This window comes from Balaenoptera acutorostrata, chromosome 12 (genome assembly GCF_949987535.1).
Source record: "Balaenoptera acutorostrata chromosome 12, mBalAcu1.1, whole genome shotgun sequence".
Classification (NCBI taxonomy): Eukaryota; Metazoa; Chordata; class Mammalia; order Artiodactyla; family Balaenopteridae; genus Balaenoptera; species Balaenoptera acutorostrata.
The window spans coordinates 91,320,846-91,465,024 of NC_080075.1; positions in this window are offsets into that span (position 1 = coordinate 91,320,846).

The window sequence follows — 144,179 nt, forward strand, 5'->3', positions numbered from 1 at the left end:
GAGTCGCAGACCTCAGGACTCAAGCCACAGCTCTGTCTTTTACCGGTGAGGTGACTGGCGATTTATCCCTCCCACACCATTTACCTCAATCTGACAACTGACAGTCCTGGATGTAGTTTTGAGAAGATGCAGTCTGACTTTAATATATGTGTTTATTTTCATTTTCTCCTCCCTTGTCCCATCTCAGTATCAAAGATTCGTTCTTTTAAGACCAGATTTTCTGAAAATAAATCAATAAAAATATTCTTTTACTCTCTAAATAAGTACTAAGCATCTACTCTGAGCCAAGAGCTGAGTTGGATGCAGGGAGTTCTATGATGACTATTCAGTTATGGTCCCCGAGCTCATGGTCCTGCCACCGTTCAAATGGAATAGAGTAAAGATGACCAGGTTCCTTGCTTTGAGAATGGTTTATTTTTAGTGGAATAAAATGGAAATGACTGATTTCTTCTTTGGGTATCACTTGGGGACAGTGTGTCTTCAATCTTGCAGCTCTGAACTCTGTGTCAATCTCAACTCAATCACTCCTTCGCAAAGTCTTCTCTGACCCCGAGAAATACAGGCGTATCCTGTTGTGCTAACTGGTTTCTAATGCCATGTGTTTGCTCACCTTCCAGCTGGCATGATTCTGGAGCTCAAGTCCTAACTTGCTGTCCACTATTTCTCTCCATGTATTTTACTCCCCAAATAAGCTATATTCTTGACAAAATTGAAAAAAAAAAACCTCGATTTACAAATGAATGAATGAATGAATGAAATACTGAAGTAAAAAAAGTAAAGAAGGGGGAAAGAAGAGGCAGAGGGTTGGATTTTGGCCAATGCCTTATCCACTTCTTCAAAATATGTGCTATGTTAGCAAAAGTCCAGAAGAGAACTCAACCTGTTCACTACACTTAGAAGGATTTTCTGTTTGTTTTGTGTTTTGGTTAAAAATGTAAGACTTTAATAATTGCAAAAGTGTACATTCTCTTGGGGAAAGTAATTTCCTTTCTTATTATCTTCCTTTGCACATTTTTCTTGTTTATTTTCTCTATATATGTTTCCATATTTTTTTGTCTATAGTTGCATTTATTTAACAGTACAGAGGTGAAGAGAGTTGGGATTTGGTATCAGATGAGAAAATAACGTAAATAAGTTACAAGTCATATAACTAGTATAACCTCATACTAGTTATATGACTTTTAGTAAGCTATTTACCTTTCTCAGCTACATTCTCCAATTTATATAATTGGCCTACATTTTAATTTAGAGTTTTGGTAAAGGTTAAATATTATAATTTGTGAGGGATTTATAAGAAGTTGCATGTGCAGTAAAATATATATTATTGTTCAGAAAGATTCTATGTGTTATTATTGTCACTATTAATATCAATAAGATAATGACCCTGCCTTCCAACAATACACGGGGCAGACATAGGAAAGTGAATCGTCTGTAACTATACTCACATAATGGCAAAGGGGTTATTGGTTGCCCAGCTTCTTCCATACTTGACAACTGAAAGTTGCACCATAGACTCAGACTGATTTGGGTGGTGTCCTAAGTGATGATACAGATCCCCCTCCTAATTCACAGATGAGGGGTGTGCAGTGGCCTCTCCCAAGACTCCAGGCTTGTAGATCCCACATTTTCCGGCAGCCCAGGCAGCTTTCTATCTCCTCCCACTGTCTGCCTCATCCTCTCTTATGGTGATGGACTCAAGTTCACAGACTTGATCTTTTGCAGGTGCTCAAAATGTCCTTCTTTCATTATTGTAATATGCTGTTTCAGTCGCTTCAGTGCTTGTGTATATCAGTCTAATTGAGTGCTAACTGATGCAATACAGCTATAGTTGCTAGAGCTTAATTTGTATACTAAGTACTTCCCCTGAGTGTTGGATATCTTGTTGCTGCTTTAGCACCAGAATGGATGGAATAGTTACACTTATCCCCCCATATCTGATTGTGTTGTTGTCCTATATGAATTTTATGATTTCTTTATGCCCCCTGACTGTATTTGTGTTTCTAATTTTTGGTCTAAGTATCACTATTTTAGTACTTAAATTTAGGACAATTTCATGTGAGATTAATTGATGCACTACTTTGTAAATCAGGCAACTTAGAAGAAATCTATAAAATCTTTTTACAGTTAATCAAAATATATTATTCTATGTCTTCTAGATCCTAAATTTTTCTTTCCTCAAATATTTCTGAATGTTTGTGTCAGAAAACCAAAAAAAATCTCTTAAGATTAGAAACTCAGTAATTAGCCAGTAAGAAAGGAGACTTGGGCACATCTGTTGTTTATTGGATGTAGTTGTGTTATTATCTTTTTTTCAGAAATATTGAGACAAACTTTTTTTGTCACAATATTCCATTATATGTAGTATTTGTCAGTCAAGACATTGTTACTGAAATGAATGACCTGACCACTTTGGCAAATTAATTACATTCGTAACTTAATTTGCCAAACAAAATTTTAGTTTCATTTCACAAGATTTCTTTGAGGATTCAAAAGAACCTGACCTTTATTCATTCAACATAAAATTTATTGAAATTCTACTGTTTAGTGAGTAATTAGCCACAATATTTAAATGCATGGAGAAAATTACAGTCAATTCATGCACATTATATAAATTGAATTTCTAAATTCTTGTCCCCAATTTTCTTCTTTATTGAGTAGTTATAATTTTTCAGCACAGTTTCCAATCCCAGGTTCTGATTTCTTAGATTGTTTCTACTCAGCCATCCAATCCTTTATTCAGTATGTATGTACTGACTGCCTTCTGTCTACGGGACCCTATTTTGGGAGCCCTCTTTTCTCTGGGAAATGAAGAGCTTGGATGAAGACCTGGGAAAATTGTGAGGTTTCTGTCCTCTATTGACATAAGAAAAAAAGATGCAAGGGGGCCTGGAAGGGATGGAGAGTGGTTTTGAGGACCTCACTCAAATAGTTTGTTTCTCCCTAACTCACAAACATAAATTTCACTAATTAGGAATCTGACACTCAAAGCAAATAAATAGGAGAATGATCTGTCTTCTTTATAAAACCATCTTCAAGGATTTAAAAAGTAGCATTTACATGAAATGACAGGAGCTTGCCTGATGTTGAGTTAATCACAGATTACTCTCACTTCATGCAAAGTCAGCACAAAGTCTGCTACTCCAAAAGCTCTCAGGGAGAATAGCATACTTGTTCAAAAAAGTCCGCTGTTTGGGCTTTTCTCTGATTTCAACTGATTCTCACCCAACTAACCACAACAAGCTGCTGTGCAGAGGAGGCCGTATATAAACCGACAAGATTAAAAATCTGGAGCCCAGGTTTACTTTGAGAACATTATTTTTTCAGCTGGATTTTTAAAGCTTCCTAGTGAGGTCAATCTCAATTGCACTTTCCTAAAGTTTCTGCATGAGTTTTAAACTCAGATGGCTGTCAGGGGATGGTTACCGCAAGATCCCAATTCATTCTCCTTGTCGGTGGAACATTCCACTCTAAGATCAAGTGGACTCTTTAGTCCCACCCTTTCTACCCGCAATCCCTTGGGGTGAAATCAGTTCTCCTCTGCACCCTTCTTAGAATTAACCTGGCACGTGGCAAGGTTAGCTCTTGGGGCTGCTGCTGCCACAATCATCCCTAAAGGGAGAGGGCTGGCCACTCACAGGCTCTTCCAGGGAAGTGATAGCCTTTGCAACTCAAGACTGCAGACTGAAGAGCTTGCCAGGTTATAGCCCTCTCCTCTGAAACCCGGCAGCATGCCCACTGCCCCCCGGGGACTCTCGTGGCAGCAAATGCCCCCTGGGAGGTGGGGAAGAGCCAGGCGGCTACGTCACTTGGCAGCATCCAAACTCAGGGTGTCTCTGAATTGGCACATCTGCCCCCTTCCAGGACGGGAGACCCAAGGTTGGTTTGTTTTTCACTTGTACGTATTGTGCTCTATCTCCCTCTCAAGGCCGCCCCAGTGCCCTGCGAGGGAAACCGACAGAGGGAGCGGCACAGGGTGAGGGCTGGGCACCTGGGCGCTCTGTCCCTCTGGTCCCAGTGTGGGCTGAGGGCCAGGATTTCCTGGAGAGCAGACTTGCCGGAGACCAATTGCACTTGGCAGGTCCTGGGCCACGGCTACCAGCCCTCCAGGGACCGGGCCCTGCTGGCTCCGGCTTCCACTGTGGGCAGCTCCCCAGGCCCAGCTGCTCTCAGGAGGACCCTGTGTCCCCAGCTGGCTCGGCAGGAGGAGGAAAGGAAAGACAAGACGCCCAATTCCCAGGGCACAGGAGATTTTCCATGAAAGCAGTTTGATGGCATCAAATTGATTGCTATTCCCTTTTTTTTCCCCCTGAAAATCAGCCCCAGAACAGAAAGTGAGTCGTGCTCAGGGTGTGACCACGGCCAGGAGGAGTGTGACGTGATGTCATGGTGAACGAGAGCAGGGCTGCAACGATTCACCCCGTGCTATGGGCCCAGCACTGCCACCTTCCAGCAGCATTTCTCCACCTGGACACCACTGACATTTGGGGTTGGACAATTCTGCGTGGCAGTGGCTGTCTTGACCGTTGCTGGTTGTTTAACAGCATCCTTGGCCTCTACCCACTAGATGCCAGTAGCACCCACCAATTGTGACAATGACAAAAAGGCTATAGACTTTGCCAAATTTCCCCCAGGGGCCCAGAGGGCAAAATCACCCTGTTAAGAACTACCACATTTGATATCAGATCTCCTCCTTACAATAACCCGGTGGCTTAGACATCCTTTCCCCCATTCTTGCATTGTGGATGAATAAGGGTGATGGTGGTAGTAATAGTAGCTAACATCAGTTAAGTGCAGGAAGCATTCTAAAAGTGTTCCTTGCAAGACCATGTCCGCAATGTCCCTCTACCCTCACAGAAGTCCTGGGGGGTGTTGGTGCCCCAAGTTAAGGAACTGAGTGTAAAAAAGCATCAACAAAGCCAAGGAGTGAAAGCTGTTTGATTCTAAACCCTTTCCACCAAGTGATGTTGCTTCTTTGGAGAAAAAAAAAAAAAATCATATGCATCTGTCTTTATAAGCCTGAGCCACACAGAGTAGGGTGTCCTTGCAAGGTTTCCACAAGAATCTGCTGTATTGAATCAATGTAAAGTAGCCTTTTATTTCCCCTACTTTAGTGTTTTCCTATCACTCTTGTTTCACAGAAACAGGTATCTTCACAGAATGAACAGTTGAAGCATTTCCAATATGCTATCGTCAGAAGGTTCCAGAAGTCTACTTTGCTGCATGTCAGATCAATGCACAGCTCAGATTCCAACTCTCCTATGACGTTGTCTCCGATTACTGACTGGAAACGCTCTATACCTCTTCCGAACTTGCACAGGGTGTGATCTGAGACATCCTCTCCTTGATGCCTCTCATGGTCTATGCAGTACCTGGATAGTTATAAATATTCCCAGTAACCCTGTACAAAAGTACGTCCTCTGAGGACATGACACAGACTCTTGTGGCACTCTGCTTTCTCTCTATGTATTCTCCCCACGTCCTCCACGCTTATGGAGTGTGGTCGATTGCCTGACTAAATATATGTGTGCTTGAACCCATGTGCAAAACCCAAGGGTTCTGTCTGGTTTCCAAAGCATGCTTACAAGACAGTGCATTAGTGTGGAAGGTATTTAATGCTCCTGCCCATGCTTTACAGCCTAGAGATGGGCAAGACCTTTTCTTTCCTTCCTTCTACCTCCCCCCCTTTTGATTAACAGGTGTCATTTCTGCAAGAAAAGATAATAAACAAATACATAAGTCATTACTGTTCTCTTAGAGATCTGTGCTGGGTTTCAAAGAAAGACAGAATATAATTCATACAATGGATTCATTTTTCCTATGAGGTCGCTAGTCCTTCAGAAACCAGGCAAAAAAAATTTTTTTTTTTTTTTGGTGTGTATGTGGACACCATTGTGGGCCAGGCCAAGTTCACATAGACCGTGCTGTCACTCACTCATTGAGGTGACAGATGCCACCGTGTCACTCCACCCACTCAGGAGCAAATGGGCTGGGTGGTGCAATGGTTTTATGGGGAAGAGACTGACAATGGGGTTAGCGCTCTAAGACAGACAAAGGCACTACCCCAGACCAGGACCACTAGGCAGATCATTCTAGGAGATGGGATTGGAGTAGCACCCTGAGACATAATGAGGCATTAAACAGGAAACAAAGTAGGAGAAGGGCATCACTAGAACAAGAGCACACGCCAAAGTCTAGAGGTGTGCAAGTCCATAATGTGTTTGGGACACACAAGCAGTGTATGCATCTGCAGTGCATCTGCAGTTCAGGGAGACTTGACAAAAGCAGGGCAGGTCCAGACCACTGAGGGTCACCTGCTTCATTTGCTGAACACGTACTAGTTTCCAGGCAGGGTTAGACATTGAGGAGAAGAGACTCACCTGGGAAAGTCTAGTGACAGACTGAAGGCTGGAAGGCGAGAGGAGAGTCAAGGATGGCTCTGACGTTCTCAGTGTGCTCTTCATCGGAGAATGCCTCATCTGATTTAGGGCTGTGTTTTGTAATTAGACAACCTGATGGCTTAAGCCGAGGTGCTGGTAGAGGATTACAATGCTCCATCCTGAAGGTACCATGTCCACTTTTACAGGGGCCTTCAAGGTGCCGAACAAAAGAAATTACTTTATACATCATGGTAAGGCCAATGGGAGAGGCAGTTGGGGCAAAAAGGCTCCTGGGTTCTCAGATTTCATTTCAGAAAACATTCATTGTGCATCTCTGTGTAAAGGCTTGTGCTAGGTGATATGGCAGCACCGATGGCATGAGGCTGCCTCTGTTCTCGAGGAATTTACTAGGTCAGAGGAGACAGAGATGTAGAGAACTGAATGCATCTCTTGTCCAGAGCTGTGTAACCTTGAGATGTACAGAGATAGACATGAATATACATATAAAGATCAGCTTCTCAGTCTTGGTGCTATTGATGTTTGGGGCTGCAGAGTTACATTTTCAGGGTCTGTCCTGTGCATGTTGGCTGTTTTTCAGTGTGTCCGGCCTCTACCACTAGATGTCAGTACCCTTCTCACCCCCCAAGTGTGACAACCAAAAATGTCTCCAGACGCAGGCAATATCCCCCGAGGGACAAAGACACCATGGGTTGACAACCAGAGACACATGATCCAGATCTAGGTAGATGTATAGATAGATCAATATAACATTTATCTACCCAGTGGTTGTATCCAGCCAGCCTTCCCTCAAAACCCAGGTGGAAAATGTTGGGGGGAAATAGACCCCGAGAAATGCATGTTTCCCGTGCACAGGGGAGAGTGGGATGATTGCTCATTTTAAAGTAATCAAAGCAGAGCAAATTGCAGTAAGCAAAAAGCCCTTTTCTCTCATTGGATTCAGTTTTAATTGTCATTGAGAAAATCAAGAGAACAGCATAGGAAGAGGTAAGACACATGGGAAAAGCAGACTGAGAGCAAATGGGCACTGATTCTTTCATAATTGGTAGTGAATGTGAAGAATATCATGCACATTGTTTACCAAGTAAATCACAGGTGCCAGAAGCATCCTTAAATATTGTCTATGCTCAAACTCCAAAGCCATTGTACACCGAGAATTAGAAGTATACGTTTGGAATAGATTCATTTTTATAATTGTGAAATAATCTTTTTTTGCCTATGAAGAAAATGCCAGTTTTTAACATATGAATAAAATGCCATTTTTTATACATTTGAGGAAGTTTTACCTTACCTAACACTAAAATGCCTTTAACTGCTTTTAAGTACATAAATATCAGTAATATCTATGTTGTATCGCTTTCTAAAATAATTATTTCAAAAGGCTTGGCTGTGTCTTCCAGATGGGAAGTTGATATTTCATGAATGCTTAAAAACATAAAATATACCAGGACACTAAACTTCCCTTAATACTAATAAGCTGTCCACATGATACAATTGGTATGAAACAGAAGGCTTAATCACAAATGTCCTGCCCACCTGCCCTTCCCCAGCAGGGGAGGCATTTCTTTGGGTTAAGTCATTGTCTGCAGATGGTCCTGTAGAAATGCAAATATGATACTCAGAACAAGATAATGCATTAATCAACACATTATCACCAAGTTATTAATGAGGTAAGCCAATTAGGGCGCTCACTCGCTCAACATTTATTGCAGGATTACCATATGCCAACCACTGGCTAAGTGCTGGGAACGCAGAGGGAAAGCAGACATGAGCTCTAAGGGAGGCTATAGTTTATTGAGAAACACAGACTTATGGGTCTATAAGCTGCAATTGCAATAGTTTATGCTTTCACTTAAAATGTCGATTTTCCTCTAGTTCTGTTGTCCTTCTCCACGCTCAGTACACCCATCAGTGGTTCCCGGCGTGGGCTGCATATGAGAATCTCCTAGGGCGCTCTTCCAACCTACAGAGGTCCAGTCTCCCCTAGCCCCCAGCCCAGACAAATTAAACCTGAATCTATGGGATGACTGCTAAGCAGCAGAATTTGTAATTTTCCCGAGGTGATTCTGCTCACGGTAAGTTTAGGGAAACACCATTCTACTTGCTCTCCCTTGGATAATTAAACCCCAAGTCAAGGATTCAAATTCCGCACTTCCTAATCTTGTCTATTTGCTGAAATATAATTTCTCAAGGGTCTCCCTAGAAGGACTAAATCAGTCCATTTGGGTTGAAATCAAGTATGTACTTCAAAGAAGAGAGTCTATGTGTGATTGTTATGATAAGAAAAGGTTGAAAATAACTGAGAAATATACTTAAAACTTCAAAATGGACTTCCCCTGTTCAGTTTGCTTAACATTCTCTTGCAGCCCCACCTGAGAACTCACTTCAGAATGTTCACCACGGAGTGCACAATAATTCTTTACCTTACCCCGCACCTCCCCTTCCTACTCTCCCCTCCAGACATCGGGGGAAGATTCCTTGTTCCTCTGTCTGCATTTCTCACCTCATACCTCCCAGAGTGACGAGGAAGCCAGCAACCCCCAGTGTGGCGGGAGCCAACTCCTACCGGCTCGCAATGTATTCACTTCTTCCCAACTCCAAATTCAGTCAAATTGGTGGCTTGAATTCAGCAACAGAGGGAGTATTTGCACCACAGAAGTTGGCAAAGACCACAGAAGTGATTTTTTTAATGGATAGCTGGTAAACGTTTACCAGTAAACCACTACTATCTATCTGTTTCCCCAAGGGACAGGAGAGAGGTACCTTGCTGAGGTGCTGTGGAGAAGAATCCAGACGTAAGGTAGAGTGAGTCAGAAAAGTCCAGGAAATGGGTGTGATGGAAACTGTCAGACTTCTGACACTAACAGGCAAGGCGCCAGCAGAGAGAGGGGATCCAGAAAGATGCTTCATTGGCTTAAAGTAGGTACTTCCCAGTTTTTTCTAGGATTGCTACTGAACAGCATCAATCCATTTTAATCAGCTTCGTAACAAAATGCTTCCAGATTAAACTTTATAGTTAGTTTGGGTCACATCTAGAAAGAATTTAGTTTTTGGGAAAGGTGGTGAATTTTCCTGCTCTCAGGGACTTAATGTAAACATTCTCTTGGCAAAATAATGTACATTAACTATGTTTAGATATAAATTATCTGTATCTTCACAATTCTTTTCTTTTTAATCAATATTCAGCAATGAGAGATACTTTGTGATTGGACGGATCCATTTGTTAGTTTAAGTCCTAAAAATGCTGTTTTACTCATAAAAAAAATGTGGAGACTAGTGGGGTCCACCGCTGGCATTCACAAAGCCTGGGACAACTGATGTGTGTGTAAGACAAGGCAGGGGGGCGTGGTCTTGCTTTTCGCATCCAGCGTGCTCTCTGGTCCTGTGCCTGTGCCATTTAATGATTTCTGTTTTTCACGACAATAAATGAATACTATCAGTCTCTATAAAATATATAGTGAATACTATTGCTAGAGGATTTCAAAACAAAAAAAAATAAAATGAAGAATAGCTAAAATGGAACATGGTGAAATTATTATAGACAAAAGAACTGCCTAAGTAATTATATGTTATTAGTAACATTAAATACTGTGAAAAAAAAACACTTCAGAAAAATCATACGTTTGAAATAACACAAAATAAATTGCACTAGTTTAAAAGACAATACAACAACACAATTTTCTTGGTAGACACAAAATCAGTAAAGTGTTCTTGAAAAACTAAACTTGGGAAAATGATTTCTATTATATATCTATATCTGGTAAATTTGTTATGGATTAAAATATAAATATAGGAAACCTTCACTTTAAAATATGTATGTTATCTCTTTAATAGTAAACTTTACTTGCACTTCAGTAAAAGCACAATGGAAAGAAAATAGCGAAGACAGTCTGGGAAACGAACTGAGTTTAAGAATGTTCATTTCAGCAAATATTTAAGGCAAAATTAATCAGTGTCAGTATGAATTTCATTTAACCTTTTGTATTTATCAACATGTAGTGTCAACATTTTCCTTGGCATCTAGTTTATAGAGTCAAAATAACCATTCTTATCTTTTTTAAGGTCAAGGAGTCAAAAATATTTGTGCAATGATGATCTCCAAACAATAGAAAAAGTTTTTAAAATGTTAATCCTCCAATATACCCAGTGCCACTTTGGCCCATTGACAACTGCAAAGTCTGCAGCTGTTAATATAGACCCATCTGGTCTGCATTTCAGCCTTTTGGTGGAAGGTAGTGACCGCATGGCACTGGTGAAACACAGGCCGGGTGCCCTTGCATCCACAGGGCAAATGGGGAAGAAAACTCTCAGAGAAGAATTCCTGAGCAAAATGGGACCCCCTGGCACTCTAGCAGTTCCCAGTGGGGATATGTTACTGATGTTATGTTATAGCAGACAAAATATGTTACAGCAGGTACAAGCAGAGGCCCATTCTAGTGAAGTTATTATTAAAGTTATTATGAATTATTATTAAAGTGGCCCACAAGTACCTAGAGCTTAGAAAACCTTGATGACATGTGCCCCCAACTGCATCCACCTCCCCAAACATGTTAACAAATATCCCAAATACAGGATACTCTGGATGAATGTACATATGTGTGCATATATGCAAGCAAGTATGTATGCATGTATGCACGTGTTATGTATGTGTCACTGTGTAAACCTAAAAACGGGCCAGGCTTCTCACTTGGCTTCTGTTTCTCAGTAAGGAAACACAGGAGCTTGCAGAAATGTTAAGTCAGCATTTTATCAACAGTCCGCTGAGGTGAGGTTAAACCTAGTTTAACCAGGTTTCCAATGGGTAGGGGGTCCTCCATCAACATTTGTGCTTTACCTACATTGCACTGGCCTCCTGGGATTAAGGCCGAATGGTCCATGGAGAAGAAACTTGAGTCTCCCAATTTACAAGAGCTTATCTTTGATGGAGTCCTTTATTCAACAACAGCAAACATTTATTAAGTACCTCCAGTGTGTAAGGCTCTGTGCTACACACTGTACACATGGAAAACAGAATAACTCTCTGCCTTCGGGGAGTTAAATTCTGATGGACTTTCATATCGACTGGGAAGTTAATTCTGTCCTCTCTGTGGAAGGAGACAATTGGACCAGCGTTTTTAGACCTGGGACAGTAAGCCAAGTTCCACAATAAAAGTCTTCATGAGGCCAAAAAAGGACTTCTATCACCAGAGCTCCCTAATCCTGGGCCTCATTTTTGTTCCCATCTCTCACCTTCATCCATCACCCTTCCTTCCCCTCCAGAGCTCCACTGTACTTGGGGGCCTGTATCCACTACCACATGTGAACAGATCCAATGCAACTGTCATTTCAATTATCTATCTCCCTGCCGGATTCTCATTTCCTTAAGAGCAGAGATTGATCATGTCTCTGAGGAATTACCGTTCTATGCTAGCCCAGAACAACAAAAAAGAGACTCTATATAATCCTTTCAGGACAGAATTCATCCCAGCATCTCGTGGTTTTGCACATCTTTTTCCTTTTGGCTTTCTCTTTCTTTCCTTAATTTCAGTACCTGGTTAGGTGCCATGGTTGCCCCTCACCTGCTGTCTGGGCCCTTCCTTCTTCTATGCTAAGGGCATCCCCTTGACTTGGTTTTCTGTGTAATCCATAAAGACCCCATTATTTTATAAAAATCATGTATTTGAACTCAAGGAGGGCTGTGGTCTATAGGTGTGCTCTAATCACCCTGAATTTGATATCGAAACTGTTAGTAAACAGTCATATAACTCTTTTGTTTCCCTAAAGATAAGTAAGAAAAAGGCATGCATTTTATGGAGCTGTAATTTATTGGATCTGTTAAGCTACACGTTTTTCTCTGTATTTTAAAAGACTGCTGTATTTATTAATATTCATGATTAAATAACTTATTGGCATTCACAAAACAAATAGCACATGGAAATCATTACATTCAAAAGTCACCTTTCATGTGATTCATCTTCACCTTAAAATAAAACAAAGGAATATATTGTTTGGTGACTTACTGGATATTCTTCAGTAGCTATTTCTCAATTTACCACATTATAGAAATTAAATCATCTGATTCTATTTTTTTTAAATTATTCATTTCTTAATTTAATAGCAATACCATGTTGATATTAGATGAACTGAAGTGTCCTTTCCCTTTTCAGATTTATATCGTCTTTGTCCCTGGGTTCTGAGCAAGAAAATGATCTATGGAATAAATTGTGGTTATTTGTGTATGTTTGCATTTGCAGAATAATTCCCTTCACTCTTTCTTCTCATAAAAATGAGCATAAGAAATAGCTATTCAGATCAGGCATAATTATTAAATCTTCTTCTCTAAGTATTGCACAAGTTTGAAATGTTACCTGCTTAGAAAATAAAAGGGTTGAGAGTGCTTTTATATTCATGACCCAGCTCCCTCCTCAACCATTTCTTGGTTGTTGGCCATTCAATGAAGATTCAAGACATGATGGCATAAGGTACCATGTGACAAATATCATACGTGTTATAGGAATCTAACTGATCTATTCTGAGAAAATGTAAGTAAGTTACCTTATTTCTTAAAAGACCACAGGAGTAAGAAGCCTGAGCCTATGATTTTTTCCCCTTGAATTTCTTCCCATTATGGTACTCATTTTAGTGTGTGTACACACACATCCCACATACATATTCCTTTGTTTGATTTGTTTCCTGATTTCTCTTTCCTTAAAACAGCTACAGTGGCGTGAGGACCCACGTTCTGCAGGCGTGGTCATCATCCGGTATTCACCCGGTAATCACAGAGCTTTCACAGAACTGATTCACTAATAAATAACTCTACATGTGAATGAAAGGCTAAATAAATTCTAAGAAAATAAACTTAAGGAAACAGAGATTCTTTCTGAAAACATATTTTGTGCTAGATGGATATTTATGCCGAATTAAAAAGAAACTGTTAGTGCTTATAAGCCAAAAAAATTATTAGAAAACCATTAATTAGGATCATTTTTGACTCCACTGTAAAAAACGATCACTCTTTAGCTTGCGGTTCTAAACATTGAAATTTGCCACTGAGTAAAAATATTGGGATAAGCATGTCCTCTTCTGGGACATTTCACAGGTAATTGTGCAATCCACGAGGTTTAAGTCTTACTGACAAGACATAATGATTGTAATAAACAAAGGAGCAGAGTCTTAGAATCCAGTTTAAATAAATAAAAAATTTGTATGATAAAGCAAGTGTGAACATGCTAATCAAGGTACTTCCTAGGAGTTTTCCCCTTTTTAATCAAAAAATACTTATTAAGAGTCTACTAAATGCTAAGGTACTTTTCCTGCCAGAAAGAAGCTTATAATAGCCTCAGTTCTGCTATTTGCTATTATGTGTCTTCGGGCAAGGTACTTATGATTTTTTCTGTATGTAAAATAGATACAATAATAGTAAGTATCTCATAGGGTTGCATCATTTGTACAAGTGTGTAGTGTCAGATCCACACGTTGGAAAGTCTCAATAAAGCCTAGTTATTATTTTAAAATAATAATAGGACAGTATCAATAATAATAATAGGAGACAATACATGCCATATTTTCCGGAATAAATTTTTAGGGCTCTAGATATTTCAAGAAGTGATTATTATAGTGCGCTGAAATAGGGAACTTTTACGTGTTCGTATTTGACTAACTTCAATCCCACAGTCAAGCAGTATGAAGAACCCATTGAGATCCTGAGCAGGGTCAGTTCAAAGTCGGAAACCTACAGGGACACAAGCACGCTCTTGATAAGGGTTGGATATATGTACCTGAAGCCTGGAGGAAAAAAGGGAGAGAAGTTATTCAAAACGAGTCCAGCAGTGACGACTGATAGTTGGAAGTAGAGTGGCATCAGAATATTGCTATAGCGTCACAGAGGTACTCTAATGTGATAATCATTAAAACAGATATTCTGGAGGCAAAGATTAGTGTAGTTGAAATGTGAAAGTCATGTGGAAGACCCTGAACAGAGCCACAGAGCTGGGAAAGCAGGTGACAGAGAAGGACCACAGGGGTTGGAGAGGAGGGGTCTATTTCTTGAAGCAGACAGGGTCTGGCCAGGCTAGGGCTCTCCCTCAACACCCTCGTGCCTGTTTGCACACACAAAGAGCATTCCACCAGAAACCCTAAATTGGGGGCTTCCCTGGTGGCGCAGTGGTTAAGAATCTGCCTGCCAGCACAGGGGACACGGTTCGAGCCCTGGTCCAGGAGGATCCCACATGCTGCGGAGCAACTAAGTCCATACGCCACAACTACTGAGCCTGCGCTCTAGAGCCCGCGAGCCACAACTACTGAGTCCACATGCCACAACTACTGAAGCCCGCGTGCCTAGAGGCCGTGCTCTGCAACAAGAGAAGCCACCGCAATGAGAAGCCTGCGCACTGCCATGAAGAGTAGCCCCTGCTCGCCGCAACTAGAGAAAGCCTGCGCACAGCAACGAAGACCCAATGCAACCAAAAATAAATAAATTAATTAAAAAAAAATTCTAAACTGAAGAACTTTAAGACCTTTGAAAGCAGACTTGCCAAATTTAGCAAATAAAAATTCAGAGTGCCCAGTTACATTTTAATTTGAGAAAAACAAGGGATTTTTTATTATATGTATGTCCCGAAGAGCGAGATATTTGAACAGGTGGAAAAGAAAAGGGAAGCAGTCCAAGTAAAAACAACATTATTACAAGGGAAGCTTAGAGGCCAAGTTAAAAAGGCACATATTTAGGGAGTAATGAAGACCTTACTTTGTCTAGAGTGCTAGGCATAAGATCTTAGAAAAGGATACTAAATCAGTATGTGCTTTTCCTATATATTGGAGACTATGTTAGATGTATTATATTCTTACTAGATTGACTCTTTCCATAAGTTTTGCCAGGTCAATATTATAACTACCGTTTTATTAATGGGGAAATTGAGCTTCAGAGGTGTAAAGTGCCATGCTCAAATTATACAACAAAAAAGTGACAGCCGGATATACCCAGGGCTATCCAACTAGAGGGACTGCCTCATATGTAGGTAAATGATAATTATTTGTTCAATTTATGTCAAAAAATGGATATTAAACCTGTGCTCAGATTCTGGAGGCATTAAAAGTAGAAGACAATTCATTATTCAATGTGTAAATTTTTTTCCAGAAACAGAAACATATAACCATGTGCCTCCAACTCACATCACTCACATTGGCTTCCCTACAGACCTCTTAGCAAATGCTTTAAGTTCCACCCAATAACACAGCTACTCAGTGTAGGTGGTCCATTCTGCATTCAATTCTCACTTTCTTACAGGTGCTAACTTCTAAACCCCTGATCAAAAACAGTTGTTAATTAAGAATATACAATATAATTCTCACCTCCCACACATGTTAACTCAAAATTCCCTGATAAAATTGAAAACTGGTATGATCCCCCCAATAACTATTTATTCACTAAGATCACACTTTCTCACAGTGAGGTGCACAAGTACTCACATTCTCCATTTGGGGGTAATTGTATTAGTTGTTGTGAAATTCACCATAACAGTCTCCATGGAGATCAGTTTTATGGAAAATATAACAATCACAAAACCATGAAGAATAGATTTGAGCAAAGTGTACTCAAGATGAGATTCTGTGTTCCCTCAATCGCTCCTCTAATATTCCTGATGGCATGCCTAAAATGATAAGCAGAGTAATGTAGCAATATTGGATTTGATTCAACTGTGGAAAAATAAGTATATAATTATGAGATTGTCATAGATTCTTTTTTTGTTGTTATTGCTATTTTTAAAGTTCAAAGAAATAGGCAAGAAACCATGATACAAAATGCTTTGGAGAAACAGAAATGATTCTAAAAAAACTGCAAGTGGGGGAAAACTTTTGGCATTAGTTATGTTGGTCTATTTCAACTCTTTGACTTAAGTTTAGAGAGTTACATGCTATGGGAGTGACCTAGAGAAAAAAAAAATCACAGGAATTTTTTGATAGACATTTAGAAGATACGGTAGAAAGAACATAGGATTTAGAGTTAGACAGACCTCAGTGTGAATGCCAGTTCCTTTTTATTTCTAGATGGATGGAACTTGCTAAGCTTCGTTCTCACTGTTGTTTTGGTTTTCTCCTCTGTAACGTGGGTAATAACAAAAGCACATAGTGCAATATTAGTAGGCAATTTATGAGTGTTCATATCCTGTAGTAACCTCCAATGTCCAATTCAAGAGGGATTTTCTTTAACTTGGACATGTATGTGTTAGTCCAGTGCTTCAACGAGTGTTATAAAGAACTTTGAAACGTAGCTTTTAACATGCAGAATGAACTGGTAGCGTGCGAGCTCAGTGTGCAGCCTGAGATGTCTGGACACGTTTCCACAACAGGTACATGGCAATGCCTCCTCTGGCTGAGAACCAGGGTCAGATCGATGGTCATTCCTGCACACTCTCTTGCTGTAATGTGTTCCCAGTCTTTTAGCTGGACCCTAGAAAGCATAGCAGCTTCTTGACCCAGGGAACATATCTCAGCAACAGGACACCTTTAGTTCTTGTCTCATATTTGCCTCTTTGGTTCCATTAATCTTCATGACCTTCTGAACTGTGTGCTTCTTGCCTCTCATTGGCTGAGTAGTTCCTGGTGGTTCCTATCTTTTCAGTCTCACGTTCTTTATTTGTTAAATGAGATAAGACCATTAAAATTAAATAAAATAGCATTTGTTGAGCCCTTGGTTCAATCCCGACACTGCATAGGTTTCAACCCAGGGTATGGAGTTCTGCCCTTGTATTGATCTCCTTCTCTTCCGATTTATCACCACCTCCTGATGGAAACTTAGCCCATCTTTGTTGGACTCGTGTTTGCAGTCTGTCCACATTGCTTCTTGGTTTCTGGCTCATTGGCTGACCCCTGACTTTTTGACTTGTGCTAGTATTCCTTCCTGTTTACACATTCACAGCTCACAAAGACCCTGTCAGTCTATCTCTTTCGTATCTTTTCTAATGCAACCCTCCAAAGTCGAAGCCCTGGCAAGATCATAAGCCACTTCCCTAGGCAGGGAGAGAAAATATGGAAGGAATAAACTTTCACAAACCTCTTTAGCCTGTGTTTATTTTTTTTTCAGTTTTATACTGCAAAATATTGTTTCAGAAGAGTCACCAGACCTCATTGAGGTACTATAAAATAAGTAAGTGTTGCTTCAGAACAGAGGTGGCCAGAATATCAAGATCACCCTTTTCCTTAACACCAAACCTCATAATACTGCTGATACTAATAGGGTCCAATTAAGACTGAGAAGCTCCTACTTGTCACTGAGACAGACGACTCAGCATTTCTATCCTCAGAGACTGATTCAGCAAGCTAGCTTATAAACTGATACGTCATTTAATTTTTTTCTGGATTTTTATTTATCACCTTTTGGACTTAGTTTAGTAATGATGTTTGGTATATGGGTTTGGACTTATAAGCTTATATTTTCACTTCTTTGTCCCAAAGTTATAGCTTTGCTACTCATAAGAGATGAGGCTTCATCCAATCACTAAAACATCAGTGCTTCTTATTAATTTTTAGTATTAAGAGTTCTTTGTGTATTTTGGATACAAGTCCTTTACCACATACCTGTTTTGCGGATATTTTCTCCCAGCCTTTGTCTGGTCTTTTGAGTCCCTTCACAGTATCTTTCATAGGCCAGATATTTAAATTACTTATAATGTTTTCTTTCATGTTTCATACTGTGGTTGTCATCACCAACTCAAGGTAACAGATTTTTCTCCTCTGTTTTCTTCTAGACACTTTATAGTTGTGTGTTTTTCATTTAGGTCTGTGGTCAATTTTGAAACAATTTTTGTGAAAGGTATAAGGTCTATATCCAGGTGATGAGGACATGGATGATGATTTTTGATATAGACATCCAATTGTTCCAGCATCATTTGTTAAAAAGATTATCCTTTCTTTTTTATTTTTTAAATGTTTTATTGGAGTCTAGTTGATTTACAATGTTGTGATAGCTTCAGGTGTACAGCAAAGTGAAACAGTTATACATATGCATATATCCATTATTTTTTTTAGATTATTTTCCCATATAGGCCATTACAGAGTATTGAGTAGAATTCCTTTAACTAACGTTCTTATTAGTTATCTATTTTATATATAGTAGCGTGTATATTTCAGTCCCAATCTACCAATTTATCTCTCCCCCGCCCCCTTATCCCCTGCTAACCATAAGTTTGTTTTCTACATCTTATGTTTACCCATCTTTACCATCTTTCTACTGATGGTAGATAGGCCATCATTGTGAGGTTTTGCTAATTTTGCTTGGAGCTGGACCGTGTTTTAATGTGTGCTGTACCTGTAGGTGTCAAGGCTTCTCATTTTTCTAGTGCCCCTGTTGAATTTGAGTTTCCCCAAGACTGCTCCTTAGAGAGTCTGTGTCTTGTAACATTTTCAGCTGAAATTCACTGTTATTATGCTAGAGCCCAGCTGGTGTGGTTTTAAGGCCCCAGAGAGGGGACATGTTCTATGATCCTATGCTTGAAAACCTTGTAATGAAATCTCAGGCTTAGTGTGACTGAGTCACAAGGGTTTCTTGGGTTCCTCCTCCCCCAACTTAGTGAGACAGGAAGACTACAAGGGACTGGAATGGGATACAGAGGTGCCCCTTCCCAAGTGGGAGAGGCTCTGGTAAAGTTTTTAATCCCAGAGAGTAGGTCTTTGTTACGGAGAATCCTCTGGTCACACTTTACAATGGTAACTCTCCCTCTCCAGCTCTAGAGCTAGGACTAGATCATTCTCTGATCCTCCCTGTGAGAAACTGGTGAGGTTCCTGTAGGTAAAATCCATGAAATGTAGGGACCCCCCCATGACAGCAACTCCAAGCCCTCCAGCAATGCTTGTCCCTCTCATGCTCGTCTCCCTCAGCCTCCAACAATTCATCAAAATTACCATTACGTCTTCCTACCGTTTACGGCTCCAACAACTTCTGCTCCAGATGAGCTGATCTTGGCTGATTGTCTGCGTTCACCTTTCTCTCCAGATTTCAGAGTGGCAGCTTACACCGAAACCTGAATTCTTTGAAGGGACCAAGAAAAGTTAATGATATTTAGTTTGTTCAGGTTTTTTCTTACTGTGAGGATGGGAGTGATAACTTCCAATCTCTTTACATGTCAAAGTTGAAACAGGAAGTGTCTCACTCTGTTTTAAATGTTTTATCATATCTCAGAGTTTGCCAACAAGAAGGTTTTTTAAAATTAATTTAAAAGATAATTGTGACAATAAAAAAGAGTTAAATAACAACTTGAAAACAATTTTTCCAGTGTCAAGGGGCATTAAATTAATGTGTATTTGCAAATTGTTATAAATGGTGCTATGCTATATCCCATTTAAGGAAGCACATTTAGATCACTGTCCAAAAATGTATTAGTGATAACACAGGAAAAGAAAACCAATTCCAGAGCAAGTTATGCCCATCTCTCTGCTAGATTCATGCCTTAGGTCCTTAAATACTGACAATCCACTATGTCCCAGGAAGGGACTGTGTGTTTTATTAAACTTACCCTCATTTGATCCTTTAGGAGTGCGATACTAAGTTATTGTGATCGTTTTCTTTTTACAGATATAAACTTTTAAGCAAAGATAAGTAAACTAATTTGACCAAGACCATGCAGATTATAGGAGATGGAATCACTATTTAAATACCTATACATTATTTTATCCTTCCAGCCACTCTGTGAAAGCAGTACTCAGTTAATCTATTTTATTTCATTTTGATTCAATTCAGTTAAACACTACTATTCAACTAGCAACGACTAGGTGTTTGGTGTGACAGGTGATGCTGGAAATAAAGAGATGAGTAAAAATTCCCTTTGACCGCAGGAAGCCCCCAAGTGGAAAGGAAGACAAGCCTATTGATGATACCTTTTAACCTCTCTCTCTGGATGCAAAACCAAAGGTAATGAACAATTACAACTGAGAGAGCAGGTGAACTAAGTCTTGAAGGGTGAATGGCAGTTCTTCAATATACTCAGGATAGAGGTTGGCAGTATGTCATAGTACAGTTGAGAAAGAACTTCAACAAAGAATCATAAGTTGCATGACAATGTTCTGTGAACTCAGGTTTTTTTCTAAGACAAAAAATAAGAGTGGGTTAAGAAGCAGGGCAGAAGTTGATAAGAACTAGAAAGGGATATACCATTTATGTTTCCAAATGTCAGGCACTTGAGTTTAGAAGGGTTTGACAAAACCGTGTTTAATTGTATCAAATGTGAGTTTTAGAAAGTCTACAGTCTTCTAAATACAGACGCAAAACTGAAGCTAAAAAAGATAAAGTGAAATTCAAGTTTTCACTGTAAATTTTTAGAAGGTGTTTGTGTGTAAGTCCGGGACTATACAACTAAATATCAATAGGTTGATTTAGTGATCAATGCTTACTGATATTTCTTCCACTTTGTATACAATTGTGAATGCAAGTTGCCTTTTAATGAAATCTTTCCTATTTGAAAGACATCAAGATCACAACATTGTAATAAATCATGTGCATGGAGAATTTTAAAACTATTTATTTGTTAAAATCCCCAAAGTGAATCAAAAGGTCTATTAACCTCAGTAGAATTAAGATATTTGAGTGATTATTGTTCAGATATGTGTTTATGAAGTGTTGAGATTTTGAAGAGGAACTTGGATATCTATCACTATTGTTTTTGCTCTAAATTAGATTTCTACTCATGTAATTATCATAAGCACAAGTTCTGGCAGCTGCACTTATAAAATCTTTGAGGAAAACATATTAATGGCCTCATATTTTCTTCAGCTAATAGAACTATTACCATTCAGTCAAAACATTATTGATATATTAATAAAAAAGAGATATAGTAAAACAGATGAGCAGGAACACTTTGAGATGAATTTCTAAGACTCCAGAATTTCATAACTCTGCTCTTTCATTTACATTATACCCTCTGGCATGAGAATGTTAGTAAAATCTTCGGAAACAGAGAAAACTGGTCTCTAGTCCCAGTGTTATATATTAACCCTTAATGTTGTTGTCTAAACATTCACTGAAACAGGTAGCCATCCTTTAACTATAGATATAGTTAATATCTATATCTTGAGCCACAATATTCTTATTTTAAAATGGATTCTTAGTCAAAAGACTGATGTTACATTTGAAATGAACTGAAATTTGAAGATTGGAATTCTGCAGTGCAATTTGTTACTTTACAAATAAAAATACTTTGGGGACTAAGGTAAGCTAAGAACACAACCAGGGCCTAGAAGCATGTTGTCTGAGACCAGAATTTGCTCTGTCTCTTTCGGGATTTGTAATCTTTATTGAACTTCACTGCATTTCAGTTTTCTTGTCTGTAAAACAGGGACAATAATAAAAACTAAATTCTGGAGCTGTTGTGAATACTACATTGAGAAAATTATTTAAAAGTCTTAGTACAAAAAAAAAAGTCTTAGTACAGTAAGTACTTAGTATTGAACTTGGACTTTTCTTCCAAGTTCAATATGTGTTATTATTGCTATTGTTGTTGTTATTTTATTATTATTTTGTTATTCAGTTAATGATATTGAGACGAACAGATTATTGGCAGTTTTACTGGGGTGGTTCTCAGCTGGGGTTGTTCTTATACCTCAGGGGACCCTGGAGACATATTTGGTTGTCACAGTGGGGTGATGAGGTGGTACTGGCAGCTAGAGGACAGAGGCCAGGGATGCCGCTAGATATCCTACAGTTCACAAGACACTCCCCCACTAAAGAGAATTTTCTAGCCCACAATGTCAATAGTGATGAAGCTGAGAAAGGCTGCTTCATTGTAAGCTTCAGCTCTAGGCATTATACCTTAAGAGTAAAGGTCATCTCTTCATAATCTTTAAATCCCCATTGCTGATCACAAGGGATGTGTTCCATAAACGAATGTGTTTCATTCCTTTCCTTAATCATTAATTTCCTCGTTTAAAACAGACACTATTAAACCAGACATCATTCCATCTGCCGGAGCGTCAAAGATCTATTCGACAAACTCCTCCCTTAATAAGTGCATAGAATGTGAGGTCATACAGGGAAACAAATGACAACCACGCATTGAGACATGTAACTAGTGATCGAAGGGCTGTTGGTCTTGGTGATAAGGACACTTAAAGGTGGGGCTGAGAGATGGGACAGAGCATGTGAAAGTCTGTGCAGGGAGTAATCATGAAAAGATGCGTGTATTAGAAAGCTTTTCTAGTGGGAGTACATATGAAAGATTAAAAAGGAAAAGAGGAGAAATAGAAACCAAACATGATGCAATGAAAAAGTGAAGGCTAGCGATGGTGAAATTCTAAACTTGGCCCATGACAGGGTAGTGCGAAGAAGGGGAGGGTAGTTGGGGTTTTGCACTGATACTTGGTGATCAAAGCAGACTCGGAGAAGAAGGAGGAACCATAAGAATTCTGGGCTGCCGTGTGGGAGACTGAGTCCATAGAAACAAGAAGCCCCTGCGGGAAGGAAAGAGGCTGAGGAGAAAGGGCCGTGAGTTCAGTTTGGACTGGCATAGGTATGCGGCCTGACGGTTGCAGAATTTAAGAGAGGAACCACTCCAACGAAGCAGAAAGAGTAGAAAATTACCAACAGCCAATTTAGTTACTGGGGCAGGGCAGCAACAAATGCAATAAAACCTTCAGTCTCATTAGGTTATGGTCTGGTCGCCTTGGGTTTGATCTTGTTAGAAATACAGTGTCCTTTAGGGTTTGATAGATGGGTCTGGAAAGCACATGTGAGAGAAGTCTGGGTTGGATACACATGGACACACAGGAGAGAGGCAGCCAAGGAAATGGATGGCAAGATGCTTTCTGTCTGTTTTTTAATTATCTGAGGCCCATTCCGAAGGTCACAGGTAAATAAAAATAGATAACTCACAAGTTGAGAGGAACAAATGAGTTTGTCAAACATGTTGTTAATAGCATGAATATCTTTATTATACTATTATGTTCTAAGTTCACAATTCACAGAAAGACGTTTTTATTTCTTTCACTTAAGGTGCTGCCTACAATTATTGTTCCTTATCTATCTATTGAATAAATAACTAAATGAATGATTTGACGTAGGAGAATTACCTTCCTCAAGATTGACTTGTTCAGGCTTAAATTACATATATATGTGTATGTAATATGTATATTTATACACACGTGTATACATGCATACCTATACATATATACACGTATACATATACTTGTGTGTATCTATAGATATAGAAATATAGATATAGATATAGATATATACACACACACGCACACACACAGACCTTCTTTCTTGAGATAATGTTCAATCCAAAAGAATGTGCAATTGGTCAACTCCTGTCAAGTGAAATTATGTGTATCTTTAAAGTCGAAGATATAATGAAAGAGTTGTGCAGATTATATGTCCTTAGTTATGTACGTTTATACAAAATAGGGGACAAAAAGAAGAATAGTCAGACTTTACCCTCCATCAGTGCATTGAGGAATAGTTAATTTCAGAAAACAAATTTTAACTCCTGAGGAAGGGCTGAGGCTGGCCTCATACCCCATGGGAGAAGTCAGCCCACCTCCTGAACCCCGGGAGATGTGCTCACCCCTCAGAGGAAGGCCTGTTGGCTAGGCCTCCAGGCAGGAGCCTGCTCTGCAGGAAGCCTGTGCCCTGTAAGGATTTCAGAGAGTTCTCAGCAGAAGAAGAGCATCCCAAGGTGTCTGAGCCCTGAGAAGAACAATGGTGCACATCACGTTTACGTGTACAGAACATTCTACAGTACACGTTGGCATGAGATAAAAGAATAGCTCATGGCTATTTAGCATTTGACCAAGAGCTTTTAAAGGCAAACATATCTTTGGTGTTGATTCTTGCAGTAACTTTACACCTTCTGAGTTGAAGGATTTCAGGATCACAGAGCTGGTATCGTCAGCGTCCCCTTTTCGAAGCCAGGGCTTCACTGATGGAAGGTGCTCGGTCACCCGGCTCTGGAGCTGAGATTGTGTCAGCTTCACCACCTGTGTTTCTCCAGTTCTGAGGTTCACTTTAATGCAAGGGTCTCTTATTCTTTTTCATAAAGGAGCTGAGTCAGTGGGGTGAGGCTGTTCTGCGTGGCTGACACTGGTCCTGGAGAGGGTCTCCTGGCCTGTTTCTCCCCGCTCTGCTCTCTTAACAACCCCCTATAATTAGGTAGCTCATTTGCTTACTTACCAAATAATCATGACGCATTCAGGGTGCGAGGCCTGCGTAATGCCCTTGCTTCTCTGCCCGGGACTTCTCTGGACAGCTGCTTGTATTCCAACAATCCGAATCCCACCTGAGGGGATAGGCGGGTATCCCTGAGCCAGCAAAACACTCATGATGCCCTGCCCACTGCCCTTGACCAGAAAAACCCATAAGGTGAGCAGAGAGAAAAAGTAAACGAAAAAGGAAATATCTGATTATTTCCCAATGACCATTTAGAAAATGTCTTGGTTTAGGATTCCATGTTCCGGGCCTGACTCCACCTTTCAGTATCTGTGACACATGGGGCAAGCCTCCATGAGTCTCTGAGCCCCAGTTTCTCATCTATGAAAGGGGAGACTAATTCTTGCCCTGGCTCCTTAAAGGAGGTCCTTATAAGGTCCATCAGCTGGGGTCGTGCTGCACAGAGCTCAGGCCCTGTCCTTGCTGTCACAAAAGAAGGGGGCTCTGGAGCCAGCCCCCCAGCTCTGCCCTCCCGTTGAGGCTAGTTGTGGCGTCTCTCTGTGCCCCAGGTGGCTTTTGAAGAGCAGGGTGACTGCTGCAAGCCTTGTCTATGTTACATCTTTTTTTTTATTTTATTGAAGTCTAGTTGATTTACAATGTTGTGTTAATTTCTTCTGTGAAGCAAAGTGACTTAGTTAAACATCTGTATATTCTTTCCCATTATGGTTTGTCACAGGCTATCGACATAGTTCCAATATAGCTACCTGTGCTCTACAGTAGGACCTTGTTTTTTATCCATCCTAAGCTATGTTACCCTTTGATGCTGAGTGCAGGGTAAGCATTCAGTAAGTACAGGACTATGGTTGGTGCACGGGCTACAACTGAAGATGCAGACGGTTTTGCTGTCCTCGTAGACAATCTGGATTTTACGTAGAGAAATCACGACGATAGTTCAGCAACTTGGGTGTTTGACTGTGTCTCCTCCCCAGGGCCTCGGCCTGCCTCTTGCCAGGCTCCCGCTCTCTGGTGCAGCATTTGGGGCAGAAAACACTTCACAGAGACCCTGGGTCTCAGGGGAGGACCTGGGAGGAGGGAGGGGTTCACTCCACAGAAACTCACAGTCTCTGGTTGAAACTGGAGAAGGATGCTTAGGACCCCTCAGGAACGTCTCCGCGTTACGGAGGTGAAGTGACAGAAGTTACAAAGAAAGCGGACACCACTGCTTTTGGGACCCTCCAGACAAAGTGGTCTCGTTAGTAGATTTTTCTCCTGCTGAGGCAATATGGCCAGGCTGTACCTTTCCAACTTACCTGTGTTTATTATTGTTATTAAAGACAAACCAAAAACTCAGATTTGGGAATTTAAGGGAAAATAAGTGTCTAAGATTCCATTTACAAAATAAAAGATCGTGTCGATTTGAGGCCCTAGATTTTTCACTCTCACACTTGATGCCCGATCACGTGCTCTAACCTAAGGTACGCGCCCTGCTCTTTGTATTTTTGGCAGAGTCAGCAGTTAACAAGTTAACAGAAAGGGCTCCTAGGGTCACAGTAGGGCACCTCCCCACTCAGGCCCTGGGACCCTGAGACCTGGAACTCCAGCCATGGAACTCTGCATGTGATTTCACTTTGATTTGCTTGTATGACTTTGTCTGCAGTCTTTAGGGTATGTGTGTGTGTGTGTGTGTGTGTGTGTGTGTGTGTGTGTGTGTATGTGTAATGCTTTACGTCTGTGCACATGTGTGTGTGCCCGCATCCTCATAGGAGGAAAATGAATGGACTACATTGCCTGTTATCATTAAGATCTGCTCAAAGAAGTTAAAATTAATTTAGCAATGTAAACATTTTGATTTTATCATCCTCATTGACTAGAATCTAATATTTTACATAATTTTGGAAATATCATGTGAAGTATTTGATGGGAAAACCTTACAAATTTACATTGTAAGATACAGGATAAATACTTATTATACAGCAGCTGTACATCTGTGTATAAGTGTGTGGTATACACAGACACACATATACATACACACATACACATATATATATATACATGCTCTAATTATAACTATTTTTATCTTTTCTAATAGTTTTACAATAATTTCTGTGTTGAGAAAAGTCATGTCTATTTGAAAAAATTGTAAACGCTTAATGCTGATTAAATTAATATAAACACACCTGAATGGGATGCCATGGTTACGTAGATACACATATGCATACCCCACAATTACGTTGCACATGCAGAGCAAGTTCTATAAGAACACAGTTATGTACATTCACACATCATTTGTTCAAAATCTCTGGAGAACGTTGTTAATCACAGAAGTGAATTTTTCAGTTGGCTGAACCTTAATATTTCAAGTACAAGCATTTAGTTTTAAATATCTGCATGGAATCTTCTGTAGTTCACTTCCTTGAGTTCTTAGGAAAATAATACGGAGCACAGTAATGCCACGAAAATAAGAGTGTTCCTTATTGACTACCTACCACATGACAGTCCTTTCACCATCTTTTTATGGGAGGCTATCTTTGAGACTCAATAAACTGAGTGCTCTCATTCATATTTCACTGCTGAGCAAAGTAAGACTGGGAGAATTTAAGCAACAAGGTTAAGGTGGTAAAACTTGGAGAGATAGACTTAGTATTCAAAGCGATGTCTTTCTCACGGAAAATTCGAATGTCTTTCCGAAGCATAGTCTTCTGTTGAGTGAATTATCACTCTGTTACCAGTGGTTCTCTAAGGGTTGTTACACAGAGCAGAGGGGCCCCCGTGGCCTCCTCGGATGCAGAGCTCTCCACTGATAAGCCTCCTGCGATGCATGAGTTTCTTCTCATCCTTCCCAGCTCTCTTCAGTGTTCTTTCTTTATGTGCTCTGTGTTGTTTAATCAAAAAAGTGAGTGTGATAAAAAAAAATTGTAAGGCAAAGCTTATTTGGTAATCAGAGTTATGTGTAGTTTTCCTTTTTAAAAATATATTTTATGTCAGTTTTTGTTTTCGAAGCAGTAAAGCTGCTGGGAAGCCTGACTTCAAAGCAAGCAGGGTTTCCTATATTTGTATACTCACTCATTAGCCATATTGTACTGAAAAGAGGTACTTAGAAGGAAATGCAAATCAAGAATGACACTGCAACCTCAATAGACCGTACTTTTAGAAACACTAAATACTGTAGGTCAGTTTGAGTTCTTCCAAAATATGTTGCCTTAACAGCTACTTTCCAAATTGTTTTAGAGCTTTAAGAAGGGAAACATGTTAATGAAAACAACAGGCTTTCCCTCTCAATGTCCTTTTTTATGAGATTTGTGCAAACTGCTACAGATAATATAAAGGTTTTATGTATGTGTTTCTATAACTGGTTTGGCTTTTTTTTTTTTTTTTTTGTAAGAGAAAAGAGAAGAAAACCAAAGCTCTAGTTTCTTTGTAATATATAATTGTAACAAGATAGTCAGAGAGGGGAGGGGAAAGGGTAAGCTGGGATGAAGTGAGAGAGTGGCATGGACATATATACACTACCAAATGTAAAATAGATAGCTAGTGGGAAGCAGCTGCATAGCACAGGGAGAACAGCTTGGCGCTTTTTGACCAGCTAGAGGGGTGGGATAGGGAGGGTGGGAGGGAGACGCAAGAGGGAGGGGATATGGGGATATACGTATACTTATAGCTGATTCACTTTGTTATACAGCAGAAACTAACACAACATTGTAAAGCAATTATACTCCAATAAAGATGTTTTTAAAAAAAAGATAGAGAAAAGAGGAGGCTTTGAGAAAGGAAAGTCATTCCTTAAAGTTTGAGGATTTAGTAGATTATGGGAGAAAACTAGCTCAGGTTCAAAGGGTTATTAGAAAACTCTAAGAGTCCCTGACAGCAAGGTTTCTGTGTTGTTTTCATACACAGACTTCAATGGGCAGCATGGAATATGAAATCATAGGATTTAGGAGCTCACTGATAAGAAGGACACAGATCATTGCAAAACTCCCTTTAATTAAAAGTGGAATTTGGGTGGAAGGTGAAGGGGTTGGGCAGTGAAGGGATTTATAGGTTCATCTTGGTGATGAGGAAACTTCATCTTTTCTCCCTAGAAGAATTCCATTTTTGGAAAAGAAACATTTTTAGTTCTTAGATTATATATTAAAATAATTTTAAAAATAGACACATATTTCTTCCTTTATATCTCTCTATTAATTCTAAATTTTTATTATTATCAAAATTTATTCTGACTAAAGAAGTCGAATTTTATAAATCAGTGAAAAAAACCCGCAGAAAACAAAAGTTTTACCCAGTTGCCTGTGTCTGAATCCACACCCACACATATTTATTTTCATTGCCACCCTTGAAAGGAACCCTCACACTATTTTTCAGATCATGTCAAGATCAATCAAGACCAGGACAATGAAGTAGAAAAGCAGTTCTGTCGTTCGTGTTGTTTGCCTGAATCCTGTTCTTCAGAGGCACTGAGATCTTCAATTCCTCCAGCACCAGCTCTAGGTGTCCCCTGGGAGGTCAGGTGGTGGTTTTCCTAGAACCTTTGCACCGTCTCCATAGTTCTGGCTTTTCCAGAATGTCATATAGTTTGCATCATACAGTATGTACCTTTTTCAGATTGGCTTCTTTCACTTAGTGATATGCATTTAAGTTTCCTTTCTGTGTTTTCATGGCTCAATAGCTCATCGCTTTTAAGAATTCAATAATATTCCACTGTAGATATAAGACTCATTGATTTTGATACCCACGTAAGAGGCTGTGCTCAGCTGGTTTCCTCCTTTGCTTGGTCCCGCCTAGGTTTTTTCCTCACCAGTTAATAAGTTGCTGAAAGTGTGATTCTTTCACATCAATGACTCAGGGGATAAAATATTTATGTTCATGAAATAAGGAACTTACTTTAAACTGGTCTCTGTCCCTTCTGGCTGTTGAGTTGCCCAGGAAGTAGAATCCCAGGGGTGAATAGTTACCATCTTATTGATAAGACTTAAACTTGGTGCCACTTATTTGCCTCTGGAAACATCTGTTTGTAGAAACTGAGCACCTGTGATCTTTCAGCAGTATTTTGCCTCAAGAATGGTGGCTCGAGAGCATCTCTGAGTTCAGTTTGACTCTACGGAGGGAGTTTTGCTGGAGCTTTTGCTTGATTTTATTCATGCAAACCAGTTGTCTGTTCTAATTAAAGAACTTTGAAGACAAAGCTCAGAAAACAAATTCAGTGAGAAATCGATATTGAAAAAATATTATATCTCCAAAATCTTTGAAAATTCCATATGAATTTCTTAATATATATTTTGTAAGTTTCAACCTCAAAAGTACTGGTAACTCAATTATGGGTATCTAAATTCACAAACATCAAAAAAAAATAAATAAATAAAAAATAAAAAAATAAATTCACAAACATCGTGCTATTTGAATATATTAAACTATAAGATATATAACATAGTTTTGATTATATGTAGATTCCATGAGCCTATTTTGTGTGTGTACTTGCACAAAATTCTGTATCATTCTAAAGGCTTGTTTACTATTAAGACACTGTTATAGTGTCTTATTTTGTATAACTACAAATAAAATATTCTAATATGATCTTTAAATACCTAGATGTTGGAATCAGGGAAACCTAGGTTCAAGCCCTCATTATTCCCTCATTATTCTATTTCTATTGGGAGACCATGGACAGTTTATTTAACTTGTTGCTTCAGTTTTCCCATCCTAAAATGGGTTTAAGTTATTATAAAATGACATGATAAAAACACCTAACTTACAGGATTGTTGTGGAGATAAATGAGATGACTCTTTTGCTACACTTTGCACAGTATCTGGCAAATAATTATGCCTTTAAAAAAAGGCCTCATCGTGATCTTCTTCTTTTTCTAACATTCTTTAACTTTGTGGTTTAGGTAACTTAATTTTACTATTTACTGTAACTACTGTCTAAATTAAGTTTGTAAAAGTTTGACTCAATTTTTATTATAGTGAAATACTTTTATTGAAGAAAGTACCAGAGGTGGAGTCAAAATAGGGCCAATGATGATTTGGATATTTTTTCTATGTGCTTTAAACTTGGATTGAGCTGGGGTGTAACTATGGTTCTCTTTTGGATAATCTTTCTGTCCATTTGATCTGTGGATATTTACATAAATGTACACTGTCTATAAAGCATGGTTGACAGAAGCAGGAAGGAACAAGAGGTTCTTTGAACAGCTTCTATTTTGATTGAATTCCTTTTGTATTAGAAAGTAGGTTTATCCTTAATAACTGATGATTCAAAATATCATTCTCATTTTGCTATGAATTCTTTCAGGTTCTATCCATTACACGCTGTTCAGCAATGAGTTAGATTATTGAGTAATATTTCTGTTTATTCTTAGTAATGAAAGAGCTGTTCTAATAATTTAAATATTATGGTTCTTAGAGAGCTCAAGGTTTCAGCTCTGGAATGGCTAGTGGCAAAGCTGTCTGAACAAGCTTGAAAAAGGCAGAATTTATCACTTAAATGTTGTTGGACTGAAAAAATAAGCTAGTTACAAAATAAACAAATTAGTACTAGTCCATGCAAACTAATTTATCTACTTTCTAACTAGCCGTACACACACACAGGTACCTTTGCTCACCTGTCCCATGTCAGTCCCACCTGGCTCCTCCTTAGGAGCAATGAGGTGCATGAAATGCTCCACACCCACACTTTATGAAGACACGTGTCTCCACAACTACTTTCTCAATATTGCATCCATCCTCTTAGTCCCGCCGGATGCCTGGGTTCCTGGATGTACAGATTTATAAGAATGAAGTGAAACTTGTCTCCTTTGTTCCTCTGTGAGATGGTACAGCTTTGTAACCATTGTGAAGGTCAGTAGAAATATACACTCATTCACAATTATTTAATAAATTGAATTCGCTATTGTCTGCAACTAAATGTTACCTTAAACTCACAGCAATGTATGGAAAACTTTGCAGACACTCACTTTCATCCTTTGAAGTGAAGCAGTCTGCTCTTCTGTCCGATCATCTGATTCGGTCAATCAAGACACTAGATGGTCCAACCTCCAGTGCTTTCCCAGAGGCTTCTGGATGTACTTCAGCTTTCAAATACTGTTAAAGTTCAATGTTTCTCTTTATTAAACCCGTATTCACCCCCTTGAAACTATTTTATAAATGCCAATTCTGTTGGGCAGTTCTTGAGAAAGGTACATGAAGAGTGTGGCCATAAATGAACACATTTGGCTCAAGAAACACTCAGATGTGTGATGTGTATCCAAACAATCTGACTCCTTTAAAGTGATCATATGGGGAAAAGTATATGTCTTTAGTCAGCATTTCTCAAAATATCTTTAACTATTTCTTCGGAGTATGGTCTCAGGAAATTGAGAGTCATGTTAGAATTCTAGCTCTACCTCTTTGTAAATACAGGAAAGTAACATATACTTTCTTAGTCACAGTGGCTCATCCATCAAACAGGATTTTACTCTAGGGACGGTGACAGGCAGGTACACAGGTATGTAGGTGACAGGCAGGTACACAGGTACGTAGGGACGGTGGCAGGCTTAGAGACACGTGTGTGACACCCCGTGCTGGCCCTCCAGGGGCACCATGATCAGGAGCACAGGTGCCCCAGCCCTTCTACGTTCGCCTCTACTGCTGTGTGAGTGGAATCTTCAAACGAGACCCGAATTTTGTGGGACTAGAAAAGATCTCTCCCCTGTATATGGCAACCCTTTGTTGTGAAATGTTCTCTTCCTATTCTGAACTCTTACCTCCACGTCTAACCTCCATCCCTGTCTGTCGCCTTCCTTAGTTTTACTGTTATTTTCAACTCTTCGTTCTGGGTTCGGCTTCTTGGCTTCCCTGCCCCTTGGCTTACTTGTCCCCGCCCTTTCTTGCTTTGAGATGCCCTGTGAACTCAGACAAGTTCATCGACTTCAGACCTGCCCGACCTCTGTTCCCTCGCCCGGACCTCGTCTGGTTCTGCCAGTCTACCTACTCCAAGGATAGGAGAGACTATTTTTAAAAGTGTGCTTTGAAAGATGATGTTTCTTTAAAAAATCTGTTTGCTTTAATTTATAATAAGATATTATTTAGATAAATATATATAGAGAGAAATATATATCTACATATATGTGTATAAATATATGCACACAAAGTATTTTTAATAGCTTAATGACCTTCTTTTAATTTTAAGTTTCATGGAAAAATAATTTTAGAGTCTGACAAGTTTGGTACATTTCAGCAGAACACAAAAAAAGAAGAAATCCTTATTCTTCCTTCAAACACTAATCTGTCCTTGATATACAAGTATTGGGTTATCAAAAAAAAAAGGAAGGAAGGAAGGAGGGAAGGAAGAAAGAAAGAAAGAAGAAAGAGAGAGAAAGAAAGAGAAAGAAAGAAAAAAGGAAAGAAAGAAACCCAGCTGAGTGCCTTAGACATAAGGGCAGTCAAATGGTGTTGGTTTGCACATAATGCCTTATTTTAAAACTGCTATTTATTTGCTAAAATATGTGGGCTCTGAACACCTGTCCATTTTCAATGCCTTTTTCTTTGTTTCGTTCTTACTGACATAAGATTCTGGTGAATTGCTGGGTTTCCTTATTACTGGGGTCAGAGCCTTACCTGTTGGACGGGCTTGTCTGGTGAGCACCATTTCACATGAAACACCATGCACAGCAGCAAAGACCTCTTCAGTAACCATAGGATAGGCACCAAGTACAGAATGAAAACCAGAGCTTGTTGACTTACAGGGAAGAAAGGAGGGCTGTTAAAATTTCATAGGAATTTGGTGACTCAGGTGCATCATTGGTTTTGGGAGCTTGAATAGGCACACACAGATGACCTTCTAGCAATCACAGGAGGTCATTCACACCAATTCATTGGACTATTATTGTTCCCAACAGAAATGTCAGCTAAAGCAGTCTATGTGGACAGCCTGATCTCTTTTCAGTCTTTTCCCAGCAAAAAAAAAAAAAAAAAAAGAAGACAAAAGGAGTTTAAAAAGGGGATTCTTTCAGCAATCATGAAGGTTCTTCTCTGAATCACCACCTGTGAAACTGCCTAAATTCAGCACTGCCCATTTTCACACTCTGCCTTCCCCGTGTCAGGCTACGGCTGGATGAAGGACAGGCTGAAAACGGCCTGGGGTGGACCCGTGTCACTACTGATCTTCCTCTCCTGGCCACAGCCAGACGGAGGGGACACGGGACAGAGAAAGGGAGGAGCCCCGCCCCCGACCTCACTCCCCATTCACTGAGTCAAAAAAGGCCTCTTGGATCCTGACATTTGTAAATACTATGGAAGTAATTCTGTGAGCAAACGTAAGCCTGACTTTATATTTTAACTAAACGTTTTGTCAAGTCTTACATCTAATTTGCAATTATACAAAGTTTTAGTTTACTGATTTCCAGGACTTTTCTTAAAAGAAAAGCTAGTTTGTTCGTACAGCAGGTTACTCCAGGTATTATCCGAAGGTCACTGATATTCTTGGCTAAAAATATGATACTCTCACCCTTTCTTTAATTTCCTCCAACTGAAAACATTCCCCTGGGGTTAAATTTTTCTTTAGAAAGCCATTATGAATCACCCATTAGTAACACTTAGTATACCATACTTGACGAGCTTACTGAGTACCTACTCTGTTCCTTGTAAGTTACACACCTTTCTCATTTCCCTGCAGGAAACAGGCTAAGCCTCATTTTGTGTGGGAGAAATTGACCGATCAGGTTGCTAGGGACTGACAGGGTCAGGGTTTGAACTCACTTGTCTGTCTCCAAAACCATAGCACTTCATGCAGTCTCACTGTCAGTCTCGTGAAGCAGAAATCCGACGCGGCCCTTGGAATCTCCTGTGCAGGGCAGAGTCTCCAGTGAGGAAGAGAAAGGGAGACAGAAGAAATGCAGGACCTCTGGGGAGGGGGCAGAGGAGAAGGTGACCCAGCCAAGGGTGGGAGGGCAGCAGGTGTGAGAGGAGAAGGTGACAACACAGGTCCCGGGACGGGTGGGCTGACGGCAGGTTTCAAAGGCATCCCGAATCCTAAGGCTATCAGCTTAGTTCACCTTCCTCAGAAAAGCCGTCTCTGAAGACCCTGACGGGGGGTGGTCACCTTCACAGGGCACATGGCTCCTTCCCGCCTCACAGCAGGTACTACAGAGGCCCGTCCGCTTGGCCGCATGTCACTCTACTGTCTGTTCCATGAAGGCGGCCGCTACTTATATGGCTAGTTGTGTTCCGTTCACCCGCCACAGCACTTGGCTTGCACATACCACACACATGCATTCGACATACACATACCCATCGCTAACACCAACACACATATGCCACTACCACACACATGCTCTGTGAATGAATAAATGATGCAGAAATTGGAAAGGAACTAATCTTAATCACCTCACAGTTTACCATGCTTCAAATATCATATTCTCTGGACTATTGACAATTGTTCACATCACATTTAATTAAGAAACATTCCCCATGAGTCCATATTTATTACTGAATAAATGGATAAATGAGGTGGGAGTGAAAATCTCCTGCAGAGAAGGGAGTGAAGTTTAACTCCCCGTCCCTTGACTTGGGCAGGACTTAGTGATTTACTCTCAAAGAGTAGAATGTGGGAAGCAGGAAACATGGCAACTCTACACTGGGGATTCCGGCCATTGCTACCTTGGCCAGGTGGCCGAGGTGAGCACCGTCAGTGAGAGGGCACTTTGATGGGTTGATAGCATGCAAGGCCATCAGGGCATGAGGGCAGGAACGCACCTGTGACCTCCCTCCCAAAAGCCAATAACTCAAGCTAACCATAAGAACAACATTAAACAAGGCCAAATTGAGGGTGTTCTGCAAAATGCCTGACTCATCAAAATTGCCAGGGTCATCAGAAACAAGAAAATTGTGAGAAACTGTCAGAGACCAGAGAAGTCTAAGAAGACATAACAGTTAAATGTAACATGCTATCCACAGTCTGTTCCTGGAACCGAAAAAAGGACACTAGGAAAAAACTACACTTAATAGTGAAAAGCCACGCAAAAAATAAACATTGGCTAGTCGCTCCACAGGTGTTCGTTGTGAGTGACCACTAGGTGTTAAGTCCTGGGCCAGAACAGCGTATGAACCTGGTATGGTCCTGGGCTTCTCTCTGCTTTGAGGCTGTGAGCCACAGGCATCTGTAATCAGGATACTTCCTGGAGGAGGTGACTTCCATGTTGAGCTAAAACTTGAACCTGAGGTGAAATGAGCTAAGCAGTAAAAATGGAAGTGGGGGAAACATGAGCAGTGGAAGAGAACACAGACATTGCATGGCACATTCTGGAAATAAGTGGTCGCACAACAGGCGAGCATGAGGGTCGGGCATAGACATTTGTGGTCTGTGATTACTGCATTTAAATGCTCTTTCCAAACTAAGATAAAAGCTGCAGAAACTCTTGAATTGTGTCAGGCTTGCATCCCCAGTTCCTAACACAGTTTATAACTACACAGTTGCTGCTTCAAAGAGGTGTGAAATAAAGACAGGATGAACAGAAGGAAAGAGGGAGAGAGGACAGAAGAGGAAGAAAAGAATGAAAAATCAGTTCTCCGAGGCAAGTGTTTCAGGGCCCCTGTGCCCTTCTTGCTATGAAGGACGCACTTTATCTTCTGAACCAGGAGAATAAGGCATTCTTTAAGGTAGAGCAAGTTATCCCCCCTCTAAAATCAAATGATGCATGTTACCTTATTTTATGGACTGCTTTAGCTGGTAAAGATTGGCTCCTATAAATCCCTCTTAAAATGTTGTCATTTGCTACCACTGGTCTGTTCATGAGAGTCAGCAGATTATAAAACAAATGAACAAATGAAGTTGCCAATGAATATTAATGGAAAAGCATGAAAATATTATTTTAAGATTTTTTCACTCCAATTTTTAACTATATTCTGCTTGTTATTTTATAGTTTCTGCTAGCAAGATTTCTTGTTTGAGTTGTGGAATGAATAGTGTCCAAGTATCACAGAATTTTGGAAAGAAAGTCTTTACTTCCCCTCAAACAAGTGAGTTTAACCACTCCTTTAGGAGTTCAGAAGCCCAGGGAAAGGTCCCTGTGAAGGGTCAGGCAGCTTTGACGGTGTTCCAGGTATGTGCAGTGTCGGTAGAAATGGAGGAATAAGTGTTGTTTGGGGGAAAATAAAAGTACTAGACTCAAGAATATTGGAGAAAAGTATAGACGTGGAAAGGAAGAGCAAATTTAATCAAAGATTTTGCCAAGAGCTAGAGGTTAGGAATTAAATATGTCCCATTTTAGTTTAAAGAGAGAAGAAATTCTTTCCTGTTCCAGCACTATGGTAGGGTAAATGTCCAGAGACACCTTTATTCATTTATTCAACAAATATATTTTAAAATGTTCCAGGTAGGTCTAGAAATGAGGGATGCATCACTGAAGAAAACAAATGAAAATTTTCTACCATCCTGAAACCTACTTTTTAATGGAAGAGACAAATACAATATTAACAAAACAGGTAAGTAAGTTACGTGATGCACGGGAAGTTGTTAAATGCTCTGTGGAAGAAGCAAGTTAGAGGAAGGGGAACAGAGAGCGCTGTCTTTGGAATGGCGGGTTTGCAATTTAAATGGATGGCGGGGTAGGCTCCTCGGAGAAGGTAACAATTACAAAGAATCCGAGGGAGGAAACAGGGAGTCATGCAGATATTTGCAGGAAAAGCCCTGAAACAAGAGCCTGGTTGGCGTCCTGGAGGAATGGAGAAGAGGCTGTGTGTGCCCTGGAAAACAAGGCAAGACGAACAGGGGAAGACATCGCAGAGGCCAGATCATGAGGGTCTTTGCTGGTCACACTAAGAGCTGTAGCTTCTATTCTGAAAGAAATAGGAAATCAGAGGAGGCTTCTGAGCACAGGCATGAGCTGATCGGACACAGACTTTACCATGGTTACTCTGAATGGTGTGTGGAGAGGGATTTTTAGGGGAGCAAGCGTAGAGTAAAGAGACCAGTCAGGAAGCGAGTGGAATTCTCCAGGTGAGGATGACGGTGGCTTGAATAGGGTGGTCGTAGTGAAGGTGATAATTTATGGCAACACACTGATGTCAAGGTCAACAGGATTTCCAGATGGATTGGATGAGGGTTGTGTGAAAAAGTAATCTGTATTAAATCTGAAAAGAAATCTGAGTCAGAAATAGTCCAAAAAGTAGGAGAATAATGAAGAGAGAGAGAGAGAAAAAAAAAAAAAGAAGCCAAAGAGAGAAATGCCTCCAGATGGAAAGAACAAGTTGATTGTGTCAAAGGCTGCTGGTGGGTCAAGTGAGATGAAAGCCGAGAATTCACTGTTAGACTTGGTGGCACCAGTGTAACCAGTGACCTGAACACAACACTTCGTGGATTAGAGAAGAACACTTAAGACAAAATGGGAAGAGAAAACGAAAACAACAAAAGTGGACAACATCTTTGAGGACTTAGTTTCACTGCAAAATGGAGCAGTAATGACAGGGGAAGTGACGTGAAACATTTTAAAATATATGAAAGAATATAACTTATGTCTACACACTGGTGGGAATAACCATTCTAGGGAGAATGACACACGATGCAGGAAAGGGAGGTTACAGTTGGACTGGAAGAGGCCCTTGAGTAGAGGCTAGAAGGGATCCAGTGCAAAGTAGAGGATCCACTTTAGGTAGGATGACAGAGAGGAAAGAAGTCTAAGAACGAGGCAGCGCTGAAGAGGGTCAGATGCTGCAGGGGTCTTACAAGGTCAATTCTGATAAACAGTCCACTGAAGATTTGGTTCTTAGAATGGCATGTGGAGCCTTAGTGGATGTAGTTACAGCGGAATCACTGGGGGAAAAGGCAAGTTGAAAGAAATTTCAGAAAAATATAAAACAAGTATAGATGACTCAAGAGACATGGCTACAAGGGGAGCAGGAAGTTCAAGGAAGAAAGTGATTGATTGGTGGAAGGTTTGGGAGAGATTCTTTGTTTGACTGAGGTGAAATATACATGACATACAATTTACTCTTTTAACCATTTTTCAGTATACAGTTCAACGACATTAAACACATTCACAGTTGTGCAACCATCACCACCATCCATCTCCAGAACTTGCTTCATCTTTCTAAACAGAGAGAATTCATTTACAAGAAATCTTTGGTATAAATGTAAATCGAAGGGGAAACATCTGGTTAAGAGGAAGAGTTTGCAAATGAGAGAGAGAGTTTGAGACAGAGGAAAAGAGATGGATGGATGGGTAGACAGACAGACAGATGGGTGGATGAGTGGATGGATGGGTGAATGGATGGATGGATTAATAGATGTACAGATGGACATGTGAATGGATAGATGACTGGATGGGAGGGAGAGACAGAGGAAAAACGAGTGAATGGACGGTTGGATGGATGGATGGATGGATGGGTGGATAGACAAATGGATTATGGTGCTAAAAGTAGGATGTAACTATAAAGACAAAGTTTAGGCAAGAAAATAGAAAGAAAAAATGAATATTTTCTAACACTAGAAATATTAAATAATACATTCCCAAGTCAGACAACATCTGTTATCAAATATAATCTTCATGACAACCATGTGTGGTAGTTATTATTGTACTCTTTTTATAAATAAGAAATCTAAGGTTGAGAGCATTTAAGATTTTACCTGAGTCACAAAGCTAGTAAGTGTTGTAGCTTAGATTTGAGCCCACATATATTTAATTCCAAAGCCTGGTCAGAAGGTGTTGTCCAAAGTACCATTTATTTCTTTGTCCATCCAGCAAACATAATAAACATCTGTAACATGCAAGGGTCATAGTAAGTGGCTGGATATTCAAAGATGATTAAGATTATTTTTTTCCACTTTGGACTTGTTCATATTGGCCATATAAATTGGCACCTAAATCCATCCCTCCAATTCACCCATTTAATCCAGTTGTTTAATTAATCAACAACTTGCTTATTCCACCAATATTCATTAATTCCAGTAGATATTTTCACTGCTGTCTTTCTGCCAGACATGTGGTGAGCAGGACAAATAAGTAGGTGACTGTTAGTAGCATGTTTCTTACTGGGATGACATTAAAAGGCTCTCGTGCTGAGTTCATACAAGAAGGAAGGTAGGAAGTAGAAAGAGACCATGACAGGGAAATAGACCCTCATCCTCAGGTAGGAAGTCTACCCATGCAGATACTGAGTTTAAAGGGATCTGGCAAACTTATGTCCTCTCTGGCCAGGGGGAAGGGATCTCCTAGGGAATGGGTGAGAGACTCCAGCTGTTCTATATCCAGCTGACCTCTAGTGCCCGTGAGGAGGAAATGTAGCAGGACCTAAAATCCAGAGTATGATGCCTTGTAAGTGCCTGGTCACAAAGAAAAATCTGAAACCAGCTAAGCTGAAGGGCAGAGTCCTCCAGAGTGCAGGGCATTCAATCTCTCCCCAGTCCTGGAACCCACAGTGAAATGCCTGCAGTGAATGGAGAGGAGAGCTGATGCTCTTTCAGACCCCATTCCTTTGAGCCCGGATCCTGTGCAGGGGAACCTGGGAGCAGCTGCCATCATTTGGGAAAGCTCAGGTCTGGAGTGGATGAGGGTAGGAAAGGCCTGGCCCACACCACAGGCTGTGAAGCACAGTAGGAAGCAACAGTGTGTCCAGGGAATAAGGGCATTTCTCCAGGAGTCCTTGGAACTGCCTCTGCAAGGATCCTGCCTCATTAATGGATCCTGTATAGCCTTCCTGACAGAATGTCCTAGGAAGAGACACATTACACACATGCCTTAATAAAGATGCTGGGAGAAAACATTGAGATGGGAGTTAGCCCGGGTCTTGAGATTTGGAGGCTATGTCAGGAATAGGCATGTGAGACATTTATTAGGACAAATGCCTGTGAGGAAAAAATGGGGAGGGACCCGGAAGGGGCTGGACGGGCTGCCAGAGCACAATGCAAGGCAGACCCTGAATGAAGGAAAGTTTGGCCAGGCCTTCAGGGAGTGCTGGAGCCAAAGGATTCCTGAATCTCCCAGGGTCAGGGACCTTCTAGTTCCTGGTACACTCACCCACAAGTCCAGGGCAGCCTGTGGGCTTCAGAACCTGCAGCAGGAGTCAGGGGCCAGTGAGGTTCCGCCCAGCCCAAGAGCTGGAAGGACCACGCACACAGCTGCCAGGGGAGACTGAGGGCCGGTACGTAATCTAATTTCACCTGCTTTAAGTACCTGCTGACCCCTGATGAACCCAGGCACTCTGTGAAATGTTACGTCTTATGCCTGCACACCTCTGCTTGCAATGAAAAGGGAAAAGCATTATTGTTTAGCAATTGGATGAATAAACTGAGATATTATTGAGTGGCATGAGTAATCAATACTCACCTTAGAGAAGAAGATGTAGCTAGAATCCACTTTGCAGTTCTGGTTTCTCAAATAAAAGTTTTAACCAAGATTAGTAGGTTTAAAAACAGCAGTAAATTGGAAATTCTTATCCTCAGTAAAATAAAGCTATCGTTGTATAATTTTTAGCCCAGTACTTTAAAATAATGTACCCCAAGTTTGATATTGCTGTGTAAAGTCAGTATGCCTAACACAGTGTTGGGGATTGTTGTTTAGCCAATAATTTTATCTTGCAGGTAGCAGAGACTTACAAATTCATGGGAGGCCTGCAGTTTCCCATGTAGAATGATTTTTTAAATGTATTGCAATTAGAGCATACTAGAGTAGTCTACTAAGTATAATGGGGGTCTCAGTAGAAAAATAATATTTTTTAATGACAATTCAGCAAATACAGGTGGTGAATACCATGACTATAGATGCGTTTCTAGAACATTTACCAGATGCCAACATGACTTTTAAATTTGTGCACCTTCATCTAGCCAGTGCACAATTTTTGTCAATAGGAAAAGAAGGCAGCAGGAGAGTGATTAAGTAAAGGAACCAAATCTTTTTTTTTAAGTCAGCTCTAGACGATGTAATCCAGCGTCCTGCCGAATGGGTGAGACGATGAGGCAGCAATGCCAAACCTGCCACACCAGCTGTGTCTCCTAAACCCTCTTTCCCCAATCTGTGCTGATGAACTTGCCTGCTCCTGACTGGCGAGGTTTGGTTTCACACAGGAACTGCCAAAGACAGGACCCATTTCTCACACATAAGTACAAGTAAAGTAGTTGTAATGGACAGTATTTGCAATCCTACTGATTCTAGGAATACATCACTTCCTACTGCATCTCCGAGAGTTAACTGTTTCTTCTTAGTTTTAGATGTAGGCTAGTCCCTCTCTCATTGGGTCAGACTGACGTCACATGGCCTTGACATGAACAAGCTTTGCTCTCATCTTCACAAATGAAGCTCACTCTCACCAGGGGGGTGTCAGGGATGTGCTGGAGCTGCATTTGCACATCGCAGTTTACAGGGGCTGTGGACACATCACAAGTAATGGACAGTTCACGCCAGCAATCTGTAAAAAGAAAAGAAAAAGTTCTTGGTTTTATACTTTTTTTTTTTAATTGGAGAGAATGTTCGTAAATGAATTACCGCCCATATTCAACAGTAGGCTTTATAACTTGGAGAACATTTCTTAGGAGAACTGATTTAATTAATTAAGAAGGGATAGGTTGCTTGCACTATCTGAAACAAATATTAATTTGTAAAGATGCATGTGTGCCCATCTGGGCTGTCAAAGCACTTACTTAGAAAACATGAAATTATCATATGTAATTTCTTAATTCTCAAAAGGAGGGAAAAAGGAGCAGCAACTACCTACATGGAAATACTGAAATTCATCTTATTTTCACCCAGATCTTATACATTCCTCTTGGAATGGACACCACAGGAACTGTGCATGCCTGAGCTCTGAGTAGCGGTAGAAAAGTCTACCCATTATTTTTGGTCTCTTAAAAGGGAGGTTGAGATTATTTAAAGCAATTAAACCATGCTGATTATAAGTAGATGTCAGTTTCTAATAAGTAAGTGGAATGTTTCCAAGAAAAGTCTGTTTTGAGAAGATAAGTTTCTTTTCCGTGGCCCTGGCTCATTTTTAAATGGATGAAATCATAACAGAAACAAGATCACTATTGAACGTAAAAGACTGTATGGCATGTGGCTCAGTGGTCCACAATCTGTCACGTTTCTATGGATACGTGAGATGGGCTGAGTTTGTCTTTGTGCATCCTGCACAGGTGGTCAGCGGCCCCACGGAAAGGAAGCACAGGGCAGCATCTACCCCCCCAGGTAGGGACCCTCGACCTCGCGTGGATGTGCAGACATGGCGAGCCGGCTGGGCTGCAGCCTGGGCCTCGGCCCCTGATTTGAGAACACTGGCTTTATCTTCTCCCTGAGCGTTGTACTGCAGCTGTCAGATGGCTCTGCATTTTAAATCCCGTTGCCTGTCAATCATGGGCAAATGACAAGAAAGAACTCAAGCATAACTTCAGGTTCTGGGGAACAGGGAGGTTTGCATTTTGCAGAGGTTGCTTGGCTACTGTGGCTTGGTTTTTATTTGCTCCAAAGTAGACAGCTCTTTTTGTTTTTGAGTGCATGTTAAAGACTTTGGGTTCAGAATACAAACAAAGGATGAGAAATAAAAGAATTGAGGGAAGAGAGAAAAATCTGTGAGGCAGGAAGTAGCCCCGACCCACTAAAGACCAAAGGAGCTGGTTTTCCCAAGGGTGTGTGTTGTGGCCGAGCCCTCTTCATTACTGTGATGGAGCTGAAAGATTTTGAGTCCATATTTAAGGTGTAAGGAAATGTTTTAATACATGGATAATTTGGAATGAGGTCGCTGCTCTCGTTAGTCTTCCTGATACAGGGGCTGAGGACTCCTTGCTGGGCTGCTCTCACGGGCCAGGAGCCTGGGTGACACACCTGCTGGCAGGTGGAGGACTCGCCAGGACAGCAAGGCCTAGGGGAAGCTTTCTCTCAGAACCGGGCCTCGGCTGCAGGATACCTCCAACTCCATGTGCCTTCTGTTGGCTTTCACACAGACACACGGGTCGAGCATTTAAAATTCGCTTAAACCCTAATTAGATGTGCTAAACCTCCACTGCAATGATGTAGTCATGTCTTTGCAGCATGACTTTATTTTAAATAATATTTTGAAAGATGTTCTATGGGAACCATTCTTCTTTCCCTAGGACCCATTATTACGTATTAAAATGAACGCACCTTCCAACGCAGTGATCTATTTCAATATCAAAGTAGCATTTTAATTCTATAGTACCCTTAAAAATTTACTTTAGGAATAAACTTTCCATAGACTGTATGAGCTGGGTCAAACTAACACGAAAGTTCATGCGTAGGAAGTGTGTGAGGGAGTTTATGTTTTTATAAATAAATAAGCATCATTTTATAAATAAACGTTATTCTGTTTTTCTTATAAATTAAGAAAATAGAAAATACAAAAAAATAATTTTGAACTACATATAACGCTATAAAACACAGAAGCCACTGTTAGTAGTATATGTTCCCTATGAGAATTTCTTAATCCTATTTATAATGATGTTTTATTTGTATGTATATGTAGCTGACGCATATTGTCAAATTGCTGTTAAATAAACTAATTAGTTTTGTACTTCCATCAGCAGTGCATGAGTGAATCCATTTTATTACACTGAAGTTTTATCATGTATGTGTGTGTGTGTGTGTATCAATGTGCTCTGATTTGATAAGCAAACATGCAGTTCTCTGATTTTGAGGGAAAGTGAGCGTTTGTATTAACCAGTCTTGCTTTTATGAATCATCTGTTCATACCTTTTACCCATTTTTGGAGGCTTTAGTGGTTTTCATATAATGTTTCATGAGCTCTTTATATAATCTATTAACTATTATCTGCTTTAATTTGATTAATTTTATTAAAAATTCATGTTTATTTATAAATTCCATTTTTATAATTTTGTCTTTCTTATTTCTTCCATAGCTTCTAAGCCTAGACACTAGGCAGGACTGTAATAAGGGTCTTCTGATGGAACTGGTTGCCAGAATCCCAAGGCAAACTTGCAGTGGCCCAGCAGTACATTGCATGTCAGGCCCAATCTATTATATAACGGTTTCATGACCTCATTGAATTGGCATCTGGATTCGTGTTTATGTTCTGACACCTGATTATCTCCCCGCTTCAAACTATCATCTTGATCTAAACTTTTGTCTTAATACTCTGTACATTCTTGTGTCAGACTTGTCTAGACTCAGGGCAGTTTTTAGTTTTCCCTATCAGTTCTTTGAAAAGGTAAGGTAGGTTAAGGTAATTTTCTTGGACCTGAGACAAGTGTCTTATCAAATTTCAGAGTCATTCCCAGGGAAACATACTCTTAGCTGAGGCAGGGGAAAGGCTTGGCAGCTCTTAACTTTCAACAAATTTACAGAATTACAATATTTTAGAGTTTAAAACTCTAAAGTATGTTAATAGTTTTTTTTCTTTTTTAATGGAGGGATTATATAAATTAATATTTTTTCTTTTTCATTTTTAATAACGGATTGAGACTGAGAAGTATGCAGTGTACAGCCCAGGGTCTGCTAGTGAGGCAGTCAGCTCGGGCAGTGAAGGACCATATTCCTGAGGTTCAGTGTTCTTTTGATGGCACCTTAGATAAACCAGGCCCTTGGCCTGCCCATGCCAGGATTGACTCGGATTTACCAGCTCCGCCCTCCCCCCCAGTCAGAGAATGTCAATCCACCGGCATCCTTATGCATCAGAAGACAATAGAGACTTTTTTTGACCATAACAAGTTACAACTCTGAATTGCAAATCATGTTGAAGCTGGAGTGAAAAGCAAAAACAAAAACAAAAACAAAAAAAAACACTCAGATCGCACTTGCATGGGAATGCTCTCCATCTCAAGTCCTGATTTCTTCTCATGAATTTGTTACCAGTACAATTTTTTTCCAAAGCATTGCACACCCTCAAAGAAGTATCTATGGAAGAAATTCAGCAAGGTGAGGTACACAGCATTACAAAAAAAGATTAACTCTAAAAAGTCCTTCTGAAGTAAACTCATTTCATAAAAGGAGGAGATAGTTTAATTAATTTGGTAAATTTATAATAATCAAGTTATTAATAAGTTGGAACAACACACATACTGTGGGAGCTGCAGCCTTATCTGCTGATCCCCTGTTTGCAGAGGCCAACCACGCATGTGACTGCTGGGTGATACACCCAGAAACACACAGCTGTTCCTCCACCTCACAAAATCCATTGTCAGATTTGATCTGGGTTCAGTGACCCAATTCCAAGATGTCGTTTTATTGTTCCATTCAAAGATCCTTTGTCCCCTTCTCTTTTCCTTCCTTCTTAAGGTTTCTCATTGGACCACTCTTTTTGGACATTTTGGAGCATGCAGTGCCAGAGAAGCAGGTCCCAGCAAGACCATGTACACCCATGAGAGACTTTTGGTGTAGTAGCAGCCCTTACAAAGGATAAACACCCAAGAAAATCAGGGCTGCCTAAATATAGTTGACTTTCTGCAGGTATCCCCAGGAGAAACAGGGTGGATTTTTTTTCTCTGTGGAGTTTCTGGCTGAAGAGACAGAGAGTGTGACCTGAAGACAACTGGTGAATACAGGGGTGAAATTCTCCACTGTTCAAATTCCCTTCTTTCAAATGGCATGATCCATCAGGGTTCCATTTTCTTTACCAAAATCTCTGGCCATAAACAAATAACAAGATGGTCTTTGGCCAACTAGGACCAAGGCACTCTCTAGAAACTTTTTCTTAAGCAAAGTTCAATCTTAACCAGTAATATGCAAACCTGACTAATATGAAGTAAGCAAAAGCAGAATAAAGTAATAGCAATTCTTGGGCATCTAATAGTAACTCCTCTCCATAAGCCCTTTATCTCTGCAGAGCAAGGATCAAGATATTTTAGTATAGCTTCACTTCATTCATTTCTTTCCTCATTCAAAAAATGATGAATGGAAGCGTAGAGAAATTAGAGCTGATAAGGTGTTTTCTGGCATATCTCATTTTGGCTTTTATAGCATCTCTGTGCAGAACTGGGTTGGATACATGTTGTTTCTGGGTTTTAAGATGAGAGAGTTGCAGCTCAAAAGGCTTAAAGTGTTTGACCAGGAGAACAGGGCCATGTGGGGACAGAGGTGACTCTCAGAACTAGTCTTCAGATTGTGCCTGGCGCCCTTTCTACATCCTCCTGGGTCTCTCTCAAATGAGCTTGTACAAGTTGTCAAAACACTCCATCTGCCCATGGTGGCATGGCCTCATTGAGTCTCCAGTTAACACAGCACATGTTCTGAGGTCCATCAGTAGATTATATCACTTCCCCTCACTTTCCAATAAGTTTCCCAGTCTCTCTCCACTGGTTTTTAGTTGTATCACAGCAAACCCACCCATATTGTCAGATGGGGTTGCAGTACCTTTTGTTGGTTTCAAATGATTTGCTTTGAGCATGAATTTGTGTGATGAGAAAAGGCCCTTTGGGGACTCTGCCTTTAACTCCATTATGAATTTTGTCTTTCAGGGAAAAGCAGAATTTTATGGGGCCTTTCCCTGTTGTTTCTTATTTTTTGTTTGAAATGAATGTAATTCTCGAAGCACTGAAGAGATCCTCGTGCCATGGAAGACAAGCCTGAAATTGAGCTCTAGGCTCTCTTGTCCAGTGGTTGGCCATGTAGCCTGGGAAACTACAATATCCATTCTGTTTATTCCTTTGTAAAATGCAGGTATTGGGGTGAGAAGGTGGGTGGAATGGGGGCGGATCAAACTGAGCAATTGTCTATGTCTTTTGCTGGTGGTAGTCTCTGTGTCTACACAAGGTGTATCCTTTTCCATCGCTTAAGCCACTCGATGCCGTGTAGCAATGCGGACCTTCACATTCCAGCCCCATCCTACCCCCATGCCTTGCACAACCCATCAGCTTTGGGCCTCGTTCTCTCAAAACCTGCTACCTTGACAACCTGATTGAGGAATCACTTCTTGAAAATACAGACTGCACAGCCTCCATTCTAGAGGTATTCATTTCAACTATCTATATAAGAGGGGTGGGGTTTATTTTTATCCAACATCTTACTCCCTTTTTTAACAAGTTTCTTCAATTTACCTTAATCCAAAAGAGGATGTGATGTGAGATTTTAGGCATCTCTATAGCAGACTCCTTAGAGTTTCATATTTTTAATGTGTTGGTATTCTTTTCTTAAATACACTGTATTTGGAGCAAAACAGACCCAAAAGCACCTCTATGAGAAATTTGAATAAATTCAGAATAGTGACACCATTCTTACTTCAGAAATCCTTGATAAATCCGAAAGATGGGAATAGATTTCATCAGTGTGCATTTCCCAACTTCCCTGATGGTGATAAGGCAGATCTTCATATCAGCCCTCACTCTTCCTAATTTCCCGAAACAAGGGGATAACATTGATGGAAAGAATAATCCTTCCTCTGACTAGATGTGGTGGTATATTGATTATAGAAAATGAGTTTGAAAACACAGGTTTTTATCTAAGTAGCTATCTAACAGCTCTTTTGATGTCTCCAATAGTATTTTGAAATCTTGATAAAGTCTTTCATTTGAAGGTATGAGGACTTGGGGTGAGTTTTTCCTTTGTTTTTTTTTTGTTGTTGTTGTTGTTCAATCCCTGCTAATATCCTTTGTTAAATGTTAAGATAAATAAACAAAACTTTAGTTGGCAAAAATCTTCCTGAGATCCCTTTCCTGATATTCTGGCCAAAGATATCATTGAGTTATTACGTAAGGCAGAATCATCCACGTTGGTGACAATCATCTGTAGTGGAAAAAAAAGACCACTTGTGCTTGTCAAAATGTGATGAGATCTGATCTGATTTATCATCTAGTTATCAAGTTTTTGTTTTATTTAGAAATATAGAAAGGTTAGTATCTTTCTTTAAGTAATAAGATTTTAAGTTCCTATTTTTTAAAATTAATTAATTAATTAATTTTTGGCTGTGTTGTGTCTTTGTTGCTGCGCCTGGGCTTTTCTCTCTAGTTGTGGGGAGCGGTGGCTTCTCTCGTTGCGGAGCACGGGCTCTAGGCACGTGGACTCAGTAGCTGTGGCTAGTGGGCTCTAGAGCGCAGGCTCAGTAGTTGTGGTGCACGGGCTTAGCTGCTTCGCGGCATGTGGGATCTTTCCAGACTAGGGCTCGAACCCGTGTCCCCTGCATTGGCAGACAATTCTTAACCACTGCATCACCAGGGAAGTCCCTTAAGTTACTATTAAGAACCTGATGGATGCAGTTTTAAAAGAGGCATTTCTTGATGTATGAGCAAGGATCTCTCTGAACATAACTTTAACGTGCTTGAGTAGATTTATATCATGGAATTTGACTTAAATTAAGGCAGGATGTGTGTGTGTGTGCGTGTGTGTGTATGTGTGTATGAATGTGTGTGAAAATCATTTGTTGTTTTTTAAAAAAAAGCCAGAGTAACATTTTGAGTCATGACATCACAATTGAGAACTTAATATGTAGCAGCTGGTAAAATGCATTGACTTAAAATGCTCTATAAGATATTTTGCATTTGTGAATGTTTTACCACTTTTAAATTGAGATAGTGGGTTTATGTTGTTTGCTTATGCATCTTTATCTTTTATGTGGACTTGAGATGCATCACGTTTAGTTGGAGCATATATATTATGTTTTCATTAAGTAGTTTTTTTTTTTTTTTAACAGTCTAGTCAGTCTGAACCACTGTTGTCAGATAGAAGTGCCTGTGCATTTAGTTCTCCTTGGTGAAATAAACTCTATATTAGTCATTTAAGAGTTTCCAAGTCAGAATGTGCAACAATTATAGAAATGCTTGAATAAAATGAGAAAGCCTCAATTGTTTCCATTTTGTCTATTACATTATCGAGGGTTTGGGATGGATCAGTTGGGGAAAAGGATGGTCAATTTGAGTGGGAGCCTAAAAGGTGTGAAATGGGGAGCTGGCTGCAAAAATGAGTGATACACTCAATTTCACTCTTGAGCTTCTTCACCAAGAATCCAAATTATTTTGCGCTGTAACATTTTTAAAGGAAAAAAAGTACATCTTTTATTTCTACAGCAAAATTTCTTTTTGAAAGAGAACAATCCTTGAATACTGAATAAGTGCAAATCAACAGTCAGGTTAGCGATGTTATCCAGAATAATTCTGAGTGGTGATGGAATTTGTCAGTTAGCCCACACAAAACTTGTAGTCTGGTGAACCACCAATTTTGTTTCAAATGAAAACATATCACTGTGTGATATAGAAATCCCACAGCCTAGAGAAATCACTGGATACACTTTTTAAATATGCTCTCATTTGAAGTTGGGGCTCCTGTCACCAAAATATAAATTTTTGGAAGCATGAATTCAAACTGGAAGGTATCCAAAAAGAGCATATTCATCTTCTTGTCATATTGAAATATGAGAAATGTAAGACTTAAGCATCATTCTTGGGGCAGAAGGCCCAGGGGTGTTGTTTTTTATTTTCATCAGAAAGACTCTGTCTTTCGTTTATATATGTGGACAGAGTATAACATGCTTATGTGGTCTAACCCCCTCTTCACACAACACACAGGGCCTCGTCCTGATTTAAGCAAGTACCTCTTGATGCTTCACATTGAGGAGGAGAAAAACAGACTCCAGAGGGCATGTCTGGTGGATGAGGAAGACATTGAACAAATAGACATCGCATACATAATATGTGCGTGCAAATAGTGACAAGTGTCAAGAAGAAAACCATCAACTCACACCATATCATTGATTAGGTCAAACGTCAAGAGGAGGCAAGCTCTTCATGCACTGAAGAGTCAGTTGAGTTAAACTATGAAACTCTATGGATAAGTTTTTCCTTTAGTCCACAAGCAAAACTACCATTTTCTTCATCTTTTTTTAATGATACCTCTTCTCAATTGTTTTTAGCCCCATCTTAGCCATTCTTCTGGAAATACCGCTTTCAGCTCCCATCTTCTTTCCTGGATTTTGGGGTTGGATTCCTGGCAGATATTGGCCACTGATCACTCAGCTTATCAGTAAGGAGTTCAGGTCTGGTCAGCGTGGTGTCTGAAAAAGCTCCAAAGTGCAGGTGTCCTGCTTCTCTTCAAATAAACATGCCTCTCCTCAGTCCAACACAGATTTGCTGTTGGAGCGTGCATGAAAATACAAATCCTTAAATCTGATCGCTTGTGCCCCATGATTGATGGAGCAATGGATTGAGGGGGGGCGGGTGTTTGGAGACCTCTCAACAAACCAAAGAAAGTAGCATCTGTTACCTTGATGGAGTCTAATCTCCGCTCACAAAACTTTTCCCACCTGAATATGAAGATATGGTGAGTGTGGAAAGGACAAAACAGAGATTTGGGCTAAGGACCGATTCATAGCATCTGCTACATCTTAACCCAGGAGTTCCAAACCTTGCCTACGTACTGAAAAACCTACAGTGTGTGTGTTCCATCCCAGACCAATTAAGTCAGAATATCTATTCAGAGTTACACGTATTCTTCAAATAGATAGATGATATCAAAATTTGAAATTAAGACTTAGAGGCACTCTCCTATGGGGGACATATCTGAGTTAAAGTACATTTTTGGAGTGTGGTGACACATTTACCAAGTTGAGAATGGGGGATTGATAATATTTTGAGGGATTACATTGGAACGGTTAGCCCAGCCTAGGAAGAATGAACTGGAGACAAGAACGGTACCCACCTGTTGGACGGTTTGAGGCTGATACATAGATAGATAGTGGAGATGAAGTAGAGAAGAATTTTAGGGAGCTCCTTTTTAATGCATTAAACCCTGTGGGTGTGAATATTGGAAGTGAGGAATACAGAGGGGAGAAATCTAGATTTACTGCGTATTTCTTTCTTGAGGACCTGGTGTATCCGTTAAGTCATTCTCCTAGACAAAGCCCTCTGTCTCTCTTGTCACTAAAGGAAAGAAACGTTTAGGAAGTGGAAATGGATTCAGCTGGGCATAAAATATATGTGGGATACAGATTGGGATACAGATCTGGAAATTAGGAGAAATCTGGAATAGAGAGATCTAGTCATCATTTTGTGAAAAGATGATAGTTAAATCTCCAGGAGTTGATAGGATCACTTAATTTCCACATAAAGATGGAACAACAAAGACTTTATGGTTACAACACAAGGGAACACCAGTATTTAAGTGATGGGCAGAGGCAAATAATTAAAGTAAAATTGTAGATGGCTTACATCTTGGGCACCAAGATCATCTTGTGATTTAAACACATATACTCAGAAGAATGATTCAATCTCATAGGAAAAAGGAAGGGAAAGGTTTGATTTTAAAATGACTTGATGGCTAACTCAAAATTGTATTGTCTCCCTTTTCTTTGTGTTCAGGTATGTGGATGACCAAAGAGAGAACTCCCAACGCGGCTGCACTCTCTTCTCTGTGAGTAATCGAATCTCTACAGTGATTAAACATCCTCATGACATATGTGTTTCTCTGAGCTTTAGCATAAAGAACATAAGCTGATTTATAAAGCCTCCTTACAACCACAACCCAGAACCAACTGTTAGTAACACTGGGGTGAAAGCCAGAATATAAGCATTCTCAAAACCAGATCTCTCTCTAGCAAAGTTTGAAATTCTCCAGGAGCCCAGGACTTGGCAGAGTGCTGGGGAAAGAATGAGGGGTGGGGTGGAGGGTCCCAGATGAAGGGTTGTTTTTATGATGGATTACTGTAAAAAATGAGGGCAGTAGAAAGCTCTTTGAGATAGTTTTTCCAAACTGGTTAGTTATAGGACCCTCTTGTCTTTACAAGAGTGATCATTGAAAATATATTTTAATTTGATTAAGACTCCTACAATGTTCACTCATTCATTGAATAAATATTTTAGCGTTCCTTCAATGCACCTACATCTGAACTAAATGTAGACTGGAGAAAAGTGGCTAAAATATATACCTGTCATTCAAGACCTTATCTAATATTGGAATGTTTCAACTTTCACACTAATTTACAAAATAATTTTTATTCTCTTCCTTAGGAATTCTTTATACTGAAATTAAAACACAACTGTTTCTTACTTTTACACTAATACATATTTATAATCTTTTATTCACTATTCTTTATCATTAATTTATTTCATTTAAGAGTACAGATGAATAAATTATGTGTATCAATTGATCTAGTATTCAAATTCTAAAATTCAACAAGAGCAGATCAATTAGAATTCATCTCTCTTTCTTTTTAGTATTTCATTTTAGGTTGTTTTTTGTTGTATTTTCCTTTGACAGACTTTGAATTTTTTCCTAAACTATAAATAAAGAATGCTTTTTCTAAAGAATTTAGATTATTCAAATACATATAAAAATAAGCATTAAAAATATCTCTTATAATCTCTAAATCCAGCAATTTTTATTAAGTATGGATTTGTACTCTTTTCACAGTTTTTCCTACTTGTATCCATATAGTAAACTCTATTTTCCCTTCCAAAAGTAATTATAGTGTACATATAAACTGGCATTTTTTTTAAAGTACCATGGACAATCCCTCATGTCATTAAGTATTTTTCTATATAAGTTCTATATAAGTTCATATTATCATGTATGCTACCTATTTTCCTTTAGAATGTTTAGAACATTTCCTTCCTTGCGGCTTTCACAAACAATGCTGGATGAAATTGTTGTGTACGTGTCCTTATTTAAATACATTACTATTTTCTTAGACTAGGGGGAGTGCTGGGTTAGAAGGTGTAGTCAGGTGAACAGTGTCCCCCAAAACTTGGTGTTCAGTTGGAATCTCACAATGTGACCTTATTTGGAAGTAGGTTTCTGCAGATGTGATTAAGTTAGGGACCTCAAGATCGGATCATGGTGGACTTAGGGTGACCGTAAGCCCAGTGACTCGTGTCCTGGTTAATAGAAAAGAAGCCACAGAGACACTGGGAAGAGGCCGTGTGAAAACAGAGGCAGAGATTGGAGTGATGCTGCCACAAGCCAAGGAATGCCTGGAGACCCAGGAGCTGGAAATGTCAAGGAAATACTCTCGCTAGAGCCTTCAGAGGACTCCCGGCCCTGCCAGCCCTTGATTTTGGACTTCCATCTTCCAGAATTGTGAAAGAATAAAGTTCTGTTGTCTTCAGCCACTGAGTGTCTGGTAATTAGTCACAACACCCACAGAAAACTAACACAGAGAGTAAGATCCCCCCCTAGATTTTTTAGTTATATGCCTGTCATGTTCTCAGAAAAATTTCACCTGTTTATTTCAGCTTCTCTGCTGTGATTAAAAACTATTGTTTATCAGTCAACTGAAAAAGTGAGTTTGGTACAGAAATAAAGCTTTCACCTCCGTGTGTTTGGGTCTAGCTAGGTATGAATACTAGAATTCTAATGAATATTAGGTCATAGACCACAACCCTAAAATAGTCACTGAATTATTTCTTAAATCTTACACTTTGGGGATAGGTGAGTGGATACATAAATTATAAAATATCTGCCTATATCAATACCTAAATAATATAATAGATGAAAAAAAAAAGAACCTGCCCTCCAGAATTGTCCTTCCAATTGGGGAAGGAAAGAAAAGAAGACACAAAAAGCTACACCATGCTCCTTTCATGACTTTAAACACTACCTCTTTATGCTCCTGATGCCCAAATTTATATCTCGAGACCAAATTTCTTTTATCAACTCTACATCCATAGGTCCAACATGTACCTGACATCTCACTAGCCTCCTAACCATGTTAAACTCAACATAACGTAAACTGAACTCATGCTCTCCTCCAAAACCATTTCTATTACAACCATCACTCTCTCTGTTGAAGACAATACACTCCTTCCAGCTGGCTTAGACCAAAAGCAAACCTTAGAGTCACCTTTTATCCTTCTCTGCCTTTCTACATTAATCTCTAGAATATATTACTGTCTCTAGTATCTAAGTATGTGCAAAGTTTGACCACTTAGCTCCACCTCTGCCTCTGAGACAATTGTTCAGGCCACCATCCACCTTTGGCCCAGGGAATTGCTATAGTCTACTAACTGATCTCTCTTCTACATCTGTCATCTCTACCTCAGACTCAGTATAACAGTGAAATTGGTGCTTTTAAATATATAAGTCAAATCATGTTTGATGATCTTGACTGCAAACCCTCCCTTGGCTTCCCGTTTTGCTCAGTAAAAGCCAAAGTCCTTACAATGGCACAGCCCTTTATAATGAATGTGATTTCCCTTATCTTTCCAAATTAGGTTGTAATCTTTTCACCTCATCAATCCTGCTCAAACATCACTAGTCACCTTTTTTGTGTCTTGAGCACATGTGTCAAATCCAGTCTTAGGGCATTTGCACTAGCTGTCCCATCTGCCTGGAATATTCTTTCCTTTCATTACCAATTTCAAGATTTTTCTCAAGTGTCTAGCTTTTACTGAAGGCTAATACGATTTATGTTAATACCGAAATCTGCTTCCTACCCCTTGTACAATCTCAAGTCCGCTCACTTTGTTATTTTTTTTAATGGCATATATTACTTTATAATATTTGTGTGTCATGCTTTTGGCTTAATTGTCTGTATCCCCTGATATAATCTAAGCTTAGCCATAGCAATGTTTTTTTCTTTTTCTTTTATGTTTTTCTAACATGTACCAAGTGTCCAGAATAGCATCTGGAGCATTGTTTTCTCTGAATAAATATTTGTTGAGACAACAGAATAAATCCGTGCTTCAGCAGTTACATGGTAAACTAGGGCAATGATGCAAAACTCAGGCAATCCATTCTTCCAGTTGCCTCAGGCCAAGAGCTTTACAATGATCCTTTATATTATGATAAACACAAGGGAACTTTAAAAATAAATTCAAATATCTGGGCTCCACCCCAGACCAACTGACTCTGAATCCCTGGCTGTGGGGTACAAGCATGGGTGTCCTCGAGAAATCCAGGAGTGACTTTCAAATGACCTACCCTTTTAGGTCATTTGAAAGGAGTGACCTACCCTTGTAGGCCCCTGGGGACTAAACCCCACTCTTGTCTGCCATTCCTTAAGCCTCAAGAATTCAGGGAAAAGTGGTCAATCACTTCAGCAGGGTAAGGATGATCTGGTTAAAACCAGTGCCCTAAAGTGCCCGCAGCCACTAGGTTTCTGATCCTCATTTAAAGCTGATGAAAGTGTTTTTTTTTTTATTTCTCTTCTTCCTAGAAGGCACTTTGAATCTGTGAGTCTCACCTCTAGGTCCACTCTTTCAAAATTCTCTCATCCCAATCATCTCCCAGCTTGGGCAACACCAATGAAAGAAGATGTTTTTCCTCAAGGAAATGTTTGAGATTTGAATATATGTGCTAACGGGTACCCACACATGGACTTGGCATGGCCCTGCATTTTATCCACACAATTTCCTCTGAATGTTTTCTATTTCTTGACGTAATGGAGATAAGAAAAACACACAAATGTCAGTTAACTACTTTGGTTTACTAAAACACTCTCCAAGTTTTCCTCTTAGACTTGCTAAAGCTCCTGGTTTCTCTCACCTTTTCTTGGCCTCCCACTTCACCATTCCTTCTCCCCATCACCTGAGTATCACAAGGTTCCAAGCAATTATATATTCAGATGTGACAAACTATGGTTTATTTAACCAATTCTCTCTTGGGAGGTATTTATGCAAAACATCCTTTATTACTATATCTTTGCTCACATCCCTAGTGATTCTTCTGGCACACCTTTGGATTTGGCATGGCTGGGCCCAAGGCTACACAGGCTTTAAGACTTTTGACATGTTTGTGAGGCCGGGGACAGTACAAGCCATATTTAAGTTCAGAGGACAGCCAGTAGGAAGGACAGCAAAATACAACGTAGGACAGGACAGGAGCGTCCCTCATCTGGGACACTGGCCCCAGAGCCGTAACAACAACCCCGGTCCCCCGGAATGAAGGAAACTGGCTGATCAGATGTAGTGTGTTATAAAAGCTTGAACACAAAGCAAAGCAGGTGATGGCTTACTTTCTCAAACACACCTGCACGCGTGCATGCACACGTGTACACATGCACACGTACATATGCACACACAGACATGCACCCCAAAACGCATTACGCTCAAGCTTTCACTTTAGCAGGAGGAGCGGCTCTTTAAGACACCATATAACCTTGAAATCATCAGAACTGATTGTGTGATCATTTCTGGGAAAGCAGAACTCTTGTTGAATGAAATGCATGCCTTTGTCTCATACCTTTTAGATTCCGCACATAAATGCCATTTGAGAGGCTTTCATGTCTGTGGTGGACAAGCTTGAGAGATGCGTCAGCCTGAAAATCAAATGTAATAAGACACTTTCAGAATGCAGAGTCAAATGCTCTCAGTCATAAATTGGGTACCTTTTGCTATGGGACAACCACAGAACTCGACAAATACCTTTCTGATTCAATATTTTTTTAAAAAATTGTACTGTCTTATGGGGCTTCCCTGGTGGCGCAGTGGTTGAGAATCTGCCTGCCAATACAGGGGACACGGGTTCGAGCCCTGGTCTGGGAAGATCCCACATGCCATGGAGCAACTAGGCCCGTGAGCCACAACTACTGAGCCTGCACGTCTGGAACCTGTGCTCCGAAACAAGAGAGGCCGCGAGAGTGAGAGGCCCGCGCACCGCGATGAAGAGTGGCCCCCGCTTGCCACAACTAGAGAAAGCCCTCGCACAGAAACGAAGACCCAACACAGTCAAAAATAAATAAATAAATTTAAAAAAAATTGTACTGTCTTAGCACACGAATCGGAGAGATTTGGCACCGTCACTGCTCTGCTAGTACAGAGAAACCGGGACGAGTCTAAGGAAACTCAGTGCCATCCACACACCTCAGCCTTCACAGGGGATCAGGGCACGGAGACCTCCTTGTTACCTTGCCACTGACCAGCTGTGTTAAACTGTTCTCTGCCTTTAGCCATAGCTTTGCTGCAAATCATGGGCATGTCACTTTGGAGCCTGATACTCTAAACTTGGATGATCAAGTCAGGAAGAGGGTTTCTTCCACAAACTCTCTGTGCAGCAGGATGAAATATCTAAGTAAGAATAAGTCATAGACATGTAAATGCTTTGGAGAAAGACACACACTGTACTGGAATACTTTTAAAATAATTAAACATGAGAACATAGGAAACTAATAAAAAGAGATGTAAAATATGTGGGCATTCATGCTGTCTTATATAAAAGGAGCACTCTGGCCTGCCAATATCAGAGCATTGCATTAGTCAATCCATTATTAAACTGATTTGGTTATGGCAGCACTTCATAATAACTATAAACATTTTAATGTTTGAAGACACATATTGCAGATTCATTCCATATATATATAATTTCCAAAGCCTTTGATTTGAGTGGTAGATGAGGGGTGGAACTCCATCTTCTTGTTATCTTTCTTTCATAAATCTTAGCATATTAGTTTGTCTGTGATTTTAAATTTGGGTTTTTTTAAAGCAGAGTGAGGACATATAGGATTTTGAAGAAACGTGAGTGCAGATTCATATTGAACTTAGGATTTTTCTCCAATCTCTAGAGTTACCTTGCTTACACATCTTTGAACAGTGGTCTCCCTTTCCTCCCTGCCTCCCTTTCTAGGGCCCTCCTGCTCACAGACGGAGGTGTAGACTCCAGGTCACAGAGCTGTGGGCAAACCCAAGAGCTTGTGACCTGCACTGAACATTCCAGGAAGAGTAAAAACATCTCTCCTGACCATTCTGCAGACATTGACTCCACGCCTGCCACTCATCGGGTACAAACAATGCATCTGATGATTGCTTTGGGACTGGATTAAGAGAAGGTGGCCCAGTGACCCCCCAGTTCCAGGCCCATCTGGAGGGTATCTCCACATTCTGTTAGTCATTTGAGCCCACGGGATGCATACATCTCTTGCCTGTATCATTTTCCAAACCTTATAAACCAAATGCAATAAGGAGGGAAAGACCTTCTTAACAAAATAGCTGCATATATATTTGTTTCCAGTATCTGTCTGATAAAGTCTTCACTTGGTTTTTCACTGAGTCGATAGACAAGTGGTTGCCCCTGTTTTCTGTCCATCAGTCACCACAGCAACAAGTGCGAGTGCAGAGTTAGAGAAGCTTTGCAAACAAGCTCAAGCCTCGGGCCGGTGCGGCCAGTGTCTCTGAGCTGAAGGAAGAGAAAGCCCTGGCCGGTGGGAGTTAGGGATTGGAGCTCGGCAGGTGGCCAGGAAAACCCCGGGGCCTCTATCCTGTTCCTAGCTCTGCAGTTTAGCGCTCTGTGGCCCTAAGCAAACTAGTTAATGGGTCATCTTGGCATCCTCTGCTGTTTCTCACCCAAACACTTTGAGGCTTCTTAGGAAATGGTTCAAGGTCTGGTTTTGCCAGTAAGTACCTCAGGACAAAGACAAATCTCTACCAAGTAGCAAAAAGCTTTCTCTCTTTTGAGTAGTCACAAGACGGAATGCTTTGAAATGCAAACTTTTCAGTAGGGAGCGTTTCTTATCCTCTACGCTCAGGTAAGATTTCTGTTGGATCTATCTCTTTCCCCTCCCCATGGACCAGTCTGCGGAAGGGATGATTGCAGGGTTAGGAAGACAAGTAAAATCAAGGGAGTGGGAAATATATGGATTTTTGCCATGTAAGAATTTTCTGGAGGAGCTTTCCTCCAGAGACCACTGTGCAGACTCGCAAGCTCCTGCCACCTTCTACCAAACCAAACTCAAGATTCTAGTTAAATGCCCAGCGAACAGTAAAGGATAAAATGTTAGAACTCAATAGGGACAGTAGATGTCATTTAATCCAATCTCTTTATTTTGCAGAGAAGAAAGCCGGGGTCCCGACAGGGACTACTATTTTCCAAAATTCCCTTGTGTGGCCCCGAAAAGCAGTTTCCCAGGGTTTTTAATTATAATCCAGAAGAAGGTCTTTATGTTTCCATGTTGAAGTAAAGAAGCAATATCTTCCTCCTACTTCTCCCTCTTCCTCTCAGAACCAGAGTTTTCTGAAAACCTCTTCATCTTACAGAAGAAGTTCTCTGAGTGACTACTCGTCGGCGAGAAGGAGAGTGAGGGTGGGAGACAGGGTTGTGTGGTGTGACAAATCCATAGAAAGCAAATTGTGAAGATGAAGTCCTCTTCAAAAGGTCAAGGCTTTTGCATTCAATAGGCTTCCAGTGATGAGTCAAGGAGAAATTTGCTAGAAAATTGTTAACATAAAACACTTGTTCAGAAGAGGCCAATTTATTCATATTAATGCTTCTCTCTCTCAAAGCTGACATTGCTGTACATGTAATCCCATTAATTCTTACTGCTACCCTTTCGGGTTGTTCGCAGGTGTTTTATCTATTTAGCAAAAGAGGACATTGAAAATTAGGAAGGTAAATAATGTAGAGATTTCAAATTTAGAATATTTATATCTTTCCTTAGTAGTGAAGAAAAGAGTCTCAAAAGCCAAGACTCTAAATGCCAGATGGCAGAGCTGGAGTCTGGACACTTGTGCCCTGGACCTCGGAAGGCACACTTGATCTGATTTCCTCTTGGCCGTGGGTTTAAATGTCCCCTTGTATCCGCATTTCCTGTGTAGTTCTTTGAAACGTGGAGTATATGTAAGCTGGGTCAGAACACAAAATCTGGTCTGGAGACCATGATTCACAAAACTATCTCTTTGAACTCACCTTAATTGCTGAGATCTCAGTGTACTGTCAACCTAGAAAATCAACCACAAAAAGAATATGTGGGAAGCATATATATGAGGAGACACACATCTAAGACTCGAGCAGTATAGTCTTCAAGGAATGAGGAAACCACCTGAACTTCAGGTCCCAGGATGAGTCAATCCCTGACTAGCTGCCTTTCAAACAACTTACCTGGAGCAGGGCCACAACAAGGTCTTTGGCTGCCAGACATTTCCTTGCTGTGTGTTATGGGCTGTACGTGTCTGCCCCAAATTCGTATGGTGCAGCCCTAACCCCCAGAGGGGAGGGATAGGGCCTTTGGAAGTTAATTAGGCTACATGAGGTCATGAGGGCGGAGGCCTTGGGATGGGATTAGTGTCCTTATGAGAAGAGACACCAGGGCTCTCTCCCTGCCAGGAGTGAGCACTGTGAAGACGGCCACCTGCAAGCCAGGGGCAGATCTCTCCCCAGAAGTCCACAGTGCTGGCTCCCTGATCGTGGACTTGTGGGCTCCCGGACCGTGAGACATAAGTGTACGTTGCTTAAGCCGAACAGTCCGCGGCATTTTGTTACAGCCGCCCAAGCTGAACAAGACGCCGTGCCTTGGTCTCCAAGGTCTATGCCTAATTTTTTCTGTGTCACTGGACTACAGCAGTTGTGGCCACAACTCATTGCAGCACAGGTCACCTCAAAGCCCTTTTCGGTGTTTGCCAAAGTAAATCGTTTACTTAAATATGCTGCTTTGGTGTCTTTCTCTAGTTTTATACTTGGCTGTCTTAGCCTATAGGAGCTGAGAGACTCATCAGGAGATGGTCAAGCCGCCTGAGCCTCCCTTGAGAGGTAAAGGGTGAGGAGTCATGATGGAATGACCCCCAAGGCTTCTTCACCCCAGGCCAGCTTCTGTCAATATATTCTTTTGACACTTAGGGTAAACTTTTTTAAAGAGTGAAAGAGGAATGGATTTTATGTTTCAAAGTCCCTTCAGAAAGATTTTATCCGCATTATCAAGAAAGGGGAAAATGGGCTCATTCATTCAAGAGTTTTTCTTAAAAAGGGAGGGATGTGCAAAGGTTCATCTTCCTCTTGGGCTCTGTGGGAAGGTCATCTATTTCAGATCAATAGCTATTGGTTCCTGATTAGCCATTGGTATTCCTCATTAAAACAAAATTAGACTGTCATCCGGAAAGTAATATTTGAACCATGTTTCAATTTCCGAGAAACCTACAACAAGGGCAGAATATTAATCAGATTGTGCTTTGGGGAGCTGAAGCTAAAGTTATAAATATTTTCTTAAGCTACATTGTATAAGACAATTCGGTTACTGATGAGGCATGAATGCTTCTAATGGCATATTCTATAAGGTGATTTATTTTAATTGTCACTCTGGGACCTGTTACTACACAGTGTTAGGATGGGTCACTGCATTAGAAAATTAAAGCTGATGAAAGGCATTCATTTTTAGCCTGTTTATAAATTCAGACCTTTGGGATAAGGAGCTGCTGACTGTACGTAAATCCTGCTTGACCATCATTCCACCATTCACTGTGTCTGGTGTTAAAGACAGAGCAACGCAGCCATACAGCTGTGACTCCCATATGGGCTCCTGTTCCAGCCACAGCTGCCTCTGGTCGCGATGCAGGGGCTGTGACAGGACAAGACTCCACTCGCCTGGAGGGCACCGACTTTCTCCTGGCTACTGCCAGGTAGGCTTGACGTTGATTGTCCAGAGTAGAACCAGAATTGGAGAAGGGAAGAGAGCTAGCATTTACCAACCTGTAGTACAGGACATTATTTTACTACTGCTCTCGTTTTACTACTCATGTCCCCTGATTGGTAACTGTCTCTATTTTCAAAAGAGAAGTTCAGAGAGATTAAATTGGAGAAGTTTGCACAGTTAATAAAACACACTGCCAGAAATGATTTAGTTTGTAGTGAATACTCATAAGAAAAAGACACTTCTTATTGCTTTATTTTTTTGCCCTTTTCACAGTAAATGTTTCATTGCTAGCTGTATAAGAACAGACATAACATTAATAGGACAGGTTCTTATATAACACCTGTACTGTGGCCTTAAATCCTAGATTTGATTTTTTTTTCAGTTGGTCAGATAGGGCCTCTGGGCATGTGTAGAAGGTGTGGGGAGATGGAGGGAACAAGAATGACAAAAGACCAGGACTCATGCTGGTGTTTTGAGTGGAACCCTCCAGCTCTATAAATCCTTTGAGCTTACACAATAGAAAAAAAAAAAAAGAAATACAGATGCATTTTGGAGGTCAGATATGCAGTTAGTCACTCTAATTTTTGCCTAAATGAATCCATCTTTTGTGTGTGCTGAAAAGAGCAAATTGCCTGCAATGTACGTCTAGGCAGTTTCCAAAGCAGAATAAGAAAGTGAGATGCCAAAAATTGTCTTTGCTCTTTACATCATCACCAGATTAAAGAGGAACTGTGTTAATGCAAATGAGGATGCAGGTGCCTGCCACCTGGAGACCACTCAGTCATACCAGTTGGTCTACAAAAATTGTTCCTGGAGTGTCATCTTAACAATATAAAGCTTCAAAGTTTGAGAAACTAACTCTACAAGGTACAGCTATTTCAGCTGGGGAGCAAATGTACCAGCCTGCCAGACTGAATCTGGTCCGTTTTGTTGAGAGCCTAATGGGATTTCTCCTCATGGTTCCTTTTTGCTTGTACACAGGTATTATGCCATGTTTAGGCAACATATTTTAAATTATACTTAACGGATAAATCTTGAATTGTTCAGTCATTGATTTCTATTAACAAATCTAAATTAAGCTCTTAATTTACCATTGTAGCTCATTATGGCGACAGCAAATGTAAAATTTCATTGCCGATGATCAAAACACTTAAAAAGTGCAGTCTACTACCCTGCTGTTTTGAGTTTCTGAGCACATGACAAACATTCAAAATGCTGTCTCCCCTATTTAAGTGTTGCTTTATTTCCACATTTAAATGACTGGTGTTGGGACTTACATTACACATGTCACTACTCAGTTACTATTGGAAGTATGGGAGTGTGAAAATTGTGGCCACCAATCTCAGGTTCTCTGGATATTCCTAGTTTTATATGCTGTGTTTACTTCCTAAAATGGTGACTCATTTAAGACTCCACCAGAGATCATCTGCTGCATTCTTCTGAGTTTTCCTTAAATAAAAACTGTTAAAAATGGTAGGGTCTTTTCTAATTAAATTAATAGTAGCAGTGGGAATGTGGTTGTTTGCGTTATTGAGTTAAATATGCCATTGTTGGTGTTTTCTAGCAAAGCTAATCAAGAGTTATCTTCTTTCCCAAACTGTCTTTTCCTTCCTAACTTCTCTGTTTCTATCTCCAGAAAAGCTATTTTCTAGGCCCTCTTGTTCTAAGCTTCTTGTCATATCTGACAATGTTTTTCTCTTCTGCTGTCCAGCTAAGTCTCCCTAGTACAAGACCTAAGGACCTTCCCTTAAATGTTTTCTTGGATTCATGTTGCTTCCTACATTTCTTCCACTTTAGATGCTTATTATTTTATACCAAGGGCACAATATCTGGGGGCCCCTTAACCCCCAGCTCCTCCTGGCCCCCATGCTGCCTGCCCCCTGATTTTGTTGTCCATCTGTCTTTCTCTTGACTCTCCCCATCAACACCCTCAAGTCTGCTTTGGGGTCTTTCCTCGTGGCTCCTATTCTTCCAATACCATATCCCAGATCCACCAGACGACTTTCTCAGAGCTACCTTTCTCTTGCCTTCCTTGTTGTTTGGATTGGCTTTATATTCTAAGCCTTTATCATACATTCATGAGTGTTTGTATTTCATTTGTATTTGTTCACACAAAGTAAATAATGCACAATTGAATAATGGGGCAGTTCATTCATCATTTTTATTGCTCCTAGTAAAGTCTGACCCCTGCCCAGTGGGAGCTGATAATCTGGGAGATGGGCTGGTATGGAGATTGACAAGTGAGCACTTGACTTGGACACCAGGTGTTCAGGATTAAGTGAGAGGTAAGGTGAGGTGTGATAGGACAACAGGGGGGGATTACTCGGCCAGCACGAGGAAGGCGGGGCTTGGGATTAACCAGTGTGAGACTCATCTCACGATGAGTGTGTGACCTGAATGGAGGCTCAAAAACTAGGCATCGTCAGTCAGCCTTATGCAATCACTACCTTCCCAACCATGCTGGGCTACTTGCTGAACTGAATTGTTTCAGAAAGTTTGAAAGGCAGCAAACATTTGGTACAAGGATGCCTCTTTCCTATCTTTTTTTCTCTACATGAATGTGATCACATAAAACTCTATTCTCTGTTTCTCTACAAAGTCTTAGAAACTGCTATTATATTTATTACCAATTGGGAATGCTGTTGGCTGCATGATCACCAACTTTAGGCTCAGGTAGATCATATAATCTACTCTGAAGGCCTTAGACGTCTCTTAATTTTTCCAGGGAAAATAAGATAGAATATTGATACCTGAAAGTTCCTTTGGGACCAAAGATGCTACTGAACATGAACTTAAATATCTAAATACTTCCCTGTTCCTATGTATCCACTCTGTTAGTGCTAACACATTTGTTTATTTTGGGTTATGACTTATGCAGGTTTTAGTGTGAGAAGTCAGTCTTTCTGTTTTTTTCCCAATTAAGGTTGCCAGATTTAGCCAATAAAAATACAGGGTCCCTAGGTAAATCTGAATTTCAGTTAAATAATGAATACCTCCTTATTATGTCTCAAATATTGCAAAGTGTTAGTTTAAGTACTTGGGACATACCAGTACTAAAAAATATTCTTTATTTATCTAAAATTAAAATTTCTTTGCACTTTCTATGTTTTATCTGGCAACCTCCCTAATTTCTCTTCCTAAGTAACTGGAACTGGGTAAAGCCTTTTCATACAATAGTCCAGTACCTGTGAAGCAGAATTACGTTCCACTGACACCAGTGACATCAGCCTTCAGTGTCTCTTCCCTCTTCATCTAGCGATCTTGCCGATAGTCTTTCCACCTCCTTTCTAGGCTGTGGAAGTTACCACAACTCTGGTACATGGGCTGCCCTCCCCTGCTTTTATTCATCTGTTTCAGTTCACTTCTACAACTTGCTTTCTGTGGTTATTTCCTTGTCACAGGTGCTCTTCCAAGTTGTTTCTGCCTCTTTGAAGATGTCATGATCCTTTTCCCTCCTGTCTGTGCTATAATCACCTCCGTCAGAAGATCCCCTCTTTAATTTCCTCTGGAATATCTAAGATCTTCTGATAGAGACACTGCAGCGTCCTGTTCTGACTCTCCACCCCATGGCTGTCTATCCTATGGACATCCAACAGACGTGTTCCCCTTGTCTAAGCCAGGTCATCAGGGAGAATCCATCACTGTCCTGAGGAACCTGCACAGATGGATCACCTTGACACCATCAGCCTGTTTCTCTCCCTCTGCCTGTGCCACCTCTTCTATTCTGAGGCTCCCTTGACTGAATGGAGAATCTTCACCGAAAACTGGCTCTTCTCAACACTTTTTAAATTTTAAAATAAGAAAAGTATTCTGGTTAAGGGAAGATTTAGACATTCTGAATGAATTTCTAATTGGAAAGATCAGAGTTTATCTGAGAGAAATATCAACATGTATTTTCAATATTGCAAATGACTGTTTAGAACTTATAATTCAGAATTCCTTCTGGACATCCCCATGGAAATGGAGATAGACTTGTCTCATGTAACATTAACTGTGTCTATGTTTATACACCTGAAGATTCCTTATGAAATTTCTTATAGGCAAGGACCATCATTTAGGGGATTCTTGGACAACCTCACAGATAATTGTGCAACAACAAAAGAGTTGGAAACATTTCTAAAAAATGTATATTTTTTTAGGTCTATAGAGTTTTAAAAAGTCATTACTCTAATAATTGGGTTTCTCCCTTCCGAGCTCACCTGTGATGTGTGATCTGCTCTTTTAAAAATGGTTTCTGTAGGAGTGGAAAGGTGGGTTATGGACCTGGGGAAAATAAGACTTTTGAGTACTTTTTTCAGTCCTGCTACAAATGGTTAACCACAAATGGGTGACAATTTTCATAATTGTTCTTTGTTTTACTTTGTTCATCTGCCAAGAGAAACACTTCCTTACTGGCCTGCCTTTGTATGTATATTATAAGGATGAAATGGTACAAACAACATTCTCAATTTAATGAGGTATCATTGTTATTATTACATATTTTTACTAAGAAGATTTTATTTCTTTGACAATTTATTTAGGCTCTATATCCAAATTTGGAGTGGATAGAAATGTATCCTTCTTTCCTTCAATCCCTGTCTTCAATCACATCATCAGCTCTGTAGAGGTTACTCTCTCCTGTACTAAAAATCACATTTTGCAAATGTCCTTATGGTCTATAAAGCATTTTTGCATGTACTAGCTTATAAGATTCATATATCATTTAATTTACAGACAACATATAGTATGGATTAAAGTAAAGGCTGAACTGCCGTAGCAATGGGAACTCAGCATGTCTTAGGTAAAGCAGAAACGCCTAGGAGAGCGTTTCAAAATGGCAGGTCTGCTCCTCTCCCTCATCTGGGGCAAAGGTGGCTTCCAATGGGACTGCACTGGAATCCTTGGGGGCTGAGCTACAAATCCTGCATTTCCATATTTCCATGTTTCAGTTCTCAAAAAAAGAGAAGGAATATATGTAGAAGGAATGACCAATGTCTTCAGGCCCTACTAATATGTTTAATAAGGTCTGGCGCTAATTCTATATCTTTTGTAAGTTCTTGTATAACTATTTCATTTGAAAATGATTTTACTTCAACTACCTTTCTCTGTGTAGATACCTTTCTTCAACTAAATTGTAAACACCTAAAATAGAGAAATACGTTTTCTGTTACAGATTCTGAGGCCTTGTATCAAGTGTTTCACGTAGCAGACATTTGAAAAAGGAGCTGGCGGTCAATAGTTGAATTTGTGAATTATTGTTTGTTGTCATTCAGCCCACAGTTGTAATTGTGTCAGAAAAAGGAGGGGGAACAAATAGGGTCTGGTGGACCTGAGATGCAAACACACACACACACACACACACACACACTCACGCTTGCCCACTTTAGGCCAGTCCTGTCATCTCCTCATTTTAGTTGTGCTAAAATTCTCCTGCTATGGGTTGAATTGGGTCTCCCCCAATTCATATGTTGAAGTCCTAAGCCCCCTATAAATATGGTCCTAATTGGAAAAAGGGTCTTTGCAGACGATGAAGTTAGGATGAGGTCATGAGGGTGGGCTCTAACCTAATATCACTGTGTCCTTATTAAAGAGGAAATTTGGACGCAGAGACACATAGATGGGAGAGAGTATGAAGACACAGAAGAAGACGGGCATCTGTAAGCCAAGGAGGAGGCCTGGACCACATCCTCCCTCCAGCCCCTGGAAGGAACCAGCTCTGCTGACACCCTGACTTTAGACTTCTATTCTCCAGAAATGTGAGAGGGAATAAGTTCCTGTTGTTTAATTCACTCAGCTATGGTTCTTATTATAACAGCTCTAGGAGATGACTCCATCTCCCATATATAACTTTCCACAGAATTCCTTGGTATTTTATAGAAAAGAACTCTCTCACCCCATATGCGGCTATCCCATAGTTGTGTGTTGCCAATAGCTCAGGACTGTACCAAATCTGAGGGACTTTCATGGTCAAAACATCCTACTTTTACATGTCATTAATTAAATTATTTTTGTTTATTCCTTTTTCTGTGTAATGTTGCTTATGTACACTCTAAACCCAATGGATTAGGCCCTTTATATAATAATGGCCTCTTTCTGGCCACATAAGGAGTGTTTCCATTTGAAATGTTTTCTTGTTAGTTGCCTTGGCAAATTAGATAGGAAGAATATAATTACACTCTTTCAAAATTCTCTCTAATTCCTCAGAGCTTGCTGAATCATTTTTCCTGAAATTTGTGAAAAGCTTTTCTCCCTTTCAAGATTCTTTTCTAAGCCATAAATACATGCACATTTATGGAGCTAAATACCCTTGCCATGTCTTTCTATGCTTTGAGAGCACTTCCTCCCTCACATAATTAAACACTGTTTAGAAACTTGTGAGGTTGGAATAAGGCCCTGAGTCCATTCCCCCTCTCCTGTTCCCTTAATGAATGTCATATTGTTTTATAGTAATAAAAATATACATCCCTTATAGTGATAGCTAAAGACAAATTCCACAGCTTTAAAAATGATAACAAATTATCCACATATTATTACTTATGCAGTTACATTTATATAACCTAATCATACAAACCCATATCTTTAATCACATTACGACTTCCTAGAAACCCCAAACCTATCATGAAATCTTGCATGTAGTATACATTCAATAACAACTTGCCCATGTGGGTTTTCTTCTGTTTCATAACTATTGAAATTTTACAGGTGAAAAAATTGAAACTCAGGGTTCAGGCCATTTTTTTTTTTAGTACATGATATACCTTGCTTACTGGTTAGTTACTGGTTAGTAGGTTTTGGGGTCACACAGCTCTGGGCATGAGACTTGGCAATGGACACATATAGGCTGCTATAATTTTGTGCTGGATGACTTCTGTGACCTTCAGGTCTGTAGGGTTGATGCCACAATGAAATGAGTTATGGGTGTGAAGCTGTTTAGCACACCATTTACCAAGTTCTAAGTGTTCAGTGAGTGCTAGCAATTATTACTAACATCATTGGCTTTTCCTCGTCCCTTGCCATGACCAAAGTCAAAGACAAAGATTGCCCTTGACGATTCCAGGCATCGGCCTTAAGCTGCAATGCTGTTCTGATTCCTTTATTCTTGTAAAGTCATATTAACTCCTGGAGTTAACTAGGCTAGAGGAGTGTTTGGTGAGGTTCCAGGGGACTAGCACCTACATGGGGGTGGTAATAAAGTCCAGTAAGAGACTGGGATTTTCCCTAAGGTTTCTCAAGTACTTGCTGACTGAGAGGAAACAAGAAAATGTTTTCTTCTCAGCCTGTGCACTGCAGGAATCTCTCCTATGAATCACTGCTTCTGTTGCCTATTCTTTCAAACTTCTGTCTAAAATAGGTTAGAATTTCCTCACACAAATTACTTACCTTAGGTCTGAGCAAAGTTACTGTATTAGTAGCAAACCCTGGGTTTGCATTTCAGAGAAAAAAACAAAACAAAATGAAACAGAAAACAGGCAAGGATTGATGAGTAAAATTCATGTGCTCAGATGTCAAAGGATTCCATGTGATGTTTGTAATCCCATCCTGCCGCATCACGAATTATTATAAATCCTTCCCAATGGGAATAAGATTCTCAAAATAGTGATCTGCCCTTGACTAAAGCTGAGCAGATGTGCTGAGAACAACACAGGAAATAAGTCATTAGCAGAATATGCACAAGTCTTTCTTCCTAAACTTCCATGGCTTCCCAATAAGATATGTATAATGTGTCTTTCCTGGATAAAACTGTAGTAATTTTTTGGTCTGCCTGCTGTGCAAATCATAGTATTTAAAATATTACTTGAAATAAAATATTTTAACTTTACTATTTCTAATAATAAAATAATTAGAATCAAAATTTGAGTTAGGGGGCTTCCCTGGTGGCGCAGTGGTTGAGAGTCTGCCTGCCGATGCAGGGGACACGGGTTCGAGCCCTGGTCTGGGAAGATCCCACATGCCGCGGAGCAACTAGGCCCGTGAGCCACAATTACTGAGCCTGCGCGTCTGGAGCCTGTGCTCCGCAACAAGAGAGGCCGCGATGGTGAGAGGCCCGCGCACCGCGATGAAGAGTGGCCCCCAGTCGCCACAACTAGAGAAAGCCCTCGCACAGAAACGAAGACCCAGCACAGCCTAAATAAATAAATAAATTTAAAATTTGAGTTAGAAATTTGAGAAAGAAAAGTGTCAATGCTGTAACCTGGCAAGGCATTTTTAGACTCATTCAAAGCAATTGTTAGTTTTGTTTTAATCTATTTTTTCCCTATGTTTATCAAGTTTTGGGCCTAGAGAATTTTTTAAGTGAGGTTTCTTGCAGTAAAAAATCACCATGGGGGCTTCCCTGGTGGCGCAGTGGTTGAGAATCTGCCTGCCAATGCAGGGGACACGGGTTCAAGCCCTGGTCTGGGAAGATCCCACATGCCGCGGAGCAACTAAGCCCGTGAGCCACAACTACTGAGCCTGTGCGTCTGGAGCTCGTGCTCCGAAACGGGAGAGGCCGCGATAGTGAGAGGCCCGCGCACTGCAATGAAGAGTGGCCCCCACTTGCCGCAACTGGAGAAAGCCCTCGCACAGAAATGAAGACCCAACACAGCCAAAAATAAATAAATAAATAAATAAATAAAATTAAAAAAAAAAAAAAAATCACCATGTTTGGTGACAGTTCTATGACTTTTTGACAAAGGCAGAGTGATATGTAATGAATCAAGACATAGAAGAATCCCATCACCCCTCCCCCAAGTGCCCTGCCCCCTCTGTAGTGCAGTCTCCCCTGTTTCCTGTCCCAATCGTTTTGCTTTTTTCTAAACGTTATGGGAAGGGAGTTATATAATGTGAACCTTTCTGAGCCTGGCTTTCCCCCAGCCATAGTGCATTTGACATTCACCCATTTTGTTTAGAGGATTAGCAGACCTCCTTTTTATTAACAAGACGTATTGCTCCATGAGTGTGTTACTGTTTGATTATTATATTCACAGTCAAAAACATTCCGTCTGTTTCCAATATTTTTATTTTTTACTTTTATTTGTTAATAGACCTTTAATGGAGTATCATTGCTTCACAATACTGCGTTAGTTTCTGTTGTACAGCAAAGTGAATCAGCCATATGCATACATATGTCCCCATATCCCCTCCCTCTTGCATCTCCCTCCCATCCTCCCTATCCCACCCCTCTAGGTCATCGCAAAGCAGGAGCCGATCTCCCTGTGCTATGCGGCTGCTTCCCACTAGCTACCGGTTTTACATTTGGTCGTGTGTATATATGTCCATGTCACTCTCTCATTTTTTAAATTGTGAATAACAAAAATCCATCAGCTTTGTTATCTAAATCTAAATCCAACTCCCAAGCTCATGTTTGACTGGCTGTATAAAGATGATTTTACTGGGTGACAAGTAATGAACAGAGTGGAGATCATTAGAGAAAGATGAGGTCTGACTTTAGTAGATGGGAGTGGATACATGCAGGAACGATGGAAAGGCCTTGGTTTAGACACACTGATAAACTGACAATGAGAAACAACCTTTATCTATACCTTATCGTATATTTACTCAACATAAGTAGCAACTCCATGCATGTTACTTTACTAATTTAAATCTAATCATGCCATGACCGAAAAGTTAAAGCTTTATGAAATATATTAAATGCAGGACATTAAGTCAAGAATTGAATTTCTGGTAAGAGTTTTCTTTTTTAGAATCATCAAAGGTATAAGTGACTTCTTATCCTGGTCTATATATGACATCCCCTAATATCAGGTCGGTTGCTTGTTGGTTACATATCCTAAATTGCTTCAGGATTTTCAGTTGCTTGGCCCTGCATAAGTTGACATTGCAGTTCAGGAAAAGCAAGTTGAATGGCAGCTCTTACGTCTAGGCTAACATCAGGGCTCCTGGGCTTGATGCTGGGTTTGCCCAGCCCAAGTTAATACTTGGAATCATCAAGAATCGATGTTAAGCTGAGTTTGCAAAATATATTCTACCTAATTTGTTAAATATGTCTCCTCATTCCGGGACACAGTTGTCATGATACAGTGGACCTTGAACTGACTACAAGTGGGAAATCAACAAAAAGCCAACAATTCATGAATATTTTTCAGACTCAGAAACAAACAAAACACCAGGGCCTTTTGGTTGCTGTGTTATTTTAATGCTCTGAAGGTTACAGACGAATGGTATTGGTATTTCTAATTCTGAAGAAGTATGAAGAAAATGGCTTCTAATTCTGAAGAAACTATGTCCTTGGAAGTCATTTAATGATGAGAAAATATTCTTTAATATTTTTATGGGTTGGGGAATAAAACAAAACCTTCCCTTAGGTAAAATCATGAACTTATTGCATGGGGAGAAGAGAGGGTGGAAAGAACATAAAATAAGTTACCAATTTTTTTTTTTTTTTTTAATAATAGGCTCTGCAGATTTTTAAAGAAGAGAATGATCACCATGAACTGGTGTCTTCAGGAAGGATTTCTGAGAGGAGGAGAAAGGTAAGCTACTTTTTTTTTTTTTTTAATGTTTCTTAGGATCTGAGATCAGGTGAATGCACTGCGTGAAGGGAGCTTAGCACTGACACAGAAAAGAATGACTTACTGGTGACAGCCCCGGGAAGGGGGGAACATTTCACTCATTGAGAATACATTGAGTCTGTCTTGTATCTCAGGTACTATACTGTATGCTAAGAACACACAGTGAATACACCTTAGAAATCTGTCCCTGAGGAGTATATTTTCCAGTGGGGAAAGAAGCAAACAGTTAACAGGTAATTCTGATATCGCATGAATGTTATGTTAGGAGTTAGAACAGATGATCTGGCAAAACATAGGAGGGAGACATTTAATCTAGCTGTAGTGTCATCAAATAATCCTTGAAGACAATTATCTCTATGGAGAAATCTAAAGGGTGATTGAGAATTACAAAGGGGCAGTGTTTTAGGCAAAGAGGAAAAAACATGCAAAGGACTTGTTTCAAAAACTTAAGAACATGTTTCTGAAATTTGAAAAATGTCACAATAGTGGAGCTTAGGGCTGTGTAACAGGTCCTGGAGAGCAAATGACATTGAGATTCCAGATTCTGCCTCACTGAGACATTTAGACCAGGTCTCAATGTCAAGATCAGATCTGCATTTTGGAAACACTGCTCTGTGGAAGTGTGGAATAGCTGGACTGTGGTGAGATTATAGGTCAATTAGGAGGCTACTCCCATGTTCCTGGAGAGGAAAATTGGTGACAGGGACAAAGATAGTATAGTTAGGGCACAGAGCAATAGAGACAATGGAAAATGAGCTAATACTTAAACCAAAGACACTGTGATTCTGTGGACACTCAAGAATGAGAGAAAGGAATCAACTGTGACACCTGATTTAATGGATTGATGTTTGTGCCATTTACTAAAATGTAAAACACAGGAAGGAGTAACTGCTTGGGTAAAAAAAAAAAAACAAAAACACAAGAATCTTCAAGCTATACTGTTTGCCAAACATCTAAATGAGGCAGAAATTATATATATATAATATCAAAAGAACAGTCTGGGTTCATGATTTGAGGGTTATAAGTACTTAGGTATTATCTGAAGCCATGGGAGCAGGGGAGATAGATGCCCCGCAGTTACGTGCTGTAGAAAATACACATGAAGGTATCGTGAGGAATGGGGCTACACAAGTAGATGGAATTATTTGGATGGAGCTCTAAATAGCAGACTACAGAATTTAAAACAATCCTATAATTAGTGAGGAAAGCAGTGTCTCCTCCCTCCTCACTCCAGGAAATTGGTAGGATGCACAAGCGAGATTATGAAATTAAAACTATGGCAGCTAAGTATTTTCATGTGGAAATTGTTGGACGTATTATAAGCAGACAACTGCAAAAGTCTAGATAATTAATAAGGAGCTGAACAGGAAAGGTGGCCCGGGGACAGAAAACACACAAAGTGGATGTGAGAGAGTAAGATGTGTTTTCTGATCTGCTAACCATTAAAAATATTATTTTTCTTTAGAAATTTTCCTTGGGTGAGAACAAGCAAACTACAATTAAATAAACCACAATGAGAATTAAGTGAGTAGTCTCCCCCCGAGTTTGGCATTTTATCGATTCTCTAGATTGGGATTGACATCAACAAATTAAGCTTAGTGAGCTGTAAAATAGTATTGGTCTTTCACATGGCATCCAAGAATGTCCAGCAGATCGAAGATTTCAAGCTGTGACACCATGTTTTTAAAAATGGAACAGAATCGGGCTATGATCCTACACTGAATCCGCCCCCAGCCCGAGTTAGAGCGTCGTCATTCCCTCCCATGGAAAAGATTCCTTTGTAATGCATGGATGTTTCTAATGGAAAACCTACACAAGGTAGGGCCTTTGTTGTTCAGATTGTATATTTATTTAGGCTATCTATTTCCTGGTCTAGATCTATTACCTGGTTCAGGAATCGCTGCTGCAGCTCACAGTATGCATATTGAATAACTGAGATGATTTTTGGCCTGTGCTAGTGATTCTTGTTGGACCACATTTAAATAGTCAAGCAATTCTTATTTTGATATAATTTTAAATTTTTTATCCATAAATTCTTCTCTGTAAGTAGCAGAGGGCTTGGATTTGGAGCTTGGAGGTCACAGTCATACCAATTTCTGGTTTAGGTTGCATGATTCCCTAGGGCAATGAGTCATCTCTGTATGACCTTCTTGGTCTTAATTTGAAATTGTATAATACAGGAATAGATTGTTTTTCAAGTCTCAGTACTTTCTTCAAACCTCCCTTACCTCAGGTCTCATCTCCCACAGGAGGCTCAATCAACCATAAAATCATCCATCCTTTAAGTTGAAATGGCATTTAAATATCACGACACCCAAATTCCCTTAAAATGCTATCTCCTCCATATCTTTTTTTTAACACCTTTATTGGAGTATAATTGCTTTACAATGGTGTGTTAGTTTCTGCTTTATAACAAAGTGGATCAGCTATACATATACGTATATCCCTATATCTCCTTCCTCTTGAGTCTCCCTCCCATCCTCCTTATCCCATCCCTCTAGATGGACACAAAACACCAATCTCCCTGTGCTATGCGGCTGCTTCCCACTAGCTATCTATTTTACATTTGGTAGTGTGTATATATACCTGCATATCTTTTAAGATAGATACCTGCTGTTTCAAAATCTGTGAATCAGCCTGTGTGTGGATTTGGGAGTCAGACGTATATTGATTCAAATTCCAATTAGGCTACTTACTGCCTCTGCAATCTCTCATAGTCTTCGTTCCATTTTTTTGAAAAACAAAGCTGATGATTGCTATAAACATGAATATTTTCATAATTTACACACTGACTTGGTCCATGGAGATCCTCACCCTTCTTTAGCACATCTCGTTCACCACAGTGTTTTTCTCCCTTGTTGGATAACTCCTACGATGGATTATTAAGCATATGTATCCCAATGCTAGAAGTGAGTTTCACATTCTCGTGATTTTATGTATTTCCAAAAACTAAAAATCATCATTTCACACACGGATGTGATGATTTTATTGCCAACCCCCAGGGCATGACCGGGAAGAGGCTGGGCATGGCAATAGAAATGACCTCTGCAATGAGTGGGGCTGTGAGGACATGGCCACCTCCACAGGATGCGTTCGAGCCTGCAGGTGTCTTAATAAGTTGGAGGGAAGACTTGTTTACCAGAATATGTCTCATCGTCCCTGTGTACCACAGATTGCCAGCAACCCTTGGGGAGCAGGGCTTGGGCCATTTCCCCCTGCAGAGGCACATATTGGCTATTGGCTTCATCTTCACGGCAGCATTTCCTGGGGCTGCCACTGATTTCTGAATATTTCCTCCTAGAAAGCAGAGAAAAGAGAGCCTACAGAGGACGAAATTGCTTCATCAAAGTGCTCTGGAGCTGGGCTGGTAGATATGATGGGCCTGCCCCAAGAGTGTGCTTAACTATCCCGTGGCATCAGAGACAGCCCTGCCTTACAGAGGACAGAGGCTACTGCCCAGAAATCTATGAACCTATACTGTCAATGGATAGATATTCCCTGAGCTTGTGTATGAACTTGCATAGGGAGGAAAGCACCATGACACTTATGAAAGCTAAAGCAATATACATGTGAAATTTCCCCAGAAGGAAATTCAAACCTAATTTCAGACTTTGATATCCAATGGCTGTCTAAAAAAGCAAAAGGCACAACAAATTAAGCTGAAATAATCAACTGCTGCCTGAAATCATTGATTTGAATCACACAGAACACATAATTGCCTCAATTGAATAAAGTCACAATCCAAAACAATCCAGTTTTAATAACGAGGCATTTTAAATGAGTCACAATTATAAAGGCCCAGCTGCAACTGGATTCACCCTCAGATGAGAATATAATCTTCTGTCTCTAGCAAAAAGCAATTCCGTTTATCCTTTCCCGGTGCAACAGAAATAAACAGGGATTTTAACAGGACCAATCTATAGTAAATTTTATAGACTGCAGAACATCTTCATAATCATTGTGATTTCATAGCTGTAGCTACTAGTTTGCAATTCTGATTTTTCTCACTAACTTGAGAAGTATAAAATTGGGGATTTTATATTCAGCACCCAGCTTTGATATGTCTGAGGAGGTAGAGAAGGTCTTCTTCAAAGCCACAGACTTTCATATGTGTGCTAGAAGAGATCTCATTTCAGAGTATGGCCTTGTAGAAATGGCCAGTGTTTTGTGTTCAAACTTGGGTGGGATTCAGGCTCTATTAGTTATTTAATGTCTATCTCAGGGACCTTGGACAAATTACCTAACCTTTATAAATTTGTTTGTGTGGCTTAAAAAAAAGTGAAAATAATGTTTCCAAAATAGCAACACACATAGTCCTGAGCACATGGAAGTTACCCAAACTCATTTATTTCCTTTTTATAAATTAATCTATGACCTTTTCTCCTTAACATTCGGCACAAGCCTGGCAGAGAACATGCTCATTTATTAAACAAATTATACAAATGAGAAAACAAAGGTTATGGATGTCAAGCAACAGTCTCCAAATCCCAGGAGACTAGGACTTAGTGGGGTTTTTTTGTTTGTTTGTTTTAATTTTATTTATTTATTTATGGCTGTGTTGGGTCTTCGTTTCTGTGCGAGGGCTTTCTCTAGTTGCGGCAAGCGGGGGCCACTCTTCATCGCGGTGCACGGGCCTCTCACTGTCGCGGCCTCTCTTGTTGCGGAGCACAGGCTCCAGACGCGCAGGCTCAGTAGTTGTGGCTCACGGGCGTAGTTGCTCCGCGCCATGGGGGATATTCCCAGACCAGGGCTCGAACCCGTGTCCCCTGCATTGGCAGGCAGATTCTCAACCACTACGCCACCAGGGAAGCCCAGACTTAAGTGTTTTAATTCAGAGTTTGCAACGTTGCCTGAATGACAAAGTTTAGGGGTCATCAAACCAGGGGCCTTAGGAAACATTACTGCAATAACTTTTAATTTGGAGAATAGTGACAGAGAACTCACTCATTTAATGTAGGCAATAGGTTCAAGCTGAAACTTGAGAATCCTTTGCCAGAATGCACAAATATGGTTCCTAGAGCATAGATTTGAGGAATACTCTTCTATCCACTGAATGTCTGTGTCCCCCTAAAATTCATGTTTAAATCTTACCCATCAATGTGTATTGGGAGGTGGGGCTTTTGGGAGGTGCTTAGGTCATGAAGGTGGAGCCCTCGTGAATGGAATTAGTGCCCTTATAAGAAGAGCCACCAGGAGAGAGCTTGCTTCTTCTCTCTCTCTTCCCTTTTCTCTGCCACGTGAGGATACGATGACAGACAGCCATCTGCAAGTCAGAAAGAGCTCTGATTAGACAGTGGATCCGCTGGCACCTCGATCGTGGACTTACCAGCCTCCAGAACCTTGAGACATAAATGTTTCTTGTTTAAGCCCTGCAGTCCCTGATATGTTTGTTACAGCAGTCCGAGCTGACAACTATTATCAGAAGGAAGTAACTTCCCATAGATTTTCACCTGGAAATCACCACTTTGGGGAGATGGGATATGCAATGGCATCCCTGGTTAGGTAGGGGCCATCCTGACCTGGTATCATTGCTTATTGTTTAGTTAGAATCAATACATTTGAAAATTTGGGAGTGTTCCTACATGTTAGTGTGATAAAAATCCATCTATCTCTCTGGGATCTCAAAGAAGCATCCCCCAGCTATGATCAAGCCCCCCTTACATGTCTGAAATTGTTGCTCTAGGGGGTCCTAGTGGTGATGAATGGGAGGACCTAGCACTCAGTGACAAAGTGACGAAGGCCACCGTCCTCTCCACCGGGCCCTGCACACCTCCTGCCATGCAGCAGACCCTCAGAAATATCCCTGAATTATCTGGGCTGTAACCTCCTAGAATGATAATTCATAGGAAAAAGCTCATTTTTCATGGTATATTGAATGCCTCATAACACTGTTTCCAATTCTGCTGAGCTGCATGCACTTTCATAGTATCACAAAAACTGTTCTTCTGTAGTCTTGGTGGAATGATAGCTCTTGTATAATTTTTATATTACAGAAAGATACTTTCATATCTAGTAAATCATCAACCACAAACATTATAAAATGCATCCCAAAGCTGTCAGTTGGAATGATATTTTATAGGTTTTTCGTCACAGAATCACACTTCACCATTACTCATAGTTATGAAATAACTTTTCCAAAGAGTTAAACTCAGAATCGTTTTGCTTATCATCATTGGAAAGCTGTCTCTCTCTTCCCTGGGGTTCACTGTACCCCAGGGCAGATCTTTGGGCTCTATTTCCGGTTTGCAGGCGCCCACCTCCACGTGGGAACAGCTAGAGATGCTGTCACTGACTGAGGAAAGGGAGGGATTTTAAGTCATTGCACGGCAGCTCCCCGAGCCAGTTGACTTGTCTAGGGCCTGCTACATGCCTCAGTGTGTCTCACTGTACTAGGACCCTTTGCTTACATCTTGTCAACTAATTTATGCAGTCCTGGAGCTGGCTGTAGAATGTCTTTTTTTTTTTAACAGAAGAGGAAACTGAGGTCCTACAGCTGAGGTGACCTACGCAGTCAGCACAGCTCCCAGGAAGCTGGCAGAGCAGACAGGAGGAACGTGGTCCAACTGTGTCTCCCCTTTGCTTTTTTTCTTCTTCCAAAACTAGGATGAAAGAAGTATGTATGTATGTTTATCAGTTTCCAGTCAGAACACACAAACTACACTTTTTTTCTTGTTTGGTTTTTTTTGCATCGAGAGAATTTGAACTAAACTACAGATAACCAGGTATTAGAGGAGAATCACGTGGAACCTTACGGAAGAGTTACCACCCATCCCACAGGGCAGGCGCTGTGTCCCTTCAGGTTGAACGCTGAGAGGCTGGAGTCTGCAGCTGGACCACACCAGTGGGGAGGGTCAGGCACTAACCTTGAAAGCTAACAAAGAGTGTGCAAGCGTGCGTGTGTGCACACGTGTCTGTGCGTATACATATACATGCACGTGTGGCTGCGTATGAAACACAATACAAGAAGGAGATTGTGTGTGTTCTGCCTGTCGGTTTCTTAACTTCTTGAAACTTCAGTTTCCTCAACCGACAAGGCAGTTAGAGTGAGAACACATGGTAACAAATACTGTTTGGTTTATGATTCATCGTAATTACATGTTTATTTTTTTTACCTTTATCATAGGATGAAAAGTATACAGAATCTTGTGTACTGTCTTTTATACTAATTTCTGTGAGCTCAGACCATTTTATATTCACATCTTCATGATATTTAAAAGCAAGTAAATCCCATTGATGTGGTCTATTTATATATCCAAAGTTTAAGGAGAAAAAACGAATGGATCAATTACTTTTGAATCTTTGAGAATGTATGAGAAAAGGGAATTATTTTATAAAGATCACATTAGTACTTCTAATTTTGGATATTTCCAACCTGAGGTCCTACCTGTTTTACTATAGTGACGATACTAATTTTGAATGCAGCAACATACAGGTACAAAATCATAAATGTATTATAGGGAGTATTTGATTCTCTAACAACAGGTGTATAGTCTAGTTCAAAAAATACATTCATAATTAAAATCTATCAGTTAATAAGTTTGACAAAAAGCAGATATTTTTATTTCTTTATATATGTAAAATGGGAATAATAAACCTGTATTTCAGAATCGGTATAAACGTTATAGGTGATGCATGTAAATTTCTTAGCATTGTTGTTTAGTAATCAACATCTTGTAATTCTTATATTATTTAGGAAAAAGTGCTGTAAAGTTTACAAAGAAAGGAGAATTTTTGCTGTATATTTGATAAAAGTATAAGTAAAGAGAAGATGAGATAAAAGGAGAGAAGGTGAAATACCTTATTCCAATAGTTACACACATAAGTAACTTATTACACAGTACTAACTTATTCCAATAGTTACACACACAAGAAACAAAGGGTGCCATTATTTTTCTGTCTCCTTGAAGCAGGTTTGAAATTTCCCACTATTTGCAAGTGTTCATGGAGGGTTGACTGTCAAGTGACAGTAGAGGTACGATGGCATCTCTGGAAATGTGCAAGTGGTTCCAGATAACCCACCACAGGGAGAACTTCCTATGATGCTGTGTCAGTGATGTTTCTGTAACTTGATTCTGCATTTGTCCTTAATTGCTTCAAACGTTGAAGAAATTAATTATACAATCTTTGAGTTAATATTGTAAAGCTGTACAGTAATAGTGTATGTCCTTAACATGACATTTTCTTGGCTCTGGAAGTTACAACCGAGAGTATTGAGGTAATCTGGTAGAGGTGCTGTACCTCATTACACTAGTCATTTGAACAATCACCCAAAGCCATTCCTTCCAAAACAAAGATGTCATGTAGTAAGCACACCTAGAGCTTGGAGGGACAAGGGGGGTCAAATTTCAAACCTGCCCTTGAAGAAAACCACACCTTTGATAAATTAACTTAGCATCCTTGATTCTCCTCTGCTTCTATAAAGTGTTACTACCAATACTAATCTTCCATGGTAGTAAAGAGGATTAAATGAGATGACATATGAACAAATTAGACACTAGCTGTATGTTCAATGTATTAAGTTCTATAGGAGACACACACATATGAGTAAGACAAATGTATTACCTGTCCCTGGACAAAGGTGTTACAGTTCTGGCAGAGCTGTTTATATATATATATCGTTTCAAAAGAAGAAGTCATTCTACTTGGCTAAGATACACATTTATGGAGTTTTTGAGATAGACTTTGAAAGAAATCTTAAAGGATAAGTAGCAATTTGAGGGACAAGGATGAAGAATATTTCAAACAGAGGAAATATTGTGAAGCTTGATTTCTTTGGACATGGTACAGGTTTTTGAAATATTGATCTTTGTGGTGCTAACGAGATATGAGACCAGCATAAACAGGGGTTATATTTTGAAGGGGATTAAATACCAACTAAGGTATTTGGGCTTTATTTGCTAGAAAACATGTAATTACTACAGAATTTTGTGTGGAGTTAGAAGGCACCATGACTTGAGCTAGACTTAAGAGGAAATAATAAAGGAGCCTCCCAGCGAGTGAGTTCAGTGAAAAGAGGAGACTGAGGAGGCAATAAACCCCATGAAGAAGACCAGCAGAATCTTTATGATACCAAACACTTCCTAGTGTTTCCTGGGAAACTCTTAGTTCCTCCTCCTACGAACAAAGAATAGGTAATTTTTTCCAAGTCAACAGAAAAAAAAAAAAATGTTGAATGCATTTTGAATCTAAAGGGGAAATGAGAGATGAGGAAGAGGCACTTGTAGAACTCATGAAAAGTCCTTGTGATCTGAAGAGAAATCAAAGCATGCAAATACAAGTGAAAGTACCTATGTTACACAGCCTTTGCATTTGAAGTCTGTGTCTAAGGGCTGATCTTTCTCACAAGTTGAGATTTCTCCACACCTTTTCTTGTTTCTCTAGATTAGATTCTCTTAAAGAATAATAATTGCATAAGAGGTTTTGATTGGGGGATTGTCCAGTTGTATTTTCAGAGCCTAGCCTGTATTTCTGTTGGTCGACTAGCAGAATGAAGAGTGACAAGAGTGTCCATTGATCCTCCATGGGGGCAGGTAGAACCCATCATGGAACCAGGATGGTTGTCCACACTCTTCCGTGGGAACTCACTTCTCGTATCATGCACAGGCTGAACCCATCACGAGCTGTTCACTGGAATCCAGGATACCAGCATTGTACTTCTCGCTCTTCCATAGCCCTTAGTTGAACATTTGTTAAGTTAACATCAGCTGGCCACTCTTTTATATCTATAAAAGAAGTACTTGGGTAACCAGAGCATCAAAGAAATTCTGAACAACCTGAAGTCCCACCCAGAATGTGTACCTGTTCAATGAGCATTTTCTTAGTTTTCAGCTTTCATCTCCTTATTTGGGTTTTGGAACAAAAATCTCCGTCAATGGAATGGAATGTTTCCCTGGGATAATGTGATGTTAACAACAAAATCGCCTTCATTTTATATCTTTAAAAATGTCAATTAAGTTTCAGATGTGTTTCTTTTTTTCCCTCTAAGATCTGAGTGGCTACATGATGTAAGTCTCCAAACACAGGCTGTGATTCCCTTTCACACTAAAACTTTGGGGGAAGCACTTCACTAGGGACGTGTTTCTCTAGACATTAATTAGCAGGCGATGCAAGCGTCATATTCACACCTGTACCCCAGATGTGGCTGATCATACAGTTGCCTCCACAGTGGTTCACACGTTTCTGCCACACTCTAAGTCCGTACTTCACTGTGCTGTGATTTTCTAAGTGGGGTCATAATAGAAAGTCTTCCAGCAGCTGTCAAGGCGGCAGGCACAACACGCCATTGCTTAGACAGCACAGCCTATGTTCGGCCTGAATGTTCTGGAGCACCGCCAGCCGGACTGCATCACTGCCCTGGCAGAGTGCCTACTTGCAGACTCGGTCTCAGAATAACGCGGTTGAAAACTCTCTAGTGTATACCTTAAGACAGAGAATAACAAGCGGTCTGGTGGCAGTGACCTGCCCTGATGACCTTTTGTACATCAACATAACGTGGTGAATTGGAGGCAGAAGGTACCAATAGGCACAGCCATGCGGCGTGTGTGCCTCCTGAACTTTGCTCTTCCTCGAAGAGAAAGACGAGTCTAAATCCATCTTACAGCCGTGCTCAGTATCAGTCACATGCGAAAGCAGGAGTTAGAACAGTCAGTTCAACCCCAGACCTACACTCCTCAGTGATTTTGCTTTCCATATTTTTTCTGTCCTGCCTGATGCTATGGTTTTCCTGACACATCATTGGCCTGTTTTTGGCACAATAAGAGAATAATTATTTGGGAAGTATGAGGAGTATGAACTATTCACGTAGAGGAGAAAAGGCATGGGCTTCAAGAAAAAGAGAAAGCTCAAAACAGTGTTTATAGCAACATCAAGCAAAATGAAAAGAAAGAAAGTTGTGATTGTTGGATGGCAGCCACTTTCATTATTGTTTAACTTTCTAATATAATCTCACACTTTCAATTTAATTAAGGAAGAAGTTTAATATGTAATATTGCAACATCAATATGAAGTATTACAGAGATCGATCCCAAGTCTTGTTAGAAGATGTGAATTTAACAAAAAAGAAAAAAGTAAATTCCAGTATGAATACCCAAGCCAGCGGCACACCTAAAAAGAGGCTTAGAGAGTATGTAATTTGTGTATGTTATTTCGACTTGTTTGAACACAATAACACGTTTTTTTAGCGAGTCTGTGAATCTGTGGGATGCAGATCTTCATGTTGAATATTAAAACAAAGTCTTTAGAAATGAACTTAGCAAGAGGTTTGGGAGAGAAATCCAGCTGAAGCCAAGATGGTAGACAACTTAGTCTGCTGCATTCAATCATGGCAATAGTAATATGGGGGTAATTTCCTTAAAAGCTACCTCCCTGCCCAAATGTGAGGCTGGCAGTGGCTTGAGAAAGGCAATGGAACGTCTCCCAGTGGAGAAGCAGTAGTTCTCCGTACTACCACTAACGCTTTGCCCATGGTTGGCACACATAAACAGTGGCCTTTAATTTTTCTTTCATGAAAATCTCATTTGGTGTATGGATTCCCAGCTCTAGAGTTTAGGGATCTGGCCTGAGGTTTTTTTAGAAGGTCCCTTGTGTTTAATACAGTGCTGGGCACGAGGTAGGAAATAGCTATGCTTTAAGTCTGTCGTAAAGCTCTCTCTGCTCTGAATGGCTGGCTCTGCAGGGGTGTTGCCCAAACACAAAAAGGATTTGTGTCAAGCATCTACCGTTATAAACACTGATGCCAGTTTTGCCTTATCACAGGATAGATGGTTTCTCCAATTAAGAAAATTTACATCTAAAATCTGTCTCTTATTTTTCATCCTAAATCCTTCTTTTTATTCTAAATATGTAATATCTATGTATCTATCTTACACATCCTAACCACGCACCCCCAGTAGCATGTTGCAGGGGAGGCGGGTATTCTTTCAGCACAGGAGATGCTAAGCAAAGACGGGGCTTTGAGAATGTGGAGGCTTCTCTTCTTCAGCGTTAGCTCTTTAATTCTTCCAGACTAAAGATGCTATGTGAGTCTAAATATCAACTGTCATTTTTGAAAGAGGGGCTGTACTGAGAATCTCAAATTACTGGAATGAAACAAAAAAGGCAGATGTTCCATTGTTATCATCTTAAGCAACAAGCCTGATTCCTTTCCTGTGCTCAGGAAAACAGTGTTTAAGACTGCCCGGGTTTGGGAAATGTTCACCCCTCCCCACGCCTCCCCCATGCCCCTACAATTTGACAGGCATGCTAGGGTTCCTGGTTCCCCTTTAGACGAATCTGCAAAGGTAGGCCGGCAGGGCCAGCAGATGGGCAGAAAGCACTGCTGGCTGTCCTGGCCGCCTGCCACTCTGGACAGGGCTGATAATAACGTTCCTTCACCACACGCCTACCACAGGCCTTTATCTGGTGAGGCTGCACCCTGCTGTAGCTTGGTATTTGGATCACATCTCCCAGTTCCTAGTACCGACTTGAAAATGATAACATTCACAGCTATTTTTATTTCTCTCCAATGGAACATCTAGATTTCTTCTTCTCCTGTTTCTCTCTCTTCCTCACATATATTCCAAGATTGGCCTCTGGTTGAACTCCTCTGCTCCAAAAAAGTGTTTTCCTCTGTGGATTAGAACAGCCACAGAAATGCTTTCAGTTTATGAAAACTGTAAATTCATAGGCGGATAAAGGTGTCTTCGTGTAAAGCTGAATATTCAAACGAAATGCTGAATTGCCAGTTGATAAATAGTGAAAGAGTGAATCTTCCAATTATCCATCTTGGAACCCCTCAAAGCTTTGAGTTAGATCAGTTGAAATAAAGGGAGAGAAGCCAACTGCCTATTTGAGTCAAGAAAATATGATTGTGAAAGTGTGTGCTGTGAGTCAACATGAACTCACCCCAGGCAGACAGGGAGGGGTTCTTTAAGCCCCTTTTCTAACAGCATTTGCATTTGCACAATTCCTCCCAAATTCTTTAACGCCATTTTCATGGATTTCATTAGATTATTGCCTTCCCCAAAGCAGGAGCCGGCAGAAGCTTGCTGGCAAGCCACTCCCAGTTACTCTGTAAATCACAGCCGGGGCTGGCTTGTCATGAGCAAAGTACAAAATAATTTATGCATTTTCAAAACCGATCCACTTCTAAAGCCAGTTTGAGAACGATGACGGCATTTGCTCAGATCCAGGAGAAGAGCTTTTTCTCTTGATGAGATGAGAGGAGAGGGGGAGGGTGGAGACAGAACTGATTAACTTGCCCTCTGGGAGGATCCTGAAGGAGACACCTGGCCCGGAGGAGATGTAAGAAGTAGAATAATTACACTGGAGAGTGAAATGCAACAAGTGCATTTATGCCGCCTTCTCCCACCTCCAAACTGAAGTAAGGACTGAGGGGTAAATTTTCAAGGAAAAAGATTCTGGTTCAAGGCGATGGAAGGTCTTCCAGAAGAGCTGCCAGTCTATGGTATGGAATGCTCGAGAAACAGGTCAAGGAGGAGGGGGGGATGCTTTCCTTGAGATACTGGTCCCCCACTTAGTGGCGTTCACTGCCCTGAGAAGGTGGAGGAGGTGAGAATCTTAACAGAGGGAGAAGTAAGACTCCAGGTTTCCTAAGAAATATCCAGGAAAGACAGCCAAGTGGAGCGTTTCATGGGACGCAGGAGGAGAGTGAAGCCCTAGATAATATTTTCCCTTTTTGTGTGTTATTCAGTCAAAGACATTTAGGGGTTTGAACAAATCATCAACATAAAACATGTCACCAAGTGATGCAAAAACTATTTTTTTTCTACTTTAGAAATTTCTCAAGTTTGAAAAGTCAGCAAACTAATTTTTATTTCTGCCCATCCTAAGTGAATATACATGTGGAATCAAAGTGGAAAAGGATTACACACCTTTTTTATTTCGAAAATTAGGCATTTATTTTAATGCATTTCAAAAACAAAACCTCTCTACTAAAACTGTTTTCGCAGATGGTTTTGCTTAGATTGAGGTTAAAGGTAGCAATGTGGTGCCTGAGAACTACCTATGAAATGAGCGATCATCCAGTGGGTGGAAAAGAGAAGACAAAATAAAGGGGCTGGTCTGTGGGTGCCCATGAAGGGTGAGATGGTTTTCACAGCCCCTGGCAAAACCTTGGTGCTGTGAAGATCCTTCACTGAGACGCATAAGGTCTGACTTGTCACTAAAGGGGATCATATTTTACATTATACTGGAGATTGATGAACTTAGGTATTTTGGGAGAAATGATAAAACTTTCAAACTATATTAATTACAATAAAAACATATTTAGTACTTTGCCTGTTCTTGTTAATGGTTGATGTGTTCAAGGTAAATTTACTTCATGTGGGTTTCTTTTTTCTTTTTTCTTTTTTTCTTATTTGCACTGAAACACAAAAAGAAAAAATGCAGGAACAATTTAGAATTTTATACAACATTTGTGCCTTTCACTTAGAATCAAAACCATAATATATCACCACGTTTAACATTTAACAAAGTCAAATTTGATACTGCTTTAAGCAGAGTCGTCTACATAAGTTGCAAAGTTCAAGGCAAAGGGAAATGTAGGGCCCCGTGTTCAAAAAGCAGAAAAACGTTGTCATTAAAGATATTAAAATATATAGCTTTCCCTTTATTCTGTAGTTTCTTTTTCAACTTACGATGTTTTTATTTGCTTCTTTAATATTCTCCATAAGGAAAGATTTTTTAAATTTAATTATTAGCTTGTATTTCACCATTTAACTCGTATGCAAAATCACCAAAATTACATGATTTATATTCCATGGCTCACACACGCATATATGTTTCATTCTTACCAGTGGAAACGTAGCACAAAACTCTGTCTTTATTTCACTTCTTGATACACACATATCCCCCTGACACTTTCCATCTCAGGCTTACAGATGAGAAACGAAGGACTGAGAGGAAAACTGAGGACTGTCCATCTTTCCCTTTCCTTCCACCATTTTCACTGTATGCAGTTGGCAAACACAGAGAAATAAAATGAGTGAGGAAGAAGAGGATAAGACTCCCTGGTCATTGGTGTTCCTCAGAACGCCATTACCTTCTCTCTGCATTCAAGCAACTTCTGGCGTCTTGGGGCCATCAGTGGCCCTGTTTACTCCGTGGCAGATGTCACACGCTTGGCCTGCATTGCTTTGAGTCTCATCCCACACTCCACATCCTGGGTCCTCCGGAATCCTATGCTCCTGATGGCATCATAAACGCCCCAGGAGGACAGAGAGGAAGACAGATGCGAGGTGGACACATACTGTCTGTCTGTCCTCTGATCACCTTCCTGCTATGCCATACGACTTCCCTTACAAAACACGAGCTCCAAGATGACATTCTTAGGAATTCTGGGACAGCAGAGCATCCGTGTGGGACCCTTTGTGCCTTCACGAGTTGCACCTCATAAAGCTGGCCCTGGTGTTGAGTTAAAAGGGTTAAACAAAGATCCAATACAGTTAAAACACTAAAACAAACATGAAGCTTCAATGTTAGAATCAGACTGTTGGAGAGCTAGAGCCGTTTTAAAAAAAGCCCGACTAATGGTAAACAATTATTGTACATATCACTGCTGTAGACACTTAATAATGTTCCTTTCAAAAAAAGGGTTTTGTGTTTGGATGAGAATTCCACAGTTTGGAATTGATTTAAGGTCATTACTCAAGACGATGTACAGGGCAGTTACCAAACTCTGGTACAAAGTCCATTAATTACTATTAAGTAATAGATAACTCATGCTGTTTCCTGAAGTACGTAAGTTATGGATCTTGCTAAAATTTTAGCTCATCAAATTTGATTGCAACATCTGCACCATCTAAAGGTGTGGCTTTGACAAGACATTTAATCTGTTTATACCTCAGTTGAACTATGTGATTTTTGAAGACCCCTGCACAGCTAATTTTGGAAAAAAACATTCTACCATCTTTTCTGGGAAGGATCCTTTTCAATAATTGACTATTTCCTGTTCTGAGCCAAAATAAGACAATCATGATGTTTTGGTTCACTAGTCACACCATGCCTCAAACAGAAATCGTATCAGCTACAAAAGCAAATTGAACCTCGTGAATGTAAATAATGTCACTGAACTGTACACTTAAAAATAGTTAAAATGGTAATTTTATGTTATATATATTTTACTTCAATAAGAAAGTTTAAAAAAAAGCAAATCAATGCTGGTGGTTTCTGCTTTTCCAAACAATTATGTATGTATCATAATGTGTGATTCTCAACAAATATTTTGAATAAGAATGGCAAATGATTTATTCTCATTTTTTTAGATAAGGCAAGGGAAGCAGATGCAACTAGTTGCTGATAGAACAAAATGTGAGACTTCTGTACGCCAGGTCAAAGTCTTTTTAGTGTTCTGTTCTATGAGAAGAACTATGCATCTGTGATTGTGTCCACATCTGTTTCTTCATAGTTAAAATGGGGAGAACTAGTTCACAAAAGCTGTTATCAATCAGCTATGTCCATGTGTAGCTCCTAGCTGAACATCTCACCTATTGTATGTAGACAGTAAACGCACACTTTTTTTCCTATTGCACCCCTTCCCTGAGTCTATAGCTCTCTGTTGATGTTTCCATTTGGGTTGGCATTTGCTTTTGAGTTGGTTTTTGTCTGCTGTAGTGATAAATGCTGCCTTGTAAATCTCAATAGATTTTTCTGCACTATTCAGACTTCTTAAGATCCATCTTTTCTTAATACCTGTGGTGGGATTGTTTTTCTGGTTTCTAGGAAGACTAGCAAAACTCATCAACTTTTTTTTTTCTACAAGGAAAACCATTGTGAAACTAAGTCTAATAAGGCAGACACCCTTCTGATGCTCTCCTTTGAATAAACTGAGAGTCCTGCAGTCATTCCCACGAGCAACTGACGGGGGTAAATTGCAATTTCTTCAAATTGCTGATTAAAGATCCAGGAGGTTCAAACTGTGTAGACTGCCTGAATCTACAGAAGCCAGCAATGCCTCAGTGTTTGTTTGTTTGTTTTTAACTCAACCCCTCATTTGGATTTTTAAAGGGTCTAGAAAAGTCTAACTTAAAATGTCTTATGTCCTGGTGGAGTCTTAATCCCCATCCCCATGACTGTAGAGTGAGAACCACAGATGCTAGTGCCTAAGAGCATTTACTGGTGCTCGACACTGACGTGGTGAAGCCAAACGGAGAATCCCAGCAAGTGCAAACTCCACGCCAGGAGTCACTCATGTTCAGGGAGTTTAAATTAGTAAATAATCACAGAGAAAGCATTGTGGGTTCTATGAGAGTAATTTACCAAACATATGACCGTGAATTTGAAGACTTATTTAAAAGTAGACTTTTAAAATGAAAACATTAATATTCTAAAGAGCACAGAGGAGAGAAGAAGTAAGTGAATTATTGTGAAATATATTGAAAAGAAAGCCAAAGGCTTAACCAGTACCCATAATACCACACCATGAGAGTTGTATAGGGGAATTTGTCAAACATTCAAGTGTACATAATGCCAATAATGCTAACTCATTCAAGGTTTGATGAAAAGAAAAAATATTGCTAATACACACACGTCCATGTATATTTAACAAAAATAGCATTATAATTTTTTTTTAAAAAACTGACATAGAATATACCAAAAAAAATATTAGCATGTTTCCAATATCATGTAAAAAGAATAATATAACACAACAAAGTGGTGTTCAGTTTCATTAATAAAAGAATGGCATACTAGGGTAGAGTTTAAGATGCTGTAACAAAGGGCCCCCGATCACAAAATCTTTACTAAAACAGGAGTTTATTTCTCATTTAACATTACGATTGATGCAGGTTGGCGAGGCTGCTCTTCCTCTTGGGTTACTCAGAAGCGCTTTTCTGGTCTCTTCCTGCTCCTTCGCTCCCAGTGTCTGTTCTCTATCTGCAGACATCAAGATTCACCCCGACATTTGGCTCGAGGCCGTGGAGAGGGGAAAACATTTTTAACAAGAGCAGTGGCAATTTCATACATAATTTCTGCTCATATTCTATCGGCAGAAACCTAGTCATAGGGCCACATCTACAGCAGAACTGGGAAATGTAATCTCTAGCTCGGTGGCCACATGCTCAGAAAGAGACAGACAACTAATGGTCTACGAAATAGCTGTGCAAACTCTTCTTTCTGTACATGAGAGACACGAGAACCCCAAGGCAGAAAGGTAAGACTATGGATATAGTGAAAACATAAGTGGTTTCCAGGGGTTAGAGAAAAAAAAAAAAAACAACTAGACAGAGCACAAAGAAAGCTTAGGGCACTGAAACTACCCCTTATGAATCTATAATGATGGATACATGTCATCAGACATTTGCCCAAATCCATAGAATGTACACCACCAGGAGCGAACCCCAAGGTAAACTATGAGTCATAGACAAAATGTCATACAGAGGACATTTTGTCTATCATCCATACACATAATCATACATGTGTTTGAAGACACATCACTAATATTAACACTTGATTGCTTTTTAGTGGTTTTATGGGAAAACATACCACTTTTTAAAGATTTTTCACTTTTTGAAAATATCAATTAAAATAAATCTGTTTCATTCCACTATTCACTTGAAGAACAAAAAGTAAGGATGTGTGTCAGCAACTCAAAATGATATTTTCTTTGAAAGTGATTATTTTTTTAACATTTGAAGAGCCTAACATATTATTATTCCTCTCTATAGATATAAATATGATTTAAAACATCTCAAATCACTTTGAAGTGACTTATTTCAATGAATCTGCACTGGACTTCAGAAGTTGGGAATTTAAATGCCTAATTGATGAAATATCATTATACTTTTATTATCATCATTATCTGACAATGGGTACAGTTCAATGGTACCAGCCAAAAGTTCTCATCGAACTCTTAATTTGCCTAACTCTCCCAAACCTACCCCGGAAGAGTAAAGCTGAGCAGACAGGTGTGACTAAATTACAGGGAATCTCACTTGGGATCCTAGTTTACAACAAACCCCTGGACTGAAGTCCACTTTACTTTCACCTGACATATTTGGACATGAGGAGGAAGCAAGCCCAGGACTGGCTTCCACCCAAGGGCTCCAGTGGTGACTCGAGAGGGTCCTGCCCCAGGGTGGCCACACAAGGTCCTCTGTGCACGTGGTCACTCATCATCCAAGCCCCACCCTGAACCACCCTGGACAGCCCTGTTGCAGCTACCCCACAGCCCTGACCTGAAACAACATCCCAGGAACCTGCGCCATCAGGCTGGATCTCTAGGGGACCCTTCTTTCTGCTCAGCTGAAGAAATTCATCGCTAAAAGAAACGTGATTCTGCTAGACCAGAGGCACCCTGTGCTCCTGAGGGCCAAGGCTTTGGGTTCATTGCTACTTCCAGTGTTGGTTGGTATATGTCTCTTATGGGCACTACAGACTTGAGTAAAAGGAATTTCCCGGGAATTTTAATGCTGGCAATCTCGTTTTCTATTTTTACTTTGCATTCATGGGCTACCTACACATCAGACTTAGGAGATCCCAAGTGAGGAGGTGTATATTTCATTATTTCACATGCAAGCATCATATCCGTGTCAACAGGGGTTACGTGGTCCCTCTGTGGCCAGCCTTCTTCCTTTTTATTCTCATATAGCTAACTAAAAACGTGCTTCTGTTCCCAACCAATCCACCTATTAACTTTTTAAAAAACAAAGTTATTCTTCTTATAGTAGGCATATTTTATTAAGGAGATGTCTCATAACAAAAAAAAAAAAGAACGCTTGCTACACAATGTTTTAATTGTATGTGTGTTAGTCATAACTTTATCTGCCTATAGGTGTTGTTCTCTTGTAATGAAATTGCTGAAAAGACAGAAACTCTATAGAATAATATTATACAACAGTGACACTGAATAAGCATCTTAAAATTTTAAATCAAGCACATCTACTAATTGCCAGTGTGTTCTTGTAATAACAAAACACACTATTTTCTAGGAAGCTGTAGTATTACTAATGTGTAATAATGTGGTTTAATTTGGCTACGTCTGGAAATACAATGCCAGTGAGCCTCAGGTTAGGTTGTCATTGGCTAGAAGCCATGGCCTTTCATCTCAGGTCTGAGTCCTGGATCTCACATCCAGCCTGGAAGAGACCAGAATCTATCAGATGAAGAGAAATGTCCCTTATACCTTCTGTACACTTTTGGAATCCTGAAGACCTGCAAAATACAGCACCACAAATCAAAGATCTTGTTAATTTTTTTTTGCTTAGGATTTCAAAGCCTGTCTTAAAAACAGCATTTCATTATGAAAGATGCCCCAAATGACTATGGGAGGAGGAAAAAAGTAAAACTTTAAGAACACACACACTAAAAAAAAAGAATCTTCTTTGGATCAAAGTATTGACATTTTGTCCTACAAATCTATTTTAGAATGCTGTGAATACATTCAGAATACCAATATATTCTTTTTTTTAACATCTTTATTGGAGTATAAATGCTTTACAATGTTGTGTTAGCTTCTGCTTTATAACAAAGTGAATCAGCTATACATATACATACCTCCCCATATCTCCTCCCTCTTGCATCTCCCTCCCACCCTCCCCATCCCACCCCTCTAGGTAGACACAAAGCACCGAGCTGATCTCCCTGTGCTATGCAGCTGCTTCCCACTAGCCATCTATTTTACATTTGGTAGTGTATATATGTCCATGCCACTCTCTCATATAGTCCCAGCTTACACTTCCCTCTCCCCATGTCCTCAAGTCCATTCTCTACATCTGCATCTTTATTCCTGTCCTGCCCCTAGGTTCTTCATAACCTTTTTTTTTTTTTTTAGATTCCATATATATGTGTTAGCATACGGTATTTGTTTTTCTCTTTCTGACTTACCTCACTCTGTATGACAGTCTCTAGGTCCATCTACCTCACTACAAATAACTCAATTTCATTTCTTTTTATGGCTGAGTAATATTCCATTGTATATATTTGCCACATCTTCTTTATCCATTCATCTGTCAATGGACACTTAGGTTGCTTCCATGTCCTGGCTATTGTAAACAGAGCTGCAATGAACATTGTGCAGAATACCAATATATTCTTGAGTATTCTGCCAATTCAGGAGTATTTTCTTTTAATTTTTCATATCAGATATTTTCAAGTTGTTGGTGAAATGAGACACATATATAAACGTGGGTTTTTTATTTACTGCAACTCGTAATGATTTAGAAGTATTAAGGTTTGGTGAAAGATTGAACATTTAATTCTGGAAAAAGGATCTCATGAAACACTAATTTTTCAAATCTATTAAATAAAATATTAAAAGAGCATTAAATTCAGGAAAGAAATGCAAAACTATGTGGCTATACCCCATTATAGTCAAAATATCATCACTATTGTTCACAGTGAAGATAGTCATCCAAATTCTCTGATCTGTGTGTTAGTGGAAAAAGTATAAGTGAGTGAGAAGAGCCTCTTGGATCTCATACTAGTTCAAGTCCTTTGTTGCAAGTAACAGAAAACAACTAAAGTGAGCCTTTGCAAAATAATGAAAACAATTATAATTTGTTTATAAGTAGGGAGAAAAATTTTAAAAGTAAATAAATCTAAGAGAAGGAAATAAACAGAGCTGCTCCAGAGTCTGTCGGCTTTGACCCTTGAACTGTACCATTAATTTATCTAAGATCCCAATTCCACATCTTTATGTTTCTCAGTACAAATTGTACTCAGACAAAGAGAATATGGTTGAGCTTAGTAAATGGTGGGCTGCGTTATGATGGAAAATATACGTGACGTCAGCAGACAGTTCCCAGGAAATGGGCCCGTCAGGCACTCAAGGGGGTGCCCTACAGCGCAGGGCAGGCTCTGGTTCCCCATGTGATGTAGGCGAGGCTGCATCCAGCGTTTAAGGGTTCCCTCCTCCGAAAGGCTTTGTGGCAGGACTATTCATAAATATTTTACTTTTCGTCACAAAATACTTGTTATTCCTTGACTTTAATGTGAAGAAACTGAGGCTCAGAAATGTGCCCAAAGCAACAAAGCTGATGAGAAACAGAACTTACGTTTCAAGGTTGGGTCCACCTGACTCTAAATCCTTCTCAGAAGAAATGGCATTTCTTCGAAATCCCTTCCATTTTCATCAAAGTGTTCTGTGTTCTATAAAGTCACAACTGGAACACAGGATCAAATGAGAACAGCATATAAAAAATAAAACTGTCTCTTTTCTTTGGTTATCTTCAGAATGCTTCTTAGATGGAGAAGTCACAGAGGATAAGGTTAGAGGAGCCCGACTGTTAGATGCTAGATGTCACCTTCAGTTTCTTCAAATATAAAATGGAGGTAATGATGGTATCTGCTTACAGGATTGCTCTATGGAATATATAAATCAATCTGTGGAAAATATTTACAACAGTGCTCAGCACGGGCATATCAAGTGATACATGTTTATACGATTTTTATTATGATTTGATTTATTATTGCTATTTTTATTTTGCTTCACGTGTCAGATGAAAAATTTATTTTTATTCTTTACTCCCTTTGCATTGGAATGCAGACTTAAGGAGCCCAACTCGGTCTCATGTAATTTGTTTTTGCCTTGAGGAGTTGACAAAGAAAGAGCTTTGTTGTGAAGGGGACTCCATTTCGGAACAAGGGGCCAGAGAATTATTAAAGATAATAATAGGATTGTCTTATACTTAATATTTAAGTTATTTATTATTATTAAATGTATTATTAATTCAATATTAAATATTTAGATAAATGTTAACACTTGTCAAATTCTCATGAGACTTCAGTTTGTCCTCATGCCAATTCATGTGAAGTGAAACTCGCAAGAAGGAAGCAGAGAAAGAATTTTGAAGTTCACTCGGTCGTCAGTTCACTAAAGTCAGAGAGAATGAGAATCAGGCTGAAGACAAACAGATTTCTAACGGTGGGCCTGGGACTCCAGCCTAGATTTCTTGGGTTCTTCCGCACCTGGCACCGTCTCGATGAAACGTGTCACATTTCCTGATCCTTTGTACTTCAGACTTGACCTTCTCCAAGATGTATTATTTGGGCACATGAGTCCTAACCACAAAAAACATACACCTAAGGAGATTTCTCTTCCACAATCATCAACTTCGCTGAAGTGGAAGGCTGCTGAGCAAGGGGATAGGATGACCAAATACATAATAGAAAAAACATACACACACAGGCAAATACATTTGAATTTTCTATATGATGGGAAAGGGCTCCAAATGAGAATTTCAGATGATTAGTAAGGTAACATTTTTGTGACTTAGGGAAGGCAATGACATCCCTCACTCTAATGCCAGCGTGTGGCAATTTACTCTTTATTCTGGTGAAGTACTTTAACAACTGCACTTATTAAATTTTCCAAAATATCGCAGGCTACATCTTGATCGCCTATAGTTTTACCAGATTTGTCTCATAATCACATGTTGCTACTACAAATACCTTCAAAATATTGAGATAAACTATATAAAGACTTTTTAAAAAATTATGACCAGTTTCTGAAGGAGACTGCATATTAAGAAAAAGAGAAAAGTTGAAGAAATTCCTGTAGCAGTAAATAGCAGAGTGTTAATATGTAGCACAAAGTACATTTATATATGCCCATGATAAAATCATACATTAATATACTTGTTAGTAGTAAAATATTTTGAAAACACATAAGTGAAATGTAGGTAAAAATCACCAGTATTCTCTCCACCTCAAAAATTATTCCAGCTCTTACAATATATATTTATAACTACATTATATAAATGTGTTCATAGTGCATAACATGTTTTATAAGCTATTTTTATTCCATTCAATATCTTCATATGTGATTACATTTATGAATATAATATAATCCTAAATGGCTGCTTCATGTCCTATTTTAAGTATTCACCACCATTTACTTCACCAAATCTCTACTATAAAATGAGTATTTTGTTTTTGTTTCACCCATTATTTATAAACAGTTTCAGTGAATATCCTTGCAGGTAAATCAATATGTAAATTCTTGTTTAAGTTTAGGATAAAATCCCAATAACAGAAGACCTTGCCATGCACTTGTATGATTAATGTTTCCAATAAGCACGTCAAATGAGCTTCCATAGAGACATTTACCTTCCTATCAGCAGTGTGTGGGTTGCTTCTGCTCTCCTGCCAACGTTAGATCATTTCAAAAACCCCGCCTCCTTAACCGTTTAATGGGTTAAAAAAGTGCTGTCATATTTTGATGACAATTTCTATTGGAACTATACTTATGTGTGTATCTGTGTGTGTATGTGTATATGTAAATATGTGTATATGCATGTGTATGCATGCAGGTGTAACACATGTATGTAGACTTGTTTGCATATGTGTCTGCATAAATGCATGAATATATGTGTATATATGTACACATGTGTACACTCATATATCTGTGTCTGTATATGCATGTGTATGCATGCAGGTGTAACACATGTACATAGACTTGTTTGCATATGTGTGCATAAATATATGTGTATATATGTACACATGTGTACACTCATATATCTGTGTGTATATGCATGTGTATGTATGCATGCAGGTGTAACACATGTACATAGACTTGTTTGCATACGTGTACATAAATGCATGAATATATGTGTATATGTGTGCACATGTCTACACTCATGTATCTGTGTGTGTATATGCATGTGTATGCATGCAGGTGTAACACATGTACATAGACTTGTTTGCATATGTGTACATAAATGCATGAACATATGTGTATATGTGTACACATGTGTACTCATATATCTGTGTGCGTGTGTATATGCATGTGTATGCATGCAGGTGTAACACATGTACATAGACTTGTTTGCATACGTGTACATAAATGCATGAATATATGTGTATATGTGTGCACACTTGTACACTCATGTATCTGTGTGTGTGTGTGTACCTTAGCATTCAAGGTCATGTGCTTTAAAGATTAGCTTTATCATGGACCTCCATATCGTGCGGATGCTTTGTCAACTTAGAGTGACTATCGTTTTAAGGCACCAGCTGAATGGGAAAGAGGAACATTTAAGTGTGAAAATAGGAGGGCGGCACAGCACTCCCGTCCAGGGGGTAAAATCCAGATATTTCTACTCGGCGATATTAAGTAGGTGAAAGACAGGGAACTTCAATTACAGCTGCCGAATTTGGTGTTGTTGTCTCCCGAGTTTATGAGAATTTTTCATTTTTCTTTTAAGAGGATACGCTTCTTCACTTTTATTTATTATTATTATTTTAGGAATGTAACCCCATGTGTGCCTCTTCCCCAGGTTCTCCCCTTACAGGGGTGCTTTTCCCCAGCACACACGGACGTCCACATCTGGTGCTGCCCTAACACAAACATGTGATTTGTTTAAGATCTGGGGGAAGAAAGGGAAGAAGAACTTATATTTGAAATAATTGCTGAAATTATAAAATCCTTGGAACTGATCTCTTCTTTTACAAATGACCTTCTCAAGGCTGCAGCCACCTCTTGTCTCTTGCCCCCCAAATCCTCACACAGGACCGGGGTGTCCCTCCCCCTCTCCCATGTCCCCCCATAATCCTTCCCTGATGGTGAGCAAGGCGACTGTGTCGGTTTCCCCTGTGTTCATCCTCCTGCCCTTCCCCATTATTGGCAAAATTAAGGCTTACCTAGGTCATTAGAAAGTTGAAAGGCTGTTATAAAATTCAAACTTCGGCATTCACAAACATATATTTTAAAAGGCCTGTTACATTTGTTCAATTAAATCATTACCTCTTTTTATCTGACACCTTTTCCATGAATAAGCATTCTCATTTTTTCCTTCTCGTTTTAAATTTTCTTGCCAGTAGGGCTAGAATGACCAGGAGAAGGGATGGCTGAAATGTTGCTTCCCCAGGACCAGCTCCATAGACGTTCTCCTGTAAATGTTTGCCCTGCTGACCTTTTATAATGCACGGGCCCAAGGGCAAGTTCCAAGGCTCTGGCTTTTTGTTAGTTAGGATGTCGTTGACCTTAGGGCTTTGGTGCGCACATGTGTAGGGTGTGTGTGCGTGCCTGTCTGTGTGTGCATCTGCACGTGTGTGCCAGAACCCACGTCTGTACCTCAACCACGACCAGAGCAGACTCTGGGAGCACAGAACAAGCATCTCCCCACCAGGTGGGTGGGCTTCCTGATTTGCTGCTCTTCCTGAAGGGTTTGCTTGGGTTGAATTCATATTCACGGGGGGGGGACAGTAGTTTAGCTCCAGGACCTTCCCACTGGAGGCTGGTGGCCTGCAGATTGGATTCTACTGAATTCCTGAAGTTCCTCCTTCCCCAGTCACAGGAAATGTAGGAATGTTTCCATGCCGTTTCAGCGAGTTCATGTACATTCAGGAGAGCCAGGTGATGGACTCATTCTGAACTTCACTTTTATAATTATCCAAATGCAGGACAGCAGGTCTTTAGGTATATTATTTCCCCCACAAAGACATTTACAAGCATCTATTTGTATTCACTTCTCACTTTTTTTGATCTTTTCTTCCTTTTGTGAATTCCAAGGGCTTCCTTCCCTGCCACTTTGTACAATCACAGAGGTCTGTAGACATGAGTGTTTTGTGTACAGCGAACACTGCTGCGTTTACATGAGACAGGGCTCTGTGTGTCTCATGTGGATCTCGACTTCCAAGCACATGATCGCCGTCCACAAGGACAGGTCACACGGGAGCTGAGTCCAGCCCCGTGAACTGGGTCAGTTGCCACTTCTGATTGTGCGGTAAGCACATCTTTATGGAAAATTCTTATTCCGTTACGAAGGAGCATGGATGAAGTGACTGAGTTTCCTGAAGCATCAATCTGACCACGTCCCTTCCCATCTCAGATACCTCAGCGGTGTTCTAAGGCCAGACGCCCGACTGGAGAGCAAAGTCCAGAGTGAGGAAAAGACACGTTTCTGTGCACTTTCTCCCCTTCCAGCCTCTTCACTTCTCTTCATTTTAACAAGACTCGCTCTTCATGTAATCATTTGCCTTATGTCTTCACTCAGTTGTGTTTTTCTCCCTGGAAGGCCCTTCTCCTTCTCCACGCTCACGTTTAGATTCTGTGCTTTCTAAGAACATTCCAAGTGCCTGTCCCGTCGGAGAACCTCTGTGAATATCACCAGTAGGACTCGGCCTCCTCACCAGTTAGAACCAGCGTCTTGCTCCCCTTTAATCCACAAATGCTCGGAAGTATTTCATAAGCACATTTTTGCTCAGTTGGTTGACTGTGAGTGAAACGGGGTGGAGAGAGGCTTTGGGGTTATATTTGACTCATAGCCCTGCTACATTGGGGCTTTATAAGGAATTTGCTCTACATAAATCTTCCCTAAATTTGGTCCTTTCTGTGAAAAATGGGATCATAGCCACTGTGGCAGGCACTGCTGGTTGGTTGATCCAAACCTGTGCAGGAGTGTAGAGGCTGGAGAGCTAAAAACTGTGCTTTTCAGACTAATAGAGGCAAAGATACTAGATGTACTGCCACTTCTGTCCATCAGAGTTACTTGGAATGTTGGAATGGATCCTAGGGGGTAGAGGGGGTTTGTGGGACACCCGTTCTGTGATGTGCTCTGGGAGCCAATGGCTGCTTCATGGGTTCATGAATTAAGTGTCATGTCCTGATTCCACAGGCCAACGGCTCCCTTGATGGTGTAAGTCTAGTCTGCGTGTTATCAAGGCAATCAACCCTGAAACCTCAGCCTAGATTAGCTTTTCTTCAGTCCTTCTGACAATCGGTAGCCTATGATAAATCCCTTTTTGTTTAAATAAGCTAGAACTGATTTCAATCTGTGTGATTGAAACCAGAGTCATACAACAACTTTCCAGGATGTTTGTGGCAATTAAATGAAATAATACCTATACCTACCTACAATAATCATTTACACGTAGAGAATGCATTACCTTTTTTCCAATTAAAAATAACCTTACTTTGTTAATCCTATATTTCTTAAGTGTGGGATAGTCTGAAGCAAGCTCATTGAGGATGAGACCCAGCGTTGATTCATCTGTCCATTGCTCTAAATACCCAGCACAGTGTATTTCTACATGGCTGATACCCACTAATACGTTTTGAATTAAGAGATGTAAAGACTAACAAGGAATAGTTTTCATGCAACTAATACATTTTTAAACTAATAAACTGTCATGAGCCATTGTAAATTTTGACGTTTTTAAGGAAGAAACAGAGAAAACTTCACGGCTTATTCTTGATTTTCTTTTAATCTCAATGACCAAACAAAAAGCTAAAAATGTGACCTACTGAGCTTGGTTTTAATTTACTCACTGGATGCCATTTCCACTGATGGTACATTTCAATGACAAAGGGAAATAAATACAACCGTTGTTTAGGTTTGTTTTTAGGAGAAGTGCTCTGAAGTCCTCTTGTAAGATGCTTCATGTGAAATGCCAGAGAATATTTCTATATAGAAAGTGTGTGCTTAATTTAAATATGCTAAAGAGAGGACAGGACATCTATCAGTGGTCCTGCCAGTGACAGGGGCAAACGGTCCTAATGCAATTCTACCAAAGGTACCACAAATCGCATTTGATAATTTTCCTCACCTCCTCAAGGGCGTAGTTGACCCATGTATGTATAGTTTCTGTAAAGGCTGGTGGAAAACAAGCCCAATTCCTATTTGTTTCTGACGCTTTGAAAAGAATTATTTATTGCTTTTATGGGAATGTGCTTCTCTCCCCTCATACTGAACCTTAGCATTGTGCTTCTGGAATGATAATAATCTATTTCTTTCCTCACACTACTGGGCCCACAGTGACCCCGTCTGACCCAATTGAAATTGATTTTGTTGTTGAACTCCTAGCTGGTGCAAATTAATCTTAGATCCATACGAGATCAGGGAAGCAAGACAGAGAATACAAAGACCTCAAGTACTGAGGGAAAAATTAGTTCTGGAGAAGGTATTTTAAGTTTGGCAAGATAAATGGCCACAATGACTTGCTTTGATAGAACATCTGTAGGAAGGGGGAAGAGAACGACAGCACCTCTCGGAGAAAGGCTGTAATTTAATAGCCTAATTTCCTGCCCAGCCCTGCAAAAATATCTGCCTGCTCCTGACAGCTGATGAAAATCACCAAGGGTTTGATTTGGTCCCTAGTGTGGAATAAGCTGAGACCCATCTTCCTCTCAGACTCTTGAGGCAACATTACTTAGCAGGCCAGGTTTCTGACACCTCATTATACAGTAAACATTTGAAGGTTTTGCTAAGTTTATCCCCAACCCCCAAGAGGGATTGGCGATGGCCTGTCTGCCATGTGACACCTATGTTCATCTTCCATTTAGTGGAGGAAAGTGATTTTGTTCGGGGAGAGCTTTTATTACTTACTATTTCCCCTAAAAAACAAATACAGCTGTGTTTCCTCACAGTTGAAACACGCATCTCTGTCTTTAAAGGGGTCCCCGCGTCCACATCGAAGCTCTGCTTACTTTTTACATCCTCCCCACATCTACTGAAATAGCTCTAGTACACATTTTCTGATTCTTATAAAGGGACCGTTCTAATTAGTTCTCTAACACACTGACCTAATTTCCACTCTTTGCATGGTTCCCCTCTGAACAGTACACACTCTTTGACTGGCCTTGGGGAAATCCGATACTCGGGGTCCTGCTGCCTGTATTGGATTACGGACGCTCCCTGATTCCTGACTCACCGCACTGAATACAAGGACCAGTGGAACAGACACGTGTGTGCCCGTGGTACCTGCAGGCTTCTTAGCCCTGAAATGTCAAGAGCAGAGTAATGAATTCTGAAGTCACTGTTTTATCAAAACGAAAACCAGGGCTCCACTGCTCCCCTAATCACCCCAAATTTCATCTTCACACAGATGCCATCGTCCTTTTAATTTCTATCTAACAATTTTTACACAAATAAATTTTCAAAAACCTTTGAGTGACACTAATGCCATGTTATAATTAAAATGTGATGACACTGGGGTTTTCTTAGGCTTTTTAAACTTATTTGTTTTATAATAATGTTTAGCTGCCAAATACCAGTATTTTAAAACTTATCTCTTTACAATTAACCCATTTATTTTAGCTGAAAACAAAATAAGATATTACTTTTTAAAATGTTTAATGTAATCAATTTAACATAATTGAAATCATAGTGGCAAAGCTGCTCTTTTCTTGGAACAATATGTTACAATTTCTATTCTTCTATATGGATTCTATAATAATAATTTTAATGTATTGTAATGCTCCATATTTTGTTATTATTTATAGTATTGGAGGGATATATCCATTGTATATATTTATGTTTTTATTAAATGATTAGTTTTTGAATAAATTCTAGGAGTTCAATTTATGGAATGTAAAAGTATACAAATATAGATGATTCTTGCTATTTTTTGACTTTTTTTTTTTTTACAAAAGAGTTACATCTATTCTCAGAGCCACCAGCAAAGGCTACCTGTTTATGCATGCATGTGTGTATGCGTGCACACATGACCAGATTGCATCCATTTATATTGATCTTAAAAAATAAGGATTTGCAGTACCTTCCAGACTTCTTATACATAAAGGCTCCACAGAGTATTTCAGAGGATTATTGCTCTATTCAATCTTCCACCAGTGAAAAAATAATTTAAATGGAAAAGCTCATTGTAGTTGGAGAGGATCTGGCATAAAACCTACAATTTGTGGCTGGGCAATTCTGTGATGTTCTTATTCAAAGAAATGATGTCTTTGCCTGTAAAACCAAACATGACCTCTGACCCTAATTCACTTGGGTGTATTTATTTATGCTTTTAAATAGGTTGCATATTAAGTTTATCATAAGAGTATTTAAAAAGGATGAAGTGAAAACATGTGAACTTAAAAGACACATTAGAACTCCTAGGAAATGGATCGAGTGTGAAAATGAAGCTATGATAGAACTATTTGAAGAAGAAAAGTATATGGCAGGCTCTTGGATTTCTGCATAAAGTACTCTGAATTATGAAAAGTTCTTTCTGCCTGAGAGGTAGTCCATCACTGGATTAAATGCCAAATGGACCTGCTTGATTTGAGAGGATTCCATTCACGTGAAACTGAAAGACATTTAAAGACAGCTAAAGAATTAAGGATCCTTCTTTAATTTAAGAACAATACAGTAAGTTTCCTACATACAAACGACTTCTGTTCCGAGAGTGCATATGTCAGTCTAATTTGTTCGTGAGTCCAATTTGTTAGCAAGTTAGCCTAGGTATCCAACTAACACAATCGGCTCTATAGTACTGTACTGTAATAGGTTTATAATACTTTTCACACAAATAATACAGAAAAAATAAGCGCAAAAAATAAAGAAAACTGTTTAATATTACAGTACAGTACCTTGAAAAGTACAGCAGTACAGTACAACGGCTGGCATCCAGGGGCTGGCATCGAGGAACAGCAGGAAGAGTTACTGACTGGAGGAGGGAGAGGAGGTGGGAGATGGTAGAGCTGAAGTATCGTCAGCAATAGGAGACGGAGGGCAAGCTGCAATTCCACTCACACCTGACGTTGATGGAACGCATATTCAAGTCTTTGAAAGTTTGCAACTTGAAGGTTCCTATGTAGGGGACTTACTGTAACACAAATTAAACAACCCACCCATCCCAGTGGATGAACATTTATGAGCACTCCATTGGCTGAAGAGGTCAAGTCCAGGTGGGTGGCAATGCTTAGGCTTGAGGTTCCTCCACTATTTTTCTAAGAAAAATCTGAAACTCAAGCTTACATTTTCTTCCAGTGAGGCTGTGTATAAACAATGCTTACGACTTGGGTTTTCCTCAAGAAAATTCTAGGGCGAAATACTAAGCAAATTATTGGAATTGCCCCTAAAGTTCTAAGGTCCTTGATGAGAGTTGGGGTATAAATGCTGAGACCAGCTCATTTATATGTCTTTGGCTTTTGTTTCTTAGCAGACAAAAATGCCAAAATGTCGATCTCAACAATCTGTTATTCCAAGGAAGCATTTCACGTGCATCGGGAAAGATGAGTTCCACATGTGCATGAAGCAATTCTCACAAATCCCAAATATCTAATGATAAGCTCATGATACATGAGCAGTTACTCTCTGGTTACTAATTGGTACAAAATGTTAGGAATCAGTGACATGAGTTGTTTACTGATTTAACCAGGCAAAGCAGGTTATGTTCACTTAGTCATGGACTAATCCTTCAGATAATCAATACTGTAATTACAGTATATAAAGAAACAACAAGGAAAAGGAAATTGTAATAACTTATTGTAAATGATGTCTTTCTGGTGTCTCTGGAACGTTTCCCAAAACTATTACAGCTCGTTTTTTTACATTGTGATTCACTCTGCAGATATAACGTATAAATCAGATGATTATCTAATTGGATTTGGATTCTTTCAAAAATTGTTAAATTTGTAATTTCTTCTTCTCACAGTGTGTTTGGGAGTCATAATACATGAAAAAAATGGTTGGGAGCATAATTAGGGCTCAAGAATAGAGCATATGTTATGTTTAACCTTGGGAATATAGAGGTTGAAATGCAGAGTTTGTTTAACCTTGATTTTAAGATCAAATGAATAAAGTGCCTGCTAACAAGGAAAAAAAAAAGTCATCGTAATCATATAAAAGACCCACAGAATTAAATTCACATACAGTTAAAAATTATCTCTATTATTTTACAATATTGTCAACTAATATTATACTCTTTAAAAGCTTTTACATTAGAGTTGACTAGAAAATAAAGAGTTTTATTTGATCAATAGTACACTCTGGGAAGGTCTGTTTCTCTGCCACTGATTTTCTGGTTTACTCTGAAGAAATCTCACTCTGGCTATCTCTTTATTTGTTAATTCAGTTCTACAGTGAATCAATGAATCACATAACATAAGTAGACAAAGCACTTTCGGGACTGTTTGGAGCATTAAAGCATTTCTGTCCAGTAATCTGTATAGGACACACAGCCATTTAGAACACGTTCTCATACAAGTTTAGTTCAATATCGCTCATCTGGGAATAGGGGAAAAATACTATCACGGACCTTTTCCCAGGCTGTGATTCCATTATTTAAGAAAGACAAGTAAATGCAAGGGAAGACAGTCAAATAACTAATTTCGAAAGGCATCACTTACCCTGACACAGAGGCCACAGAGGGGGCTGGGGGTGCTGGGAGCAGCGGCCACTCGTCTTCCGCTCCTGTCGCGCGATCCGCGCGATCCGCTCCTGATGCTATTAAGTTCCCTGGTGATCCACCACGGGACACAGCCCTTCATCTCTTTCCACTCAGACCTTTCCCGTGAAAGCGCAAGCCTTGTCTCAGCATCCTTACCCCTAACGAGTGGTCAATAATGTGATCTCAAAGGATGACTGAAAATGCAGTGAAAGTCTTCACGTAAAGTGTTGAGTTTGGTACTCAGCACAGCGTGAGAACTCAGTGCTCGCCAACTACTATTATTATCACTATTATTATCACTATTATCAATATTATCACTATTATTGGCTGTCATGGACATAAAATTAAGTTATAGAGAATTCCAAGCATAAACCGTGCATTCAAACTTCCAGAGTTCCAAAATGAGGACATATGTATCATTAAATCCTGCCTCCTGAAAACATTCATATCACACAGTATTCTCCTGCCTGACTCCTGGATCTGATTTATTGATTGATTGATCGATTGATTGACTGATTTGAAGTATAGCTGGTGTACAGTAATATTATGTAAATTACAGGTGTACAATATGGTGATTCACAATTTTTAAAGATTATACTCCATTTCTAGTTATTATAAAATATTGGCTATATTCCCAATTTGTACAATATATCCTTGTACCTTATTTTATACCAAAGACTTTTTACCTTTTAATCCCCTACCCCTTTATTGCCCCTCCCCTTCCCTCTTCCCACTCGTCACCACTCGTTTGTTCTCTATATCTGTGAGTCTGTCTCTTTTTTGTTCTATTCACTTGTTTGTTGTGTTTTTTTAGATTCCACATATAAGTGATATCATGCAGTATTTGTCTTTTTCTGTCTGACTTATTTTACTTAGCATGATGCCCTCCAAGTCCATCCATGTTGCCTCAAATAGAAAATTTCAATCTTTTTTATGGCTGAGTAGGCTTCCATTGTATATACATAAATGAAGATGCTATAGACATTGTTGGTGTCCCCCAAATCCATTTGTTGAAACCCTAATCCACAAGGTAATGGTATTAGGAGGCAGGGACTATGGGAGGTCCTCAGTTTATGAGAGCAGAGCCCTCATGATGGGATTAATGCCCTTATAAGAAGAGATGAGAGAGAGAAAGAGAGAGAGAGAGAGGCAGACAGACAGAAAGGCAGAGACAGGGAGAGGAACAGAGACAGAGAGAGACAGAGAGAGAATCTCTCTCTGCCATGAGAGGACATAGTGAGAAGGTAGCCATTTGCAAAACTAAATAAGAGTGCCACCCTCTGACCGTGCTGGTATCCTGATCCAGACTTCCGGTCTCCAAAACCATGAGAAATAAACTTGTGCAGTTTATAAGCTGCTCAGACTATGATACCCAGATATGAGGAGCATGTCAGGCCCGAATAGGAGAGGTCGAGGGAGATGGCAGAAGAAGTGAGCTCCAGGAGGTGGAAGGGTGAACACCTGAGGAGAAAGTGAGATGCACACGCAGGCTGAGGTTGGTTCCCACGTTTTCTCTCCTTCTTTCTGAGTCCTCAGCCTCCTGGTCATGTTGGTTTTTCTTTTTTTTTTTTCCAGTTGAGCTCATTCTTTAGTCACTTCACAGTACTTTTTGAACACCTGCCATGTACCAGATGGTATCCTGGGTGTTCTAGTTGAACAAGACAGAGAAGTCTCCCAACCTCAAGGAGCTTATGGGAGCTCCATGCCCCAGGTATCCACAGGGGAGAGGGAAAGTGAGGGGGCAGAAAAGGAAAATCATGGAAAGAAGAGAGATGGGGGCTTGGGGTGGGAGACAGAAGACATAAGCAGAGGCGATATTTCTCTTCTTCAAATCAGGAACATATAGGTCTGGGTGAATTCAGTGCCACATCTCTGGGTCTGTGGGTGATCTCTCTTTCTCTCTCTCTCTATTTCTATGGACATAGAGAAAGGGACAAGTTCTACTTTGTTGCCACCCAAATTCCACCTCCATTCCTGGGGAGTGATAGATGGGTCCACACTGGCCTTCCCTCCTCACAGTGGGATAGAGGATCACTCCCTTTGCAGGGCTGCCATATACCTTCTCATACTGGAATTTGCCTTCTACTCTCTTACCATTTCTTCTCTCGATCTGAGATCCTCAGACACACTTCCCCCTATGGGAACTTTTCTTCCAAATGAAGTCCTCCTTGGAATCACAATATGTAAGACACGTAGTTGATCTGCTGAGTGCTGAGGGCAAAGTGTCTCTCTGAACAGCTTCCCTGTGGTCGAAACATTAGTGGCATCCATTGACATAATAGGTGACCACATGTTGTGTCCTGCCCGGGACTTTTCTGGTTTATGCTTACCGTCCTTCCGTTACTGTGAGTACTGCCCTCTCTCACTCTGATAGCATCTGGTACAGACAATCAATAAAGTTCATGGTCAGTCTAGTGCTAATCAATTGGCATCCAGAGACCTGTTTAAAGTCATACAACTAGTTAACAACAGTCAATAAAGAACCCAGATTTCTTGGGTGTCCCCTCTTAATATTCAGGATTTTCCCTCTATGAATAGAAAAATGTCTAACCAATGTCTCAGGTGATAGCAGTTAGGCTGGTCAGCTTCGGGAGGCTGAGGAAGAGCAGTGGGTCTGCTTCCATATTAAAACATAATAAAAATAAACCATCTTGCTGTATGTTAAGAGTTGGCTAGAAATGTGAGGTATACATCGTGCTGAACTCAGAGGGCACACAGTTTCAAAACTAATCCCCATACCTAAATAGGAATACATCTCAAAACAATTGAACCACTCAAGTTGTATGAGACCCTAGGTGTTTGAAACAAAAAAATGATCCAACTCTTTCTGTCAAATTACTCACTGGCAGTTGCAGTTTCCAAAGGCTGCTATCTGGGAACCCATCCAGGTCAGCTCAACCAGGAAAGAGGTTTTCCAGATACAACCATCACATTGAATGCTATGCAATTTGTTAAATGCTCATGGCCACCTGATCTTGAACCACGCTGCTGTCCCTTCATTTCACTCCCGTCCACTACCCCCTGGACAGTGCAGGCATGCCAGACTGCATGTGAGCTGGGGGGACAGGCCCTGGATTTGCCCATCAGTCACAGGGGAGCTCCTGCAATCCTACCCAGAGGGCTTGAAACTAATACTGAGGCCACCTCATTCATACACAGGATTAAACCTGGGGAAATGAAGCTCTTGACTACCATTAACATTTTTGATTGCTTGTTTCACATTTAATTGTAAATTGGCACCTTTACAAGCTTGGGGACAAGGGAAGAAGGATGCCTGGGGGAACACAGTCAGATAGGGTTATGTAGGAACTCACTTCTAACACATGCAGAGCCGTCCCTCACATGCCTTCCCGCTCGTGGCCAGACAGCTCTTCACATGGGCAGGAAATCTCTGTCCTTGTAGAACAATAACACACGGCTGCCTCCTGCCCTACCGTCCTGACCCCTGGTCCTCACCTGACCTCCGCTCTCCCTTTACGGCAGAGATGAAGCTTGCCTCGGACTAAGGCTATCAGAATGAGTTCATTGCCATTTCTCCACCCAGGCCTCATCGACTCTCACGAACAGCCAAGCCAAGGACCGCTGCTGCCTCGGATTCCACAACCCTAGAATTTCTCCACCTGTAATTCTGATGTCCGGGTTGTACAGTGGATTAATTACATAATTTTTTAATGGTGGGGCATCTTTAAGGTTCTGTGAAACTACTGAATTGTCCGTGGTGTGGTCACCTCCCTTTACTGATGAGCCAGAACCTTTACTTTCCTGTATGTGCCCTGGGTTTTCAAGGTAAAAAGGAGGGAATCTGCATCAGCAGTCGGCTTTCCCAGTGACCCTGGGAGCAAACAGATCTCCTGTTTGTTTTCTTGTTGTGCTGTGCCCTGAGGATCTACACAGGTTTGCAGGGACATGTGGAGGAATGTGAGTGTGTCTGGGGTACAGAAGAGCAGCATAACACCCCCCAACCCCCGCCACGCTTTCCTTATCCTCATTCCTCACTCTAATGAGATCCTCGGGGGCATAGGCAGTAGAAAATGAAAATAAATAAATAAGCCAACCTCTGGTGGCCACGCAGGAGGCAAACCTGAGGCCCGTCCTCACTATAAATCGGGTCTATTAAGTACATCTCTGTACAAATATAGGGCAAAGCACTAGAAACCCTGTTTTTCAAGGAGATATAAAAAATCTTGTTTACTACATCTTTGAACACTTCTGAAAAACCACTGAGTTTTCTAAGTATGTAAGGAAACTGGGCTTCTGCCTGCTTCCCCATCCATTTCTACAATAAAAAGAAAGCCAAGTGTCATGCAGGGAAACACGCCTGTCACTAGTCACTGCCACTGAAAGAGTGGTCATATATTGCTGGGTGCCCAGCAAACTGACGGTTGTGTTTGTGGTTTCTAGCTTTGTCATTCATTGTTTATAGTTACTTTCTTGGTTTTCTCTCTTCTTTTCTTTTTCCTTTTGGAGGAGTGCACATCAGAACACAATTTGCAAGGGAACGACTTACACCTAAACTTTCAGCTCTAGAGTATTTGACAACCTGTAATGCACAGAAAGGCTGCCACCCACAGGTTTTGGTTTTGTAACTTGAGGAACTTTGGCTGGCCTAAAGCAAATTAAAATCTGTAGAGATCAGTGAGTCTTGCTTTTTCAAGCAAAATTATACTTTGATTTTTTTTCTAGTTTTACTGAGATAGGACATTGTATAAGTTTAAGGTGTACAGCATGATGATTTGATGCGTGTATATCCTGGGGGATGATTTGATGCGTGTATATCCTGGGGAATGATTTGATGCGTGTATATCCTGGGGAATGATTTGATGCGTGTATATCCTGGGGAATGTTACCATGATAAGGTCACTTAACATCCGTCACCTCACATAGTTACAAATTTTATACTTTAATTTAAAAAATTAGTGAGAAAGGGAAATTAGAGCACATTAGGATGAAGATGACTGATGTGCTTTCCCACTCCCTTTTCCAGGCTAAATGCAACACCAAGGGACACAAAATGTCACTCACACAACTTTTGAGCTGAGCCTGAGGGCAGGAGTGGGGTTGGTGAGCTTTCTGAAAGGCCCTGGAGCTGGGATTTCCATGGCTCTCTGGAAAAGAGTGATGACCGCACAGCACCTGTCAGGTACCCAAACTGGTCAGGTGCACCAGAGAGCCATGCCAGCAGCACGGTGGGAAAGATCATTTCCCTTTCTTTCCTTTGCCCACTTCACCCAGAGAAGTGATTGTGGGCTATGCTGGCATCCAGGGGCATTCTTCTCAACCTTATTTGAAGCAGGAAGTGGCAAGCTACTGCCAACTTTTTATCGACAAAATAATTTTTATGCAAAGGACTTTGGATTGGAGATTTGTATCATGTTCTCTTTTGCTGCATTCCTGCACCTGTCTTTGGGAAATACTCACACATTTCTGCCTTAATATCTTGCATCAAAACAATAGAATACAGTCTTAATATTAGTGGCATTTGATCCCCAGAAAAGGTATTTTTTAAACGTCTCCCACTTTGGGTATTTGGTTAAAGAGAGGGCATATGAGAACTCAGAAAGCCTTGTGGGGTTGCATGCCTAGACCCATGTGAGGAGTACTAGAGTTATAACTCACATGCACCACTACATTTTTCTTAGAACATTGCGAGACAATGTAAATAATGCCCTTTAAATATGGACAATTGGCTCTTTCTTATACTTATAGCAGTGAAAATTAAATTTTCCATTAGCCAGTTTGGATTGTTTCTTATTTTCCAACTATATCTCTCTAGGAGATAAGCAACTCCCTTACTGAAGAGACATTTTTGTCTTAATCAGATGGAAATTAGGGATCAATTTGTTGATGAGGGGCATGAAGGGAAAATTTTGAGCTTCACATCCATTGATCATTAAAAAGATGTCTGGTGCTGGCACATAGGTCCAGAGCAATTAAAATGGCAATGATGTTTCCACGAGGGATAGTGAGTATGGGGGAGAGAACTGGTCTTCAGGGCATCCAGCCTTGCTCTGTCACAGTAGAGATGTCCTTGGCCCCAGCGAGTTTCTCCACTTTCCACTCAAAGTAACATTTTAAGAGCAAAACATGGTATAGGATTTGTTTTCCCTAAAAGAGAAACTGCCATTTAAGAGTTTTCTTTCTAGGAAGTTAGATGTGACAAAAAATTTCCACACAGTGTAAGGATTTCTTTTTGAAAATAACTCTTAAAAAGATCACAATTTCCTCTACATCTGAAGATAATCCATTGTGATGTTGTTTGGTTTACCTGAGCATGAAAACCTAAAAGCAACTAAAATATTAGATAAATCATCAAAAAATGCAGCGCACGCAATGTCACCAAGCCTTTCAAATTAGATACAACAGTTGAATTTCATTCTTACGGCGGCTGTAACAAATATCTTGTGGGTGTCAGCCATTTATTGAAAGTCATTATTGTTCTAAAATCAGCAAGTTTTCAGTGTCTTTCACATTACTGCCAAGTTTTGATTGATTTGAGCACAGAAACAACAAGAATTGTTTTCGACTGGCATTTTGCTTTTTAGGGGAAAGTAAATCCACGGCTTTACCTGGTCTTCCATCACAAGGAAGTACACTTTAAGATGCTCACACTCAAATTCTGCTTCATGTGTCAGTATGCAGTTAGCTTTCAAAGCCTTAGACACTTACCTCTACAATACCGTGTGGTCCTAATTGAGCATTTTGCAGACCCAAAGGATCTGTAATAGTACCATTTTTCATGGAAAGACTCCATTACCTTCTCAGACTCTAATTACCACTCAGGGGGTTCAGGTTTACACTCTGGGCTCAATTCTGGCCCTTTGAGAAACAGAGACCTGAACTCTTGAATCATTCTGGATGTCACTGCAGTTATCAGAAGCTGGGATATTAATCACGGCTATCATCCTGTGTTACCACGTGGTATTGTTGCCTGATTTCTCTCAGTAGAAAATCAGAACTGAAGACCAGTCGGCACTGTGCTGTGTGTGTTTCCTGCATCCCATTATTCCGTCCTCCCAACTATTCCAAGACGTAAGCATCGTTCTCACCCACACTGTATAAGCGAGGCAACGGAGGCTTCAGGTAGTGATGTCTAGCTACCAGGCTCAAAACCACAAGGATTAGAAATGACGGATCAAGAGGTACCTTGTGTCCCGTGTGACCCCAAAGTCTGAACTATGCTGCTCTGAAAGTGCATTCACACCTGGCCAACTCCATGGCCTGGGGTCTGTATCCCCAGAGCAAGTTTAAGAACGGAATACTAGTCAGACGCACAGCTGCAAGGACCAAAGTGGAAGACGTGTTTTGAGCAACCTTCCTGGAGAATATTCTGCTCTATCCATTTGTGTTTACTCTTTCTCAAATGTCACCCACCAGATGTGACCTAGTAACTTGTTTTTCTTCTTGTGGTTACTGCTGAAGGTGGGAAGAGTAGAGACCTTGATCTATTTTTTGTTTTTTGCAGTCATAAATACTTAACAAACTGTTTTCCGGTGTCCTCTTTAAGCACTTCTGAAAGGCATTATTTTTTTAAGGAAATGACCTTAAATTCCTGGCCACACTTAAATGATCCAGTAATGAACATTTGATCTAAACTGGGTCAAGGAAAGCCCCAACTCCCAGAAATGCGGGGACAATAGAATGGAGAGGAGCAGGTGTGGGACGAAAAAGAAATGACATTAGACCATGGAGGTATCTGAACGCTGTGCTGAATGCTGGACTAAGCAGCTTGGACGTTATAAAGCTCCCAGAGAATGGCGAAAACGCAAAGGTTCCCTTAGCTCTGTCTTTTAAGAGATCTGGCCTTCCACACATACACACATTCAGTAATTCCCAGGTTGACATTTTCTTTTCTCTGATTCTCCTGGAGTTTTCTGACCTTTGCGTAACTGCTGGAAAGGAGGCTGCTTGTCTGCAACAGTGTGTGTCTCTTAGAGTGAGGGGGGACGGGCAGGGTGTCAGGAAGCGGGATTTGAGGAGCTTCGTCTGCATGAAATGCTTCTAATTTTGGAGCAGAGCATGAGTGGAGAGAGCGCCATGGGGGCCAATTAAGAGGAGACAGTGGACTCCGGGGACATTTGGCTGAAGCCCTGTGGCACCACAACCATGCCATTTCCAGGCTGGCCTGTGACTGTGCATCTCGCTTCCCAGGGAGAGGTGCAACGAGAGAAGATGAAGGAGGGAAGGAAATATCCCACAGGGAGAAAAGGAAGAGAGCAGCCTCAAAGTGACACTGCCTCAGACAAGCTGCGTGTTCAGGCTGCTAGGCAAAGATGAGGTCTGCTCCTCAATACCTAAGGGTTTTGCTGTCAAAACAATGGTGAGAGCCTACGTCTTCATAATGCATGGTGTGTGCAGGGACTTTTCTGTGTCATCTGAGAGTACAGCACAGCCCCCTCCCACCCAGTCAGCTATTCGATGGAACCTTCTCTCAGGTGAAGCTTAAAATTATGCAAAAACAGAAGAACAGAATGGGCACACTCAGTTTCTACCATCTTCCAAAGGAGTCAACTTCCTAGGATGTTATAAGAAATTCCCCTAGCCATGTTTTCTAAATTATACTGTTCTCAATGGTCCCAGGACAGTTTATGTATCCATTATGTTTTTGTTTTTGTTTGTTTGTTTTTTGCATGCCCACCTCTCTGTTAAGAGGCAAGTTAGGCAAAGAGGGGCTTACAAATTCATAGGGGCAATAAAGCATGCTGGGCTGATGATGATTTTGGAGATGGGTAATTCAATGCCTTGCACAGGTCCTTTTGTGGTGGAGGTACATTTGCTCCTTTCCAGAAGCAGTTCCTTGATAACAGGAAGATGTGTCTTGTAGCTCTGGTCAGGTGCCCCTTGCTGGATGAGTTTCACAGCATGAACTGTTTATTTTGGTTGAACCTGCTACTGCTGCAGCAAGCTCATTTGTTTTGCTTAGAATTCTTTTTTTGTGAATTGCAAATAAGCTCAAAAGGGCTCCTGGTGAACAGGAAGAAAGATTGTTTTATGAGTTGATGGGCTCCTCCATCAACTTTGGGACATGTAGAGATCAAAGCCAATGAGTATTACACAAAATACATCACAAAACAGGGTTCTAATCACTGTACACTTATCACCAGATGCTGTCAATAATGGGATTGAACTAACTTATTCTCCACCTAATAAAATGGTTGAGAGATATACATTCAGGACATTAGTCACACATGCACACACACACACACACACACACACAGTGTGTGTGTGTGCATGCAGCCTCTTAGACAGTGTTTTCCCATTACACATGTTTGTGTGAACCAGGAAGGAACTTATGCTAATTAATTTCAAGTTTAAAACCTTTAGGAATGAAGTGATTGTGTCAAAATGAGGAGCTCTGGTCCATGTTTACCGGGTCTTGGTCACTGGTGTGTCCCAGTGGAACCTGGGATGGGACACTGTAACCATATACTATATTTACCTTCTCAGTCTTCAGAAAGAAAAAATAATGCCACCACTGTCACCACCATCACCTCCAAAACCAAAAACCTAGCATATCCTAGAAATCTAATTGATTCTCATAATCATCACCAACACCCCTATCATGTATGTATTAATAGCTGTGAGACATTCATTTTGCTGATGGTTTGCATATATAATTTGCTGTTAACAACTTTATAAAGCTAATTATTAGTAGTATTTCAATTGTTACTAATATCCCAGTTTTTAAAGTGAGAAAATCAACATTCAGACAGGATTACCTGTCTGAGGTTATACAGCTATTTAATCACACAGCCAGAATTTGAACCAAAAATGTAAACTTATTCCTGCTTTTCTCCTTAATTTTTAACACACTTATTGAGCATCTCTTACATGACCATCACCACCTTAGAAACAAGGGATTCGTTAACGAACAAAACAGGGCAAAGCCAATGCCCTTGTGGAAATTACATTACAGTTGATAAAAGAGATAAAGGAGCAAATATGATCTGTGGCGTGGTGAGGGGTTCTAAGGAGAAAAGAGGGGCAGAGGAAACAGCTGGGGTTACAGAGGGTCACAGCACTTTGTGTGTAGAGCATGTATTCCATCAGACATCACGGTAGTTGTTTCTATCACAAGGATAGATGTTACACTCCTTGAAGACATTATTTATATCTTCTACCTCTTTCCTGTCACAAGCTTTCGCACACACACTCATAGGAGCAAACCAAATATATCATATAATTGGGTTAAATATATTTAGTTTGATGACTTGTCCCAAAATAGCTTTCAGACAATCTCATAGGTTCACAGGCAGTAAAGACTATTAAAGATGGCCTGTGCTATAGGGCAGGGCTAATGGGCACCTGGGCCGTTGTCCGTATAGCTTGTATGGTCTTGGACGTGGAGGTTACCTCTTTGAGCCTTAGCTTTTAATTAATAACAGAGGTATTATTATTCAGATTATTAGCTTGATACTTGCTCTGCTACTTATTGTCTCCGTAAAACTCTCCTGGCTCTGTTTCCTTGGATGTAATATTTGGTTAACAGGAAAGCCTCACTATTTGAGAAGGGGCTCACTTTATATAATATATGAGAAAGCTTGTATTAAACAGCAGATGCTGTCTAAACATCAGTGGGTTTTTTCTTTTTAAACTTCCTCAAGTGCTAGAGGATGCTTTTCTCTTCTGGAAGCGTGTTATTATTTCTGGTGAATATTGCATCTGTATGCAGCCCTTTCCAATGGTAAATAAAAGTATTCACATAGGAGCAGGCAAGATGGGAAATCACACAGGAATTGTGAGAAACAGCTGATCGTGTTTAGAATTAAATGAAACTTGCCTGCTACATTATTATTTCTTTTAGAACAGTTTTTTGTAATTAATTTTCCCCATTGTAATGACTGGTAGATTATCAATATAGTTGATTATCAGATGAAGACAGCATGATTTCTTTGAAAACTGTGAAGAGGAGGGAAGTGAGAAGGAAGATGGGAATTATGAAATTCAAAATCAGAACATTTGTGACATTGTGAAGCAATCGTCTGAGAATATTATGCATTTGAAAATTGGACCATTTGTTGGTTAATGGTAGTTGTAAACTCTGTGATGAGAAGTGTTTCCTAGTAAATAGCAAATTACAGAAATAGGCCAAGATTCACAAAACCAGTTTCAACAGCAATCTTTTATATTACTGTGAATAGTTCATATGCAACCTCCTGGGCAAATGTGTATCACTTTTAATACAGAACTATGCTTGTTTAACAAAATATTTTTTATGTAATAAGTTGTACATTGTGAAAAATAAACTTCTTTAAAATTTTTCAGGAAAAGCTTGATAATTCCATAAAGTGAAAGGAAATATACAGATATCAGCAGTAAACTTAAGATATTTTATATACTATCATTTATAAAGCACAGATGTACTCTGTATGATTTTTTGAAACTGTGATTTCCTTTTTCACACCGCCTTGTATTGTGGCTGTTTTCCATGCCAATTATAAATATTTATTATGCTGTTTGCTGCCCAGTATTGAATTCAGCTCATCCTCTGCCCAGGTCCAACTATAGAGTATTTGAGAGGTCTTATCTGAGTTTTGCTATTCATATTCCCCGACTAAATTTTCTACATATTCTTACATTTCCCTTTCATGAATTTTTAATGTAGAATGGATATAGAATGGATGTACCGAAGAATGTGCATGTCTTTAATGGATTAGGATCCAAATTTCAGTGAATCGGCCCTTCTTTGCTGGTTCCCTAATGAGGCTCTCAACAGTTTGTGACACTCTTGGAACAGATATAAGCCTCCCAGAGTTGAGATGCCCTAGTCTTGTAATCACCAGCATTGACAGCCCCATTCCAATAGCACTGGCACTGATAAGAATCTAATCATGATGATCCAGGGTTCAATTTGCTTTTAACGTTCCAGGATTATTATACATTGTTTTAATATAATCTTTTCTTGTTATAAACTTTTTATAGCAACACAGCTTTTACTGCATAAGAATACCTGTTAAAGACCATTTTGAAATGATGCACTGTCAGTTAATATTACTCAAAAATAAACTCACAGTTGACATCAAAGTAAATTTTGTATTTTCTATTCATTTTAATATCCAAAACAACCTATTTCATACTAGATGCCAGAGATGAAAGATTTTCCACAATTTTGTTTTCTATATGTTCCTGAAACCATAACTAAAATATATAGACATCATGTTTCTATGATTTCAGGTAGTATATTGCAGCAGGTAACTTTCCAAACATATTTCAAGCCTACCATCTTCATATTAAGAATTATGAAATGAAAAGATCTCAAAGATTAAGTAGTCTATTCTGAGTCACATACTTCTCATGTATAACATGAAATAAATACCAATCCCTGAATTTATATACAAGTTCACATAGAATGGCTCTTTGTGTAGCATAATCCTTGATTTTAACTTTGAAGTTAAGTTCATATAGAAAAATTACACATACTAAGTTAATTAAATATTATGAATATAACATTCTGATTTTAAAATTAGAAAAAAGAGGGAAAAGTTTCAGAATGTCTCATCCTGAGATAACTCTTATTTGCTGGTGCTTTTCCATGAGGAATGTTAAGTGCCTGGGTGCAGCTATAGCTTGTAATTCAGTGGGACACACATGGTGCCCCCTGATGAAATCTTTCTCCCTTTGGGAACTAGAACTTACAACCCTGCAAAGACTAGCGTTTCAGGAACAGAAACCACAAGTTCCCCAAAGTAGGTCCCTGGAAGTGACTTTAGGCAGAGCCATTCCTATTTCCCCCCGTTGTTTCCCAGACCCACGTACCCTAATTCCTGGGGACTCAGCACCATACAATGGTCATGATTTTAGGTGGAACTCCTAAAGATGACACACCGTAAGTGTCAACTGGTGCAATCTTTCCAGCAGTACCGCTACGCTCCGCCGTACCAAAGGAGACGTCTTCCATCACCATGGTGTCGTCTCAGATGCAGTCTCTGTTGTGCCTTTGAGAGGCTGGCAACAAGCTTCAGTGTGGAGGGGCACGGCAAAGAAACCAGGGATGCTATTGCCAGGTGCCTCTTGCCTTGCTGTAAAGTGGACCCCTTGGTCTTCTCTTAGCAGGCTCTGCCTTTCCCCAGTTATTGGTCTGCTGCTCAGAAGCAGACGTTGGGCTAGATCCTGATGGGGACACATTTTGTCTGCTAGACCAATGTCTCCACATTCACTTCAAGAAAAGGAGAGCACTAGCCTCTGTCAGGAGGAGTAGGGCTCTGCTGGGGTCCTGTGGGTTCAGGGGAGTCTGGAATGCAACTTTTCAAGTGTGTAAGTGCATGTGTCCCTACCTCATCTGCCTGGGACCTACTTTTTCCCAGTCTGACCTGGGTGGAAGGTCTGCCTGGGTGAAGAGTTTGACTTATTCTGGAGCTGTGCCTCTCCTAGGACTTAGCTCTTTGCCAGGTGACACATGCTTGTGCCATCTGGGTTCAGGAGGTGACAGTCATGTCTACGAAATGCACCTCTGACTTTTACACCTAGCCTTCAATTGCTGATTACAGGTTCTCATCTTTCATTATGTTTTTCCAAGTAATAATTTTCCCTACAACACAATTAATTCCATTGTCCTTATAATAGCTATTTGCCCCATGTTTCTCAAACATCTGATGTATTCAATCTTTTAGTCCATTTCCTTCTACTGTTATGTTAACCCAGTTCATCCTCGTGAAAATTCTAACCATTGTGCTTCAACTTGTGCTTAGGACTATATGTGTTCCGCATACTGCCTGTGGTGGGTTCCTCATTGCTGACCCTCCAACCGGTAGTTCAACTCCAGAATCCAATTTTAGTGTCTGCTTTCTTGGACCACGGTTGGTGTAACAGTTGAATGATGGTGTATTAGCTTCCTATGGCTGCCATAACGAAGTGCACCAAACTGGGTGGCTTAAGATAACAAAAAAATTAGTCTTTCATAGTTCTGAAGGCTATGAGTCAAAAATCAGGGTACCATTAAGGACATGATCCCTCTGAGAATCTGGCAAGGATCCTTTCTTGTCTCTTCCAGATTCTGGTGGCAGCTGTAGATCTTGGCATTCCTTGACCTGCAGCTACTTCAGCCCAAACTCAGCGTCTGTCATCATAAGGTGTCTTCCTCTGTGTCTCTGTCTTCACATGACATTTCTCTTCTTATAAGGTCACCAGTTATATTGCAGTAGGGCTCAACATAATGATCTCACCTTAACTGAATTACATCTGCTAAGACCCTATTTGCAAATAAGGTCACATTTACAGCTACCTGGGGTTAGCACTTCAACATATCCTTTGGGAAAACACAATATTACCCATAACATGGGTCCTCCAGGAGGTAGATTCTAAGATAAGACTTTTTTAGGAGGGTCAGTGGGATTAACACATGTTCTAGGAAGGGGAGAATTCAGGGTTGCAGAGGAAGATTTTAAGTGGTGAGAAAGTCACAATAAAAACCTCAGCCAACTTGAGAGAAAACTCTAAATCTGGTATGAGCCCATAGAATTTTTCCATATTAGGACAAAAGGGCTGGAAAATTGTATCACCTACATGGACCAGTCACTGGTTTCAAGCTACCCCAGAAAGTGGCCTTAACCTTTGAATAAGCGGACCACTTAGCTGAGGGCTGTCAGCTGGCTGAATCTCCCATCCTCAGTCTTGAAGTGTCGAGGTAGGGAGAAGGGGTGTTGGCTTTCAGTGACACCTGCAGCCTTTCACAAGGTGTCCATATTCTTCACATTTATCTCCCTTTTGAGTTGCTGAATTACCTCTAAATACACTATAGACAAGTTAGAATAGTGATTGCCAAGCAATGCCCAGAAGTCATGAGAGTGCATACTTCAGTTGTTAACAAAATTTTATTTCACGCAGAATGCTGATTCATTGGTCTTTGAAAAAAAAAAAAAAAAAAAAACAGATACACCAATTAACTAAGTAAATATTGCACATAAACTATTTCAAAAACAAAGCGTGTGAAGGGAAAGTAAAAGGTTTTTTGTGGTAGTAAGAATTTTGCAGACCACTGCTCTAGGTGTCTTTAAACATACCCACTCACGTTTCTTCCTTCCCTTGATGGAAGACCAGCCTCTGCACAAGGGCCGAGGATACCATGCCCCTGTTTCTTTGTCAGCCCCTCCAGTTTCTGCATTTTTGCCTCTCCCTCTCACCTGGCTCATCCTCATGGGCACACGTGTCTATGCACGAGCATCTCCCCAGCAAATGTCACTTGACCTGCCCCCACCACCCACTACAACTCAAGTTCTCTGTTCCCCTTCTTCCAGATTTTGCCCTTCTTATTTTTGATTCTTAGCCTCTTTGTTGCTACACTTCTCAGAGAGGTTTTCTACTCAATTCTTTCTATTTTCTTATTCCCTCTGTCTGTCAGTTCCACCCAGACAGTTAACTGAAATGGCTTTTGCTAAAGCCAATAGATATTCACATGTTGTCAAATTCAATAAATGGCAGTCTGCACCATTACATTTCTTCTTATTTACCCAATCTCAGGAATGTTGGACACAGTTTACCATCCTTCCTTCTTTAATCACTCTTCAAGGATTTCATGATTTCACTTACTCCTGCTTTTGCTTCCTATTTTTTCTCTCTGCCCTGGTTTATTTTTTTTTCTTACTATTTTCCTGGTGACTTTTGAAACCAGTAGACTTTAGGAACCTCTTCCTCCTCACCCTTAGTCCTGACTTTCTTTCTCTTTCTGCATTGTATCTGATGGCTCTAACCACCACCCAGGCACTGACAATTCCAAAATGTACATCTCGTACCCAGACAAAATCCAACTCTGTTTTTCATATCTAGCTGCCCAGTAAACGCCTAAGACACAGCTTTGATTTTTAAAATTGACATGTCTAAATTGAATTCTAATATTTACTCTCCTAAACACATCCATGTCGTTAGCTCCTAAAAAATCCTTTTCCCTCGGCATCCCTTGTCTCTGCCAATAGCACCAATCTAGAATCATTTGCTATAAACTTACTTCAATATTTGGAGTAATTTCTGAACAACCGCTATTCTTCCCTTCAAAGAGTCCTGTGAATCATATATTCACAAGCCTCAAATCCATCAATTTCTCTCCAGTTTCACAGTCACCAACCTACCTCGAAAATTTTTCAAAAAATTGTTTCCAGTGCATTTCCACACAGAAACTTCTTACATGCCCAAGGACGCACCGTGTGAGCTGGACCTAGAATCACTTACTTACCATTCTGTTTCCTCAGAAATGAGACTCCCTTTCTGCCTCAGGACCCGCACACGGGCTGCACCTTCAGTCTGGATGACCCCCTCTTTGTTCTTCTCCTGGTGGCTTCTTTTATACCTTCACGTCTCATCATAAACATCTCCGTAACAGTGATGTCTTTTCACCACTCACCACCGGAATCCTGCCCTGCTTTCTTCCCCAGAGTCCTGATTATGCATGTTTTCCTTTTTATTATAGATTTCCACAGCTAAACTCTTCTCAGAAAGCAGGAATTATATCTCCTCTGAATTCTTATACATTGAACAAGGGACTGGTAAATGGCAATTACTTGATATGTATTTGTTCAGTGAATACATAAAAGGATTCCTCTATTTCCACTTTCCGGAGTCACTTGGGATATTCTGGGTCACATCTCGACCCTTTTGTCATTTCACTTGACATGGAAGAAGCTGGAAAGCCCAGTCACAAGGTCTACTCGCTGTCTACCATCCATAATCTCACCTCCATGTGTCGCTGAATCCCATGAGGGACCAGGTTTGAGCAGGCAGATGAAGAGTTACGAGTCACAAAGAGAACAAAAGATTTCAGCTGTCCAATGCAGTTCAGGTGCTGGGGTCCTCAAGGAACAGGTGGCCTGGCCCGGGCTTTTGGGGGAGCCTCCAAGACCATGATTAGTGAATGGCTCACATAATGTGTTAATCCTTTACATCTGAATGCCTCCAGTTTTTGTATATATATTATTGCTCTTAATCAGCCTTAGGTTGAAGTATAAGTAAGGTTGGTATTATATACATTTTATAAATAAAAGAAATACCTAAGAGTCAAAAAGATTCTTGCTTATGGTACCTCTGTGCCCTTGGTTTCTTATTTAATCCTCTTATGCGTCAAACACATTGGAGAGGGTTGATGTCTACTGAGAGTTCTGCAAACACTCCATTCACACTGACCCTTGGAGAACTTGTGCTGTTTAATATCAAGAATTGGACTGAGATTAAGGATGCTTCCTTTGTCCTTAGTTCTTCTTTTAATATATTGTGAGGCCAGAGATTGGGCCTCTAAAATATCCTCCATAAAAATAACGTAATGCACTGAGACCTGCCCTCTGAAGAGACTGCATCCGCTCCACTCCACAACATCCTTGACAAACTGCTCAAGGTGATGAGAGGCACGCGGTCTCAAAGGCAGGCTGCTGCGAGCTCTCGGTCAGCCATAGATTCAGTGCCCAAGTATTCAAAGCATCACGGAGACAGCCAGTCTTTGCCGCAAATCTGAAAAAAAAAAAAAAAAATAGTTGCATGAACAGTATCATTCATGCACTCCTAAACCGAGGTAGGCATATAGAAAATCAGAAAAAAAGAAGAAATGAGAAAATGTTGCAACGGTATATCATTGTAAGAAAAAAAAAAAGCATGCATTTATCCCAATTGTCTTAATTATTGCAAATTATGCAACTAAAGGAAAGGAGCTTGTCAGATCCTTTCTAATTAAATTCATACATTTGTTCCTCTTCAAAAATGGCCACACGCTCCATCTGTTAGTGCAGAATGCTTGGGTTTTGCAGCCAAGATTCTCGTGTTAAGCTGTTCGACTGAGTCAAGGGGCACAGGGTCCCTGGACTCTTAAAGCAGCTCCCTGAAAAGTATTAAAGGAATTTCTGTGTGCACTTGAGTTATTTACCTACACTTTTATGGTAAGAAAAGGGAACACTGCGGGAAAGGTCAATCATCAGAGGGTTCAAGTTGCAGACACAGCAGTGACAGGCTGACGAGCATTTTTAGTGGTATGATAATTTGGTTGAAATGCAGTGATTCTTTTCAACAGCTCATATTAAATCAAAGGGGTCGTTAACTAGAGCCACCCCGAAAGTCTCAGACATTTCCAGTGCATTTTCCCTGGCACGCACGTTTAATCCACACTCTGGATTCCTGTGTTCCACGCTGCTGCACAAACCCGCAATGATCGTTTCTACTCCCTGAAGGATGGGAAGCTCAGCTTCTGTTATGTCACCTTCATTATGACCCACTCCAACGGCCCATGTAAACCCTCATGCAGCCTTATTCCAGCTTCAGCTCAAGTGAAACCTCCTCTGTGAATCGCACAACAAACCCCCCCTACAAGAATCACGTCATTCCCTTCCCCTTTCTTGCTCACCGCTCTTGGACTCGTTCAGTTTGCAAATATTGGGTTGATTTTTGTTCTCTCAAGGCAATCCTTGTGCAAGAGCTTAACTCTCCTATTCCTCTGGATTCCAGGTACTTACTGCATCCATCATCCTTGCTTCCTTTAACAATGTGCCTTTAATGTGATTTTATTATTTGTTTCCATATAAAATTTGTATTGAGGTCTGATTTTTAAAATAAATATATACTATACGATATTCCATCAGGTAAACTTTAACCATTTATTTATTATTATTATATTGTAAATAATAAAGTCCATAGTAAGTGCTCAATAATTTGGCTGGAAGATTATTTTTGTTCTTAGAAGATACCATTGGTCAGTTTCAGGCAATTTTCTCCGTGAGTTATGTGTCATACTAATCAATTCCACCTACTAACAGGCAACACAACATCTCCTTGGTGTGCCTAAGTGGCACAGTCCACTTGAGTGAATTACACTGTCCTTCCCCACCCCCCTTAAAAGTTCAGTATCACATACATATTTAGAAAAGAAAAGCTTCTTCCCTTGCATAAGTGCATTGCAATTTTATTTCATAATGTTTGGAGGAAGTGAAAAGTTGTCTCTGATTTAGACCAGAAAGGTAATGGATAACTATATGATAGCAGCTGAACCTTCATCTGAAGCGTGAGAGACACCTGAGCCTCTGGTCCTCCCCACATTCCATTCTCTGTCTGAGCTCCGAGCAGACTCACATGGGCAGGCATTTCTGGGCTCTTTTTCTTATTATTTGACATCAACCTTGTCTGTAACTCAGTGTCAAAGAAAGAAGACTTCTCCGGAAGCCGTCTCTCTGGGTTCCACTTGCTGTCCCCTCTTCTGCCACCAAACGGTGTCTTTCTTAGGGTGGCCCCTCAGCTCTGCCCAGACCCCGTTAGAGACACTCCTCACACCTGGGGAGTAGCGGGTAAAGGGGTGAACCGGGTTTACCCGACTTAGAAGTACAGGCTCTCCTCACAAACAGGTTCTGAGCTGCTTCTTTGAGGTCACATGTTCTCTTTCTCAACCAGAAGCCCTCTCAACGTGCATTCTGTTCAATGAGGATGAGAAACACAACTTCAGATCTAAGTGGAAAATGTTGTCTCTGGGAGGGTTCTCAGGCCGACTACGTATTGTACATTGATTCACACTCATTTACACCATTGCTCTGCAGATCAGAATTATCATCGCACTTCCCAGAAGAAGGCACTCTTGAGGCACGGTTGCCTCCTGTAGACATCTGACATCCCACCCACTCTGGGGAATTTCAAAGGACCTTACTCTCTTCTCTCCATTCAGCCCACTGCGTGGCAGAACCCACAAACCTGAAGATTAGAGATACACGCAGACGCGAGGCTCCTGGGGCCCCATTGCCCTAATCCAGGTGGGGACTGTTTCCTTCTGCTCGGCCATTACCTGTTGGGACCAACCAAAAGCTAGGAGCTTGTTTTCCTCTGGTCTTGGGAGCCTGGAATAGGCAGTGAGCTGTTTACCCAAACTATGTAAAGAAACAAAGGAACAAAGCTTTGTGGTATCTGAGTCCATGTTTTACTTTTCAAAAGAAGGGAGATGTAAAAACAGCAACACGTTTTACTCTGAGGGGAAATAGAGCCAAAAATGTCAAGACCACCTGTCGTATACAAACTCACTGCCAATCAAGCAGCTGTGAGAGTGGCTTAGGATGGAATTTGCTAGAAAGACTTAAATTTTTGGTCAAAATCCTTTGCAGGTTGAAGCAAGCCTTTAGTTCTCAATGGCAAAATCATTGCGCCTACGTTGGTACCTAACCAAACATCCTCTTGAAGTCACACTTTCTGTTAAAAATTTTAATACATAATTACTATGAGAGAACTCTCGATGGGGTTTCTGGTCATTCATTTGGAGGAACAGGATAGAGAGAGAAACTAATAACTGTTGAATGCCTATCATAGTCTAAGTAATCTGCTGGGTATTTATTTTATTGAATAAATTTAACATGTAACATTGTGTAAGTTTAAGGCGTATGGCATGATACATTTGTTTATTGTAATGTGACTGATGCAGCAATGTTTATCATATTATGTATTTACAGTGCAATATTATTGTCTCTATTCATATAGACATATATTCACTGTGTGTTTGATCTCTATGTGTTATTTGCTACCCGTTACAATATGTAATCTTGGAAGAATATCCTCCTTTCTCATGGCTGGATAATATTCATTGTGTACTATGTACCACATCTTTTTTATCCATTCACCCAGTGATGAGAATTTGGGTTGTTCCCATATTTTTGCTATTGTGAATAATGCTAGGTATTTATATACATCTATTATTGTAATGTTCAAAGTGACCCCAATGTTTCAGTATTATTCTCATTTGAAGCTGAGAAATTTTAGTAACTTGCCGTGTTCACAGAGTTGAACACACGCACCAGGATTCAACCTCAGGTCTGTCTGACTATAATATCGTTTCTCCCAAACCACACATCATTCCAGAAGAAACCTGCATGCCATTTCTTTAAGCAGCAGACCTTCTCTTCTAAAAATTCAACTTGTTGCTTTGTAAATTTTCCAGATGTATTTTCCTATTATCACTGAGCCCTTTTTTATAGTTTGTCTTCCATAAAACACTAACTATTCTGTTTCAAACAATGTAGCATGTTTATTTATCCCCCTTAGTTGCCACTCAGTCTCCTGTCCCAATTTCCTGAAATGTATCAGTTGGGTTAGTTTAGATGGCCCTGCACTAACAAATGACCCTGCCACCTCAGCCGCCCAAATTGCAACAGTTTAGCACAGAAATTTAGTAGCACAGAAATTTACTTCTCCTCCACATGCCTGGCTCATATTATCTGGCAGGATGTCTGCCCCTCCCAGGCACCCAGGAACCCGGTCTGAGAAAGGAACCACTAGCTTGTAGCTGTAGGTGAGACTGTGGTCTCCTTCCTTGCTTCTGTGGCAAAGAAGTGCTGCGGCCCTAACTGCACACATCATTTCCCCTCCCAGCCTAGCGGTTGGAACCAGTCAAGGACTCCAGCTCAGTGCAAGCAGGCAGTGCTGTGTACTCCTCGCATGTGCCTGGAAAAAGTGGAGAACAGACGCTCGGGAATCCTAGGAATCCCCACCACAGTGCCCCTTACTAGCCTTCCCAGCACTGGCCCTCTCCCGGCATGCTTTAATCCCAGTCGTGGCCTATTCTTAGAGTGTCAGGATCTCTGCGCTGGCAGTATGAACAGCCTGTTCTCCATCTGATGTCCCCAGTAGTCTGTAAAGCATTCCCCCCTCGACAGTGTGCGTTCTCAGACCATACGAAACATATATCGTCCCTACCTCCTAAAGATGACATTTTTTTTTTTTTTTACCCAATATACCTGATACAGTGAAAAGGAATTCAAATCTTTTAAATACAGCTTTTAATATTAGGATGAACACGGAGAAATTTAAGAAAGAGCGAGGGCAGCAATTTTCCAGGTCTTGTGTGTAGTAATACCTACCACCTAAGGGGAGGTTACCATGTTCCACGAGGGATGCCATTTTTGCTAATCCTTACAAAATCCTTGCAGGGTACATGGTATTATTTCCTGGGTTTTGTTGTTGTTGTTGTTTTGTTTTTTTAATTAATTTATTTTTGGCTGTGTTGGGTCTTCGTTTCTGTGCCAGGGTTTTCTCTAGTTGTGGCAAGTGGGGGTCACTCTGCATCGCGGTGCGCGGGCCTCTCACTATCGCGGCCTCTCTTGTTGCGGAGCACAGGCTCCAGACGCGCAGGCTCAGTAGTTGTGGCTCACGGGCCCAGTTGCTCCGCGGCATGTGGGATCTTCCCAGACCAGGGCTCGAACCCGTGTCCCCTGCATTGGCAGGCAGATTCTCAACCACTGCGCCACCAAAGAAGCCCCTTTCCTGGTTTTAATTGGGGAAACTAAGACCCAAGGAGGTAAGTTATGTGTCCAGTTAGTAATAAGAGTCAGTATTAGGGCTCAGTTCTACCTGATTCCAAAATGCATGATCCTATCGTTATACCATTCGGCCTGTCTGGGGGAAAAAGCAGGGATTTCACTCACAAAAATTGGGGTCATTTTATTAACAAATGGAGTTCAGACAAGGATACTAAGCAGTTATTTACCTTGCCTTTGCCATAAAGGCATCTGGATGTCAATGGTTTAAACATAGTGACATCTTAGGTCATGTAATGTCACTGAAATAGTGTCCAGTGATCTAAAGACTGACCTTTCCTGAGAGATCTGGACGGTGGTTGAAAAGGCGTCCTCAGACCCTGGGCTTGGCATCAGAAATGGCATCAGCACACTCAGCATATTGTCAAGATAGAGACTTATTAAAAAATTTATATCAGAATATAGTTGCTTTACAATGTTGTGTTAGTTTCAGGTGTACAGCAAAGTGAGTCAGTTATACATATACATACATCCACTCTTTTATAGATTCTTTCCCCACATAGGCCATTACAGAGTATTGAGAAGTGTTCCCTGTGCTACACAGCAGGTCCTTATGAGTCACCTGTTTTATAAAGATATAAACATTTGAGGACATTTCTTTACCTGAAAAGTCAACCTTACAGGCTACGCTAAATTTACAAGAGAGCTCCCTTGATGACATATTCCACATGAGAAATGAGATGAAGGCAGGAGAGCACCAAGTCAAGCCCTAGCTGAGTCTATTGTATTTGAGCCCAAAGTGATTTGGGCATCACCTGGCAAAGCCCCTGGTTTTTGACCAGTTTGCTGCCTTTATGGTTTTTGTGACGGGAGATGCATCAGTGTAGAATTCCCTAAGGAAGCAGAGATATCACCAAGAGGGATCTTCTACTGCAAGCAAGGCTCAGGGTTGCTTGGTTTTCTCGAGAGGTGTGAAAAAATTCTAAAGCAATACTAAAAAAACAACAAAACATTATTTCTTGTAGGTAAAATAAAATACATGTTTCCTTTCTGTCTGTCTGACCCACATTATGTCCTGTGTCCTTGTGTATCTCTCTTCTGTTCTGGTTAAAGTAGGTAAACTTAGTTTATTATGAGATGCCATGGAGATTAAGAGAAATAGATATTTGTGTCACTGTAATGAGAGGACATGTGTTTTGCAAAATCATTACCAGCTTCACACATATGTGTATTATTATTTTTTGCATTAATTTCTGGATTAAATGAAGGCAGGTGGATTAATTGAAGGCAGGTGGATTCTCCTATCTGCTTCCCCATTAAATGTGTTTTTATATGTTGTTTTGTTTTAAACATATATAGAAAATCTAGCCCCACACAAATATGTAGAGGAAAAAAGAAGAGTATTTTAATAGTCTTTTCAGATAATTGAGGATAATCTTCTTTAATATTATTCCAAAACTCAACAAGTGATACTTTAATAAGGTTGATTACAAGGCAGAATCTGAAATCATACCAATGAGCCTTTTTGCACAATCCGTTGGCCTCTCTTGCATTTTGAATGTGTCTTTACATTATTTTGGATTATTTTGGCTACAAATTATCCAAATGTCTAATGTTTTAATGAAAGTTCCAAGTTCATCATAGGCAACACATACTCTCAGTTCTTTTCCTTGAAGTGGCAGCCTTACTTTATTCATTTTCAAGACCCCTTTGTCCAACATTCACTCTCAATAATTACCGTTTGTCTCTCAGTCATTCCTTCCAATTAAAATTGTGTTCCATGAAAAAAAAAAAAAAATGACCAGATCAACTTGAAACTCAGTCACAAGAATGATTTTCCTAAGACAGCCATTGTATTTCAGCATGTAACAGAAAAGCTTAATGTATACTTCCTGTTTCATTAGATAGACTATTAAAAAGACATACCCTCAATGTTGAGATTTAATAAAGTAATAATAATGCTGCATCAAGGGGATTCATAAGTGAAACTGGCTTTATTTTTTTTCTGTCCAGTGTGTGGAGGTGAAGAATATAATGACTAGGGGTACAGTTTGGTGTCACTGCCTTGATTCTAGCTAAGGCACCTGCAGTTTTACCCATTACTGTTTTTACAACATTAGGGGAAATGCCAACAAAATTAGAAAGGCAAACTACATCTTAGTATTTTTGTGAAACTATCAATAGTTTCTGCCTCTCAGGGCCCCTGAAAGATTCTCAGGGACCTGCCCTCCCCTGGGGGTTCGGGTACAGACACCACTTTGGGAATCACTGCTATAATCACAATTTTTACTTTAGGTATAGACAAGGAAATTAGAGTATTCTTTAAATGGCATCGTCTTTTTTCCCCCTAGGTTAAATTAGTAAGGTTTATTGCCATGGTAAGAGACAAAGTTGGCGAATTCTGAAAAATTAATTCCCCCAACATTTCTTTCTCAGCCTCAATTGGGTCTGCTGTTGATAATTATAAAATCACTTAAAATAGTTTGGGGTCAGAGAAGAATGATGTAAAATCATAGGGCCTATTTTTTTTTTTTTTCCTCGTGGAGGTGCTATTGTAAAAAGATGAACTTTTTAACTAAAAAAACCCTGTGAATTAAACCATTATACAGTGTTCTAATTCCTTTGACATAGCTCATTAAAACTGATTGATAAAGAAGAACACTGACTAAAAGGGAACACTTTCAAAAGCTGTAAAAATGGAAAAGTAGGAGTAAAAGTGGAAAAGTAGGAGAAAAAATGACTTTTATCAATATATATTTGTTCTGGTAAATTATTATTTTTCAGATAAACAAGGGCAGCAATGTGTCCATTTAAACACAAACACACACAAAGTTTCTTGTATGTTTCTATCACGTACAAGTTGTGTGATGATAGACAACTGAGTCTCAAATACTTTTATGTCAAGTGCCAAAAAGCACAGATGCAAATAAAGAAGTTGGGAAGATCAAATTCAATAATATATGCAAAAACCATTTTGATACTGTTATACTGACTTCACGTATTACTGCAGTCACCATAGATATGCCTGTGACTCAAGGCCTATTAAGTTAATAATTGCACAACGTGTGTCTTAAGTGGTTTTCCCAATCTCATTGGTAGTTCCCCCGATCCCGCCATGCCCTTGTCAAATTTTATTATAAGTAATGACTCACGTTGTGAAGATCACTCGTAGGGACCATGGAGCAGATCAAAACCAAGGCCTTGGCAATCTTTGCACCAAAGTGACCTAACAAGACAGCAAGGGAGTAATATTCCTCCAAATTCAAACAGCAACAGTGCATTAATTAGGGGATGGTGGCAATTAAAATGTTGATATAAATTATGGAATATTTAAAAGAGCATTTAATAATGGATTAATGTTCTACCAAATTCTAAGCATCCATCTCCTTACATCTGTAGCATGTTAGAAATTTTAGAGCATCGGAAAAAACTTCAGTTGACTGATCCTGCTTGAAGAAATTGCATTAACTTCAGCAGTTTCTAAAATCATCTTGTTTTCCATAAACTGCATCTTGTGTCTATGGGAGACAGGCAGAACTGCTATTATCTAACTTAGCACAAACACAGGCAGAGGTAAGTATTGGGATATCACCAGTCTTTCTAGGAACAACGCAAATAAAGGACATTCTAGAGAGAGAAGAGTTTGTATCTGTCAAATTGGTCACTGAGCCAAAGTAGCTTGGAAAGGAATATGCAATGTATTTTATTATAGAATTATAAAACATTCACATATTTGCTGGATCTCCATCAGCAAGACTGGTGTGACATTTCAAGAATTTTTCCTAGTTTTTTAAGGAACCTCCGTACTGTTCTCCATAGTGGCTGTATCAATTTACATTCCCACCAACAGTGCAGGAGTGTTCCCTTTCTCCTTAAAAAACTAAAAATAGAACTACCATACAATACGGCAATCCCACTACTGGGCATATACCCTGAGAAAACCATAATTCAAAAAGAGTCATGTACCAAAATGTTCATTGCAGCTCTATTTACAATAGCCAGGACATGGAAGCAACCTAACTGTCCATCATCAGATGAATGGATAAAGAAGATGTGGCACACATATACAATGGAATATTACTCAGCCATAAAAAGAAATGAAATTGAGTTATTTGTAGTGAGGTGGATGGAGTTAGAGTCTGTCATACAGAGTGAAGTAAGTCAGAAAGAGAAAAACAAATACAGTATGCTAACACATATATATGGAATCTAAGGGAAAAAACAAAAAAGGTCATGAAGAACCTAGTGGTAAGACGGGAATAAAGACACAGACCTACTAGAGAATGGACTTGAGGATATGGGGAGGGGGAATGGTAAGCTGTGACAAAGTGAGAGAGTGGCATGGACATATATACACTACCAAAAGTAAAATAGATAGCTAGTGGGAAGCAGCCACGTAGCACAGGGAGATCAGCTCAGTGCTTTGTGACCGCCTGGGGGGGTGGGATGGGGAGGGTGGGAGGGAGGGAGACGCAAGAGGGAAGAGATATGGGAACATATGTATATGTATAACTGATTCACTTTGTTATAAAGCAGAAACTAACACACCATTGTAAAGCAATTATACTCCAATAAAGATGTTAAAAAAAAAAAAAGAATTTTTCCTTGCCCAATGTTTTAACAAGTGTGGTCAGAATCACCTGGGTCTCACCTGCAGCACCTCTAACTCAGTAGGGTTGGGCTGTAACTCAGAAAGAAAAAAGCATGTCTGCTGATCCTGATACCAAATATACACACACTCAATACACAGCGTCTCTGTGCTTCTTTGGAGGATGATTCTTTGAGAGTTCCTTGGTGACCAGAGCTAAATGATTTGCCTTTAAGTGGAAAGAGGATACATAAAATCCCAATTCATTATGACTGTCATATCACAAATTCTTTGTGTGCTGCCCATTAAGTGTTTGTTGTAAAGCACATACCTTTGTGTTACCTCTAGGATGCTGGTAAACATAGTGAAGTTCTAACTCGAAGGTTAACCTCATCCACTAGGGACGGAGTATTGCGTAGCGGTTAGATTCACAGGTTCCAGAATCAACATCTTGGATTAAAATCTTACCTTCCCTCCTTTCTAGGTGGGCAAATTACTAAACTTGGTTGAGTTTTGGTTTTCTACTTCTGTCAATTGGGGATAGTAATATCACCTTCCTCGGTGGGTTATGACGGGCATTCAATGAGATATTTACATACTGTGCCTGGCACATAGGAAGTGGTCCACACATTTAAACCATTATTATTACTGTTTATATCTATAAAATTTTGTGAATCTTCACCCTAGAATTCATTCAAAACATTTTTTACTTTGCCTTTAGCAAATGCCAGACACTCTCTAGCTTCTGGGGATACGGCAGCTAATAGGAAATAAATGTACTTTCAGTGAGTTACACATGTGCAAGTGGGGAAAACAGATAACAGAAAATAAGCAAATACATATATACTAAAATGTTAGAAGTAATAAATGCAATGAAGCGAAACAAAGTATAGTGAGGCAGGTAAAGAGAGGCCAGGGGTTCTATTTAAGAAATTTGTTCAGGGCAATCGTCCCTGGGGAAGAAATACTTGAGCAGCAGATGAACTGACTATATTGGAATTCTTGAACTTTAGATAACTCCTTGGAAATGCCATGTGCCCAAGTGCTAGATTGCATCTCAGTCTCATTCACCAAATCAGCACATTCTAGGCAGCAAGATATCTCTTACACATGTGAGTAAATGGTAATGAGCACCTATGCACACGATTTGTCTCAGCAAGTTAAAAATATCTATACGCCCCACATTGTTAAAATCCACATTAAACGGAAAGTTTTCTTGATGTGGAAGAAGGCGTATAATATGGGAGAGTACACACACACAGACATAACCCTGTAGAAAACTTCATATCAAAAGGCACTGTGTGTGGATTTATTTAAATGCTCATAAGGCTTGTTAGCAAAAAATTGAAAATGAGAGTTTTGAAAATTCAGTTGGACAATAGTAAATGCAACATTTTAATTATTTTATTTTCCTGAGACAATATGCACATCTTATTCTTTGAATCTTTCCAAATCTTTGGCAGCAAATACCCTGCAACATCGAAAGCAGATGGCCCACTAAAGTCCCATGTTAACCAAAAATATTGGAGTATGGTAAAAGTTGAATTAATAAAATGATATGCAAACCTCCAACAAAAACTAGTACTTATGCCAAGTTCAATAAATACTCAGTTGGAACTCTCCACTGGTAGATCCTGCCCAAGCCACAGTAAATCTAGTCTTTAAGACTTCCGCAGGCCTCAGCAGGGAAGCCAGATGGAAGTTTTTATTTCATCTGTCCCTATTAAGTGTAGCATATTTCTATCCCTGTTATCATGTGACCACACTCTAGGCTTGAACTCTAGTGGGGACAGGTCTACAGTATTAACGCTATGTACTAATTTACCTGTGGTGTGGTACGTAGAGCACTGTTTTGAACTGGCTCATTCTTTATTGCGGGGAGCTGTCCTGTACATTATGGGAGTTTAGTAGCATCCTTGGGTCCTACCCACGAGATACAAGTATCACCCCCTTTACCTCTAGTGGAGGCAATCAAAAATGTCTCCAGATATGGCCTGATATCTCTTAGGAGGCAAATGCTTCTGACGGAGAACTGCTGTAATAGAGCTTGTTTGCAGGAGCCTGAAGATTACGACATCCGTGGGGACTGGACCCATCCGACACTGCATTTACCATATGCCAATACCTTTAAAGGGCATTTAACTCAAATTAGGAAGGAACATTTAAGAAAACATCTATGTGGCCTCCATTAACTACTTTATATATGGAAATTGAAATCAGAATTCCTATAAATGTTTGAAAGAAAAACTGATGAATCCCAATATTTCCCCCATTTATTTCTATATTAAGGTTGATGTATATATATGTATATGTTTATTTATATATGTGGTATAAATAAATAATTAAAGGACTGAACCAAAAGAATAAATTTTCTGCTTTTTCTCTGCCTAGTACTTCTTGAGCCGAGCTTGTGTTCAACATCTTGCAAGTTGTACCTGGTCTCGTTGGCCCTAGATGAAATGGACACGTTCCAGGTAGGTGAATAGTGAGGTGAATTTGCTGTTCACACAGCAAACTGACCCCTAAACCCATGAATGTACAAGAAAGAAGATACAATCCTGTCCCTGACACTGGTGATGGAACTCTTTAATCAGTCATACCACACAAATCTTCTAGAAATAACAACTTTTTAATATATACCCAACTAGAAGACTCAACTCTATTAGTAGAAATAAATTATTGCTGCAGGTTCTATATTTTCTTTTCTTTTTAAACATCTTTATTGGAGTATAATTGCTTTACAATGGTGTGTTAGTTTCTGCTTTATAACAAAGTGAATCAGTTATACATATACGTATGTTCCCATATCTCTTCCCTCTTGCATCTCCCTCCCTCCCACCCTCCCTATCCCACCCCTCTAGGTGGTCACAAACCACCGAGATGATCTCCCTGTGCTATGCGGCTGCCTCCCACTAGCTATCTATTTTACATTTGGTAGTGTATATATGTCCGTGACACTCTCTTGCCCAGTCACATCTCACCCCTCCCCCTCCCCATATCCTCAAGTCCATTCTCTAGTAGGTCTGTGTCTTTATTCCCATCTTGCCACTAGGTTCTTCATGACCTTTTTTTTTTCTTCTTAGATTCCATATATATGTGTTAGCATACTGTATTTGTTTTTCTCTTTCTGACTTACTTCACTCTGTATGACCGAGTCTAACTCCATCCACCTCATTACAAATACCTCCATTTCATTTCTTTTTATGGCTGAGTAATATTCCATTGTATATATGTGCCACATCTTCTTTATCCATTCATCTGATGATGGACACTTAGGTTGCTTCCATGTCCTGGCTATTGTAAATAGAGCTGCAATGAACATTTTGGTACATGACTCTTTTTGAATTATGGTTTTCTCAGGGTATATGCCCAGTAGTGGGATTGCTGGGTCATATGGTAGCTCTATTTTTAGTTTTTTAAGGAACCTCCATACTGTTCTCCATAGTGGCTGTATCAATTTACATTCCCACCAACAGTGCAAGAGTGTTCCCTTTTCTCCACACCCTCTCCAGCATTTATTGTTTCTAGATTTTTTGATGATGGCCATTCTGACCGGTGTGAGGTGATACCTCATTGTAGTTTTGATTTGCATTTCTCTAATGATTAATGATGTTGAGCATTCTTTCATGTGTCTGTTGTCCATCTGTATATCTTCTTTGGAGAAATGTCTATTTAGGTCTTCTGCCCATTTATGGATTGGGTTGTTTTTCTTTTTGTTATTGAGCTTCATGTGCTGCTTGTAAATCTTGGAGATTAATCCTTTGTCAGTTGCTTCATTTGCAAATATTTTCTCCCATTCTGAGGGTTGTCTTTTGGTCTTGTTTATGGTTTCCTTTGCTGTGCAAAAGCTTTTAAGTTTCATTAGGTCCCATTTGTTTATTTGTGTTTTTATTTCCATTTCTCTGGGGCTGGGTCAAAAAGGATCTTGCTGTGATTTATGTCATAGAGTGTTCTGCCTATGTTTTCCTTTAAGAGTTTGATAGTGTCTGGCCTTACATTTAGGTCTTTAATCCAATTTTCCCAGCACCACTTATTAAAGAGGCTGTCTTTTCTCCACTGTATATGCTTGTCTCCTTTATCGAAGATAAGGTGACCATATGTGCGTGGGTTTATCTCTGGGCTTTCTATCCTGTTCCATTGATCTATATTTCTGTTTTTGTGCCAGTACCAAACTGTCTTGATTACTGTAGCTTTGTAATACAGTCTGAAGTCAGGGAGCCTGATTCCTCCAGCTCCATTTTTCGTTCTCAAGATGGCTTTGGCTATTCGGGGTCTTTTGTGTCTCCATACAAATTGTGAAATTTTTTGTTCCAGTTCTGTGAAAAATGCCAGTGGTAGTTTGATAGGGATTGCATTGAATCTGTAGATTGCTTTGGGTAGTAGAGTCATTTTCACAATGTTGATTCTTCCAATCCAAGAACATGGTATATCTCTCCATCTATTTGTATCATCTTTAATTTCTTTCATCAGTGTCTTATAATTTTCTGCATACAGGTCTTTTGTCTCCTTAGGTAGGTTTATTTCTAGATATTTTATTTTTTTTGTTGCAATGGTAAACGGGAGTGTTTTCTTAATTTCTCTTTCAGATTTTTCATCATTAGTATATAGGAATGCAAGAGATTTCTGTGCATTAATTTTGTATCCTGCTACTTTACCAAATTCATTGATTAGCTCTAGGAGTTTTCTGGTAGCATCTTTAGGATTCTCTATGTATAGTATCATGTCATCTGCAAACAGTGACAGCTTTACTTCTTCTTTTCCGATTTGGATTCCTTTTATTTCTTTTTCTTCTCTGATTGTTGTGGCTAACACTTCCAAAACTATGTTGAATAATAGTGGTGAGAGTGGGCAACCTTGTCTTGTTCCTGATCTTAGTGGAAATGGTTTCAGTTTTTCACCATTGAGGACAATGTTGGCTGTGGGTTTGTCATATATGGCCTTTATTATGTTGAGGAAAGTTCCCTCTATGCCTACTTTCTGCAGGGCTTTTATCATAAATGGGTGTTGAATTTTGTCAAAAGCTTTCTCTGCATCTATTGAAATGATCATATGGTTTTTCTCCTTCAATTTGTTAATATGGTGTATCACATTGATTGATTTGCATATATTGAAGAATCCTTGCATTCCTGGGATAAACCCCACTTGATCATGGTGTATGATCCTTTTAATGTGCTGTTGGATTCTGTTTGCTAGTATTTTGTTGAGGATTTTTGCATCTATGTTCATCAATGATATTGGCCTGTAGTTTTCTTTCTTTGTGACATCTTTGTCTGGTTTTGGTATCAGGGTGATGGTGGCCTCGTAGAATGAGTTTGGGAGTGTTCCTCCCTCTGCAATATTTTGGAAGAGTTTGAGAAGGATAGTGTTAGCTCTTCTCTAAATGTTTGATAGAATTCGCCTGTGAAGCCATCTGGTCCTGGGCTTTTGTTTGTTGGAAGGTTTTTAATCACAGTTTCAATTTCAGTGCTTGTGATTGGTCTGTTCATATTTTCTATTTCCTCCTGGTTCAGTCTCGGCAGTTTGTGCATTTCTAAGAATCTGTCCATTTCTTCCAGGTTGTCCATTTTATTGGCATAGAGTTGCTTGTAGTAATCTCTCATGATCTTTTGTATTTCTGCAGTGTCAGTGGTTACTTCTCCTTTTTCATTTCTAATTCTATTGATCTGAGTCTTCTCCCTTTTTCTCTTGATGAGTCTGGCTAATGGTTTATCAATTTTGTTTATCTTCTCAAAGAACCAGCTTTTAGTTTCATTGATTTTTGCTATTGTTTCCTTCATTTCTTTTTCATTTATTTCTGACCTGATCTTTATAATTTCTTTCCTTCTGCTGGCTTTGGGGTTTTTTTGTTCTTCTTTCTCTAATTGCTTTAGGTGCAAGGTTAGGTTGTTTATTCGAGATGTTTCCTGTTTCTTGAGGTAGGCTTGTATTGCTATAAACTTCCCTCTTAGCACTGCTTTTGCTGTGTCCCATAGGTTTTGGGTCGTCGTGTCTCCATTGTCATTTGTTTCTAGGTATTTTTTGATTTCCCCTTTGATTTCTTCAGTAATCACTTCGTTATTAAGTAATGTATTGTGTAGCCTCCATGTGTTTGTATTTTTTACAGATCTTTTCCTGTAATTGATATCTAGTCTCATAGCATTGTGGTCGGAAAAGATACTTGATACGATTTCAATTTTCTTAAATTTACCAAGGCTTGATTTGTGACCCAAGATATGATCTATCCTGGAGAATGTTCCATGAGCACTTGAGAAAAATGTGTATTCTGTTGTTTTTGGGTGGAATGTCCTATAAATATCAATTAAGTCCATATTGTTTAATGTATCATTTAAAGCTTGTGTTTCCTTATTTATTTTCATTTTGGATGATCTGTCCATTGGTGAAAGTGGGGTGTTAAAGTCCCCTACTATGATTGTGTTGCTGTCAATTTCCCCTTTCATGGCTGTTAGTATTTGCCTTATGTATTGAGGTGCTCCTATGTTGGGTGCATAAATATTTACAATTGTTATACCTTCCTCTTGGATCGATCCCTTGATCATCGTATAGTGTCCTTCTTTGTCTCTTGTAATAGTCTTTATTTTAAAGTCTATGTTGTCTGATATGAGAATTGCTACTCCAGCTTTCTTTTGATTTCCATTTGCATGGAATATCTTTTTCCATCCCCTCACTTTCAGTCTGTATGTGTCCCTAGGTCTGAAGTGGGTCTCTTGTAGACAGCAAATGTATGGGTCTTGTTTTTGTATCCATTCAGCCAGCCTGTGTCTTTTGGTGGGAGCATTTAATCCATTTACATTCAAGGTAATTATCGATATGTATGTTCCTATTCCCATTTTCTTAAATGTATTGGGTTTGTTATTGTAGGTGTTTTCCTTCTCTTGTGTTTCTTGCCTAGAGAATTTCCTTTAGCATTTGTTGTAAAGCTGGTTTGGTGGTGCTGAACTCTCTCAGCTTTTGCTTGTCTGTAAAGGTTTTAATTTCTCCATCGAATCTGAATGAGATCCTTGCTGGGTAGAGTAATCTTGGTTGTAGGTTTTTCTCCTTCATGACTTTAAGTATATCCTGCCACTCCCTTCTGGCTTGCAGAGTTTCTGCTGAGAGATCAGATGTTAACCTTATGGGGATTCCTTTGTGTGTTATTTGTTTTTTTTCCCTTGCTGCCTTTAATATGTTTTCCTTATATTTAATTTTTGACAGTTTGATTAATATGTGTCTTGGCGTGTTCCTCCTTGGGTTTATCCTGTATGGGACTCTCTGTGCTTCCAGGACTTGATTAACTATTTCCTTTCCCATATTCGGGAAGTTTTCAACTATAATCTCTTCAAAAATTTTCTCAGTCCCTTTCTTTTTCTCTTCTTCTTCTGGTACCCCTATAATTCGAATGTTGGCACGTTTAATGTTGTCCCAGAGGTCTCTGAGACTGTCCTCAGTTCTTTTCATTCTTTTTTTCTTTTTTCGCTCTGCAGTAGTTATTTCCACTATTTTATCTTCCAGGTCACTAATCCATTCTTCTGCCTCAGTTATTCTGCTATTGATCCCGTCTAGAGTATTTTTAATTTCATTTATTGTGTTTTTCATCATTGCTTGGTTCCTCTTTAGTTCTTCTACATCCTTGTTAAATGTTTCTTGCATTTTGTCTATTCTATGTCCAAGATTTTGGATCATCTTTACTATCATTATTCTGAATTCTTTTTCAGGTAGACTGCCTATTTCCTCTTCATTTGTTAGGTCTGCTGTGTTTTGACCCTGCTCCTTCACCTGCTGTGTGTTTTTTTGTCTTCTCATTTTGCTTATCTTACTGTGTTTGGGGTCTCCTTTTCACAGGCTGCAGGTTCGTAGTTCCCGTTGTTTTTGGTATCTGTCACCGGTGGCTAAGGTTCATTCAGTGGGTTGTGTAGGCTTCCTGGTGGAGGGGACTAGTGCCTGTGTTCTGGTGGATGAGGCTTGATCTTGTCTTTCTGGTGGGCAGGTCCACGTCTGGTGGTGTGTTTTGGGGTGTCTGTGGCCTTATTATGATTTTAGGCAGCCTGTCTGCTCATGGATGGGGCTGTGTTCCTGTCTTGCTAGTTGTTTGGCATAGGGTGTCCAGCACTGTAGCTTGCTGGTCATTGAGTGAAGCTGGGTCTTGATGTTGAGATGGAGATCTTTGAGAGATTTTCGCCATTTGGTATTACATGGAGCTGGGAGGTCTCTTGTGGACCAGTGTCCTGAAGTTGGGTCTCCCACCTCAGAGACACAGCCCTGATGCCTGGCTGGAGCACCAAGAGCCTTTCATACACACGACTCAGAATAAAAGGGAGAAAAAAATAGAAAGAAAGAAAGAAAGAGGATAAAATAAAATAAAATAAAGATATTATAATAAAAAATAAGAAAAAAAAATATTAAGAATCAATTTATTAAGAAAAAATTATTTTTAAAATAGATTTATTAATTTTTTATAACAATAAAAAATAAGAAAAAAATTATTAAGAAAAATTTTATTAGGAAAAAATTTTTAATTTTGTAAATTAAAAAATATGAAAAAACTTATTAAAAATTTTTTTTTAATTTCTAAAAAAATAGAAAATATGGAAAAAATTATTAAGCAAACGTTTATTAGGAAAAACAATTTTTTTAAGTAAAAAAAAAAAAAAAAAACGGACGGACCTAACCCTAGGACTAATGGTGAAAGCAAAGCTATACAGACAAAATCTCACCCAGAAGCATACACATATACACTCACAAAAAAAGGAAAAGGGGAAAAATTAATAAATCCTGCTCCCAAAGTCCACCTCCTGAATTTGGGATGATTCGTTGTCTGTTCAGGTATTCAACAGATGCGGGCACATCAGGTTGTTTGTGGAGCTTTAATCCGCTGCTTCTGAGGCTGCTGGGAGAGATTTCCCTTTCTCTTCTCTGTTCGCACAGCTCCCGGGGTTCAGCTTTGGATTTGGACCCGCCTCTGCGTGTAGGTCGCCTGAGGGAGTCTGTTCCCCGCCCAGACAGGACGGGGTTAAAGGAGCAGCTGCTTCGGGGCTCTGACTCACTCAGGCCGGGGGGTGGGGGTGGGGGGGAGGGAGCGGTACGGAGGAGGCGGGGCGAGCCTGCGGCGTCAGAGGCGTCGTGACGTTGCAGCAGCCCTAGGCATGCCATGCGTTCTCCCGGGGAAGTTGTCCCCGGATCACGGGACCCTGGCAGTGGCGGGCTGCACAGGCTCCCTGGAGGGGCGGTGTGGAGAGTGACCTGTGCTCGCTCACAGGTTTCTTGGTGGCGGCAGCAGCAGCCTTAGCGTCTCACGCCCGTCTCTGGGGTCCGCGCTGATGGCCGCGGCTCGCGCCCGTCTCTGGAGCTCGTTTAGGCGGCGCTCTGAATCCCCTCTCCTCGCGCACCAGGAAACAAAGAGGTAAGAAAAAGTCTCTTGCCTCTTCGGCAGCTGCAGACTTTTTCCCGGACTCCCTCCCTCCCGGCTCACCATGGCGCACTAACCCCTTCAGGCTGTGTTCACGCCGCCAACCCCAGTCCTCTTCCTGCGATCCGACCGAAGCCCGAGCCTCAGCTCCCAGCCCCTCCCGCGCCGGCGGGGGAGCAGACAAGCCTCTCGGGCTGGTGAGTGCTGCTCGGCGCCGAGCCTCTGTGCGGGAACCTCTCCGCTTTGCCCTCCGCACCCCTGTTGCTGCGCTCTCCTCCGCGGCTCCGAAGCTTCCCCCCTTCGCCACCCGCAGTCTCTGCCCACGAAGGGGCTCCTAGTGTGTGGACACCTTTCCTCCTTCACGGCTCCCTCCCGCTGGTGCAGGTCCCGTCCCTATTCTTTTGTCTCTGTTTTTCCTTTTTTCTTTTGCCCTACCCAGGTACGTGGGGAGTTTCTTGCCTTTTGGGAGGTCTGACGTCTTCTGCCAGCGTTCAGTGGGTGTTCTGTAGGGGTTGTTCCACATGTAGATATATTTCTACTGTATCTGTGGGAAGGAGGGTGATCTCTGCATCTTACTCTTCCGCCATCTTGCCCAGACCCCCTCTATATTTTCAAATGAGAAATATGCTCACATAGTTAAATATTTTTTAATGGATTATGTTAATTAATATCAAAACCAGATTGAAAACACAATGCTCAGCAGTTAGAAAAAATTAAACTCTTAGGAGAGAGAGAGCTTCATCTATCTGGTAAACACAATTGCGGTAAAAAGAAAAGACCTCATGCACGTATGTGGCTTTTCTGAACAATCCTTTAGCTACACTGTCATTTCCAGCAACTCGCAAATGCCAGGAGCTCTTTACAGAATTAGTGTATTAATAATGGGTGGTGATTCAACCCCTATGTCAGTTTATCTCTAGTGCTCTCAAAAATAAAGTTAGTGCGCTAGGGAAAATTAAAACATGCAATGGTGTGTTCTAAAGCTGGAAGCCTTGAGCATTGTGATGCTAAGCTTTAGAATCGCTGGGTGAGCATCATTAAAGATTTCTCCATGTTTCTCCTCTTTCACCAAACTCTGACTTCAATTCAAATGTCCCAGGAATTTTTGTGTCGCATATGAATTGTTTTCTAAGTTATTTCATACCAAAAAGTCAAATTCATGACCCAGACTAAGACCCAAGTCTATACATAGGAGCAGAAAGGAACTATGAATTCTCCTTTCCAACCCCTGCTCTATAAAACTTACATGAAGGCACCTGACAAGTGTAACGGGAATGGGATTTAGCGTGAGACAAACTAGACTTGAGTTCTGTCTGTCAGGAGATTTGGGTATGAATTATTTGACTTTTATGACTTGGAAAGGAATGTTTGCAATATTAAATATGACTTTATTAATAGCAACATTAATAACAGTAATATATTTAATATCACTTATGAGAAGTGACCTACCAGAACAAAAAATAATAATTCAGCATCTCTATGTCCTTCATAAGCAAGTGGTGTAGGCTTTAAAAGAATAGGGGTAGGTATGAAATGTTCTGAAGCTTCCTTTGGACCCTGTCTGGTAAAAACCACTGGTAATCCTGAGTTGGTTTTGTGTGTGCAAACTGATGACTGTTGTGATATGTCCTTGAAATGTGAATTTTATTTGAATTCAACTGTGGTAGCATCAAAGATTATGTCATATGAACAGACACACGCATCGCCCATGCCCCTAATCTCATTGCCAGGGACACTGACCACGCCTAGGTCTCTATTCATAAGCAGACCTCTCTCACATGCTGCTGATTCGTATGTGCTGTTACCTGAACACCCAACAGGAAACTCTGACTCCACGTGTGCAAAAGTGGATTAATCTTCCCTCCCTCACCATCTTTCTTTTCCATCTCAGATGTGGGCACCAGCAATGGGCCAAGTTGGAAACCTGAGAGTCCCACAGATGTCTTTCTCTACCACCCTCCACATTCCACCTGGCAATACTCCCCATGACATATCTCTAATTTAGTCTACATACTATGACCTAGATGGTTTCTTCACCGTCTCCCATGACTGCCTAACTGTTTTCCCAGACACAGTTTCACCAACCCTAGTCATTCTATACACCGAATGCCCAGGTCCTCTTTCTCAAACACAAATCTGATCACACCAACCTCTTTTGCAAACCCCCCTATTGGTTTCTTACTGTCTCCACAAGAATTTTCATCCTCCTCAGTGTGGCAAACACGACCCTCACCGTCTGCTCCCTCCTAATGTTTCAGCTCCTCTTCTGCCACCCCACCATACGTGGAGGGCAGAGAGCTTTACAATCTTGCCCTTCCATGGCGATGCCATTCTCTCTCCTCATCCCAGGGCTTTGCAGTCTGTAACCTCTGTTTAAATGCTCTTCCCTTCCGCCATGCTCTCTACCTGTTATGATTATAACTAGTATTGACTCTGCTACACATTATCGTGCCATGCGTCTGCCATCTTCATTACCACACATTCAAATCATTTACTGCATGTACCCACTGGATAGGTGTATCATCATCTGCACTGAGCAGCTATGAATGGAAGGTTGAGAGAGATTTTCTTCCCAAGTGTCCGATGATTTAAACACAAGTTTCTGACTACAAAATCCTGGCTATTTTGTGTCACACCAAGCTGCTTCTCTCAAAATCCAAATAAATATAATTTCCTCCAGGAAGTCTATCATGATGACTGTTATGGACTGAATGTCTGTGTTCTCCCTGATGCATTTATTGAAATCCTAGCCCCCAAGGTGATGGTATCAGGAGGCAGGGCCTTTGAGGGGTGAT